At 48.3% G+C, this 144,179-nt stretch overlaps 1 protein-coding gene across 2 annotated transcripts; it reads left to right on the forward strand.

The window, feature by feature from the left end:
• Positions 1 to 45,759: 45,759 nt before the first annotated feature.
• Positions 45,760 to 104,541, forward strand: LOC148431503 (uncharacterized). 2 transcript variants are annotated; one of them, XM_088465978.1, is made up of 14 exons: positions 45,836 to 46,285; positions 52,842 to 52,977; positions 67,311 to 67,650; positions 70,528 to 71,814; positions 72,371 to 73,600; positions 75,623 to 75,685; positions 77,606 to 77,729; positions 83,631 to 83,793; positions 86,236 to 86,356; positions 87,149 to 87,245; positions 90,981 to 91,080; positions 95,820 to 95,950; positions 102,169 to 102,320; positions 102,422 to 104,541. In XM_088465978.1, exons 1-14 carry the CDS (start codon positions 45,990 to 45,992, stop codon positions 102,706 to 102,708), a joined length of 4,527 nt encoding a protein of 1,508 aa, XP_088322104.1. In that variant the 5' UTR covers positions 45,836 to 45,989; the 3' UTR covers positions 102,709 to 104,541. The 2 variants fall into 2 exon arrangements, with proteins under 2 accessions (XP_088322105.1, XP_088322104.1); XM_088465979.1 differs by lacking the exon at positions 102,169 to 102,320 and having other exon boundaries at positions 45,760 to 46,285; positions 104,344 to 104,541.
• Positions 104,542 to 144,179: the final 39,638 nt, after the last annotated feature.

The following is a 144,179-nucleotide window of genomic DNA, read 5'->3' on the forward strand; positions in this document are numbered from 1 at the left end:
ATTTGAGTGACAGAATGAGGCGTTTGTGGGTGGTAACAGGGGAAGGTGCTTGAAAACGGGGGAGTGGAGATCCGAACGCAGGCGTGCCAAACGGGCGTTTAATGGGTGTGCATAATTAACAAAGCAGCGTCATCGGCCACATCACTTGGTTGTCTTTTAGCCTGAACTGCTCGCAGTGATTGCGGGAAGTAAAACCTACCACAAGCACTGCGAGCAGTTCAGACGCCTTTCGATGTACGCGATTAATCTAATAAATAGCGGAGATGACGTATGATGCGAACGGCCAGGGGGCGTCTTTACAAAATAGCGAGCGCATGTTTCGGACGCTCGCTCAGACATAGAGGCGTCCACAGACCGCAAAGAGCGAGCGCTCAATTTAAATATCCAGCCCCTTTTTCTGAACGAGCGTCCGCAAATAGCGTCCGGCTCTGAATCAGGCCCTGTATCCTCCATAGAAACCTATGCGGGTTGCGGCTGCTGGCAGGAATGGAGGGATCACAGCAGGTGTCGGAGAGATCTGCTCCCTCCATCATACATTCGGGGGATATTAAATATTTGTTTTCAGGGAATAAGCCACAAATATTTATAGATAAATGGGCTCCATGATAATACTGGCTGGGATATAACACATGCTGGTGATAATGTTTCCTGCTCTGCATGTATAACTAATGAGGCGGGAGTAGGATAAGTGCTGTGTTATGTGCAGTATTAGTACATGTACCCCATATTTCCTTATACAATGTAAAGTTTGAGGTGACGCCCCCACAGACCCGGCAGCATCATCACACAGGAGAGCGCTAAGTCCGGGTGATACATAAATAATACATATAGTTTTCTGGGGGACGGGGGGGTTATATATGTTTTTTTGTAGCATGTCAATAAAACAAATATACATAAAACAAGCAATAAAGAAAGCAAATAACAGATGACGTAGATACATCGTGTAATGAAGGACGTCAGATCACATAACACAAACAGGCTGGAGCAGTAAACGTTATAAATAATCGCCAAGATATGGGGATAAGGAAACCATTATACAAAACAATCCTGTGAGGCTGGGAAGTGTAACATATGTAATTTGTCCATTAGCTACAGGTGTCCCTGCTGCTCCTAATGTAGATATTCATATTAGATTGTGAGGTCTTTGGTTAGAGCAGTTTTCTATAAACCAGTTATAACCGGATCCTTACTGATGGCAGCCATGAGGGATGTAATGTGGGTGTGGCTGGGTGATGTCATTATGACATAGGTTCTGTGTTTGTGATGCTGAGCGGCCCATTATTAGCCCTATATATTGGGGGGCAGCCAGGAGCAGCCTCATATTGGTAGCAATTTGCTTTCCAGAGCTTTCGTGAGATACTGAATGTGACTGACCCTTGGCTACGACTGACTTTCTTCGGATTACGACTTGGCCACGACGACTCAGTAATTATGCTCCAACAACTTTACATTCTTTTTGCACCAGTTATCAAAAACTGTGTGCCGGAAATTATCCGTAATATGGTCTTTGAAAACCTGATGATCCTATTGGATAAAAATGCAAGGACTGCTTACTGACAGCACAGCAGCTGCAATGGTAGACAAAATCTGAATAGGATTGAGGATAGTAAAAAGAAAGTATGGTGGTCGCTCACATCAGCTTAATGACATTGCTCAGGTGCTTGTAAAGGGCGGGGCTTACACTGAACCACAGAAAAAAGAAGATTCCCTCCAGCACACTGCAGCAATATTAGCAAAAATACTTGAATCCTACATGATTATAGAAATTCAGAGGTATTGGTTGCATACATTTGCAAATTTATGATTAAGCGCCTGGCCAGCGTCAAGGCTCCTATATACCGGCGTCCCTAACATTAATGGGTTCACGTCCGAGGCGCAAGGCACCCCAAAAGAGTCCAGCCAAGGACCACTCCCAGGGCATCACACGAAAAATGGAAGAAAGGTGATAGTGAAGTGTAAAGTATAGATGTGTGAAAGATAAATCAATAAGTGTTAATATAATAAGAAATAATTAAAATTATATAAATAATAAACAAACAAATGGAAAGGTGATGAAAAAGTATTTATGTGAATTAAGTGGTGATGCCCTGAAAAAGGTCCAGCCAGAGCAACTCCAGGGGCCCCACGCCCAAACGCTCACCCCAAAATAATTGTTGCTACAAAATAGTAGCACCCACTCTGGGTCATATAATTACAATTAATGTACTGCATGATAACAGCACATGTATAAGCCTTTTTCAGGACATCACCACTTAATTCACTGAATGCTCTGGACGCTTTCTCTGCTAGCCCAGCCCCCCCTCCCCCGTGTCCTCCACCAGCAATCCCAGTCCACGGGACTGCAGCAGCGCACCTCCCGCCTTCCCCTTCCACCAGCCTCATGCCTCCTCCATTCCACCCCTTCTCAGTCTTGCCCCCCGCTCCGCTTGCCTCACCCCGTCCCTCCGCCACCCCTCTCTCCCTGACTCGTCCTCCTCTTTCTTACCTGTCCAGCGCTACACTTTCCGGCGACCCAGCGCTTTTAGTCACCTCGGCAGGCCCACGCTTCCCGCCATCTTCCTCCATCTTGCCATACTCTGCCGTGCTGGTCCCAGGTGGTTACGCCGGCCTTGCTCATGCGGCGGGCCCGGCGGCCATCTTGCCTCATGCAACCATTTTGGGATCAGCTTCCCCTTATTTTTCCGGCATGGGCAGCCAGGCTCCCAGCGGATTGTCCCCGCGTTTGGCCCCTGCTAGTTGGCATCCTGCACAGAGTGTAGGGGTACGTATACAGCGCGCCAGTAGCCCTTTCCATGGCTGGCCCTTCCTGGGACCAGGCATCATGGAGCTCAGGCATGGCACCTCCGGTATTCTCTTCCTCCTCTGTTGTTCCTTCCACCCCCTTTTATGCTTCTCATGTTTCGGCCTCACCCTTTTCCTATACTTCCTCTTTTCAGCAACCCCAACTGCATTACCCATACCCGCCACCATGGCGATTTTACCCCCACCCCCTGCCCCTGCTGCACCTACTCAGCAGCCTCCGCTGCCCTCCCACATGGCTTACACTCCTCCCTCGGCCCCTGTGGCGTCTGGTTCCGGACCGGCATTGCCGGCTCGGTCGGTACCCCCTCCCACGCCACTTGATCCACCGGCACCTCCTCCCCCCGCTCCTGTTGCAGTTCACACTTTGTTGGTACCTCACCCGTCCCCTCTAGTTTCAAGCTCCGAAGTCGTGGGAGGTCGCAGTGGAGAATTGTCATTGGTTCATACGATTCCTGGTCCAGTGCAAGTTGAGACGACCCCGGTAGTCGAACCAGTGGGTACTCCGCGGGAAAAAGTTGACGAGGCGGTTCCAGGACCCTCTGGTTCTGGTGAGTATGAATTGGAAATGTCTTCTTCTGACTCTTCTCACTCTTCCGGTTCCCCCGCGCACCCGCGTAAGATTGCCAGAATGGTTGCGCGTCGGTTGGCTAGAAAGTCAGGTAGCGCTGCTAGGAAGGACGCGGAGATGGGGCTTAAGGAGCAGGAGGCCGGTGCTGACACGGTTCATTGTGCAAATACTGCGGTACTTCGCGGTTTGTGCAGAAGTGTGAGAGGCAGGATACTTAGGGGAAAATGTGTTGAATTTTTCTCCCTCACCGACAAGATGAAAAAAAGTTTTACTCAGGCTAAAAAGACAGGGGCATATGGGAAGAAGCTTTTTGCAATTTTAACAACTGGTTGAAGAGCATGCTCATATTCGCGGCATGCTATTTGGAGACTCGGGTGGAAGAACGTGTGAATTTGGCATGGCGTGAATATGATTCACAGTTTAGGAGGAAGCACGACGGCAATCTGGTCATACCATTTAGGGTCAAAGACGTGAAGGTTTGGTTAGAGGTGTCTCAACAACATCGACCCCCCTTGGATTCGGTGCAGCCCGTAAGAGCTATGCGGCCAGTAAGTCGGGGGCGACAGGAGTGGCAAGAGGTAAATGTTTCGCTTTCAATGACTCCCGGTGTACGCGGGAGTCGGGCTGTCGTTTTCGCCACTCCTGTCGTCTCTGCAGAGGTGAGCATCCGGCCAAGGATTGTCAACGTGGGGCGGGAGGTGCTTCACAAGACCGTGGTGAAGGCCCCAAGAGAGCTGGTTAAGGCTAGTTCGCCGGTATGTTTGGCTTCTCTTACCAGATGGTTGCAGTTATACCCCCAAAGGGAAGATTCCTTTTCTTGTTGGATGGTTTTTCGTTATAGTTGGGCCTTTGCTAGTTACGGGCGTCCTGGAACTTGCGCTCCACCAGGGAATTTTCTGAGGCGTTAAGGGATAATGTGGGAGCGGAGGTGCCGCTGGGGCGTATGGAGGGTCCTTTTTCTTATCCTCCCTTGCAGGAACTCTGTATATCTCCTGTGGGTGTGGTTCCCAAGAAGGTGCCAGGAAAATTTTGTTTGATACAACATTTGTCATATCCACCTGGCGGTTCTATTAATGATGCCATACCTGAGAGTTTCTGCAAAGTAGTATATCAATTGTTCGAGACTTTGGGTTTGGTGCGCAGTTTTGGTCATGGAGCTTTGATGGCGAAACTGGTTATAGAGTCGGCCTTCCATTTATCACCAATGCACACGGAGGCTATACAGTTCATGGGTTTTCGGTTAGATTCAGGTTATTTTGTGGATAAATGTTTGCCTATGGGTTGCGCGGTTTCCTGTGCCTATTTTGAAAGACTCAGTTCCTTTTTACAATGGTGTCTTCATGCCGGACCTGGGCAAGTGGGCATGGCACATTATTTGGATGATTTTCTCTTTATAGGTCCGGGAGGGAGTACCGTCTTCTATTCCGACCTCCTCTTTTCTGCGCAGGCCCAGTTTCGGGTTTTAGGAGTTCCCATTGCTCATGAGAAGACGGAGGGTCCTGTTTCTTGCTTATCTTATTTGGGAATAGACAGAGATAGATACGGTTGCGGGTAGTTCTAGGCTTCCGCATGACAAGGTGGATAAGTTGCTGGAACAAATTGCAGGTTGCTTGGCGGTGGTTCGGTTTGATTACGTAGGGTTCAGTCGCTTCTAGGTTCCTTTAACTTTGCTTGCTGGATAATTCCCATGGGTAGAGTTTTCTGCAGGAAATTGGAGAGGGCCACAGCCGTGTCGATCCGGCTGCATCATTACGTTCGTTTGTCGGTGGAGATTAAAGAAGATCTTCATATTTGGGCCAGGTTTTTGGTCCACTTTAATGGCAAGCATATATGGCCCTCGCCTCCAGTAGCGAACGGGCTGTTGCAGCGTTTTACTGATGCAGCTGGTTCGTCCGGTTCAGGGGCCATTTTCAATTGGGAGTGGTGTGCTGCTCCGTGGCCTCTAGATTGGCGCGAGGAGGGCTTGACGAGTAATTTGTTGCTGTTGGAGCTGTTCCCGATTGTCGTAGCAGTAGAACTCTGGTCAGTGAGACTGAGTAAACGACGTGTAATTTTTTGGTGTGACAATCTGGGTGTGGTTCACGCCATCAACAACCAGCGCTCGTCTTCACCTTTTGTGTTGCGTTTACTCCGACATTTAGTTTTGCACTGCTTGGAAGTGAATATTAGATTTGGGGCTAGACATGTGCCAGGGGTTGTTAATGAGATTGCTGATGCTCTGTCTTGTTTTCAATTTGCGCGTTTTCGAGCGCTTGTGCTGTCGGCTTCTGATGTTGGTTTGGTGTGCCCCCCCGTTTGTGTGGCAGATCATCAGGCCGGCTTAGAAGGTTTGGCGCTGCAATCGCTGGCTCCATCAACTCTCTGAACTTACTCTGCCGCCTGGCGGGATTGGTGCACCCATTGTGTGCTCCCAGATATGGAGGGTAAGTCTCCGAAGGAGTTGCTTTCCTCCTTTGTTTGGGAAAGGTATCATTAGGTTAGGTCCAGGGCCTTTATGGGGTCTTTTCTTTTTCTTTTGAAAACTGAAAGGTTTGCACGATCCCACCAAGTATTTTATCCTAGTTAAGGCTCTAAGGGGTTGGGCGAAGGGTTCCCCCGCTCGTGCTGACTCCGTTCGGCCAGTGGACGTTCAGCTTGTCAGCTTTATTAGCTGTTATGGAGAAGGTGGCTTCTGACGTGTTTGAGGCCTCTCTTTTTCGACTGACTTTTTCGGTAGCATTTTTTGGGGCTTTCCGGGTTAGCGAGTTGGTGGCTGTCAATAAAGCATCTATTTCTTCTGGGCTTTTGTATAAGGACATTGTTTTTAGAGATTCGGCTGTGCTCTGTAAATGCAGATTCTCTAAAACGGACCAAACAGGTAGGGGCAAATCGTTTACCCTAGCTTCTCATTACATGGCTTTGCGGCCAGCTGGGGGGGTCGCAATGTTTGCTGCATGGAGATCTTATGCCCCTTACTAAGTTTCAGTTTGCCGCTGTTTTTAAACAGGGTTTGGTGGAGTTAGGTATAGATCCTACAAATTATGGTGCCCATTTGTTGCGTATTGGGGCTGCTACTTGCGCAGCTCTGGCGGGGGTATCTCCTGCGTCCATTCAGATGGTGGGGTGCTGGAAGTCAGCTGCTTATAAGAAATATGTGCATTGCGATAAGACCTGGCGTCAACCCGAAAACGTTTACCCGCCAATTGTTGAACAGCTAGCGTTCAACAATTGGGGGTGTGAAGGGATTTCTTAAATTTTTCCTCCCGGGAGCCATGATCTGGCCCACTTTTGTTCACGGGTAGGTTTTTTAGTTTTTCTTCTTCACTCGGGTTCCTGTTTCCCCCCCTGTTATGCATCCCTGCTAGTTAGTTGCTATGTATCGTTTATAAGTTGTGTTGGTTGACCCGGATTTGGTGAGGTTCTCATGGCCATTGTTTCTTCTTTTTTCACAGCGATGGCAGCAGAAGATGGCCAGGTGTGGCTTATGGGCCACTCTTAGATTTTTGGGGCGGAACGGCATGTTTTGGCTCAGCGCTCTAGTTTGTCACTTGGTGAACGTAAGGTGCGTTGGATTGGGGTGAGAGGTTTGCGTGTAGAGTCTGTGTTGGCATTGATTGTTTCCTCTGTAGCAAAATGGGAAGTGCCTGAATTTATGGTTTTACACGTTGGAGGGAATGATGTAGGTCAATTGAAGGGTGTCGAGTTGATCGTCCGTATGCGCGAGGTTTTGGATGATTAGGTTCTTTTGCAATGGCCATCTGTTTGGATTGTGTGGTCTGAGATGATGCCTCGTTTGACATGGAGAGGGGTGCGTAAGTATGGTGCATTGGACAGGGCGCGGAAGAAGGCGAATGTTGCGTTGGCTAAGCATGTCGAGTGCATTGGTGGCTTGGTAATTAGTTATGGCTTTTTGGTGGGTGATCTAGTGCGGTTCTTTCAACATGATGATGTACATTTAAATACTCTGAGTACTGGTTTGTTTGTGAAAGATTTGTTATCTTTTTTGGGCTAGTTTGTTTGGGTGGCGGGCCAGTCTTCTATAGGTCCTGGCTTTGGCGGGAGTACGCTGCAGCTCAGTGGCTTTATGTGGCGCAAGATAACTTTGTGGGGGCACTTGCCCTTGATGCCCCTGGCGAACTTGTCCTTCTCCGTGCAGGGGGACCCCGGTGGTTGCTGTACGTAAGCGCCTCGGATTGGCCCAGGAGGGAAGTGAGACTCTCAATTCTTAGTGCGTCTAGAGGGGGGACGTTTTAGGCGTCCCCGAGTATTTGAGCAAGGTGAAATCTAGAACTGAGCTTGCAGCATCTCTTTGCCACACTGGTTAGGTTAATTTTATTATAAATAAAAAGCTAAGACCTTTTAGCCAAGCTCTGGTGTCCGTGTCTTTATTTGTAGTTTAAGTTAAGTAAACTAATCAAGGTGTTATGGTGTAGAAGCAATAAACCAATGTAGATCTTAATGCAGACACAATATGTGCACTGTATACCCACGTACTAGAGGCAGTGGCGTAACTTCATCCCAGGTGCCCTGAGGCAAGATAAATGTTGGTGCCCCCCCAAATTAAAATGTACCACCCCCCCAGCACCTATGCCAGCCCCAGCTGCTCCCCCCCTATGCAGTTCCCACAGTAGTGGTCCCCCTGTGCAGTGCCCTCTGTAGAGGTCCCCCTATGCAGTGCCGCCTATGTAGTGCTCCCCAGTAATGGTCCCCCTTTGCAGTTCCCCAGTAGTAAGGGCCTCTGTAGTGCCCCCAGTAGTAAGCCCCCTGTAGTGAGCCCCCAGTAATGCCCCCTGTAGTGAGCCCCCAGTAACACCCCCTGTAGTGAGCCCCCAGTAACACCCCCTGTAGTGAGCCCCCAACAATGCCCCCTGTAGTGAGCCCCAACAATGCCCCCTGTAGTGAGCCCCCAATAGTGCCCCCTGTAGTGAGCCCCCAATAATACCCCCTGTAGTGAGCCCCAGTAATGCCCCCTGTAGTGAGCCACCAATAATGCCCCCTGTAGTGAGCCACCAATAATGCCCCCTGTAGTGAGCCCCAGTAATGCCCCCTGTAGTGAGCCCCAGTAATGCCCCCTGAAGTGAGCCACCAATAATGCCCCCTGAAGTGAGCCACCAATAATGCCGCCTGTAGTGAGCCACCAATAATGCCGCCTGTAGTGAGCCACCAATAATGCCGCCTGTAGTGAGCCCCCCCCCCCACGAGCACACACACATACAAAAAAAAAAAACAATACTTACCAGAATCCCCGCTCCAGTACTGCTGCCTTCCGTCCCCGGCGCCCACTCCTCAGAACTATGGGAGTGACGTCATGATGTCACTCCCATAGTGCATTGTGGGACCCGGAAGCGGAGCTCACACTGAGCTCCGTTCCTCCGGCTACCGCAGGGGGGAACGAAGGAGCCGGGCGCCCGCTGGTGACACACTCAGCGAGTGCCCAGCAAATGGGGGTGCGACCGCACCCCCCGTATTGACGCCGCTGGAGGTGGAGCGCCGATCAGCGGCGCTCCATCTCCATAGCAGTGCCCGGAATGGCCCGGGGGACAATGGAGCCAGGTGCCCCCTTAAGGGCGTGAGCCCGGTGGCAAATGACTCCATTGTCTCCGGGAGTTCCGCCACTGACTAGAGGTGAGGAAGGACGCTGCCACCTTACTCACAGAGAACATTGTGCCCCTAGTGGTGAGAGTGATGGTGCAGGCAGAACAGGCAGAGAGGGACTGGCAGGCAGCAAGCAGAGTCCTTGTGCTATTATCCCGACATTATAAGGGTCATATAATATACGAGATCCAAAACTCCATGTCGGATGGCTGCCCCCTGCTGTCACTGCAGCAGACGCTGTCACATATAACGGCTCCTACCACCAGCGAGCCCCTTACTCCTATAACACCAGAAGGGCTCTACGGTGCGGAAGTGACAGTGGAAAGCTGTATGAGAGAGATTATAGCGATGGGAGGCGCTGAGGACAGGCTGAGGATGCTCCAGGCCTGTATTTGAGTCCTGCAATGTTCCTATAAAACTCCGCAGTCTCACAGTCGCAGCAGAAATCCTCAAATACACCACCTGTATGTCTGGAGGAGTATATACCCCCCATTATTAATGACGTACTAACAGCGCTGACCGACTGTGATGATGACATTCGCTTAACGGCCTTACAGTGCATGATAAATGGCGTAAGATCGTAAGATCATCGCCAACGGAGGCCAGGAAGCACTCTAGTACCATCACGGAGGCTCTCCTGCGCGCGATGAAAGGTGAGACGGTGGAGGTCCTGCCCGCAGTGATACAGGCACTAATAGCCGTATTGCAGATCGATGACAGGAAAAGCTGCCATGGGAATGACAGAATACTGTTCCGCGTGCTGAGATACATCAACCATGCCAGCGACGACATCCAGCTGAGCACTCTGCAGCTATTCACCGAGCTGATAAAGAGGTACAGGCGCTACCCCGGCAGCGATATCAGCGCCATAGTAAGGGAGCAGATTATAACAATTCTCACCAAAATGCAGAGTAAGAATGAACAACTGTCATCCACTGCAGCTGCCTGTCTGCAGACCTGCCTGCCCCACCTGGGGTGTAACACGGACAGCTGGAGGACAGCAACTGGGGGAATCCCCAGTATAAAGAGTCTCTGGGCCTCATTCAGAGGTGGTCGGAGGATGCAAGCGGTCGCTCAGAAACTGGGCAGCCGCTTGCATCCTGACCGCCCGCCTCTGTTTTTGTCGTTAGGCTGTGGGTTTACATCCACAGCTCTAACGACCGCTCCGGTGATGGTCGCGATGGTCAGAGACCATCGCGACCATCGGGGCTTACGATGAGACCCTAGGGTAGGGTCTCACTTGTCGTAAGCCCCGGAGAGCTTCTGGCTCTGTCAGAGCCGGAAGCTCTCCACTGACATCACTAGTGATGTCAGTGGGGCCTCCCCCAAACGGTAGGCGTTCCCATGGGAATGCCTCCGTTTGGGCTGCCACCCCCCCGGCCCGCCTTCCAAACGGGGCGAGCTGTCAATCAATATCGACAGCTCGCCCCCTTTGGAAAGAGACCCGCTACGACCGGCGCTGTCGGTCGTAGCGGGTCTCACGCATGCACACAAGGGAGCCGGCTCCCTCGTGTGCATGCGCACTGGCCAAACATCGAGGCAGCCGTGCGGTTGTAGACCGTACGGCCGCCTCTGAATGAAGGCCTCTGTACCAACTCCTAGCAAGAAAACACCTGCTGAAGAAGCTGCTATATGAGGCACTGAAGAAACTCTTCATATGTATGGAGACAAGGGACCTGGTGAGACTCATAAGAGTCATTAAGGAGTTTATACCACACGATCTCATGTCATCAAGAGATGTAAACAACATGGCCACAGACCTGAAGAAGGCACTGAGACACCCATGCCCTGACATACACTGAGGAGCAAGGAGAGTGGTCCAGTGTCTTTCTCAGAAGTGAATGAGCCTGGCAGCTGCCTGTAACATCAAATTGCAGCAGCGGGAGGATGCCTGGTGGCAGGAGGGAGCCCCAGGGACCTAACAGTCCATCAGTGAGACCACCAGACCTCAAGAACAGCTGGTGTAGAAATGGTGGAAGTAGGGAGCCCCAGGGACCTCACAGACCATCAGTGAGGCCACCAGACCTCAAGAATGGCTGGTGTAGGAATGGTAGGAGTAGGGAGACAATGTATAGTACAGGCAGCAGAAAGACCACCAGACCACAGGATTGCTGGTATGAGAGGTGGAAGAAGGGATCATCATATCATCACAGACCATCAGTGAGACCTCCAGATCACAGGACGGCTGGAATGAGAGAGGTGGAAGAGGGGAGCAGCATATTATCATAGACCGTCAGTGAGACCACCAGACCGCAGGACAGCTGGTATGAGAGACATGGAAGGAGGGAGCAGCATTTCATCACAGACCATCAGTGAGACCACCAGACCGCAGGACGGCTGGAATGAGAGAGGTGGAAGGTGGGAGCAGCATATTATCACAGACCATCAGTGAGTCCACCAGACCGCAGGACGGCTGGTATGAGAGAGGTGGAAGGAGGGAGCAGCATATTATCACAGACCATCAGTGAGACCACCAGACCGCAGGACGGCTGGTATGAGAGACGTGGAAGGAGGGATCATCATATCATCATAGACCATCAGTGAGACCACCAGACCACAGGACGGCTGGTTTGAGAGAGGTGGAAGGAGGGAGCAGCATATTATCACAGACCATCAGTGAGACCACCAGACCGCAGGATGGCTGGAATGAGAGGTGGAAGGAGGGAGCAACATATCATCACAGACCATCAGTGAGACCACCAGACCGCAGGACGGCTGGAATGAGAGAGGTGGAAGGAGGGAGCAGCACAACATCACAGACCATCAGTGAGACCACCAGACTGCAGGATGGCTGGTATGAGAGAGGTGAAAGGAGGGAGTAGCATATTATCACAGACCATCAGTGCGGGTGCTGGCCACCTGCTGGCACTTGTAGTTCCACAAGTGCCACGGTAAAATACAATAGTTTTCATCTATGTTTCACTTTATTACCCCCGTACCCAATGCTCCAGGGGTGCAGGGAAGAGCCCCAGTCTTCAGACCAAGCTTGGGGTTAAGGGAGAGGGAATACCCCTTTTTTGGGGGGTCCCCACCTCCCCTGAGATCCCCGGCTTGGCCTGAGAATGCTTTGGCCCTGGAGCCCCGGTAATAGGGTCTCCAGGCTGTGGCATTACAGCCCGGCCGTTATGGGTCTGGTGCTGGTTTTAATTATAGGGGATACCCCACGCAAATTTTTTCCCCCTATAATTAAAACCAGGACTGGCCCTGCAGCCTTGTGCTGGTTCTTAAATTACGGTGGAACCCTACACATTTTGTTCCCAATAATTTTAAGAACCAGGACTGGCTGGCAAGACCGGGGCTGGTTAGGCTTTTGGGGGGGACCCCACGTAATTTTTTTTTTATAAATTAACCCTTGCAACACACTTTCCAATAATAAACATACACAAATCATGTGTATGGTGAATGATAACTCACAGCTCATTAGGTGGTGCATTTAAAACTTCTATTGAGTCCCCTATTTGAGTGTAAAACGGATGACTTTTGCAAAACAAATAATGGTAAATTCCCGATTTGGATGAAATAAGTGAAAAGTACTTCCGAATTGAGCCGATGGTGATATAATTTCTAGTGTTCAAAACGGACGAATTTGCGGCATTAAACCACCCGTTTTCAACCTGAAAAAATAAAGAAATCATCCGACTTTAATGATAGTAAATTCCCGATTTGCAAAAAGCTGATATCACCCGAAAATGCAAATCGAGACAAACACGGATCTTAGTAAATTTACCCCCAGGGGTAAATGTAATAGGCTGCGGACTTCAGGCATTGGCGAGTCCTGTGTTTTAAAGTAGCAGACTTTTAAAAAGCAAAACCAGGTTGATTTTGCCTTTTAAAAGACTGCTGCTTTAAAACATCGGGCAGCCTCGCACGAGACTCGTCGATGGCTGAAGTCCGCAGCCTATTACATTTACCCCCTAGGCCAATGTAGCCCTTAATCCAGCCCTGCGTCGCAGTGTAGATCATGTGGTTTGTAAACAGAAGCGTTTCCTGATATCCGCAGAAAATGTATGTGTCTGGGTCCTGTATTTGTTGTCCCACATAACATTCTTGGGAAACTAAGGCCCTGATTCAGAGCCGGACGCTCTGACGAGAGCGCTCGCTCTGAATCAGGGCCCTCCTCCATTAAAATGGAGCGTCCTCCTGGACACTCGTATAGCTGTGGGTCACCACCCACAGCATATACGAGCGTCCAACAAGATGGTCGCGATGGTCTTGACCATCGCGACCATCGGACTTGCGAGTGAAACCCTGTGGTCGGGTTTCTCAACCACAAGCCCTGGAGTGATTTTGGCTCTATCAGAGCCAAAATCACTCCCACTGACATCACTAGTGATGTCAGTGGGGCCGGCTTCAGACGGTAGGCATTCCCATGGGAACGCCTCCGTCTGGCAGGCACGCCCACCAAAGGGGGCGTGCTGTCAATCAACATCGACAGCACGCCCGATTTGGTGCGAGACCCGGAGCGATGGAAAGTCCTTCGCTCGCTGGGTCTGGCGCATGAGCACGACGGAGCTCCCTCCGTCGTGCGCATTGTCGAAGCTGAATAATTGGCTGAGACAAGTTCAGTTTAAAATGTAATCGCGGCGACGCCATCTTGCGAATGGCCGCAAGACTCCATTTTGGAAATGAGATCGCAAGACACCATTTTTGTGGTCAGCGTCAATTCAAGTTATAACTCAGGAGCTAAGAACAGATGGCAATGTTTTTGTTAACCTACCAAGGGCAACTGGAAAAACAAGCTTTCTGAGTAAAAGTAAATAAGAAGAGACAATGGGTATTTTTACATACAAATTGGGAATCCCTGGATGCAGATAAAGTATAGTTGTGGCAATTGTAATATAATATCTACACAATTGGATTTGTCTGAATCCTAGACAGGATGGCCCCAAATTCCACAGCTTGAGGTGGTAATACATTTGCATTTCACACAAGAGTCTGTGAGAACAAAAGAGGTTTTGTTTTCCTTTGAACACACAACAGGTGGGGGCCTGCTGACAGAGGGCATGTAGAACTACAACCCTCAGCCATCCACACTTCTGGATGTTCACTTCGTGTATGAGAAATTATGCACTTAAATCTCACCCATTAATAACTAGCGTCCTTATATCAAACCCCGAATACTCACACACTACATATTCGCACACAAGGTTCCATTAGCATCAAATTGTATGATTCAAGTTGGTTAAGTTAGTTTAAATGCTAAGAAATAGAGGTTTTTGATATCTAAGGTATTATACATGATAAGCAAGGTGTGTTTGGTTTCGTTCTGATGCGTACGCTTTTTACAGAATCCCGGTGTTATCGGTGGAGAGATCGCATCATGCAAACTCAAGTTACGGATCGCAGAACTTACAAGCAACAAAATGTTTAGTTGATGGAATGTTACAGGAGGCGTTACCAGAAAGACTCCGGCTGTTAGAGGCAGGGAAAGTCTATTTGAAACAACCTGTTAAATGTGTTGTTATATATGCTTCTCCTCTGGGAACCAATGAGATCAGCAGGAAGTTCCCCCTTTGTCCTGTTTCAGTCTGGGGGGGAATAAATACATGTGTCCGAACACTGGTTTGCCAGTTCATGCTGAATTTTGGGTGAACTGAGGATATCTAGTCAGAAGTCTATCTCTGGGTCCAGAGGCTCAGCGTATGTATAACCGTACTTGGGTCTGTATTATTTCCTTTTACGCCTAACTTGTGTATGTATAGATTGCGTGTAACTGACTGTACTTTTACCTGAATAATACTTGTGCGTTGGAAACACAGATTCCACTCCTGTCTTTATTTGCGGTTAAACTGCGTACGCAATTAGCGTTCTGTTTAGAGGTTTTAGGCAGGGTTTTGTCTTAGAGGTTCTAGGCAGGTGAATCTTAGAGGTTTATAGGAAGGAATATATTAAAAGGTTTATTGATGAATTCAACAGTGGGGGCTCATCGGTTTATCACACTATCTGATACACGATAACACTCGGTCAGTCCTCTCTCAGCAAAAGGGTGGAGGCGCCTTTTGGGAGACGCATTAGTCTTTCATTACCACAGTGTTGCTGAGAGCGTACTGCCGGTTATTGTGTAGAGGAAGCGCTGATCAGAATCCAGGGACAACAGAGGAAAAAAAGTTTGTTTTTCCTCTGTTGATAGAACCTTGTGTTTAGAGAGGTGCTGCAGTATTTGCGTACGCAGCTAAAACGCATTTTTGCGTACGCAGTTAAAAAAAAAAAAGTAATTATACGCTTGTGTGGTAGTTGCATAATTGTGTATGCGGACGATCGCACAATAGCGTATACGCACTTCCGGTTCTGCTGCCACGTGTTTGAACAAAGCCACTGAGGTTTAAATTTTTTTCTATCTACCAATATCTGGGTTAAACGTTTATTTTCTGCGTAGAGAAAAAGTGTGTAACAGTGAGTATATTGTTGGTAGGGGTAATTTATTCCCTAAAGTTAAGGGTACCGTATGATCCTTAAGGGCTAGGTGCAAGGGTTAGCCTAGTCGCTCGGTAAGCAGCTTTACCGTTCTAAACACAGTAGCAGGTGTACATGTTGTCTTTGTTGTATAGAGGTGCGTGAGAGTGGCCGACGTACAAACTCTCATAGGTTTGGAAGTTACCTTACTAAAGCTTATCCGGGTCTGGAAGTTGCCTGTTTCAAAACTTATCTAGGTGTGGAAGTGGCCTTACAAAATCTTATCCAGGTGTGTGGGCGCCGCCGACTTAAATCGTTCACAGGTAAGTGAAAGTATCTTGATTGTCTTTCACCAGTTTAAATTTTTATTGAAAAGTGTAGGAGTTGTCTCAAAATGGGAGCCACGCAAACGGTAGAAATGTTAAGCAATGATGTGCTGCTAATGGAGGCTCCAATTGGATCAGCCCGTCGTATTATGCATACTAAGTACGGTACTTATGCAATAAGGTATTGTGATATATGGTTTAATATGACGAGAAAGAGTGTTAGACCATTACCCAGACTTGGTAGTTTTGATAAGGATGTATTAGATAATGTCCGGGATCACATCAGTATGGTGCGATCCCGAGAGAAAAAGATTAAGTATTTTGAATGTTTAAAAATATGGCAGCATGAAGGGGATGCTTGGCTTAAAAATGTGCAAACGACGTAAACTAGCGTTGCGAACGCATTGCCAGAAAATACATCCGCGACGCTAAGTTGCAATACGGGCGAGCCGCAAATTGACGCGCATGGGCGGCAAAGTAGCGTCATGGAGAGTATTGCCAGCAGTTCACGCTCATCTCCCCCACCTTATGTGGATGGAGGTGCAAGTACAGTTACCAAAAATACCAATAAAAATGTAACAAGTAATTTGTACCCCCTCTTAAGTAACCATAAAGAAAATGTTTATGATGTAGAAGATGAGCCTATTGTAATGTCTGCTATTTCCCATGCTGTGCAAATGATAGATGCTGCAACACCACAATCACGGGTGGTGCCGCCATCTCCATCGGTAACAGCAAGGGAAGTGTTAATACACTCGGCACCCATTGAGGAAGTTGTTAATACCATACGTAGCAGCAGCAGATTAAACCCCCAGCCAGGTAACCAGGTCAGAGGTAGCAACGCTGCCGGTCTGCATCCCATTCGGACAATAACTGTTCCAAATGGAAATGCAGATGCAAACGGTGTAGTGCCCACGAGGGAAGTAGTAATGCATTGTCCATGGACAAGAGCAGAACTGAATTCCATCATAAATGATTTCCCCAATCCCAAAAAGGAACTAGCCAAATGTCAAAGATTTTTGAGAAATTTGGGTAGTTCTCATGAGTCCACTAATAAAGATTGGCGTGTGGTGTTAAGGGCCTGCCTGCCACGCAATACCGACGTGACAAAATTTATCACGGACTGTGTATTGGATGGCGACGTTCCCTTAACAGACCAAGTAAACCAAGGTAACATTTCCCGCATTGTGACTCAATTGGGTATATATTTTCCAGTAGTAGTTAACTGGAACAAAATCTTCACAATCAAACAAAAAGAGAGTGAAACTGCAGAAGAATATTGCGACCGGGCTCTGCAGTACAGTGCAGTACTCTTCTATCCCAGTACACTGGGATAGAAGAGATTAAAGATAGCATTCACCATAGGGGAATGATAGTCACGATATTAATGGATGGGTTAAAAGAGAATTTAAAAACTCGGGTTCAGACCTCACAGCCTGGCTGGCGGGGACTTACAATAGATAACCTCATAGAGTCTGCCATAGAACATGACAAAAACATCTCAAAAAAGAGGGAGACCCAGAGCGAAAAATTAATGGCTGTCAGTATACAAGCTCTGGAGGGAATGACGATAACATCACAGCCAACAGACACGCTTGCACTTGCACACACACTTACACCTGCCCTCATTAACCTCACACAACAACAAACACAGCTCTACCCCACTAACCCAATACAACCACAGGTCCCAGGATATCCACCCACTTCTTTTCCCCCACAATACCCTTACCCTCCCTATCCTTACCCATATCCACCACCTTTGCCCTCTGCTCAAACTTCACAACAACACATGTTTTCACCTGAATCACGGACATGTTTTAATTGCAAACAAGCAGGACACTTAAGTAGAAACTGCACAGTAAAAAGAGTATGGACCCCACACCAAGGGAAACCTGGATATCCCCATAAGGGATATGCACAGAGATCAGCAAATATTCAGCAAGCACCAGCTCCAATTGTAGCCGTAAATGCTTTATTCGAGAATGGTAGCCAACGCTAGGGGTCAGGTCATGCCTGTAGTCTACAGATAGTCAGGTTAACGGGAAGTACTAGGGAAGAACTGGTCTTGATGGTTGATGTAGCTGGTACTGAATATCCTTTTCTTGTAGACACAGGGGCGACCAAGTCAGTGATGAAATCTCCCGTTAATTTACAAGTGACCAACGAGACAATACTAACAATGGGTGTGACAGGTAAAGTGGAATGTTATCCTTTAACCAGACCCACAGAGGTTAGTATTGGGCCGTTGTATACCAGACGTTCTTTTCTCCTGGCTGCCGCGGCTCCTACTAACCTGCTGGGCAGAGACTTGTTATGTAAAATGGGATGTGTCATATATTGCACCCCTGATGGTGTATATTTAGATATCCCAGAGAGAATGGTATACGAGGTGAGGGATATGTTAGACACCCCACAAAGGATAATGCACCACTCTACAGTTTTAAAAGAAAATCCATCACAAGTAGATGAAATGTTGTCCCAAATTCCAGATTCCCTTTGGACAAAAGATGGACAGGACACTGGATTAATGGCAGATGTAAGCCCGGTAATGATACACTTAAAAAGCGGTAGGCAAGCTCCAAAAATTCCCCAGTACCCACTAAAACAGGAAGTAGAACTAGGGGTGTTTCCAATAATCGAGCGATTATTGCAACAGGGAATTTTAGTTCGTACAGCTAGTGTAGCCAACAGTCCCATCTTTCCAGTAAAGAAGAGTGGTGGGAGGGGTTATAGGCTGGTGCAAGACCTTAGAGGTGTTAATAAGGTAGTAGAGAGCCAATTCCCTGTAGTGTTGAATCCAGCTGTCATCCTGATGCAGATCCCACCAAATGCAACCCATTTCACTGTCATTGACCTCTGTTCTGCTTTCTTCTCTGTGCCTCTCCACCCTGACTGTCAGTACCTATTCGCATTTACATACAGAGGTGTGCAATATACATGGACACGATTGCCCCAAGGTTTCATAGACAGCCCCAGTATTTTCTCCCAGGCATTGCATGACTGTTTACAAGCTTTTCAACCTGCCAATGGATCAGTTCTAATTCAATATGTGGACGATTTATTGCTATGTTCTGACTCATTTATGTCATGTGTGAATGATACTAAACTTTTGTTACTTCATCTCTCGCAAACAGGACACAAAGTGGCTAAGGACAAGTTACAGCTGTGCCAGCCCAGAGTAAAATATTTGGGACATTGCCTAACCCAGGGGTTACGACATCTCACAAATGATAGAATCCAGGCCATACAAAACATGACACTACCGCAGAATCAACAGCAAATTCGTACCTTCTTGGGAATGTGTGGATATTGCCGAATGTGGATCCCAGGTTTTTCTATTTTGGCATTGCCTTTACAGGAACTAGTCTCTTCCTCAAAGCCCGATCGCGTCACACACACTGAGGAATCAGACCAGGCTTTTCTTAATCTTAAGGATAGCCTGACAAAAGCTCCTGCATTGGGAATACCCGATTATGAAAAACCTTTTGATTTATATTGTACGGAAGCTGATGGTTGTGCTGCAGGTGTCCTTACACAAAAACATGGTGATGCCAGTAGGCCCGTAGCATACTACAGTGCCCAATTGGACACGGTAGCAAGATCACTCCCCACCTGTTTGAGAAGTGTAGCAGCTACCGCTTTATTGGTGAGTAAAAGTGAAGACGTAGTATTGGGCCATGATATGATTGTCTACACTCCCCATGCTGTATCTGCTCTGTTGAACTCAGCTCAAACCAGACACGTCTCCTCAGCTAGGTTCACCAAATGGGAATTAGCCCTAATCGCTCCTGCAAATATTACAGTTAAACGTTGCAGTACGCTGAATCCAGCAACATACCTGCCATATGTACAACATGATGTACAAAGGGTGGAAGGAGAGGAGTTGCTGGCGGGAGGTGAGTTCAGCAGACATGATGACACCCACGATTGTATGACATATCTGAATCAGACCTTTACTGCTAGACCTGACATACATGACACACCTTTAGAGAATGTGGATGTGACTTTCTATACGGATGGGAGTTGTCATAGACAAACAGACACCGGTGAATTATGTACAGGTTATGCTGTTGTAAATGACACAGACATCATGGAAGCTAAACCTCTCGGTCCTCCTCACTCAGCCCAGGTGGCAGAGTTAGTAGCACTAACTAGAGCATGTGAACTGGCAGCAGGCAAATCTGCTAACATTTACACTGACTCGAGGTATGCGTTCGGGGTGGTGCACGATTTTGGGGCTCTATGGCGTCTGAGAAATTTTATGACAGCAGCAGGCACACCAGTTGCACACTCCCGACACATAAAACATCTCTTAGAAGCAATCCAACTGCCCAAAGCAGTGGCAGTAATTAAATGCAAAGCCCACACATGTGAGGATGACCCAGTGTCACTGGGCAACAACAGAGCTGATGAAGCTGCAAAATGGGCAGCGGGGTTAAAAATGCCTTCTCCAATTGAAACAATTATGTCATTCCAAACCATTGATATGCTGAAATTAATTGAGATGCAAAATTTGTGTTCAATTCAGGAAAAATCCATATGGAAGTCCAAGGGGTGTGGGCAAGAGTCCTCCGGGCTCTGGAGGGACGGACATGGTAAGCCAGTAGCCCCCAAGGCATATTACCCCAGCCTGGCTGAAGCAGCACACGGTCTGACTCATCTGGGTAAACAGGGCATGTGCAAGTTGGTGAGGGCATACTGGTGCGCACCAGGGTTTTCTTCACAAGCAGAGAAGATAGCAATGTCCTGTCTGACCTGCTTGAGAAAGAACATAGGGAAAGCGATCCCTACCAAACCGTCCCACATTCCACCGACTGATGGACCTTTCCAGGTGATACAAATTGATTTCATCCAATTACCACCCTGCAGGAACCTTAAGTATGTATTAGTGTGCACAGACGTATTCTCTAACTGGGTTGAGGCCTACCCAGCAGCCACTAATACTGCTGCGTTTACTGCCAAGAAAATAGTTCAGGAATTTGTATGCAGGTACGGTATCCCTAGAATCATCGAAAGTGATAGGGGTACCCATTTCACAGGTGATGTTTTCCAAAATATGTGTAAGCTGATGGGTATTAATAGCCGACTTCACACCCCCTACCGACCGCAAGCCAGTGCCAAGGTAGAGAGGATGAACGGGACTATTAAAAATAAGCTAAGTAAAATCATGGCAGAGACTGGACTAGGATGGCCAGAAGCTTTACCTTTGGTCCTACATAGAATAAGGACCACTCCTAGACCTCCTCTGAATCTGTCCCCATTTGAAATATTGTTTGGTAGACAACCTCATTTGATTATAAAGGTCACAGGAAGATCTAAAGGGTAACAACGAGGTAACTGTGAAGTATCTAATATCAATGAGTAAGCAGTTAAAGCAACAGCAGCAGAAACTGAAATTGTTGTCCCATGATATGCCTGAAATTAACTGCCATGATGTTGAACCAGGAGAATATGTAATGATCCGAAATTTCTTACGTTCAGGTTGTTTGACTGATCGGTGGGAAGGTCCGTACCAGGTGCTGCTGACAAGTACTACAACTTTGAAGTTGGCCGAGAGAGATACCTGGGTCCATTCCACTCACTGTAAAAAGGTCTATCAACCGGTGGAGAAACAGGTCGGAGACAAAGCTGATAGTGTGGATCTGTCACTCGCGAGCTTGTTCCGGGAGGATTGAAAAGGTTGTAGTGAGATACCTGAACTGAGAGAAATTTGCAGGTCTTGTTGTGACAATGGACGGGCTTGCTGTGTTCATTTTCATATTCTCTTTTAGAGTGTTCACCATCCTGGTCAGTTCGGGAATACCCAGTGTCTGTGATGGGGGACCTATTGAGGAAACAGGAGCTGATGGCAGTGCTGATGGAGTGGAGAAAGGAGGAGTGCAATGCCAATCAGGGGAGTGTCTGACCAATCTTAGTACTGTTATTGTTAAGAGAGCTGTCATTCCGGATACTCGGGGAAGGTGTGAAGGGTTATCGTCTGAAGATTCCTATATTTGTGAGTTTTGTAGGTCCCTAGTTGATGAGAACTGTATTCAACGGTGCCAACCTAAATATAACCCGTACTGGGGAGGGTATCCTTTAGAGGATTATCACAGCATGGTAGGCAAAGTGTTAAATCAAACCGATTGCTGGGTGTGTTTACATGTGCCACAGGGACAGCATAATGTAGGGTTGGTGCCATTTCCGCTGAATATCACGGAAATTTTAGAATTACAAAAGGGGAAAACATTGGATGAAAAATTCCTCTCATCCAAACCGCCTCATTTCAAACTCTATCAATTTCAAGTAGATAAATCACTTTTGTGTTTAAACATAACCAACCCCAATAAACCCGGAGGTTGGGAAGTGACGGGGAATAATCAGACGATGACCTTCTCACAAAGAGCTGATAATGAGTCCATAAACTATGATCTGCTACGCTCAATTAAATCAAGTGGGAAATATTTTAGGTACCGGTATACATTGAGTTCCACCAAAGAAATGATTGGTAAAGTACCAGATGGTTATTGTGCTAAAATAATACAACCAGAAACTTGCATATACCAGATGGAAGAGCCTGAGATAGGATTGTTTGCAAGAGAAATGTGTTTAATGATAATGATGCATACCATTCCTTATATTCTCCCTGATAAGGTATATTTTATATGTGGAAGAAAAGCGTATAAATGGCTCTCCCCGAGTTCCGAAGGTTTGTGTTATCTGGGAAGAGTTGTCCCAGAAGTTATGACCCTCACACATGTTGAAATGTTGGGAATACATAAAAGCACACCGTCACCATATCTTCACACACAATATGAACACAGAGGCAAGAGAAATATGATACCTGGTGATATGCATAAAGCCGCTCAGTTAATCAGTGAGACAACTGGCTTCCAAGTTTTAGTCGCCCTGGATCCCACTAGAATTGCTAGGGGTACATTAAATTTTAGATATATCCAGGAACTTGCTAAATTAATAGATAATATCACCGAGATGTACGATGACACATTCAGGTATACAGGGAGAGAATTGCAAGCGTACAAGAAAGAACTAGTGCAACACAGGCTAGTGTTGAATTATTTAACTGCTGTTACTGGAGGGTATTGCGTAACGTTAGCCACCCAATTTGGAGTAAAGTGTTGCACTTATGTCACCAATGATACCAGCGACCCTAAGGAGGTGATAGACCAGAAGATGGATGAGATTCTGCCGCTAAAGTGGGAATTTCGTAAGAACCATAACGCATCAGTGGCTGAAGCAGGGGAAAAGATAGAAGGATGGGTGTCATGGCTGAACCCAGTGAAATGGTTCTCGGGTCTAGGAGAGTGGGTCCAGGAAGTGGTCGCCAGTGTAGGCAAATTCTTGATCCTTATACTGATTGTCATCATAGTAATTGGCATATGCGTCCGGTGTGTTCCTATTGTGTTGAAGTGTGGAAAATGTGAAAACAGAGTGAAACGAAGGGATGAAACTATGATGGTGGTCAGAAATGATAATATGTATACCGAGGTAGATACAGAACTGCACTACAACCCTGAGCTAGGAAGTACCATCATTTAAATGTATAATATTTAGACATGCATAGAAGATATTATTGAAATGTTATTTATAGAACACCCAGACAATGTAAAGTCTCAAATTCCCCTTCAAAACTACTGTTATAAGACTGGTGCATCCCCACATCTGTCACATGATCTCCCAAGATCCGCGGTGTGCATATAATAGTAGTTTTATGCCCCCGCCTAGAGACACATTGTTGATGGATTAAGAACCACCTTGTGCCATCCCATGATAACACTAAATAATATGTGAATGTAAGCCCAAAATAAATTTTTATAGCAGATTGTGATAGCATGTTGTTTGCTATCAAAGGGTGGACTGTCGAAGCTGAATAATTGGCTGAGACAAGTTCAGTTTAAATTTAATCGCGGCGACGCCATCTTGCGAATGGCCGCAAGACTCCATTTTGGAAATGAGATCGCAAGACACCATTTTTGTGGTCAGCGTCAATTCAAGTTATAACTCAGGAGCTAAGAACAGATGGCAATGTTTTTGCTAACCTACCAAGGGCAACTGGAAAAACAAGCTTTCTGAGTAAAAGAAAATAAGAAGAGACAATGGGTATTTTTACATACAAATTGGGAATCCCTGGATGCAGATAAAGTATAGTTGTGGCAATTGTAATATAATATCTACACAATTGGATTTGTCTGAATCCTAGACAGGATGGCCCCAAATTCCACAGCTTGAGGTGGTAATACATTTGCATTTCACACAAGAGTCTGTGAGAACAAAAGAGGTTTTGTTTTCCTTTGAACACACAACAGGTGGGGGCCTGCTGACAGAGGGCATGTAGAACTACAACCCTCAGCCATCCACACTGCTGGATGTTCACTTCGTGTATGAGAAATGATGCACTTAAATCTCACCCATTAATAACTAGCGTCCTTATATCAAACCCCGAATACTCACACACTACATATTCGCACACAAGGTTCCATTAGCATCAAATTGTATGATTCAAGTTGGTTAAGTTAGTTTAAATGCTAAGAAATAGAGGTTTTTGATATCTAAGGTATTATACATGATAAGCAAGGTGTGTTTGGTTTCGTTCTGATGCGTACGCTTTTTACAGAATCCCGGTGTTATCGGTGGAGAGATCGCATCATGCAAACTCAAGTTACGGATCGCAGAACTTACAAGCAACAAAATGTTTAGTTGATGGAATGTTACAGGAGGCGTTACCAGAAAGACTCCGGCTGTTAGAGGCAGGGAAAGTCTATTTGAAACAACCTGTTAAATGTGTCGTTATATATGCTTCTCCTCTGGGAACCAAGGAGATCAGAAGGAAGTTCCCCCTTTGTCCTGTTTCAGTCTGGGGGGGAATAAATACATGTGTCCGAACACTGGTTTGCCAGTTCATGCTGAATTTTGGGTGAACTGAGGATATCTAGTCAGAAGTCTATCTCTGGGTCCAGAGGCGCAGCATATGTATAACCGTACTTGGGTCTGTATTATTTCCTTTTACGCCTAACTTGTGTATGTATAGATTGCGTGTAACTGACTGTACTTTTACCTGAATAATACTTGTGCGTTGGAAACACAGATTCCACTCCTGTCTTTATTTGCGGTTAAACTGCGTACGCAATTAGCGTTCTGTTTAGAGGTTTTAGGCAGGGTTTTGTCTTAGAGGTTCTAGGCAGGTGAATCTTAGAGGTTTATAGGAAGGAATATATTAAAAGGTTTATTGACGAATTCAACAGCATGCGCAGTGGGGAACATCGACCCACTTGCGAGCGTACTGCCGCTCGTGAGTGGGTCTGAATGACCCTCTAAATTCCATAACTTATTTTCTTCAGTTAGCGCCTTCCCAATGCATACGCTTTACCAAATGATGGAGAGGAAGACTGGACGCAAACCAGTGTCCGTTCACCAGTCTTATTACATTCACCCCCAGTGTTGCACCTTCACAAGTCACTTCTGTTGTGTTGCTATGTTTGTTGCTCAGTAATGTATTCACAGACAGACTGATTCCCCACAGCAAGTTGTGACTCACGCCGCGCACCTTCATATCCTATTACATTGCTGTCACTATTTATAGATTCAAAGTAATGGTAAAACCTGGAATCCAGTTGTAAAATGGTAACAGTGCGACACATACACCTGGCTTATATCTCCGCATACCGGCCCTGAGCAGATGTTGTAAGTGAGGTTCTGCGCTTACTTATAGCGGTATAGCTGTCATATTATAGCCTGGTAACTGGGCACTATTAGCCTAATAACCGCACAGTATGGTGTTATAATGTTGCTGGTAAATATACCTGTGATACACGTCCAGTTTAGCCAACAATGTTTCTGTTGGAGTATAGATGTACCGATAGCTGCAGTTACAGTATACACCAGTGGAAGTCAGAAAACTGCCCAGTACTTAACCAATAAGTGGGTTTATTTGGCAGCAATGTAGAAGTACTCACAGGTATTTATTATTTATTTATTAACAGTTTCTTATATAGCGCAGCATATTCCGTTGCGCTTTACAATTGTAAACATTAATAGAACAAAACTGGGTAATAACAGACAGATATATAGGTAGGAGGGCCCTGCTCGCAAGCTTATAATCTATAGGGAAATAGGCATTGATACACAAGGATAGGTGCTATATATTGCATTTTGGTCCAGCCACAATGCAGTTTCTTGGTTGGCTGCATGATCCATTCACACCGGAAAGTCAGCCAAATGTCAGGAGTATGTGAGAGAAAGACAATGTGTGAGGCTGTGTGTGGACTGTGAAGGGGATGTAATTAGATATGGAAACTATGAAAGTTATGTGGGTGGTTCTAGGATCTGATAAGCTTGCCTGAAGAGGTGAGTTTTCAGGGATCGCTTGAAGGATTGGAGACTAGAGGAAAGTCGTATTGTGCGTGGTAAGGCATTCCATAGAGTGGGTGCAGCCCGAAGAAAGTCCTGTAACCGTGAGTAATGCATAGGGATGAAAGACGCAGATCTTGTGCTGAGCGGAGAGGTCGGGTTGGTAGATATTTTGAGATGAGTGAAGAGATGTATGTTGGTGTGGTTTGGTTAATGGCCTTATGTGTAAGTAACAGTATTTTGTATTGAATACGGTAGAAAACCGGCAACCAATGGAGGGACTGACAGAGCGGGGCAGCAGACGATGAACATTTGGCAAGGAAGATAAGCCTCGCAGCTGCATTCATAATTGATTGTAATGGTGATAGCCTGTTTTTGGGAAGACCAGTAAGGAGACTGTTGCAATAGTCAATGCGGGAAATAATAAGTGCATGGATTAGAGTTTTTGCAGTGTCTTGTGTGAGATATGGTCGAATTTTGGATATGTTTTTTAGATGTATGTAACATAACTTTGAGACAGATTGAATGTGGGGAACAAAGGACAGTTCAGAGTCAAGGATGACACCAAGGCAGCGAGCTTGTGGGGCAGGGTGGATGGTCAAGGTATCAACAGTGATAGAGAGATCAGGTTGGTAACTGTTGTTGGCTCGTGGAAATATAAATAATTCTGTTTTAGAAATATTAAGTTTCAGGTGGCGAGATGCCATCCAAGATGAAATTGCAGAAAGACATTCAGTGACACGGACCAGTACAGTTGGTGATAAATCTGGGGAAGATAGGTAGATTTGAGTATCATCCGCATACAGATGGTACTTAGATGAGACGCAATCTGAATAAGATTAAGACTATATAAGAGTCCTTAGTTTTTTGTAATTGTGTAGAATTTGGTCAACTGTTGCTAGGTAGAGTAGTTGAGGGGATTTATTGGGTTGGTTGGTTCTGACCACGTGTGATATATTGGGAGTGGTATATGTGGACTTTATAAGGCTGGTGTACGCCCAGCAACTTCCTTTCTGGACAGTGTTTGTCCCTCCCTCCCCTATCTCTTTCTGATGCTCTTTATATGTTGTGTTCTTAGTACTAACACTATGTTATATTACCATGTTGGGCGGGAAGGTGCTACAAACCAGCGGCCACGTAAGGTGTAAGAAAAAGCTGTGGAGCACATTTCCTTTGAAGGGTCATAGTATGGCCTACCTCTGCGGGAGGACTTTGGGCGTCCATCTCTGCGGACATGCTCATACTATGCAATATTATAAGGGGTTGTGAGTCTTTACAGCTCAGCTTACAATGACCACAGGGGGGGCGTTTCAGTCGCTCCCTAATATTGGTTAAATAACGCGCTCAGCTTACAGTCGCTCCCTAATATTGGTTAAATAACGCGCTCAGCTTACAGTCGCTCCCTAATATTGGTTAAATAACGCTCAGCTTACAGTCGCTCCCTAATATTGGTTAAATAACGCTCAGCTTACAGTCGCTCCCTAATATTGGTTAAATAACGCGCTCAGCTTACAATGACCACAGGGGGGCGTTTCAGTCGCTCCCTAATATTGGTTAAGTAGCGCTTGGATTACAATGACCACAGGGGGGCGTTTCAGTCGCTCCCTAATATTGGTTAAATAACGCTCAGCTTACAGTCGCTCCCTAATATTGGTTAAATAACGCTCATCTTACAGTCGCTCCCTAATATTGGTTAAATAACGCGCTCAGCTTACAGTCGCTCCCTAATATTGGTTAAATAACGCTCAGCTTACAGTCGCTCCCTAATATTGGTTAAATAACGCGCTCAGCTTACAGTCGCTCCGTAATATTGGTTAAATAACGCGCTCAGCTTACAATGACCACAGGGGGGCGTTTCAGTCGCTCCCTAATATTGGTTAAGTAGCGCTTGGATTACAATGACCACAGGGGGGCGTTTCAGTCGCTCCCTAATATTGGTTAAGTAGCGCTTGAATTACAATGACCACAGGGGGGCGTATTAGTCGCTCCCTAATATTGGTTAGGTAACATATGGCTGGAGCTGAGTGTTTGTAGCATCCTTCTTTGCCTCCCAAAAGTAATTGAAAAGCTCTGGGTCATACCTTCAATAAAAGCAAGTTATGACCATTTAACCAAAGCAGTCTGTGTCCGTGTCTTTATTTTAGTGTAAGTTAGTTGTAAGTTGTTATATTGTTTTTAATTGCAATAAATTTATGGACACCTTATGCTTGTAACAGACACTCATCATGGAATGAAGCATATAGACCGCCAGCCGGTGTCTGTAGGTGGGTAGCGGTGCAGGATATAAGGGGTGAATAGCATGTGGACAGCAGTATACTGCCGGGTCTTACTGAGCTAAGTGGAACCCATCCATGTTGTGGAGCTCTAACACAGTGGCAAGATGGCGCCGCTCATTAACACAAGACGAAAGGGCGGCCATCTTGGTAAAGTATTTGATGCCTCCCTGAAGTAGCGCCATGGAGACTGCACAGTAGTTACTCTCCAGTCTTTAAAAGTTTCTGTGCACCATAAGGGAAACTTATGTCTCCCATTCTCGTGGAGGACACTGCACCCAGTACTCAACCCAGCCAGTTATAATTAAACAGGGGCCGTTTTATTTAATACAGGAAGTAGCCCGTGTGCAGCTGTCCGTCGGCCTCCTAGCCCCTGGGGGAATAATGTGATGTTGGCACAGGGACAGAAAGAGACGGTGGTGGAGTTTTTAGCGCAGGCGCCATATTTCTGTCACTATCTTTGGAAATATGGTACCGGAATAATAATGGTGCGGGGGGCAGCAGATAAGTATATGCCATAGGTAGGCAACCTGTGGCATTCCAGCTGCTGTGGAACTACACATACCAGCATGCCCTAACAACAAAAGGATGGCAGAGAATGCTGGGATGTGTAGTTCCACAGCAGCTAGAGTCCCACCGGTTCCCTACTCCGTGTGAATGCATTGGGTGCAGGATGTGTGAAGCAAAGAACATTACTATAGATTGTCAGTTTCTAACTACTGTAACTTGTGCTAAGAATTCCATGGTAGTAAAGTACTTAGTGCTACTTCGTGCCTTGTGGACATATTCAATTAGGGGCGAAAATATCAAAAATCCTGCACCTGCGAGGTTTTTCCTGCAGGTGCAGAATTTTTGCTATTCAATTAGGTGCGAAGTTTCCAATTAGCTTAATCAGTAATTCTCACCTTCCGAAGCACTATCTTCTCCCTCCAGCATCGGGCCCCGGTCTTCTGCAGCAGTGGTGAGTATGCAGTAGTGTGTGAGTGTGTATGAGTGTGTGTGTGAGTGACCCCGCTGTGTGCGACTCCCCCCTTGTAACTGGCACTGGGAGAACTACATCTTCCAGCAGCCCTTGCACCTCCCAACAGCCCTGGGAGCCCCCCAACAGCCCCCTCCTCAGTGACAAGATGGCGGGGAGGCCACCGGGAGCCGCGGAGACCTATGTAAACTCACACCTTTTAGTGCGGCTAGCATTAAAAGGTTCTAGTTATACAGAAGCCTTCACAGATCAGTGAGATCCGTGAAGGCTTCTGTCTGTGTGTTTTTAAAAAAAATAAGACGTGCACCCCCTCCCCAGAAGCATAACCAGCCCCGGGCTCTGTACAGCATGTGCTAGTTTTTAAAATACAGGGGCCAAAATGTGTAGGGGGGTCTTGTATTTTAAGAACCAGCACCGGGTTATTTAAAGCATGTCCTGGTTCTAAAAATACAGGGGCCAAAATGCGTAGGGGGCCCCTGTATCTTAAGAACCAGCACAGGGCTTTTCTGATCCGGGCCTGGTGGTGGAAATACAGGGGACAAAATGAGTAGGGGTCCCCTGTACTTTCCATAACCAGCATCGCACTCTTTCTAGCGGACTCTTTCTAGCAGGGGGGGTAATGCCACATCCAGGGAAACCCATTCACCGGATACCCCGGCAAAAGTATTACCCCTGACCACTAGTCAGCCCAGGCCAGGGATCCATGGGGAGGTGAGGGTCCCCCCCACTACAGGGGTCCCCCTCTCCAGGGCACCCCAGGTCTGGTCTGATTGCCCGGGACTATCCTCGGCACCCCTGGCCGGTGGGTGTCGGGTTCATAGTGTAGTGTGTTGTAAAACTTTGAAAATATTGTCTTTTACTGTGGGACTATAGGTCCCAGCAAGCCTCCCCTGCATGCTGGTACTTGTAGAACCACAAGTACCAGCATGCGGGGCATTGAAAACCACAGAACACACACACTGACAGTAAAAGTTTATTATAACATACATGCACTTTCACTCTCACACATACTCACCTAGTACCGCTGAAGCCATCATGTCCCCTTGTCCAGTAGGAATCCATAGGGTACCTGTAATAAAAAATCCATACACACCTCTCCTATGCGTTATTAAATTTCTACTTTGGTCCATGTAGGCATCCGGGGGGTTAAAGAAAAAGAAAATGGAAAAACCCGAAACCATGCTGGACAGGAGGAAAGGTATGCGTTTACACTTTATCTACCTTTGAATCAGGCCCAATATCTGGGTGCTATACAAATAAATAATAGTATACAGAATAAACTAACTTGCTATTTGACAGACGGGCCACTGCGCTGGTCTAAAAAAAAATCAGAACCACCGAAGAGCTCCACTGGGACAGGGACTGATGTGAATGAGAACATTTCCTCTGTAAATGCCTACCCTCCTTCCTCATAAATTTACTTCAGAATCCAAAAATTCAATTAAATTTACTATCAATCAATCCTTTCTTCTTACCCTGCCTTCAACTACATACATACTCCATCTCCCTCTGTGATCTAGTTCTTGCTTAATAGAAACATTTTTGGGTTCTTCCTATGGGGTCGTATAGTTTATTAAACTGCCATACTGTCTGTCACTGCAGTGCCATTCTCTTTCGTCGATGTGCCTAAATTATATGATTTTAGCAGTTTTTATCATAGTTAAAAAAAAAAATACAGATCCAAAACCAAAACACGACGTTAATCTAAAATCAAAACACGCACATCTCTAATATTTTAGTGTATATAACAAAGGTCAATAGGATATGATTTATTACAGCCTCATAAATAATCTTTTTTTTTTACATTCATCAGACTATAGAGCATCCAGCTCCTGTTTAAATAACATTGTAGGATCATTAGGAAGGACTTTATACGTCTGGGTGTCAGCTAATTGGTGACTAATCTCTGCTTTATCACCATAAATATTTTGTATCACTATAGAGCCCCCTTTGTATTAGAACAATGTCATCATAGCCACTTACATTTTGCAAAGTACAACGTTCATTATAAGACAAATTCCAATGTATAGGTTCTTTCACCACAGGAGAATCACTGACAAAATGACCAAGAACTGCCTACAGACGCGGTAAGCTTGTGTCCCCCCCTCCGCTCACCTGCACCCCCCCCCCTCCTCCCCCCGCTCACCTCCCCCCCGTTCAGCACTTACCTGCTCACGCAGCAACCTCCGGCTCCATCTGCTATGCGGTCACGTGTTCTCCCAGCAGAGCACACAGTACTGTTTAGAAACATGACCGCATAGCAGACGGAGCCAGAGGACGCACCAGAGCGCCGGAGGGAGACGTCGGGGGACCTGCACAGCTGTAAGCAGGTAAGTGTTACCTGCTATTCGCCACCTCACAGTGGCGAATAGTAACTCCATCAATTTCCGAAAATACAGAATTTTCAGAATTTGATGAATACCATAATTTCCACATCCCCATACTAATGTACTAATGTACCCATACTAATGTACTAATGTACCCATACTAATGTACTAATGTACTAATGTACCCATGCTAATGTACTAATGTACTAATGTATGGGGAGTATGGAAATTAACTCAGGGGGACTTAGCAAGGAGATATCAGTGTTATCTCCTGTGCTAAGTATCTTCATGAATACTAAAATAACGTTAATTAAGGAAAATGTCCGTAAAAACGTTATTTTAGTGTTGATGAATAGGCCCCATAATGAGATCTACAACCTGTGACCAGGCCCGCTGAGAGCCGCGGCGGGCCCGGGTAATAGGGGGCGTGGCCTAATTGCGGGAGGCGCAGCCACGCCCCCTTCCCGGGAAAAAAACAAAGATAAGCATCGCCGCGAAGCGGCGCTGCACGCTGGGGAGGGGAGCACTCTGTGCCCCCTCAGCCCTGCTCAAAGCCAGGTCGGGGCGCGATCAGTGTGCTGGGCTGCTGTGAGGGAGGGGGAGCGGCGCCGGACCCGGGCCCCCGCCGGGCCCCTCAGAAAGCCCGGGCCCCGGTAATCTGTACCCGCTACCCCCCCCTCTTGGCGCCCCTGCCTGTGACCATTCAGCCTGCAGACCATACAGAGAGAAAGAAGTGAAGCTAGAACACAGAAAGAGGGAGGTTAGGGACAGAGGGCCTGATTCAGAGCCGGACGCTATGACAGAGCGCTCGCTCTGAATCAGGGCCGGTCTTTCTTGTTTTTCAGAGTGGCCTCCTGGCCGCTCGCATAGTTGTGGGTGACCACCCACAGCTATAGCGAGCGGCCAGGAAGATGGTCGCAATGGTCAAGACCATCGCGACCATCGGGCTTGCGACGAGACCCTTGTGGTAGGGTCTCATTGCTGCAAGCCCCAGAGTGCTTTCGGCTCTAACAGCCCCACTGACATCACTTGTGATGTCAGTGGGGCCGGCCCCAGACGGTAGGCGTTCCCATGGGACCGGCTCCGTCTGGGCAGCCACGCTCCCGGCCCGCCCACCAAAGGGGACGTGCTGTCACTCAACATCGACAGCATGCCCCCTTTGGTACGAGACCCGGAGCGACGGCTTGCCCGTCGCTATCCGGGTTTCGTGCATGCGCACGACGGAGCCGGCTCCGTCGTGCGCATGCACACTGGGCCACCATCGACCCGCTTGTGAGTGCATAGCGCTCGTGAGCGGGTCTGAATCAGACTCAGAGGCCATCAAGACCATCGCGACCATCGGGCTTGCGACGAGACCCTTGTAGTAGGGTCTCGTGGCCGCAAGCCCCAGAGAGCTTCACTGGTGATGTCAGTGGGGCCGCCCACAAACGGCAGGCGTTCGCCTCCGTTTGTGCAGCCCCCCCCCGCCACGCCTACAAAATGGGGTGAGCTGTCGATCAACATCGACAGCCGCCCCTTTTGTAGTGAGCCACGGAGCAATTGCTTTTTGCGCTCGCTCCGGGGCTCGCGCACACACAGCACGTGCGCACTGGGCCACCATCGACCCGCTTACGAGTGCAATGCGCTTGCGAGCGGGTCTGAATCAGGCCCAGAGTTAGAAAGAAAAAAGTATATAAATTTATGCCTTATAAGTGCAAAAACAGCTCCACAACCTTGAGTGTGACTATAAACCTCCCATCGTCTGAGGATTGACCTGCGTGTGAATCAGTGACAATAACACAACTCAACTGAAATAAAGACACAGAGACTTGTATTTGGCAGAGTTTGTTAGCTATTTATTTAAAAACATATAATGAATTAGTTACTATATTAATTAAATTAATTTAAATATGGTGGCATAGAAAGAACGGCTAACAACAGCCCAAGCCTAACACTATAAACACTCCAACCACAACACAATACGCTCAAGCCTTCTACCTTGACTACCCACCCGGTAAGGTGATGATGCTGCCCCCGGCAGGGTGGTCCAGCAGACTTTAAGAGTCAACGAAGGTGAGCAAAACTATGAGTAAACAAATATTCACAGTGCTAATAGGTAACCTGCCGTTCTTTCCCGCCTAAAATAGCCAACGAAACAATCACCAAACCCAAATCAAAAAGAGCCCATAAAAATAAACTTTAGGGAGGGAGGGTGGGAAGACAGGAACAAAAGAGGCTGACTCCGCCTCCAACAAACTCTGATATCCCTGCTAAAACCTAAACCTAAAAACCCATTGGCCCTACATGACACATGATTCCCCACTCCGGTCCGCCCCCAGCCTAGGAGGTTTAACCCTCTCCACTCCTATACAGTCATTTCGTTTATCTTCTCCTTGAACTTGCAGATCAGAATCAAAGACGCGGGATATGTCTTCAGATAGTACCCATACTCCCAGTAACCACTCCCCCTAAGCAACAAACAACCTATCCCTGTGACTTTAACAACTGCCAATTCTAAATTACCCCTCCTTTCACTTAATTAACTCCATCCATCCCTGTCTAGAGGTTAATTTTATATGCCCTCTGGGCCTGATTCAGAGCCGCTCGTTCGCTCCGAGCGATGTTCGCACAACTGCGCATGCGTATGGGTCGTAATACGCATGCGCCAACGTGTCATTGCGGTCGGAAATCGTGCGCTCGTAATACAGCGAGGGGCTGCTAATTTGAGTGACAGAATGAGGCGTTTGTGGGTGGTAACAGGGGAAGGTGCTTGAAAACGGGGGAGTGGAGATCCGAACGCAGGCGTGCCAAATGGTCAAAACGGGCGTTTAATGGGTGTGCATAATTAGTAAAGGAGCGTCATCGACCACGTCACTTGGTTGTCTTTTAGCCTGAACTGCTCGCAGTGATTGCGGGAAGTAAATCCTACCACAAGCACTGCGAGCAGTTCAGACTCCTTTCGATGTTCCAGATTAATCTAATAATAGCAGAGATGACGTATGATGCGAACGGCAAAGGGGCGTCTTTAGAAAATAGCGAGCGCATTTTTCGGACGCTCGCTCAGACATAGAGGCGTCAACAGACCGCAAAGAGCGAGCGCTCAATTTACATATCCGGCCCCTTTTTAAGAACGAGCGTCCGCAAATAGCGTCCGGGTCTGAATCAGACCCTCTATTCTTTGCAAACCTCAGTTATCTTTGTAAGGAATCAAAACTTTATTTTCACTTCCTGTGAACTGACGAGAACACAAATTAAAGATTAAGAGGGGTACTCAATATGAAACGTAAACTTCGCTGTCGAAGTTTACGTTTCATATCGGAGAATTTACCTGCGTTAAAGTATCGGGCGCGCGCCCGCTTATCCCCGTATTCAATATGAAATTAACGAAAACGGGAGCCTGCGAAGTTGGATTTGCGTAAAGTTACGAATTTTTCCTTAAAAAAATTGTAGGACCCCCCTAAAGTTGTAAAAAACATGGGGGATCACTATGGGTACCTCCGTTTTAGCCTTTAAATGAAAGTCGGGGATTTAAATAGCCGCAGCAGGTGCTTTTTCCCGACATTGAAGAAGTGCACTTAGGTTATTTTTTTCATTTTTTTAAGTGGTCCCATCAATTTTGGGGTACATGAAAATGGGTACTAGCATATTTTTAAGTCCCTAAAGTAAGTTTTTAAAAATTCTGCATTTGTGCACCTGCCGCTATAAATCTACTCTAGAATACACCTGCCGCTATAAATCTACTCTAGAATACACCTGCCGCTATAAATCTACTCTAGAATACACCTGCCGCTATAAATCTACTCTAGAATACACCTGCCGCTATAAATCTATTCTAGAAAACACGTGCCGCATACTTGCAGAATAGCCCTGAACCTATTTCCCTATTGTTAATCAATTTTTTCCCATTTTTTTTTTTACACCCCAATTTTTCTATTACATTTTTGGGGTGTCCCTATTTTTTTAAAAAACTTTTTTTGACACAGTTCTTTTTTAAATGTCATTCCCAGGGGTGCAGGCTATTTTTTTAAGCCTGCACCCCTAAACCCCAATTCTGCACTTTTTTTCGACACCTATTCAATGGTGAAAAGTTATCCCCGTTTTTTATCAAAGACTTTTCTAACCTGCGAAAAGTCTTTGGGCTCTATTTATTAACATTATTTTTACTAAAATAAAGTGAAAAAGGGTGTTTTCACACCCTTTTCACATTATTTTAGTATCACCTATAGTTACTACAGGGCAATTGGAGTAGAATTCATTAAATTCTACTCCAACCCCTAAGTATCACTTATTTTTAGTAAAGCAGATCGCATTTCCCATAATTGTAATTGTAATGGGAAATGTGATCCGACCATAGTTACTAAAAATAAATGTGAAAAAAATATCGGGGAAAGCCCTGTGATAATAAAGCCACCTGGAGGTGGCGTTATCCAGGGTCTCCCCCGGTTACCGGCCTCCTGCTCTGCTCTAACGGGGAGAGCAGAGCCGGGAGTCGGTCCCAGTAATCAGCTGTATGGTCTATACAGACTGCAAGCTGATTACTGTAAAAAAAGAAAAAAAAAAAATAGTAAAAAAAAATTACTTAACTGACTCCAGGGACCGGTGATCGGGCCTCCGGTGATGACTCCCCTCCGGTCAGCTGGTCTCCCACAGTGCACTGCGGCCCGGTCATCAGGTGATCGGGTCCCAGTGCAGTATGGGAGATCACCTGACTGGAGGAATGGAGAACATCACCGGAGGCCTGGAGCATGCAGGGAGAGGGGGGTCGCGGGGGGGAGGGGCGGTCGCGGCGGTTCCGCAATCGCGGGGGCGGGGCTTAGCGCCGGAGGGGGGATAGCAGCGCTGACCGGTTGGCGCATGCGCGGGCACTTAATCACGGTATTTTTTTCGAAAATACCGTGATAAGTCTCCGAGGGGGATTCGCAGGGACAGAGCTTTATCGCAAGCTCTGTCCCTGCAAGGGATTTGTAGTAAATCCCTGTGATATTGCCTGAATTCGCAATGCGAATTCAGTCGGTAATATCACAGTACAACATTACAAATGCGGATTGTAGTAAATAGAGCCCTTTGAAATTGAATACGGTGTAAAACTAAAACCTGCGATAATGACGTCATAAATGCGATATTAACGCAAAAACGATGTTATCGCTCCCATATTGAATACCCCTGTTAAGCTTACGTTGGATCTGAGTTTTTTTGGAAGCAGCCCTGCCTCTTATTTTGCTCTCCTCTCCTTGTGGGCTTGCATCTGGACCCATACCCATGTCACTGGGTCCTTGTGCGAACCCCTAAAGGTTGCTAGCTTAGACCCAAGGCCCTCATTCAGAGCCGTTCGCTATTTGCGGTCGTTCGTTTAAAAACAAGGGGTGGCTATTCAAATGATCCGTACGCACATTGTAGTCTGTTCACACCTCTAAGTCTGAACGAGCGAGCAAAACATACGCTCGTTTATTTGTTAAAAACGCCCCCTGGCCGCTCGCATCCTACGTCATGTCCGCTATTTATTAGATTAATCGAGTACATCGACCAGCGTATGAACTGCTCGCTATTCTTGTGGTTGGTGTTTGCTACCACAAATTTGCGAGCAGTTCTGGCTCTAAAATAACCCAGTGATGTGGTCAATGACGCTGCTGTTTTAAATATACACACCCATAAAACGCCCGTTTTGACCTTTAAGCACGCCTGCGTTCGGATCTCCACTCCCCATTTTCAAGCACCATCCCCTGTTACCACCCACATACGCCTCATTCTGTCACTCAAAATAGCAGGCACTCGCTATATAGCGTACAAACGATTTTCGGCCGCACTGACTGGTTCGCGCATGCGTACTAAAAACCGTACGCATGCGCAGATGTGCAAACATCGCTCGGAACGAGCGTACTGCCGCTAACGAGCGGCTCTGAATGAGGGCCCATGTCCTGCATTGTTGGAAGACTGGCTATCACTGTCACTAAAGGGTGGTATCCCCAGAAGTATCTATAGGATGTCGTTGGTGCGTACGTCTGGAAAGTGGTCTTTCCTGCTGACGAGTATGTATACCCATAGGCCACCCATATACACGTTGAAACTCATAGTCCTGGTCCACTTTAGGATTTTATCATTTTTAAAATGTATCATATCAGCTTTGCATTTATCAACTTGTTGTGTCGATTTATTCAACCAGTCACTAGGGGTATCCAATAGCAACGTGTTATAATGTGAAGCCTCAAAATCAGCAATTTTGCTTTTAGTAACAGACAATTAACGCTTATATTGTTCCTGAGCACAGGTAAAGGCCCCCATACATCAGCAATTGATTGCAGCAATCGTGCAATTTGCAATCGATTGTGTATAAAAATCTTTCCCTTTTTCAATCGATTGCAGAATTGCCACAATCGATTGAAAAAGGGAAAGATTATTATACACAATCGATTGCAAATTGCACGATTGCTGCGTTCAATTGCTGATGTATGGGGGCCTTAACTCCAGCAATTCATATCCAGCCTCAGACTCACTAAGACTGAACTTTGCACCTGGTGTCAGATTAACCCGTCGATGTCCTTTCTCCATTTCAGTGTGTTAAGGCCCCCCCCCATACATCAGCAATCGATTGTGGCAATTCTGCAATTTGCAATCGATTGTGTATAGAAATCTGCAATGTATGAGGCTTCACAGATCGCAGAATGCAACCAAAAAGTGATTGGTATTGTTTAATCAGATTGTACAACATGTTGGATGTCACAGATGGATTGGGGCTGTAGATTGCTAGTGTATGGACATGAACAGCAGATTTGCAGACCATTTCTAGCAAAATTATGGACCTTTCAAGATTGGCAGATCTGTGTTTGCTGCAATCGATCTGCAAATCACTGAAAAAGATCTGTAGTGTATGGGCGCAGATTGCTAGATTGGGAAATCCTAAAATCAGGCAATAAATCTTCAAATTGTTCAATCGTGGTTTTCAGATTGCTAATGTATGGGGGCCTATAGTCATTGCCTCAGATTACTGATGTATGGGGCCTATAGTCATTGCCTCAGATTGCTGATGTATGGGGGCCTATAGTCATTGCCTCAGATTGCTGATGTATGGGGGCCTATAGTCATTGCCTCAGATTACTGATGTATGGGGGCCTATAGTCATTGCCTCAGATTACTGATGTATGGGGGCCTATAGTCATTGCCTCAGATTGCTGATGTATGGGGGCCTATAGTCATTGCCTCAGATTGCTGATGTATGGGGGCCATAGTCATTGCCTCAGGTTGCTGATGTATGGGGGCCTATAGTCATTGCCTCAGATTGCTGATGTATGGGGGCCTATAGTCATTGCCTCAGGTTGCTGATGTATGGGGGCCTATAGTCATTGCCTCAGATTGCTGATGTATGGGGGCCTATAGTCATTGCCTCAGATTACTGATGTATGGGGGCCTATAGTCATTGCCTCAGATTGCTGATGTATGGGGGCCTATAGTCATTGCCTCAGATTACTGATGTATGGGGGCCTATAGTCATTGCCTCAGATTACTGATGTATGGGGGCCTATAGTCATTGCCTCAGATTACTGATGTATGGGGGCCTATAGTCATTGCCTCAGATTGCTGATGTATGGGGGCCTATAGTCATTGCCTCAGATTGCTGATGTATGGGGGCCATAGTCATTGCCTCAGGTTGCTGATGTATGGGGGCCTATAGTCATTGCCTCAGATTGCTGATGTATGGGGGCCTATAGTCATTGCCTCAGGTTGCTGATGTATGGGGGCCTATAGTCATTGCCTCAGATTGCTGATGTATGGGGGCCTATAGTCATTGCCTCAGATTGCTGATGTATGGGGGCCTATAGTCATTGCCTCAGATTGCTGATGTATGGGGGCCTATAGTCATTGCCTCAGATTGCTGATGTATGGGGGCCTATAGTCATTGCCTCAGGTTGCTGATGTATGGGGGCCTATAGTCATTGCCTCAGATTACTGATGTATGGGGGCCTATAGTCATTGCCTCAGATTGCTGATGTATGGGGGCCTATAGTCATTGCCTCAGATTACTGATGTATGGGGGTCTATAGTCATTGCCTCAGATTACTGATGTATGGGGGCCTATAGTCATTACCTCAGATTGCTGATGTATGGGGGCCTATAGTCATTGCCTCAGATTACTGATGTATGGGGGCCTATAGTCATTGCCTCAGATTGCTGATGTATGGGGGCCTATAGTCATTGCCTCAGATTGCTGATGTATGGGGGCCTATAGTCATTGCCTCAGATTGCTGATGTATGGGGGCCTATAGTCATTGCCTCAGATTGCTGATGTATGGGGGCCTATAGTCATTGCCTCAGATTACTGATGTATGGGGGCCTATAGTCATTGCCTCAGATTACTGATGTATGGGGGCCTATAGTCATTGCCTCAGATTGCTGATGTATGGGGGCCTATAGTCATTGCCTCAGATTGCTGATGTATGGGGGCCATAGTCATTGCCTCAGGTTGCTGATGTATGGGGGCCTATAGTCATTGCCTCAGATTGCTGATGTATGGGGGCCTATAGTCATTGCCTCAGGTTGCTGATGTATGGGGGCCTATAGTCATTGCCTCAGATTGCTGATGTATGGGGGCCTATAGTCATTGCCTCAGATTACTGATGTATGGGGGCCTATAGTCATTGCCTCAGATTGCTGATGTATGGGGGCCTATAGTCATTGCCTCAGATTGCTGATGTATGGGGGCCTATAGTCATTGCCTCAGGTTGCTGATGTATGGGGGCCTATAGTCATTGCCTCAGATTGCTGATGTATGGGGGCCTATAGTCATTACCTCAGATTACTGATGTATGGGGGCCTATAGTCATTACCTCAGATTGCTGATGTATGGGGGCCTATAGTCATTGCCTCAGATTACTGATGTATGGGGGCCTAGAGTCATTGCCTCAGATTGCTGATGTATGGGGGCCTATAGTCATTGCCTCAGATTGCTGATGTATGGGGGCCTATAGTCATTGCCTCAGATTGCTGATGTATGTGGGCCTATAGTCATTGCCTCAGATTGCTGATGTATGGGGGCCTATAGTCATTGCCTCAGATTACTGATGTATGGGGGCCTATAGTCATTGCCTCAGATTGCTGATGTATGGGGGCCTATAGTCATTGCCTCAGATTGCTGATGTATGGGGGCCTATAGTCATTGCCTCAGATTACTGATGTATGGGGGCCTATAGTCATTGCCTCAGATTACTGATGTATGGGGGCCTATAGTCATTGCCTCAGATTACTGATGTATGGGGGCCTATAGTCATTGCCTCAGATTGCTGATGTATGGGGGCCTATAGTCATTGCCTCAGATTGCTGATGTATGGGGGCCTATAGTCATTGCCTCAGATTGCTGATGTATGGGGGCCTATAGTCATTGCCTCAGGTTGCTGATGTATGGGGGCCTATAGTCATTGCCTCAGATTGCTGATGTATGGGGGCCTATAGTCATTGCCTCAGATTGCTGATGTATGGGGGCCTATAGTCATTGCCTCAGATTGCTGATGTATGGGGGCTATAGTCATTGCCTCAGGTTGCTGATGTATGGGGGCCTATAGTCATTGCCTCAGATTGCTGATGTATGGGGGCCTATAGTCATTGCCTCAGATTGCTGATGTATGGGGGCCTATAGTCATTGCCTCAGATTGCTGATGTATGGGGGCCTATAGTCATTGCCTCAGATTACTGATGTATGGGGGCCTATAGTCATTGCCTCAGATTACTGATGTATGGGGGCCTATAGTCATTGCCTCAGATTGCTGATGTATGGGGGCCTATAGTCATTGCCTCAGATTGCTGATGTATGGGGGCCTATAGTCATTGCCTCAGATTACTGATGTATGGGGGCCTATAGTCATTGCCTCAGATTACTGATGTATGGGGGCCTATAGTCATTGCCTCAGATTACTGATGTATGGGGGCCTATAGTCATTGCCTCAGATTGCTGATGTATGGGGGCCTATAGTCATTGCCTCAGATTGCTGATGTATGGGGGCCTATAGTCATTGCCTCAGATTGCTGATGTATGGGGGCCTATAGTCATTGCCTCAGATTGCTGATGTATGGGGGCCTATAGTCATTGCCTCAGATTGCTGATGTATGGGGGCCTATAGTCATTGCCTCAGATTGCTGATGTATGGGGGCCTATAGTCATTGCCTCAGATTACTGATGTATGGGGGCCTATAGTCATTGCCTCAGATTACTGATGTATGGGGGCCTATAGTCATTGCCTCAGATTACTGATGTATGGGGGCCTATAGTCATTGCCTCAGATTGCTGATGTATGGGGGCCTATAGTCATTGCCTCAGATTGCTGATGTATGGGGGCCTATAGTCATTGCCTCAGATTGCTGATGTATGGGGGCCTATAGTCATTGCCTCAGATTGCTGATGTATGGGGGCCTATAGTCATTGCCTCAGATTGCTGATGTATGGGGGCCTATAGTCATTGCCTCAGATTGCTGATGTATGGGGGCCTATAGTCATTGCCTCAGGTTGCTGATGTATGGGGGCCTATAGTCATTGCCTCAGATTGCTGATGTATGGGGGCCTATAGTCATTGCCTCAGGTTGCTGATGTATGGGGGCCTATAGTCATTGCCTCAGATTGCTGATGTATGGGGGCCTATAGTCATTGCCTCAGATTGCTGATGTATGGGGGCCTATAGGTGCTGATATAATCAGGGGCGCCGAGAGGGGGGGGAGCGGGTACAGATTACCCGGGCCTGGGCTTCCTGAGGGGCCCGGCGGCACACAGAGTGTGCTGAGCTGCAGTTGGAGACTGCTCGTGGCTACTGAGCAGCAGCCACAGCGGTCTGCTATGCCTGTGCGGGGGAGCGATCACACTGATCGCGCCCCCCCTGGCTTTGCGCCGGGCTGAGGGGGCTCAGAGCGCCCCCCCTCCCCAGCGCTTCGCGGCGCTGCAAATCTTTTTTTTTATCGGCAAGGGGGCATGGCCACGCCTCCCACAATTAGGCCACGCCCCCTATTACTGGGGCCCGCCACGGCTCTTGGCGGGCCTGGATATAATGTCCAGTGCAAATACTGTAATAAAAGTCCATGAAGCGACAACTCCCAGGTAATGAAGTGAAGGATTTGTAGGTGTATCTGACGTAGGTAATATTAATAATAGTCAGTAATATCGTGGTGCCTATTCAGCACTATCACACACCACCGTGAGGTAGAGGCGTTACCAGCACAAGCAAATGCAATGATGGACGCCGGCACTCGCAGATGTACAGTATACAGGTATATTTACCCAAGTGACAGAAACACAGGAATGGCGGCACAGGAATGGCGGCACTCCTGACCAAGTAACGGAGACTTCAAACTTCATGTCTCAGCGCTCTGCTCAAGGCAGCTCACTAGACTGCAGGGTGCTGTTCCAGTCAGAAGGTAGTGGAAATCCCTGCTGTGGGAAAGCATCTCGATGGTAAGTATTGGGGTTAGGGAGAATGTTAGGGTTCGGCAATAGTGGGAGGGTTAGGGTGTCAGTTTACTAACCCTGTCAGGATGGCAGCGTAAGGATTCTGGCTGCCAGTTCCCGAGCACCGGCATCCCGTACCCAACCCGTTCAGGTCATCCTGTAAGACATCTGCTAGTGCCATGGAGTAGCAAGGGTCACCTAGGCCCTGCACCGAGACCTCTTGCCTAGCCCTAGTTATGCCCTGTATATACTGCCCCTGCTGGGTGTGTGCAGGTCTGCAGCTGTGCAATATGCCTGAGACTTTGGGCTCTATTTACTACAATTCGCATATTGAATGCAGATTGTAGTGTGATATTAACGACTGAATTCGCATTGCGGGATTTACTACAAATCCCTTGCAGGGACAGAGCTTGCCATAAAGCTCTGTCCCTGCGAATCCCCTTGTGACAAAGTGCCTGCGCATGCGCCGACCGGCCGCCGCTGCTACCCCCCCGGCGCTAAGCCCCCTCCCACTAAGCCCCGCCCCCCACGATCGCGGACCCCCCTCCCTCTCCCTTACACTTACCTGCATGCTCCAGGCCTCCGGTGATGTTCTCCATGCCTCTGGTCAGGTGATCTCCCATACTGCACTGGGACTCGATCACCTGATGACCGGGCAGCAGTGCACTATGGGAGACCAGCTGACCTGAGGGGAGACATCACCGGAGGCCCGATCACCGGTCCCTGGAGTCAGTTAAATAATTTTTTTTTTTACTATTTTTTTCTTCTTTTTTTTACAGTAATCAGCTTGTGGTCTGTTTAGACCACACAGCTGATTACTGGGACCGACTCCCGGCTCTGCTCTCCCCGTTAGAGCAGGGCAGGAGGCCGGTAACCGGGGGAAAACCCTGGATAACGCCACCTCCAGGTGGCTTTATTATCACAGGGCTTTCCCCGATATTTTTTTCACATTTATTTTTAGTAACTATGGTCGGATCACATTTCCCATTACAGTTATGGGAAATGTGATCTGCTTTACTAAAAATAAGTGATACTTAGGGGTTGGAGTAGAATTTTACGAATTCTACTCCGATTGCCCTGTAATAACTATAGGTGATACTAAATTAATGTGAAAAGGGTGTGAAAACACAAAACAGCCTTTTTCACTTTATTTTAGTCAAAATAATGTTAATAAATAGAGCCCTATGGCACAAAATGCATCCAATTATACATGTAACCTTATTGAACACTTGTGAAAATTGAATATTGCAAAATCCCTTCGTCTATCTTGGACTTTCACACACACCAGTTGGCTCTTGACTTTGGTTTCTGGACGTCTTGAGGTTCACTAAATGCAATTATCGCATGGCCACGCCCCCTTAGGAAAAAAAAACCCCAAACATTTTACGGTGCTGCCCGCTGGGAGGGGGGCGCTGCATAGGAGACTGCTCCAGCTGCTACGAGCAGTCTCCCACTGCAGCCAGGCCCGCCGAGAGCCGCAGCGGGCCCGGGTACAAGGGGACGCGGCCTAATAGTGGGAGGAGTGGCCACGCCCCCTTCGAGGGAAAAACTAAAACAACAAGTTACGCGCTGGGGAGGGGAGCGCTCTTAGCCCCCTCAGCCCAGCGCATAACCATAGGGGGGTGCGATCAGCTTGATCACTCCCCCCCACAGGCATAGGAGACTGCTGTGGCTACTTCTTACCAGCCGCAAGCAGTCTCCCAGTGCAGCCCAGCACACAGCAGCGTGTGCTGGGCTGCTGTCATGTAAGAGGGGGGGGGAGCAGTGCCGGACCTGGGCCCCCGCCGGCCCCTCCAGCAAGCCGGGCCCGGGTAATTTGTACCCGCTCCCCCACCCCCCTCTTGGCGCCCCTGCTCTTTATCTCCAACATGTTCACTGTGGAGAAAGGAGACAGCAGGTTGTCTGCAGAGCTAACACTCTACTATTGTTTCCTGGGTCAGATCACTGTGTAGAGAGGAGACATCAGCTTGTGTGTGGAGCTGACACTCTACCATCATTTGCTGGGGTCAGATCACTGTAGAGAGAGGAGACAGCAGGTTGTCTGTGGAGCTGACACTCTACCATCATTTGCTGGGTCAGATCACTGTGGAGACAGGAGACAGCAGCTTGTCTGCAGAGCTGATACTCTACCATCATTTGCTGGGTCAGATCACTGTAGAGAGAGGAGACAGCAGGTTGTCTGCAGAGCTGACACTCTACCATCATTTGCTGGGTCAGATCACTGTGGAGAGAGGAGACAGCAGGTTGTCTGCAGAGCTGACACTCTACCATCATTTGCTGGGTCAGATCACTGTGGAGAGAGGAGACAGAAGGTTGTCTGCAGAGCTGACACTCTACCATCATATGCTGCCTGGGTCAGATCACTGTGAAGAGAGGAGACAGAAGGTTGTCTGCAGAGCTGACACTCTACCATCATATGCTGTCTGGGTCAGATCACTGTGGAGACAGGAGACAGCAGCTTGTCTGCAGAGCTGACACTCTACCATCATTTGCTGGGTCAGATCACTGTAGAGAGAGGAGACAGCAGGTTGTCTGCAGAGCTGACACTCTACCATCATTTGCTGGGTCAGATCACTGTGGAGAGAGGAGACAGCAGGTTGTCTGCAGAGCTGACACTCTACCATCATTTGCTGGGTCAGATCACTGTGGAGAGAGGAGACAGAAGGTTGTCTGCAGAGCTGACACTCTACCATCATATGCTGCCTGGGTCAGATCACTGTGGAGACAGGAGACAGCAGCTTGTCTGCAGAGCTGACACTCTACCATCATATGCTGCCTGGGTCAGATCACTGTGGAGAATGGAATCTGCAGTTGTCACAACAGAATTGGGGCCAGTTTCAGTTTCGTTTCTCTGATCAGTCAGAGGAGGAGGATCCGCCCCGTCCCCGGGATAATAACAGTGCAGTCCCGACATCACAGGGACAGTCCCTCCCTATTCCTCCAGCACTCAGAGGCCATCGCTGGGCCCCGGCTGTAGGTGGTGACCCCGGGGGCCCAGGGCCATGTCAGACCCCACGGTCACCGCCTTCCTGACCAAGCTGCTGTGCTCTCACGGGGGGCGGCTGCCGAAGGAGAGACTGACGCAGCTGCTGGAGCTTCCCCCGGAGCAGATAGAGCTGATCCTGCAGGATGAGGCGCAGAGGTTCCCCCAGGTGGGAGAGCTGGTCCTGGCCCAGAGCCCCATCAGGATCTGCCCCCGGTACCTGAAGAACGAGGGGGAGGAGGAGGAGGAGGAGGAGTGCGGGAGACTGCACCTGTGCCGGCGCTACCTACAGGGCAACTGCAGGCAGAGCAAGAGGTGGGTACTGACTGGCAGCATCCTATACACAGAGAGGGGGCAGGAGGTGGGTACTGGCAGCACTGCTATACACAGAGAGGGGGCAAGAGGTGGGTACTGACTGGCAGCATCCTATACACAGAGAGGGGGCAGGAGGTGGGTACTGGCAGCACTGCTATACACAGAGAGGGGGCAAGAGGTGGGTACTGACAGCACTGCTATACACAGAGAGGGGGCAAGAGGTGGGTACTGACTGGCAGCATCCTATACACAGAGAGGGGGCAGGAGGTGGGTACTGGCAGCACTGCTATACACAGAGAGGGGGCAAGAGGTGGGTACTGACAGCACTGCTATACACAGAGAGGGGGCAAGAGGTGGGTACTGACTGGCAGCATCCTATACACAGAGAGGGGGCAGGAGGTGGGTACTGGCAGCACTGCTATACACAGAGAGGGGGCAGGAGGGGTACTGGCAGCACTGCTATACACAGAGAGGGGGCAAGAGGTGGGTACTGACTGGCAGCATCCTATACACAGAGAGGGGGCAGGAGGTGGGTACTGACTGGCAGCTGTACACAGAGAGGGGGCAAGAGGTGGGTACTGACTGGCAGTTGTACACAGAGAGGGGCAGGAGGTGGGTACTGACTGGCAGCATCCTATATAAAGAGAGAGGACAGGAGGTGGGTAGAGACTGGCACCTGTACATAGAGAGGGGCAGGTGGTGGGTACTGGCAGCACTGCTATACACAGAGAGGGGGCAGGAGGTGGGTACTGGCATCACTGCTATACACAGAGAGGGGGCAGGAGGTGGGTACTGGCAGCACTGCTATACACAGAGAGGGGGCAGGAGGTGGGTACTGGCAGCACTGCTATACACAGAGAGGGGGCAGGAGGTGGGTACTGACAGCACTGCTGTACACAGAGAGGGGGCAAGAGGTGGGTACTGACTGGCAGCTGTACACAGAGAGGGGCAGGAGGTGGGTACTGACTGGCAGCATCCTATACACAGAGAGGGGGCAAGAGGTGGGTACTGACTGGCAGCTGTACACAGAGAGGGGCAGGAGGTGGGTACTGACTGGCAGCATCCTATACACAGAGAGGAGGCAGGAGGTGGGTACTGACTGGCAGCATCCTATACACAGAGAGGGGGCAGGAGGTGGGTACAGATTGGCAGCATCCTATACACAGAGAGGGGGCAGGAGGTGGGTACTGGCAGCACTTCTATACACAGAGAGGGGGCAGGAGGTGGGTACTGGCAGCACTGCTATACACAGAGAGGGGGCAGGAGGTGGGTACTGGCAGCACTGCTATACACAGAGAGGGGGCAGGAGCTGGGTACTGGCAGCACTGCTATACACAGAGAGGGGGCAGGAGCTGGGTACTGCCAGCATTGCTATACACAGAGAGGGGGCAGGAGGTGGCTACTGGCAGCGCTGCTATACACAGAGAGGGGGCAGGAGTTGGGTACTGGCAGCACTGCTATACACAGAGAGGGGGCAGGAGGTGGGTACTGGCAGCACTGAGGCAGGTGAGATGACAGAGGCTGGCAGAAGTTATAGGGGGAGAGGCAGCTGAAGTGATGTTAGAGGCTGGTACAAGTTATAGGGGAGAGGCAGCTGAGGCAGGTGAGATGATGTTAGAGGCTGGCACAAGTTATAGCGGAGAGGCAGCTGAGGCCGGTGAGGTGACATTAGAGGCTGGCACAAGTTATAGGGGGAGAGGCAGGTGAGGTGACATTAGAGGCTGGCACAAGTTATAGGGGGAGAGGCAGGTGAGGTTACATTAGAGGCTAGGCTAAGAAATACTAAGTGAGCAAGAGGTGATGCCGGTATTTGCCCAGGGCTATGGATGTGTTATGGGGAAGCCTTATAATGTATGGACAGAGGGCAATGAGGGCAGTAGGGAAAAGGGTAAGAGTAGAATGGGCATCAGCAGGTACATGAACAGATCAGTCTCAGTATATTATTATAGTGCTGGAGGTGGGTGCGGCATTGCAGGACAAGGGTAAGAGTAGAATGGGCATCAGCAGGTACATGTAGAGATCAGTCTCAGTATATTATTATAGTGCTGGAGGTGGGTGCGGCATTGCAGGACAAGGTTTGGGTGTGTTACATACTGAAGCACATACATCATATATAGGTAAAGGGACATATGGTCTCTGTATGGGAGCAGGACGGGGCTGTGTGTTACACAATGTTCTATAGGTAATGTAGCCAGGAAAATTCTCTCTAAGGGGCCTATTTATCATTATCTATGGGGGGAATATTCCCTGAAAGTTCCCCATTTTGGGGGATACCCACAAATATTAAGTAACCTCTAAGTGCAATATCGAGGGATGGAAGCAAATATCCATTTCCGTAAGTGGCTATGGTTTCTATGGGGTGAGAATCTGTCAGAGTTACCAGGCATCGCGTTCTGGAGTCTGCCCCCTGCAGCTAAAGATGGCGTTCTGCCGCTGTAGCCCATACTCGCCGACATTCTGGCTGCTCCCTCCGGGAGTATGGAGCTGTGGGGAGCTGGGGTGTGTGGTGCGGCATAGGGGGCGTGGCTGGGGTCATTACCTGGCGTTATGGGCGGGGCTGTGCAATTGTGTCATCGTGGGCCCATTGCTGCTACACAATGCTGAGTTCACCGCCATTGTGAAGCAGGGGGCGGGGTCATGATGATGCGATTCAGCTTCTTGTGTGAGGGGGTCCAAGGGTAGGCGGCTGGGAGACTTACCCGCTTTTCTGGGCGGCCGAGAGCACCACCTGATTTTCGGGAGCCTCTTTGGGCCGTTTTGGGAGAGTAGGGTCAATATGCTGTAGCCTATGGGCGACACTTTATAGCGCCTATTTCCCGGCAATGGGTGGTGCACATGCGTGGTCAGGAAACGTGCGCAGAAGTCCCAATCGAGGAGTGATGCGGTCACTTCACTCCAAGCACAGCATGGGGACGTGCTCCTTTCCGAGCCCGTCACCGCGTGACTGCGTCTGCTATGTTATACATGTGGAAGGTGACACTGCATACTACAATGCATACTTGCCGACAATCAGCTCCAGCCTTCCAGGAGGGAGCTGATTGTCGGCTAATAGCGGGGGGTGGGGCCTGCCATTGGGGGCAGAGCGGCCATTTTGTGTCACACTGGGGGCGGAGCAGGGGCGGGACCGCACGATCACATCATCGTGACTCCGCCCCCTCTTCACAATGCTATGATTTTCGGCATTGTGAAGCAGGGGGCGGGGCCACGATGACGCGATTCTGCGCGAATCGCGTCACCGGGCCCCCCGCTGCAGGTATTTTCTGTTTTTTTCAGGGGGGAGGTGGGGAGGGTCGGAGACTTCCGGGAGGCTTGCCTGCCTTTCCGGGGGGGCCGGGAGCAGCACCCGAAAATCGGGAGCCTCCCGGCCAAATCGGGAGGGTAGGCAAGCCTGCTGCAATGCGATCATGGGCGCTAATATTGCATTGAGTGTGCGATTAAGGATAAATGGGCCCCTAAGATGTGTACAGTAGCGCGCTGTGCTGGAAAGTGAAGCAGCAGCTATTCCATACTTCTCCCGGAAGTTGCGCGAGGCTCCAGATTTTTCGGGTAGTCCCCCGCAACTCTAGAAATGCTGCATATTTTGCTGCACACCCAGAATGTGATACATCTCAGAACACGGTCAGAATGTAACCTCATATTTCATATACTACCTCAGTACAGTGAGGCAGCAATGCTAACCACTACGCCAACCGTGACATGCTATATAAGAATAAACACTGAGAATTAGATCCGGCAGAGAAAATATTAGAAGAAGAACCTTATTACTTTGTCTGACACTGTACTGGACCTGAGCAGCCGGCAGACTATCACCACTGGTGCTGGAGGGGGATGGTATGGCGGTATCGATTCCTGCCTGTCTATACCTTCTAACATGTATTCCTGCCTATACCTTCTAAAATTGTTGCTATATAGCATTATGAGTCGCACCAGAAATAAATGCTTTGAGACTTTGATCCAAAGCACAAAAAGATATTATTCAATATAAAAACAGATGGTTACACGCTGTATTCTAAATACAATTAGCGCAAATAAATCATACAGACCCAAGGTACAGTTGTTACATATGCACGCGCTCTGGACCCAGAGACCGGCATCAGCATAGAAACCTCCGTCAACAGCACAGCAAGAAGACTCAAGACTGAGTTCAGAGAGCCCACATATATACACTTACAGGGATAGGCAATACAATAGAACAGATTGGCATGATTCCATTGGTTTTCCTTCATGGTGCTTCTGTTAGAGAATAGTTCATAGGTCAATTTGTATGGACACAACTCAGCCTCCAACAGCCCTTTGTGTCCTGTTTCCTGCTGCATACTAATCTAAGCTGCTAACATTACAGAGTACATTTTAATGTTTAACGCTCTATAGTCCATAATTTGCAGACACATGTTGCGATCTTCTCACCGATGATACCGGAAATCTGTTGAGACACAGTGGATCAGTACAACACCAAACACGGTCTGCTTACCATGTATTAAACCTTAGCTAACAACTAACATTTATTTCACAACATTAGTGATAAATGAATAAACCTTGAACATTACACTTTAAAGCTATGGAACCTTTTATGTAAGTGTGCAGTGTGTAAGTATTGAGATTTTGGGAAAAGACGCTAGTTAGCGCTGTGCGACTACGTGTTTGTGGAGTACACCATGGTACGTGTTTTGCAGGGTTGATCATTTTAGATGTTTTAGTGACTGTATTTATGTGGCGAGGACTTTTAACTTCTTTCTCTTGCGTGGGAATCGCACAACGCTAAATAATAGCATCGCCGTATGTACTTATAATGGCGAGTTTCACTAAAATGGCGCTGGACGGCCAGTCGCAAAATGGCATCTCAACGCCAGTCGCAAGATGGCGTCGTGCAGAACTAATTTAAAACCAATCCTGTCTCAGCCAATTATCCAGCTTCGACAGCGGTGTGGCAGCCACCGGACAACAGTTACAGGTCACCTCTGTGGTCTCTATTCTGCCCTCAAAAGAACAGTCAGGGAGGAAAGAGGGGCGTGACCATGTCCTTATCCTAATTTTGCCATGATGCCATACTTACCGACTTTCTTTCTTTCCGGGAGCAGCCAGAGAGGACCATCTTCTCTCTGCTACAGGGGGCGGGGCCAGACTATTGCCTGCATTCTGTCCCGCCCCCTTTACAGGAAACCACCGACGATTTGCTAGTCCGCATGGAGGGGGCGGGACTAAACAACGCGATTCTCCTCATTTAGCCCCGCCCCCTTCCTACGGACATGCAAATTTAACGGAAAATCTCCCCATCCTGCCCACTTCATTAGAAAGTGGGTGGTATACGGGAGATCTGCTTACTATTCCGGGGGTGCAGGGGGTTACCCGAAAAATCGGAAGCCTCCCGCGACACGCGGGAGAGTAGGCATGTATGCATGATGCCCTGTTTCTGCACTGAATATTATGCAATCCAGCAAAGCTCGTTATAAAGGAAAAAGTACAAGTGCCACCGGGTAACGTGAAAATATACAGGGTATCTATGGAGCAAATATATCAGGCCTTGTAAAGAAGTGGAGAAGTTGCCCATAGCAACCAATCAGCTTCTACCTATCAGTTTATAGAATATACTTGATAATTGTTAGCTAGATATGAGATCAGCAAGTGCGTATGGTGCAGGCTTGCCTACCCTCCCGATTTGGCCGGGAGCCTCCCGATTTTCGGGTGCCGCTCCCGGCCCCCCGGAAAGGCAGGCAAGCCTCCCGGAAGTCTCCGACCATCCCGACCTCCCCCCTGAAAAAAACAGAAGCACCAGCAGCGGGGGGCCCGGTGACGCGATTCGCGCAGAATCGCGGCATCGTGGCCCCGCCCCCTGCTTCACAATGCCGAATATAACGGCATTGTGAAGAGGGGGCGGAGTCACAATGATGCGATCGCGCGGCCCCGGCCCCGCCTCCAGTGTTACACTAAATGGCCGCCCCCGGCTCCGCCCCAATGGCGGGCCCCGCCCCTGCTATTAGCCGACAATCAGCTCCCTCCCGGAAGGCTGGAGCTGATTGTCGGTATGTATGGTATGGTGGCTCAGAGCAGGTTGTGCCAATATAGAAGTGAACAATTATCTGTGTAATAATCAGGTGACAGACATGTTATTAGGTCAGATAAACCAGCATAAACATGTGCACTACTTGGGTCAATGTAAAGTTGTGAATTGTTTGTACTGACGTAATCTGTTGTTTGTTGTTTGCTTTATTTGGCGCTGCGGAACACTTGTGGCGTCTTATAAATAACAGACAATAATAGTAATAATGCACCACTCCCCCTACAGTCCTCTGTATAGTAGTAGTTGTTTCATCAATTTAAGCCATACAGAGTTCAGTAAAATGGCGGCTTATTCAGAGTATGGGAGGGGTAGCCAGTAAAAATGCGCGGGGTCCATGGCAGGGTGACCTAGCACTGCCCCTCTTCACCCCCGGACCCCGTAGTGGCAGCACCTCCCTGCTGGTATATTTGTCCGCCACTGGCTCAATCTATTTTTTTTTTTGTATTTTATTTAAATTCAGCTTCAGCTACTTTAATATTTGTTTTGCTTGTGTCTCAGGTGCCCGTTGAAGTTGTCCCATGATATATTATCAGATCACAATCAGATGGTGTTAAAGTCTAAAGAGATCAGCGGACTGAATGACCAGGAATTAAAGGTTCATCTGCTGCAGAATGACAGCCAGCTGCTACCGGAGGTGAGAGTTACCGTCGCAGTGATGGGAGGATCGGTCCTGTGGCCCTGTAGTAGTAGCACTGGCGCTATTAGTGTTTATGTCATGTTTTCCGGCCAGCAGGCGGACTTTGGGGTTGATTCAGCATTGCACGCACGTGCAATGCTAAACGCAGATTCCCGATTGTCGGGAATCTGTGCGTGCGCAGGACCCGTTCTGCTCATGTGCAGAATGCGTCCTGCGTGATCGCATGCAGCTCTTGCTATGCCTCTGCCTGATTGACAGGCAGAAGCATTTACGGGGCGGTGCGGGGACGGAGATGGCCGGTGTTTCCAGATACAGGGCCGCGTCGCTCCTGTTTTCCGGAATGTTCACGATGGTTATCCTTGCCTGCAACGTTGGCCAAAGTGCTGGTATCACAAATGCAGCGGGGGTATCATACAGGGGGTATCATACAGGGGGGTGTCATACAGGGGGTATCAGACACCTCCTGCTGCATTTGTATATTTGCAAGGACTGAATTGCAATGCTGCCTGCATGCCTGTGTGCTGCCTGTGTGCCTTTGTGCTGCCTGCATGCTGTCTGCGTGCGTGTGTGCTGCCTGCGTGCCTGTGCGCTACCTGTGTGCTGCCTGCGTGCCTTTGTGCTGCCTGCATGCCTGTGTGCTGCCTGCGTGCCTGTGTGCTGCCTGCGTGCCTTTGTGCTGCTTGTGTGCCTGTGCGCTACCTGTGTGCTGCCTGCGAGCCTTTGTGCTGCCTGCGTGCCTGTGTGCTGCCTGCGTGCTGCCTGCATGCCTTTGTGCTGCCTATGTGCTTGTGTGCTGCCTGCGCGCTACCTGTGTGCTGCCTGCGTGCCTTTGTGCTGCCTGTGTGCCTTTGTGCTGCCTGTGTGCTGCCTGCGTGCCTGTGCGCTACCTATGTGCTGCCTGCGTGCCTTTGTGCTGCCTGCGTGCCTGTGTGCTGCCTGTGTGCTGCCTGCATGCCTTTGTGCTGCCTGCGTGCTTGTGTGCTGCCTGCGTGCCTGTGCGCTACCTGTGTGCTGCCTGCGTGCCTTTGTGCTACCTGCGAGCCTTTGTGCTGCCTGCGTGCCTGTGTGCTGCCTGCGTGCTGCCTGCATGCCTTTGTGCTGCCTACGTGCTTGTGTGCTGCCTACATGCCTGTGCACTGCCTGCGTGCCTGTGTGCTGCCTGTGTGCCTGTGTGCTGCCTGCGTGCTGCCTGCGTGCCTGTGTGCTGCCTGTGTGCTTCCTGCATGCTGCCTGTGTGCTGCCTGTGTGCTTCCTGCGTGCTTCCTGCGTGCTGCCTGTGTGTTGCCTGTGTGCTGCCTGTGTGCTGCCTGCGTGCCTTTGTGCTGCCTGCTTGCCTTTGTGCTGCCTGTGTGCTGCCTGCGTGCCTGTGTGCTGCATGCGTGGGGCGCTGCAAATCCGTCCTCTGCTGATCAGACCCTTTGTACACATATACAGTATATTGTTGTAAAAAAAATTTAAAAAAGTGATTTTATTTACCTCAAGAAGGAAAATGTCGTCAGAGTTTCTCATCCCCAGTAAATCTGTTTGTTTGTGGGACAGTTTTTGTTTTGTAAGGTACCCATAAGGGGTGTGGCCTCACCTGAAATAGGCGTGGCTTGGGTAGATTAGGGTGTGGCTTGTGCTGGTTGAGGATATGGCCTAATTATTTCTAATATATAACTAGTTGTGTTGTCAGGTATGCTCTAATATATTCTAGTAGATTATTTCACTATGGGGCCTATTCATCATCGGAGGCCGTATTGCCTCCGTTGATGGTATTAAACTCGCTGTGAAGGATACTTAAGTATCCAACTCGCAGCGGGGGAAACGTGACATCGGAGCAATTCATCATTACTCCGGTGCGGGGACAACTGCTCCGAAAAGCACCTGTCCCCTCGGTTAGTATCTACTGTACATCTGTAGCTGCGTTACTTACCTCCTCCCCATCTGCCCGGCTACGTATCCGTGACCAGAGGTCATGCAAGCGCACAGCCGCCGGGGAGCTGGTGAGGAGGCCGTGGAGGGATCCGCTCGGATCCCTCTTCGCATCCCCGGGACGGGGATACAATAACAATCGTCGCCTGAAGATGGCGCTTGTTCTCGGCAGCAAACTCCGAAACTTTTAGCAAACTTTCAGTTTTCGGAGTTTGCTGAATATCAGGGGGTCCTTTTCACACCCCTGATGATGAATGGCCCGGTAGCTAAAACTAGCGTTTCCACATGGTTACCGGGCCATTTAGTGTTGATGAATAGGCCCCTATGCTCTTTATAATGCATATGAATTCTAAACGCACATGTGTGTATTCAGAAATGGACGCAATCGAGCGATTGTTTGCCATCGCGCATGCGTATAAGAGGCACTGCGCGTGCGCAGCGATCACACTGCGATGACGGACGCACATAGGAATCCATCACAGAGTGAGTGACAGGCAGTCAGCGTTTGGGGGTGGTTACGGGGGAGTGGTCTGAGAAACGCAGGCGTGCCTGTCCGTGAAAACGACCGTCACATGGGCGTGCGTAATAAATGAGCCACTGCGATGTCATACCCAGATCTGTGTGTCTGAGGAGCACTCAAGGCTTCGGCAGGTCAGACCTGCCACAAGGCCAAGACGGCCGCCGATGTGCATCAATCTGACCGATATTTACGCAGATAAGAAGGCAGCGGTGGGCAGACATTAGTATATTTTCGCTGATGCGTTGCGTGCGAAATCTCAGATGCGATCGCATGAGCGTCCATCTCTGAATCGGGCACTAAATGGCACTACAACTGTTACTGCCGTCTCCGATGTTTAGGGGTCTGCACATGTGCAGAACGGGTCCTGTGCGCTTGCTCGCATCCCCTCATAGCCCCAGCATATCGCTTTGAAGGCATGGCGAGTCCAGGGTCTGCGTCGTCGCCTGTCCTTTTCCGTCAGCCAGGCTGAGTAAGCTTCAGTGTACAGTAAGTAGCCTGACCACAGCTGCGACCATCGGTGATCCGAGGAAATGCCTACGGACGCTGCGCATGGACCACAGATACAACGCAGGAGGAGCGCATCTCCGGCAGACACCTCCTGCTGCATTTGTACGGTATTGCACAGCTGGTTCTGCGATACTGTCCATCTCTGCATCAGGACCTCAGACCGCATCAATGTGGTTAGTCCCATATAGGACCAGTTATTACAGATGGGTGGATAAATGACACGCGGCATTAGTGCTCTCCGTCTCTGTGTATCACTGAGCACATTTCCATCTCGTCCCATGATCACATGCGTGTTTGCGGTCCCATAGTCAGGAATTGCACATACGGTATGTGTGTGTTTTGCTGTCATACGGTGGCACTTCTGCGTAATTATACAAACCGCCTGTTCTGTGCTTTTTAAATGTGCCCTACAGTGACCTCATCTCATCCTGTCACAAGACTTAGGGGCCTATTCATCATGTTAATTATCGGGGTCCGGACAGACCTCGATAATTAACATTCTAACTTGCCGCTGCTACCGGAGCAATTCATCAGTGCTCCGACGCGGTGACAGCTGATGCGATATCAGCTGTCCCAGCGAGCGGCTTCATTGCTTCTTTTTGGAGCAGTGACGGGACTGCGCATGCGTGGCCTACAGGTCACGCATGCGCACAAGGGCCCCGATGTGCGTCGGAAGGAGCCGGACAGGGGCGGAGGGATCCTCTTCGTATCTTCTTTCCATAGGCAAGGAGCAGGTTGCGATGCCGGAGCAGGAGCATTAGCCATCTGAATTGTGCATGAGGGACCGATGTTACCGATGTGTACGCAGGACTACAAGGTATTACGGATGCGAGATAGCGCTAATCAGAGGCAGTGGGCGTCTCTATGCTGGCAGTGCGACATCATCGTGATAGCATTCATTAGCATATTTTCGCAGCAGACCTGCATGCGATTACGAAGCTGCGATCGCAATAGCGATCCTTATTGAATCAAACCCTGAGTTTCTGCTTCAGTATGGACATGGCCTAGAGAGGCGGCCCGGGCTCCATTACTGACGGCGCCGTGGCCTAATCACGGGAGATAGCCACGCCCCCTGAAGTATAATATCCTATTTGCTGTGCGGCATTGTGCACAAGTGAGGGGGGCGCTGTGAGCTCCTCAGCCCGCTGCAAATCCGGGGGGGCCCGATTAGTGTGATCGCTCCCCCCCCCCCAAAGGCTGAGGAGACTGCTGATGCTGGTCAGCAGCAGCGAGCAGTCTCCATGGTCTCCCAATTCGGCAGCCCAGCACACAGTAGGGTGTGCTGGGCTGCTGACAGGTAACGGAGAGTGGGGGGCCACATTGGATCTGGGTTCCTGCCAGGCCCCTCCAACATGCCTGGTTAATTAGTACCCGCTCCACCCCCTCTCGGCGCCCCTGAGTATACATTCCGGTTGCTAATGACTGGGTGCTGGATGTAGGTTCCTCCCTCAGGGTTTAGGCTCCAGTCACCCAGCTATGGTAATCGGGTTTTCAGCATCAGTTAGCAGCAGGGCCGTTACTAGGGTAGCATACCTCCCAACATTTGTCCTCCAAGATGCGGGACTTCCGTTCGACCAAAAAGGGGCGTGGCCTGAACATAAAGGGGGTGTGGTCTAATGGCATCTATTCTCGCTCTGCATACCCGCGGCTCTGCATAGCAGAGCAGCTGTGCATGCTTCCCCCAACTCCCCCCCCCCCCCCCCCACACCGCAGGAGACTGCGGCCCACGGGTGGGACAGTGGGACAGTCCCAGAAAAACGGGACTGTTCCGCTGAATGCGGGACAGTTGGGAGGTATGGGGTAGTGCGACCTGTGCCATGGCACAGGGCACCGCAAGGCGCACCCTGTTGCCACTCAATATGATAAAAAATATTTCTGTTGCTCTTTAATGAAAACCCGAGAGGGCCTGTTAATAATTACCTAAATGCGTACAGAGATTAGAATGTATGCGATGTAATGAATCTGTAATTACATTTTTATAAGTAACCTCTCCCTTGCTTCCCAATAGACACCCGGGAGGGTTTGTTAATGAGTGTATGAGAAGCAGGGAGATCAGAACTAACGCTGTGCACAACATTTTGCATATATGCTTCCCATGAACACTCTTATGGAGCTGGTCCATATAAAATCAGTGCTATGCTAAATGTGACAAGTTTAATATGTGTATATCCATAATCTGGGATAAATAAAAGTGACACAGGGGAGACACATTAATCATTGTAATAAACATATATTAACTTTGATTGCTATAATCATATAAGCAATCATTGAATAATATGCTTTAATTTTTGATTGTGTTCATCTGTCTAAAAACAGATTTTAATGGTTTAATAGTAATTACAGCATTTAGGGCTCTATTTATTAACATTATTTTTACTAAAATAAAGTGAAAAAGGCTGTTTTGTGTTTTCACACCCTTTTCACATTATTTTAGTATCACCTGTAGTTATTACAGGGCAATTGGAGTAGAATTAGTAAAATTCTACTCCAACCCTAAGTATCACTTATTTTTAGTAAAGCAGATCGCATTTCCCATAACTGTAATGGGAAATGTGATCCGACCATAGTTACTAAAAATAAATTGTAAAAAATACCGGGGGAAGCCCTGTGATAATAACGCCACCTGGAGGTGGCGTTATCCAGGGTCTCCCCCGGTTACCGGGCTCCCACTCTGCTGTAACGGGGAGAGCAGAGGCGGGAGCCGGTACCAGTAATCTGCTATGTGGTCTAAATAGACCGCAAGCTCATACACTGCTACACAGACCGCAAGCTGATTGCTGTAAAGAAAAAAAAAATTAAACATTTTTTTTTTTTACTTACCTGAATCCAGGGACCGGTGATCGGGCCTCCGGTGATGGCTCCTCTCCGGTCAGCTGGTCTCCCACAGTGCACTGCTGCCCGGTCATCAGGTGATCGGGTCCCAGTGCAGTATGGGAGATCACCTGATCGGGAAGCCCGAAGAAGTTCACCGGAGGCCAGGAGGATGCAGGTAAGTGTAATGAAGAGAGGAAGGGGTCCGCGGGGGGCGGGGCTTAGCGTCGGTGGGGGGGTAGTAGCGGTGGTCGGTCGGCGCATGCGCGGGCTCTTAGTCGCGGTATTTTCTACTTCAGGGTCCATAGGGTATCCACAGGATACCTTGGGGTATAGGTGTGACGTCAGTCGCAGGGCACCAAAGAGTTAAGCTTTCAGCCTCCCAGGATGCACTAGGTCCCCCTCCTATACCCCGCCCCCGAGCCAAGGCACCTCAGTTTAGTTTGGTGCCCGGCCGGAGTCGGGTGCACCTGTTGGAGTGGGGGCTAGAAGAGCCCCTGAAGCTTATTCTTCATGCAGCTGTGGCTGCACAACTGGATGAACAGCATGGACAGTCAGTCCTGACGTCCATGCTGTCTTCCCTACACCCCGCCGGTACCAGAACGCCGGTACTGATCCGGGGATGCTGGTGGGCGTCTGGGGTCACAGCTAGCGGTGACCCCAGATGCTCCGGACCATGGCCGGATTCAAGGGGGACAGAGGTAAGCAGCGGGGTCCCGCGGTGGGTCCCCGCTGATCACATGGTCCTAAGTCCCCAGGCAGGGGGCTCCCTGGGGACTGGCTGCAGCGTGGAGCCAGGCGACCAACCTGCGCTTCCACTACCCCCTGGGACAGCGGACCGCAGCAGAGCGGTAGCGCTGCGGCGTCCCAGGGGTTAAATGCATGCCAGGGGAGCGCGCCTTCCCTGTCTCACAGCCGGCGCCTCCCCCGCTGCACACAGCCCTCTCTGCTTGCTGCCGACTGGTCCTGTGGCAGCGCTCCTCCCCCAGGCCAGCCTCCTCTCTGCTCCTCGGCGGCCATCTTCTCCAGAACGCATGGTGAACGCTGCTGGAAGCGCTGGAAGGAAGCATCGTGGTCTGGGTCCCCCCGCATACCTCTCCTCCGCTGTGGTCAGGTCTGTGTATGCAGCGCTGTGTCCTACCAGGCCCTGTGTCTGTGTAGTTGAGTGATCAGCGCTGTTAGTGCAGGAATTGTTATTTTTCTGCATTGTATGTGACTGTGCTAGCGCTGCTGCCTGTAATCTTTTCTTCTCTAAACTGTCAGCTTTATTACTGTCCCTGTTCTTTCTGCTAAAGCCCTTGCGGTGCGGTGCTGCAGGGTGGTCTCTCGCCTATTTAATACTTAATTGGTGAGAGAGGTCACATACGTGGTGCCATCATGTCTGAAAGTGATTTTCCCCTCCGGCTACAGTGTACCACGTGCAAAGTACCGTTAGCGGAGGGGGAGGGTAGCGCGGAGGGCCTTTGCCGGCAGTGTTTGTCCATGGCGCGGCCTATTACGGTTACAGCACCGGTACAGGAGCCGCCCTGGGCTTGTTTCGCTCAGGCGTTAACAGCTTTAGTGGGCCAGTTAGCTCCGCAGCCCGCGTTTACTCCGATGGGTTTGTCCCAGCAGTCTGTGGTGTCGTCACCCATGCAGGGGTTCCCACGACAATTGGTGGTACCCCACAGTCTCCCTATTTCCCCGCTCCCGGGTTCTCAGGAGCCAGCGTGGGTTAACTCCCTGACGAGTTCTGTACAGCACTTGTCGGATGTGTTGCAAGGGGAGTCTGTGATGCGGTCTCATAAAAGGCCGGTGGCGTCTCTGTCCGCTCCTTATGAGGATGACGAAGGGACGTCTGATGATGGGGAGATTCTAGATCCTTACGATCAGGAACCTCTCCATACTAAGGACGCTGATGCTAAGTCCAAAGTATATATTCCTGGACTTATTCGGGCGGTCCGCACAGCCTTGGTGATTGAGGACGAAGTTCCCCCAGCGGCTAAATCTAAGTATGCCTTTTTCAAAGATGTGAAGGGCGATGCCACAGTCTTTCCTCTTTCGGGTCAGTTGGTGGACCATTTAGAGGAGGCGTGGAAACAACCTGGCAAAAGATACCAGCCGCAGAGACGCCTGGCGGTGGCTTATCCGTTCGCGGGTAATTATTTTGCGAAGTGGGAATCCCCTCCACAGGTGGATTCTCACGTGACCCGTCTTGTCCGTAGTGCCACATTGCCGATGCCATCCATGTCCTCCCTTAAGGATGCTACGGACCGCAAGGTAGAAATCTGCCTGAAGTCCGCTTATTCCCTTGCAGGGGGGGCAGCACGCCCGGCTATGGCCATTTGCTGGGTTGCCAGAGCGATGGAGCGCTGGGCGGATTCATTAGAGGCTTCTTTTGAATCCGACTGTCCGGCCGATCAGGCGGAGTTGATTGGCAATCTCTGTGATTCGGCCACCTACATCAACGAGGCGGCTCTAGACATTAGTACTCTGGTGTCTAGAATTTCTTCAGCAGCGGTAGCTGCTCGTCGCACCTTGTGGCTGCGATCCTGGAAGGCGGACGCAGATTCCAAGAAAGGTCTGGAAGCGTTGCCGTTTACCGGAGAAGTTCTCTTCGGTCCGGATCTAGATAAGATTGTGGCCACGCTGGCGGCAGCCAAATCTGCCTGTCTCCCGTCGGCCGCTGCTCCTTCTGGTTCGGGACCATCGTCCTTTCGGTCATCTAGGGCCCAGGGCAGGCCCAAACCACAGTCGTTTCCTCGACAGGCTGGCCCTAAGAAATCGGTCAAGCCCCGGAAGCAGGCATGGAGTACCAGACGTCCGGCCCCCAAGCCAGATGACAAGCCTGCGGCCTGACGGTCCGGGCCTCCCTTTGGGGGATCCCAGGGTGGGAGGCCGCCTGCTACAGTTCGCCCAGTGTTGGTCGACCACTACGACAGACACTTGGGTTCTGGAGGTGGTTTCCCACGGATACGCCCTCTCCTTCCGGCACAGACCCCCGGCTCGCTTCTTCACCACGGGTCTCCCATCAGACCGGAACAAGGCTACGGAGCTGCGGAAGGTATTGCACACTATGCTCCAGGCTGGAGTTATAGTGGCGGTTCCATTCTCCCAGAGGGGCCAGGGTTTCTATTCAAATCTATTTTTGGTACAGAAACCCAATGGGTCATATCGTCCGATTCTCAACCTCAAAGCACTCAACAAGTCTTTGCGGGTCCCGAAGTTTCGGATGGAGACCCTACGGTCCATCATTCTGGCGCTGGAACCTGGGGACTACTTGGTGTCATTGGACATACAGGACGCTTACCTGCATGTCCCTATTCTTTGGCGCCATCAACAGTTCCTCAGGTTTGCAATCAGCAGCGACCACTTCCAGTTTCGGGCGTTACCTTTTGGCCTGGCAACAGCACCACGTGTTTTCACCAAGGTCATGGCGGCTTCTCTGCGGCTGCAGGGAGTCCGCATGTTGCCGTATTTGGACGACCTGTTATTGGTGGCAGGATCTCCAGAGCTCCTGTTACGCCACTTGGACCTGACCATTGCACTGCTGCAACGGCACGGCTGGCTAATCAACTGGCAGAAGTCCACTCTAATCCCGTCTCGGAGGATTCTGCATCTTGGAGCCTTATTGGACTCGGGACAGCAAAGGATCTTCGTGACGGAGGACAAGATCTCTGCTTTACAGTCAAGGGTGCGCAGTTGTCTGCACAGCCGCCGGGTGTCCTTACACTCGGCGATGAGGTTACTGGGCTCCATGGTGTCGGTGTTCGACATGGTGGAATACGCCCAGTTTCACTCCAGACCTCTGCAGCACCTGATCCTGTCCAAGTGGAACGGGCTGACTCAGTCTCTGAAGTCCCAGACGATTGTGCTCACCCAGGAGGTTCGCCTGTCCCTTACGTGGTGGTTACAGACGACCCACCTCAACAAGGGACGTCCGTTCTGGGTTCCAAATTGGGTCCTGTTGACAACGGACGCCAGTCTTCGGGGCTGGGGAGCAGTTTCGGGTCCACACTTGTTCCAGGGCAGGTGGACGCCGACAGAAGCGGAGCTTCCAATAAATATCTTGGAACTCCGTGCGGTCTTCAATGCTCTCCAGCAGGCACAGCGGTTTCTCCAGGGTCGCCCGGTGCAGGTCCAGTCGGACAACGCTACCACCGTGGCCTACATAAACAGGCAAGGAGGAACTCGCAGTCGGGCGGCTCTCGTAGAGGTCTCTCGGATCCTGGTTTGGGCGGAGCGCAATCTTCCGGCCATATCAGCGGTCTTCATCCCGGGAGTGCTCAATTGGGAGGCGGACTTTCTAAGTCGCCAGGACGTTCATCCGGGGGAATGGTCCCTGCACCCGGACGTTTTTCAACTACTGGTGGACAGGTGGGGTCTTCCAGAAATCGACCTCATGGCGTCCCGGCACAACAACAAGTTGCCGGTGTACGGGTCTCGCACAAGAGACGAAGGGGCGTCTCTGGTGGATGCTCTGTCCGTCCGGTGGACGTTCCGGTTCGCATTCCTGTTCCCTCCGGTCTCCCTTCTTCCACGGGTAATCCGGAAATTCAAACAGGAAGGAGGGACGCTCCTGTTGATAGCTCCCGCGTGGCCCAGACGGCACTGGTTCTCAGACCTTCAGGGTCTGTCCGTGGACATTCCTCTGCGGTTGCCGCTACGACCGGACCTTCTGTCTCAGGGTCCTTGCCTTCACCCGGACCTGACTCGGCTGTCTTTGACGGCGTGGCTGTTGAGACGGCCATGCTGAGGTCCCGGGGGTTTTCCAGCTCTGTGGTGCGTACCATGTTGCGAGCTCGGAAACCGTCTTCCGCGAGGATATACCATCGCGTGTGGCATACGTTCTTCCAGTGGTGTCGACCGAGAGGTTATGCACCGCGGGAGTTTCGTCTGTCTCGGATTCTCGCCTTCCTGCAAGCGGGACTAGATCATGGGCTTCGCCTTGCTTCTTTGAAGGTACAGGTTTCGGCCCTATCTGTCTGGTTTCACCGTAGGATTGCTACAATCCCGGATGTGCGCACCTTTATGCAGGGTGTTCTCCGCATTCAGCCGCCCTTTGTTCCACCTGTGGCGCCTTGGGATTTGGCTGTGGTCCTGAGGGCTCTCCAAGGACCGCCGTTTGAACCACTGGGCTCAGTGGATCTTAAATGGCTAACAGCTAAGACTGTTTTCCTTCTGGCCATTGCTTCGGCCAGACGTGTTTCTGAGTTAGGGGCTCTTTCTTGTAGACCCCCTTTCTTGGTTTTTTATGGGAACAGGGCAGTGCTCCGCACTCGGCCCGAGTTTCTTCCCAAAGTTGTTTCCCAGTTTCATATTAACAAGGAAATAGTTGTTCCGGCCTTTAACTCACCGGGTCTTTCCGTGGGTGAGGCCTCTTTGGATGTTGTGTGGGCCTTAAGGACTTATGTTGACCGCACTTCTTCGTTTAGGAAGTCGGACGCTTTGTTTGTCCTCTTTGGCTTCCGTAAAAAGGGTTGGCCTGCTTCAAAGCAAACTTTGGCAGCCTGGATCCGTATGGCTATTTCTGAAGCTTATCTTCATGAAGGCCTACCGGTCCCTCCTTCTCTGAAGGCTCATTCCACTAGGTCTGTGGGTCCTTCGTGGGCAGCTCGACGTGGTGCCTCGGCAGTTCAGATCTGCAAGGCTGCTACGTGGTCTTCTGTCCATACCTTCGTGAGGTATTACAGGTTTGACACCTTCGCCTCTCAGGATGCTTCCTTCGGGCGGCGGATTCTCCTTTCTGCACAGGAGCGTCCCCACCCTTAAAGGATACTGCTTTGGGACATCCCCAAGGTATCCTGTGGATACCCTATGGACCCTGAAGTAGAAAATATGAGATATGGTAAGAACTTACTCTTGTTATCTCTATTTCTACGAAGTCCATAGGGTTCCACAGGACTCCCGCCCTGTCGCACCTGTGCTGCAGATGGGCTTTGCTCTGGTCACCGGTTTTCCGTCTCCCTCTGGTGAGAATGTGATTCTTGTATGTGTCCAGATCTTTGTTCTCTCTCTTCCTTCTCCTCCTCCGGCCTATGGCTTGGTAACTAACTGAGGTGCCTTGGCTCGGGGGCGGGGTATAGGAGGGGGGACCTAGTGCATCCTGGGAGGCTGAAAGCTTAACTCTTTGGTGCCCTGCGACTGATGTCACACCTATACCCCAAGGTATCCTGTGGAACCCTATGGACTTCGTAGAAATAGAGATAACAAGGGTAAGTTCTTACCATATCTCATATTTTTTCTGAAAATACCGCGACTAGAGTGCGGATGGGATCCACAAGGACAGAGCTTTATCGCAAGCTCTGTCCCTGCAAGGGATTTATAGTAAATCCCTGTGATATTGCCTGAATTCGCAATGTGAATTCACTCAGTAATATCACACTACAATCCGCATTCAATATGCGGATTGTAGTAAATAGAGCCCTTAATCGGTATTGGCATTTACAACTGCTAACTGTATATAAACAATACACTTGTATGCATACATGCTGGAATAACAGCAAGCAACAGGAATTTAAGATCGATATACATGGCATACCTTATATAGGATAAGTGCCATACATAACGATATTGATCTAATATATGGATTTGTGGAAATTCATATATTTTAATTCACTGAACTCATTACTTTTCACTCTTTAATTGTTTTAAATTTACGCTGTTCAGTTGTCTTGCTAGACAATATTAATTAGATTAATAAAAGTTATATTTTAGTTATTCTAGTGCACCACTTTAGGCTTTTCTTTTTTCTCTTTCTATATTTTTGTGGCTTAATACCCATTGCCTGTGGTAGCACCCCCCAACAGATTATAAATAATACTGGGGGCTACCATTGTCCCTTATTGAGGGGTACAATGTTTCTCTGGTGCGACTAGTTAACCCATATTCCGTCCTTATGAGGCCATGGCCTTTTTTCGGGTGTGCATCTTATGTCCCTATTTCAAAATTAGGGAGGGGGGGGGGGGGGCGCCAATGCTCTCTTTGGCACAGACCACCAAAAAGTCTAGTTACGGCTCTGGTGAGCAGATTCCATGCAGGCTACTGCTTACCTGTATTACTCGCTGCTCTGTTCCCTTAGTTCTCAAACACTGGTTCCGGACCCTTAATCCTGTACTCAGGGTGAGGGGTTGAGTTCCACTCAGTTGCTCCTGGGGCAGACTGGGAGCCTTCCAGGTGTCAGTGGCCTCTCTGAAGGTGCTAGGCCTATACCACATGGATCTCCCCTGTGAGTAAACCCCTGATTCAACTACCTCAGTTCCGCTACAGTCCATCAGCCCCGTCCACGGGTTCTGAATCGGATCTTTAAACCCAAAACGTGAGACACATCCCAAGCAACAGAAATTATCCAGACTGCTGTCAGGTGTAGATTCCAGGTAAAAGCATCAGGTAATTCCCCTGTGACGTATTGTACATACTGACATTTTATCGTTTAGCACTTGGGGTGGTGAATTATAACAGTGGTGGAAACTGCCCGGGGCTCCTGTAATAGGTGCCGCATGTCCTGTCTATTTTGTTGTTTCCTGGGCTTCACTGACCTGGGACTGAGGTTCTGTATGTGATGGAAGAGGGGCATCTGTATGCCCTCTGCCCGCCACCACCGGGCGCAGGTGTTCCCTCTGCTATTGGATACTCTAGCAGCTGTGTCACGGTGATCAGTGGCTCAGTAGGTCGCACTAAGCAGCCACTGATCCTCAATGTGGGCGTTCTGTGCAGAGCGTCAGCGATGTCACCAGAGCTTTGCTCTGTCCCACAAGGAGCTGCAGCAATGGGCACTGCTGTGTAGTGCCCTCCTCTACCGACACCACAAGGCGTTAAAGGAGGGAAGGGGTAAAAAGGACAAAGATAATTCATATATGTCACCTCAACAGGATAAAATGTGGCATATAATCACACATGACCCCCACCCTCTCTCCGGTTGTATTATATGACATGTGACAATGGAAGTGAGGCTGGGGGTGATGGGTAAAAAGGAGAGAGTATGGGGATGTGACAAGGGGAGAGTCAGGGGCATTAGTGGGGTGAGGAAGTAGGGTGCATATGTGACAATGGGTAGGGAAGTGGCAGATATGTGACAAGAACATAGAGAGAGAGCGAGTGGGGAGTATATGTGACATGGGGGGAGTGGGGACATAATGTGTCACCAAGGACGGAGAGTGGGGTGCATGGGGTAGGACCGGGCGTGGCAGGTACGTGATGCGTCACATGATGTGTGTTTATCATTTAATTTATGTTTAATATGTGCATGTGGGGACGGGGCCCCTAGCATATGCCAAGCACGGGGCCCCAGATAGCCGTAATCCATCACTGATCACATCCCATCGCTGCATAACATGTACAGCTAATAATCTCTTCTGTTACTGCAGCGAGTGTAATAAATATTAGTATGTACAATGTGAGACGGAGCAGTAAGAATAGTAAATATAGTGGATATTCTTAAGCCCAGACATTTATGTGCAGCAAACTATAAAGATATAATTGATTTGCACAAAATACGGGCGTAGGTCTTACAGGTCCCGTGTGCGGCAGAGGTGTGGGGCAGAGGTGTGCGGCAGAGGTGTGGGGCGGATCACTGTATCACTGACCCTTTTCACCGCAGGTCTGTGTGAAATACCTGCACGGCACCTGTGACCAAGCAAATGGGTGTACACTGATGCACGTCTGTGGATTTTTCACCCGAGGGGAATGTAATCGCCGTGTTTGCAAAAAGTCACACAATCTTCTGGATGCGAGCCCAGATCTGCTGCAAAATCTACCTGTCAACACTGTGCAGAGCTTTCAGATGCTCTGCGAACTCAAATACAACCAGCGGTTCCAGGAAGCAGGCAGAGACATGAGAAGGAGGGCACCGCGAGGCCCGAGGGGCACAGGAAGGGGACGGGCCAAATCTAGAGGCGGATCGAGGGGGAAGGGTCAAGAAAGACAGATGGAAGGAACAGGTATCTGGATAATAAATTATTTCATAAATAGAAATATTGATATGGCCACTGTATAGGACATATTTAAAAAACAAATTTACCATACAATTGAATTTGTGGTGCTAAAGGTGATTTGTGATAAAAGGGGGTTTGAAAGATTAAAATTACCGTATATACTCGAGTATAAAATAAATCGACCCGAATATAAGCCGAGGTACCTAATTTTACCACAAAAAACTGGGAAAACTTATTGACTCGAGTATAAGCCTAGGGTGGGTAGTGCCCCCAGTAGTAATATCCCCTCCTGGTAGTGCCCCCAGTAGTAACCCCCCCCGGTAGTGCCCCCAGTAGTAATATCTCCCACTGGTAGTGCCCCCAGTAGTAATCCCCCCCTGGTAGTGCCCCCAGTAGTAATCCCCCCCTGGTAGTGCCCCCAGTAGTAATCCACCCCCCTGGTAGTGCCCCCAGTAGTAATCCCCCCCTGGTAGTGCCCCCAGTAGTAATATCCCCCTCTGGTAGTGCCCCCAGTAGTAATATCCCCCCCTGGTAGTGCCCCCAGTAGTAATATCCCCCCCTGATAGTGCCCCCAGTAATAATATCCCCCCTGGTAGTGCCCCCAGTAGTAATATCCCCCCCTGGTAGTGCCCCCAGTAGTAAACCCCCCTGGAAGTGCCCCCAGTAGTAATATCTCCCACTGATAGTGCCCCCAGTAGTAATCCACCTCCCTGGTAGTGCACACAGTAGTGATCCCCCCCTGGTAGTGCCCCCAGTAGTAATCCCCCCCCCCTGGTACTGCCCCCAGTAGTAGCCCCCCCAGTAGAGAGAGATGTAATAAAAAAATTAAAAAAAAACTTACCTGAAACCCCGCTCCTGGTCCCGACGCTGCTACCGGCTCCTCCGGGCGCTTTGCATTATGGGAGAGACGTCGTCATGACGTCTCTCCCATTACCCACTGCGGGAGGTGGAAGATGGCTCCCGCAGTGGGAGCAGCTGCAGCCGATGAGTCTGACAGACTCTCATCGGCTGCTGATTACAACAAACACACAGCTGCTGGCTCCGGCGGCTGTGTGCTTGTGCTGTGTAGCGCTGACCGAACTCCGTCCGGTCAGCGCTACACACGCGGTGCAGCTTTGTCACAGAGACACAGTCTGCACCGCGGCCCGCATGGTACGCTACTCAGCTGCGTACCATGCGGGCATGACTCGAGTATAAGCAGAGGGGGTGCTTTTTCTGCACAAAAAATGTGCTGAAAAACTCGGCTTATACTCGAGTATATACGTTATATCATAAAAAATTTATTCTAATCATCTAAAACATTGTTTGTTTTTCTATTCCAACCAGGGGCCAAATGTAATAGGGTGAGAGTTTAGGAAATGTGAGAGTTTAGCAGTAACCTCTCACATTGGTCTAGTTTTATCTTCAAAATGAAAAACACATCTGGATGAGAGTTTAAATAGTGAGATTATTTTTAGTCTAAAAACATGAGAGTTTCCATGTTCTCTGACTATTACATTGGGAGAGTTTCCATGTTCTCTGACTATTACATTGGGTGAGTTTCCCTGTTCTCTGACTATTATATTGGGCGAGTTTCCATGTTCTCTGACTATTACATTGGGTGAGTTTCCCTGTTCTCTGACTATTACATTGGGCGAGTTTCCATGTTCTCTGACTATTAGATTGGGTGAGATTTCGTGTTCTCTGACTATTACATTGGGTGAGTTTCCCTGTTCTCTGACTATTACATTGGGCGAGTTTCCATGTTCTCTGACTATTAGATTGGGTGAGATTTTGTGTTCTCTGACTATTACATTGGGCGAGTTTCCATGTTCTCTGACTATTACATTGGGCGAGTTTCCATGTTCTCTGACTATTACATTGGGTGAGTTTCCATGTTCTCTGACTATTACAATGGGCGAGTTTCCATGTTCTCTGACTATTACATTGGGCGAGTTTCCATGTTCTCTGACTATTACATTGGGCGAGTTTCCATGTTCTCTGACTCTATTACATTGGGCGAGTTTCCATGTTCTCTGACTATTACAATGGGCGAGTTTCCATGTTCTCTGACTATTACATTGGGCGAGTTTCCATGTTCTCTGACTATTACATTGGGTGAGTTTCCATGTTCTCTGACTATATTACATTGGGCGAGTTTCCATGTTCTCTGACTATTACATTGGGCGAGTGTTCATGTTCTCTGACTATTACGCTGGGTGAGTTTCCATGTTCTCCGACTATTACATTGGGCGAGTGTTCATGTTCTCTGACTATTACATTGGGCGAGTGTTCATGTTCTCTGACTATTACATTGGGTGAGTTTCCGTGTTCTCTGACTATTACATTGGGCGAGTTTCCGTGTTCTCTGACTATTACATTGGCCGAGTTTCCATGTTCTCTGACTATTACATTGGGCGAGTTTCCATGTTCTCTGACTCTATTACATTGGGCGAGTTTCCATGTTCTCTGACTCTATTACATTGGGCAAGTTTCCGTGTTCTCTGACTGTTACATTGGGCGAGTTTCCATGTTCTCTGACTATTACATTGGGCGAGTTTCCATGTTCTCTGACTATTACATTGGGCGAGTTTCCATGTTCTCTGACTATTACATTGGGCGAGTTTCCATGTTCTCTGACTATTACATTGGGCGAGTTTCCATGTTCTCTGACTATTACATTGGGCGAGTTTCCATGTTCTCTGACTATTACATTGGGCGAGTTTCCATATTCTTTAGACTCTATTACATTGGCCGAGTTTAAAAAGTGTAAGAGATCTAAACACTCACCCTATTACATTTGGCCCTTTGTTTTTTATTTAAATTAAATAATTCCCCTATTTTTCATAGACTTCATGCACCCTAATGAAACCACAGAATTTACATTTTGGTTCTTCTATTTAGGGTCCCAGGTTCGGGGGAGATCTAGCAGCCGACCAGCGTCTGAGAGTGGTGAGAGTCATCGTTGTGGGTCTGGAGTAGATGATGATGGCGATGATGGTGGACATCAGAAAACTGAGCTAGACAAGTTAATGGAAGACTGGTTTTTACCCAATACATCCGGATCTGGCAACACACAAGTGGGATCAGATAGACGACCCAAATTAGCTGTAGCCTCATCCAACCCGCCCAAAGCGCGTCCTGTGCAGTCCGATACTACTATACCTAATGCAGCGCAGGCTTGTGTAGAGCAAATATCATCGGCTAGATCAAACAAAGCAATGACTGCACCAATCGCTCCACTTACAGGATCCAGTCAACCAATCAGACCATCCCATGTTCCACCAACATCTTCTGGTGGACCGAACTCAAATTATTCCTCTGCTGGTGATTCCAGTTTTAAAACGGTCACATCTACAAGAGATGGTTTATATGCTCCTCACCCAACAGCGCTCGTAGGATCTACTAAGCCAGTAATTACGCCAATCTCTGCAACGTCAAGTGCATCACCCATTGCCCAGCCCTTGACACAGTACAGTAGAATAAAAAGGACAACATCATCTGCAGTAACGCCTCCATTTGCCGCAACAGCACTTGAGGAACTTTATCAATCAGACGCAGAATCCAAATTAACAGCTGCATCATCCAACATGCTAACAGTGCATCATGTACGACCAAATACTACTTTACCTAATGCAGCACAAATCAGAGCGGAGCAAATATCACCTGCTACATCCAACAAAGCAATAAGTGCATCAACAGATCTGCTTAAAACATCCAGTGAACAACATGGACCGTCCAGTGTTCCACCAACATCTTTGGTTAGATTAACCTCAAATCAGCCAACATCACTCACTGGAGTAAATTCAATATCCAGCAAAGTGTCTAGTAATCTGAGCAAGGGGGCATCCGGCCTTCCACCAGTACCAGCTTGTGCTTTATCCAATGCTACAGCACCTGCTGAGACAGCAAAATCTCCCATTGGTAGTTTCCACAATCTACGCCTTCTTCTGGAGGAGAGTCCTGATTTACTGCAAAATCTACCTCTCGAGGCTGTGCAGAACTTTCAGATGCTCTGCAAACTCACATACAATCAGCAGCTCCAGGAAGCAGGCACAGCAAAAAGAAGGGGGGCACCGCGAGGCCCGAGGGCCAGAGGCAGAGGAAGGGGACGGGCCAAATCTAGAGGCAGAAATGGATTTCGGGGTGGATCGAGGGGGAAGGGTCGAGAAAGACAGACGGAAGGACCAGGTATCTGGCTAATAAATGATTTCATGAATAGAAATATTGATATGACCACTGTTAATGACATATTTAAATACCAAATTTACCATACAATTATTGAATTTTTGGTGCTAAAGGTGATTTGTGCTAAAAGGCGGTTTGAAAGATTACAATTATTTCATTGTTTGTAACGAACTGGATAAACCTTTAAAATGATTCTAATCATCTAAAACATGTTTGTTTGTTTTCTATTGCAACCATGGGCCAAATGTAATAGGGTGAGAGATTAGAGAATAGTTTATCAGTAAGATAAAAGTCGAGTTTTATCTTCAAAATGGGAAAACTTCTGGATGAGAGTTTAAATCGTGAGAGTTTTTTTGAGTCTAAAAACGTGTGAGTTTCCATGTGCTCAGACTTTATTACATTGGCCGAGTTTAAAAAGTGTGAGAGGTTACTGCTAAACTCTCATCCTATTACATTTTTCCCCTTGTTTTTTAATTAAATTAAATAATTCCCCTATTTTTCATAGACTTTACACACTCTAATGAGTCGACAGAATTTACATTTTGGTTCTTCTATTTAGGGTCCCAAGTTCAGAGGAGATCTAGCAGCCGACCAGTGTCTGAGAGTGGTGAGAGTTATCGTTGTCGATCTGGAGAAGATGATGATGGTGGACATCAGAAAACTGAATTAGACAAGCTAATGGAAGACTGTTTTTTACCCGATACATCCAGATCTGGCAACACACAAGTGGGATCAGACAGACGACCCAAATTATCTGCAGCATCATCCAACCCGCCCAAAGTGTGTCCTGTGCAGTCCGATACTACTATACCTAATGCAGCGCAAACTCGTGTAGAGAAAATATCATCTGCTAGATCAAACAAAACAATGATTGCACCAATTGCTCCACTTACAGGATCCAATCAGCCAATCAGACCATCCCATGTTCCACCAACATCTTCTGGTGGACTGAACTCAAATTATTCCTCTGCTGGTGAATCCAGTTTTAAAACGGTCACATCTATAAGAGATGGTTCAAATACTCCTCACCCAACAGCGCTCACAGGATCTACTAAGCCGGTAATTACGCCAATCTCTGCAACATCAAGTGCATCACCCATTGTTCAGCCATTGACACAGTACAACAATACAATAAACAGCACAACATCATCTCCAGTAACGTCTACATTCACCACAATACCGCTTGAGGTGCTTTATCAATCAGACGCAAAATCCAAATTAACAGCAGCACCATCCAACATGCCAATGGTGCTTCCTGTACAACCAAATACTACTTTACTTAAAGCAGCGCAAACCAGAGCAGAGCACATATCACCTGTTACATCTAACAAGGCAATGAGTGCACCAACTGATTCGCTTCAAAGATCCAGTCAACCACTTGGACTGTCCAGTGTTCCACCAACATCTTCAGTTAGATTAACCTCAAATCAGCCAACATCGCTCACCGGAGCAAATTCAATATCCAGTAAAGTGTCTAGTCATCTGAGCAAGGGGGCAGTCGGCCTTCCACCAGTACCAGCTCATGCTTTATCCACTGCTACAGCACATGCTGAGACAGCAATATATCCCGTTGGTGGTTTCCGGAATCTACGTGCATCAGGAGTGAGTAGGAACCCATCCAGGCTATCTGAGGGAACTGACCAACATTCAAGCAAGCTCCTCGCCAGCGTAAAACCAATGTCAAGACTTGACTTCACCCAATATTCGGGCACCAGATCAGCAGATGAAGTTCCCCAACATCAGCCGGTTGACAAAACAACCCCAGATAGACCTACGTCATCCAGCAAATGTAAGCTCTTGTGTCCAGTGTTTGTGGCAAGGCGGGGTTGTTTTGAAAGGGCTGAACTCTATTAAAATACAAACTGTGGACGGCCACTTAATGCTTAGATATTATTTATATGAAAAGTTCCATAATAATTTACTTTACATGGAAATATGCCTGCATTCGAGAAGCACTGGTCAGTCATTGAAAATATCGGTCTCCTGTTGAACTGACTGGGAAAGCTCCATAGTTCTTACCACCCCTCTATAGTTCTCTCTGCCTCTCTATATCTTTCATTGCCCCTCCATATCTCTCACCCCATTCATATCTCTCTAACTGCTCCTCCATAGTTCTTATTGTCCCCTCCATATATCTCTCACTGCCCCCCCATAGTTCTTACTGCCCCCTACATAGTTCTTACTGCCCCCTACATAGTTCTTACTGCCCCCTTCATAGTTCTTACTGCCCCCTCCATATATCTCACTGCCTCCTCCATTTCTCTCTTACTACCCTCCTCCATAGCTCTCTCACTGCCCCCCTCAATAGCTCTCTCACTGCCCCCTCCATAGCTCTCTCACTGTCCTCCTCCATAGCTCTCTCACTGCCCTCCTCCATAGCTCTCTCACTGCCCCCCCTCAATAGCTCTCTCTCACTGCCCTCCTCCATAGCTCTCACTGCCCCCCCTCCATAGCTCTCTCACTGCCCCCCCTCCATAGCTCTCTCACTGCCCCCTCCATAGCGCTCTCTCTGCCCCCCTTCATAGCTCTCTCACTGCCCCCCCTCAGTAGCTCTCTCTCACTGCCCCCCCCTCCATAGCTCTCTCTCACTGCCCCCCCTCAATAGCTCTCTCTCCCTGCCCCCCCTCAATAGCTCTCTCTCACTGCCCCCCCTCCATAGCTCTCTCTCACTGCCCCCCCTCCATAGCTCTCTCACTGCCCCCCCTCCATAGCTCTCTCACTGCCCCCCCTCCATAGCTCTCTCTCACTGCCCCCCCTCCATAGCTCTCTCACTGCCCCCCTCCATAGCTCTCTCTCACTGCCCCCCTCCATAGCTCTCTCTCACTGCCCCCCTCCATAGCTCTCTCTCACTGCCCCCCTCCATAGCTCTCTCGCACTGCCCCCCCTCAATAGCTCTCTCTCACTGCCCCCCCTCCATAACTCTCTCTCACTGCCCCCCCTCCATAGCTCTCTCTCACTGCCCCCCCTCCATAGCTCTCTCACTGCCCCCCCTCCATAGCTGCCCTCCTCTGTCTCTGTACCACTGTCCCAGCACAGCACCCCTGGCCTCATCCTGCACCCCACAACCAGCACAGCACCCCTGGCCTCATTATGCTCCCTTTCCCAGCACAGCACCCCTCAGTGACCCAGCACAGTCAGCACCCCTGGCCAGGCTGCCTCTATGCTCCCCTTTCCCAGCAGTCAGCACCTCTCAGTCACCCAGCAGCGCCCCTCTACCAGCTGAGAGCTGACTTACTTAGGGCCCCATTATCAATGCTGTAGATTAGTGCTCGCTAAAGGGGTTATGTCATCCTTTCTCTATTCAACAAACAGCCGCTATCCGGGAAGTGGGAGTTTCGGGGCCATAACTAGGCAGAGCTGAAAACCCCAGGACCACTATTTAATTAATTGGATACCGTGGGTATCGGGGGCGCGCATACCCGTGGTAATCCAAAATTGGGCGCAAGGTTTTTTCCTTGCTAAACCTCGTGCCCAATTGAATATGCCCCATAGTGGGCAGAGATGGGGCCTTTTACAGACGGATATTTTGCAAATCCAGATACTAATGATGGCGGCTGTGGATGGGGAAAACAGTGGGCAGGACAGGTTTCCACAGGCAGCCGTGCGGATATTCAGCGCACACTGGCAGACCCGCGCATTAGCACGAAGAAGTAAGTAGCTGCTGCGGCCAAACGGATAAGCGGTGACTCAGTATACGGCCCTAAGCGCTGTGCGTTTAACTAAGTGTCGCATATATGAAGTGTCAGCTGTAAAGCGGCCGCTCCACACATGGAAGCTGCTAATTATACAATGTATTTTTATTTTATCTCAGCGACGCCTGGAAAAGCCCCCGATATCTGTCCGTCCAATACCTGGAAGTACTGCAAGCTGGGAGGTAAGTGCTGAGGAGCCTAACACATCAGCAGAGAGACGTTAGGGGTATTTACTAAGCTGAGGATTTTCAATGGGGTTTAAAAGGGCAAAACTATTAAATGCAAAACCAGGTGCAATTTGCATTTACTATTATTGTCGTAATAAATACCACGTCCAGAACCGCCGACAGACATAGAAAGGCCGCCTCTTACTAAATATATCCCTTAGTCCCTTTGGGCTATAATGTGAAACAAATGGGTGTGGTACAAAATGGCGACATGGTCTGAATGTCCGCACTGTGCATGTCGCAATAAATGTTTTTTTCTCCCTAACCCTACACTAAACCTCACCCTATCTGCAGACTAAATCTGTGATGTCAGCATTGTGACATGCTCAATGTTTACAAAACATCCTGAATGTTAACATTCATACCATATATACCGAAATAAATATGAGATTCCTGAACCCCGTTTTAGCAATATAATTCATATAGCAACATAGTTTATTATATCAATAATATAAACAGCTATTCCGATAGTTTTTCTTATATTCATCCTAAACCTAACCTCCCTCTCCCCGCACCCTAAACCTAACCCTCCTCCCCAGTGTATAAGTCTAACCCTACCACCTAACCCTCCCCCTGTAGCTAACCCTAACCCTCCCCACCAGTGCCTAACCCTACCCCTAGTGCCTAACCCTAGCCCTCCCCATGTTGCCTAACTCTAACACCTAACCCTAATGCTAAGTCTCCCCCCAGTGTCTAACCCTTCCCCTAGTACCTAACCCTCCCCCTAGTGCTTAACCCTAACCCTCACCCTAGTGCCTAACCCTAACTCTCCTCCCCCTAATGCCTAGCCCTAACCCTCCCCCTAGTGCCTAACCATCCTCCCCCTAGTGCCTATCCCTAACCCTCCCCCTAGTGCCTAACCCTCCCCCTAGTGCCTATCCCTAACCCTCCCCCTAGTGCCTAACCCTCCCCTTAGTGCCTAACCCTAACCCTCCTCCCCTTAGTGCTTAGCCCTAACCCTCCTCCCCCTAGTGCCTAACCCTCCTCCCCCTAGTGCCTAACCCTCCTCCCCCTAGTGCCTAACCCTAACCCTCCCCTAGTGCCTAACCCTAACCCTCCCCTAGTGCCTAACCCTAACCCTCCCCCTAGTGCCTAACCCTAACCCTCCTCCCCCTAGTGCGTAACCCTAACCCTCCCCCTAGTGCCTAATTAAAACCCTCCCCCTAGTGCCTAATTAAAACCCTCCCCCTAGTGCCTAACCCTCCCCATAGTGCCTAGCCCTAACCCTCCCCCTAGTGCCTAACCCTCCCACTAGTGCCTAACCCTCCCCCTAGTGCCTAACCCTAATCCTCCCCCTAGTGCCTAACCCTAACCCCCCTAGTGCCTAACCCTAACCCTCCTCCTAGTGCCTAACCCTAACCTCCCCCCCTCTAATGCCTAACTCTGACCTCTCCCCCTAGTGCCTAACCCTCCTCCCCCTAGTGCCTAGCCCTAACCCTCCCCCTAGTGCCTAACCCTAACCCTCCCCCTAGTGCCTAACCCTAACCTCCCCCTAGTGCCTAACCCTAACCCTCCCCCTAGTGCCTAACCCTCCCCCTAGTGCCTAACCCTAACCCTCTCCCTAGTGCCTAACCCTAACCCCCCTAGTGCCTAACCCTAACCTCCCCCCTAGTGCCAAACCCTAACCTCCCCCCTAGTGCCTAACCCTAACCTCCCCCCCTCTAGTGCCTAACTCTAACCTCTCCCCCTAGTGCCTAACCCTCCTCCCCCTAGTGCCTAGCCCTAACCCTCCCCCTAGTGCCTAGCCCTAACCCTCCCCCTAGTGCCTAGCCCTAACCCTCTCCCTAGTGCCTAACCCTAACCCCCCCTAGTGCCTAACCCTAACACCTAACCCTAATGCTAACTCAGATAATATCATGTGTCCTCTGCCTGCAGGTAAATGCCCGGATATGCACTTCTACTTACCGTACCGCTGGCAAGTCTTCAACGGAGGAGATTGGGAAGATGTTTCCAATATGGAGAATGTTGAGAAGGCCTACTGTGACCCTAAGGTTACCAGGTAGGATCCCAAATCACGGCCTGAGGACTATGTTATGGTGCCCTCGGCTGGTGCCTGTACTGTTCTCATGTGTGGGGCTTATTATTGAGATGCTCATAGATCGGTGTGCGGAGGCCATAATTCTCATTTCAGTAACTATGGATAACATTGTGTTGGAAGAATCACACCTACTGGGAGGAGATAGATTTCATGAAAATTGACGTTTAAAGGGGAATTATAGGGAAAACAAAAGAAACCGCATACAGTAGCTATAAACCCCAGGAGTTCTGGGATACGGGTACATTGGGGAAGGGGCACAATCTTATTCCGTTGCAACCTGCGGCTACGATTTCACCATGATTTATCAAACAGCCGCGTTACAGCCGGCTGGCCTCATTGTACCTTTGTGTTGTGATTTTGGCGTATGCCTTTTTTGTTTCACATAAAATGCGCTAAGCATTGTGCATGCCCACCACTAAAAAAAGCGTGCGTCCGTACGTCAGTGTCTCCTATCCATTAATTACTCTATAACATGTACTGTAAATACATCGGTTTACCTCAGGCCAGGATGATATTGAGGCTGTGAATAAGGGCTGGCTGTAGAACTGAGACTACAGAACAGCCATGGAGGCAGGTACCTGAGATCACCGCGGGAAGCCGGGCATCCAAGCCCAACCCTTAGTATCTCAGTACAGGAGGCGGCGCGGTACAACCCTCCTCCAATTCAAACAGCTTTCGCCCACAGCTCAGTACGAGCTCCAGAAGGGGTCAGGGTGCATTTTCAAATCTGTAAAATGGGCAGGGAGCGGCACTGAACCAACCTGGCAGTAACCCTACACATCACACATCCTGGCCGGGATGTACTAAAGGAAAAATGCTGTAAAAACCCCGTTTTCTGGGTGTCATATGTACTAAGCCCCGGCCCCACTATTTTCGATGCAGAGGGTAACGTTTCTGGCGTTACCCTATATAAGCCTATGGGCTTCTTACCGCATCCCGCTCCCCGCCACCATGATGCACCGCAGTCGCCCAGCACCTCTCACTGCCGGACCCTCCTTATTCAGCCTCCTGCGGGCTCCTCCTGGGTCCCCCGCCTCCTTCTCCTCTCCTTCTTCTGGGTGCAGGAAGTAAGAGCCCGGGACTTCCTGCAGAGGTCACCAGCAGGAAGCTCCCGGGGCTAGGAGGGGGCAGAGACCCCCAGAGACCCCCTCACCCAGCGACGGCAGCTTCGCAAAGGGCAGCTCTTATCACAAGAGAAAAAAGCTAAATTCTGGTGTGTATCACGCAGGGAAACCTGTCACTACACGTTACAAAGTAACGATCTCTCCCTATAAAGAAATAACACTACCAGAAATAACTCTACCATGTTTCACAAATGTAATTAACGGATTCAATGTTAAACCATCTTGATCGCCAGGTTGTGACTGTGGGCCTGGGCCACGCTAGAAACGAATTTGGACATAGAGGGCGGAATTCAATTGTTTTCGCGGCCCGCATCTCTTGTCTAAAGTGACAGGAGATCGCGGGCCACTATGCAATTGTTCAAGATTTTCGTGCTGATCGCGCCCATAGAGGTCAGGTTTAGCCGCGTAAAGCAGCTAAACCCGACCAAAGTGCTGGGCGCGATTGCGAAAAGTGATGTTTGGGCGCCCAAACAGGTCACTTTTCGCACATTTCAGCTCTCATCCCCCTGGGGCTGCGAGCTGAAATGTAGCGCTGGCAGCTGATCGCGCCCGACAGGAGCAAGAATAGAATAGCTCCGTCAGGCGCGATAGGGGCTGAAAAGAATTGAATTCCGCCCAGAGAGAGACAATTTCAGCAGGCATTTCTGGGTGGTAACCGGAGCAGCTAGCCAGATGCGGGTGTATCGCGGGCGCCTGGTGGTCAGTGATTGCTTCTTTTGCAGCAGTTGCACTGACACAGGTGGCCATGTTTATATGGAGATTCTGCACCTCCTTAGGGCTGGTGCAATATCCGATGGTGCATCTTAGTACGCACAGCGGCACACTACCGCCACAGCTAGTTGGCATCTCTGGGCCTGATTCAGCAGCGGACGCAATTCTGCGATTTACGCAGATTGGGCGATTATTTACCATTGCACATATGCGTATAAGTCGCACTGCGCACGCGTCACGATTGTTTTGCGATTACGTACTTCCAGGGGATCCATTTGCAAAGTGATTGTTATGGGGTCACCGTTTGGGGGGGGGTAACGGATGGGTGCTTAGGCGAATGCTGGTGCGTCTGACCATTTCAATGCTGTTCTGTGGGCGTGTATAAAATAAATTATGCTGGTTCACGATATCGGACACAGATGAGAAGGCAGTAGTGGGCGTCCCTATGTAATACCCCGCTATGTGAGGTATTACGTCTGACATTGTGCAGACCACAACTCTCAGCAGTCTCTGCAGCTGCTGAATGGTCAGGAGCTTGTCACATGACCAGTGTCAGGTGGTACGGTGAGTGACAGTTAGAGGAGAAGGACAGTTGGTTGGAGCTGAGCTGAGGTAACGGACCTGGAGAGCGATGCTGTGATGGAGGCAGATGGAGGACAGGCCACAGGGGGGCAAATGTATGAAGCTCTGGGAAGTGATACAGTGGAGAGTGATCAATGACCAACCAATCAGCTCCCAACTGTCATTTTTCAAACACAGGACCTCATTCAGAGCCGCTCGTAAGCGGCCGCTTGTTTGCTCCGAGCGATGTTCGCACATCTGCGCATGCGTATGGGTTTTGGTACGCATGCGCGAACCAGTCAGTGCGATCGAAAATCGTGTGCTCGCAAAATAGCGAGTGCCTGCTAATTTGAGTGACAGGATGAGGCGTTTGTGGGTGGTAACAGGGGAAGGTGCTTGAAAACGGGGAGTGGAGATCCGAACGCAGGCGTGCCAAACGGTCAAAACGGGCGTTTTAAGGGTGTGCATAATTAGCAAAGCAGCGTCATCGACCACGTCAGTTGGGTGTCTTTTAGCCAGAAGTGCTCGCATGATTGCGGTAGGAAAATGCTACCACAAGCACTGCGAGCAGTTCATACGCCTTTCGACGTACTCGATTAATCTAATAAATAGCAGAGATGACGTGTGATGCGAGCGGCCAGGGGGCGTTTCTTTCAAAATAACGAGCGCATGTTTTGTTCGCTCGTTCAGACATAGAGGCGTCAACAGACCGCAAAGAGCGAACGGTCAATTTAAATAGCCAGCCCCTTTTTCTGGACGAGCGAGCGCAAATAGCGTCCGGCTCTGAATCAGACCCACAGCCTGCAACATGGCAGTTGGGAGCTGAGTGGCTGATACAGAGACTTTAGCCCGGCCTCCCCTCCATTGTGCTACAGAATCAGCAGACAGCCCCTGAGGCAGCTCTGGGAGTGACTGGAGGACATCACATTCCAAATACCAAAACCTTATTTCACCACATAACTCTGGCAGGTACAATTAATGACTAAGCATCGGAACTACAGGTTAATATACCAGGATTTAAAACAGAAATTCATTACAAGAAAATACATATATATATATATATATATGTATATATATATATATATATATATATATATATAACTAATAACCCTTTTACACCAGAGCAAGAACCGGGTAATTGCTGGGTCCACCTGGGTCACAGCTCAGTGTAAAAGGGTCGCTGAAAAATAACCCGGGTCAAGTGACCCGGCAATCCAACCCAGGTAGCTACCAGGGTCTGACGCAGGATGGACCTGGGTAATGGTGCAGTGTAAACGGCGCAACCCGGGTTATCCGACCTGGGTCATGCCTAAAATGAGCTGATTGGTGGCTGTGGAGCAGTCACCTCCCACTTTTTATGACCTCACAAGTTTAGCAGGACAGACCCAGGTTCAGTGTGAACGGGGCTGACCTGAGAATAACACAGATTGATGGTGCTGTGTGACCTGGGTTGGAACCATGTCTGAAAACCCAGGTCGGACCCGGATTTTTGGTGGAAAAGAGGTAGCTGCCTTTTTTTGTCTCCCTGGCCTTCGTTCAAAATGAGGTATCAGAGAGTGCAGTCCACCAAGTATTGCTCTTCAGGATATTGCTCCAAGGAGATAGACTTTTACATGAGATATAAGACTCAGGTGCAGCAGCTGTTCTGGGACTAGCAACAAAGTACAGACTGACACAGGGGCCTATTCATTAAACATTAAAATTCTCTGGAGATAATTAGCTTTAGAACTGGCATGGAGTTCTAGCTAATTATAGGTGGAATTCATCATTCCACCTCTCCATAAGTATCTATTCCGGTACCTGTCATTTTTGCGATGACAGCTTTTCGGGAAATAGATACTTTTCCTGCCTACACTACCTTATCGCGTCTGGAAACAGGTCTGCGCATGCGCTGTTACATCTGTAAAACCAGCGCATGCGCAGCACTGCCTACAGATACGGTAAGTTTCGTACCCCCCCCCCGATCCCCCCCCCCCCCCCCGACTTACCTGTCCGCGCAGCAGCCTCCGGCTCCGTCCTGCTGCGCTGTCATGTGGTTTCCCAGCAGACCACATGACAGATTAGAAAAAAAACTTTTTTTTTTCTTTTTCTAAACATTCTTGTGCTCTGCTGGGGAGCACACATGACAGACCAGCCTCCGGAGCCTGAGGACGGAGCAGAGCGCCGGAGGGACTCGTCACCATTAAGGGTATTACCAATAAGGAAGAGTAAAGGTAGTGAACGATACTGAATTGGGATGTTACTTAAACACTAAACTATATGTTCTAAACTTGATTTTGTTAGGGATTTTGATGTTGGTAATCTCCAAAGCAGTCCAGTATCAGTAATAGGCCATAATTTTAAACTAAGTGTTGGATAAATATATTTTAGAGTGTAATGTATTATTGCTAGTTATATGCATGGAGAGATCCAGAACTGTCACAGAGGACCTCATTCAGAGCCGCTCGTAAGCGGCCGCTCGTTCGCTCCGAGCAATGTTCGCACATCTGCGCATGCGTATGGGTTGCAATACGCATGCGCCAACCAGTCAGTGTGGTCGAAAATCGTGTGCTCGCAAAATAGCGAATGCCTGCTAATTTGAGTGACAGAATGAGGCGTTTGTGGATGGTAACAGGGGAAGGTGCTTGAAAACGGGGCGTAGAGATCAGAACGCAGGCGTGCCAAACGGTCAAAACGGGCGTTTTAAGGGTGTGCATAATTAACAAAGCAGCGTCATCGACCACGTCACTTGGTTGTCTTTTAGCCTGAACTGCTCGCATGATTGCGGTAGGAAAATGCTACCACAAGCACTGCGAGCAGTTCATACGCCTTTCGACGTACTCGATTAATCTAATAAATAGCAGAGATGACGTATGATGCGAGCGGCCAGGGGGCGTTTCTTTCAAAATAACGACCGCATGTTTTGTTCGCTCGTTCAGACATAGAGGCGTCAACAGACCGCAAAGAGCGAACGGTCAATTAAATAGCCACCCCCTTTTTCTGAACGAGCGAGCGCAAATAGCGTCCGGCTCTGAATCAGGCCCAGAGTTCCAGCTAAATATAGTGAGCATTATTTTATTTACTGTAAATTGTTGAGTTGGGATTGGGGACCCCCAGCCTCTCTGCTGTGGCGTGGGAGGGAAGAAGTAGCAGGAACCACTGGAATGGTGTGAAATCCAATACTAAAGAGATCTTCAATCACCTTAGGGGTGTCACACCTATGCTCAGGGAAGCTTTTTAACTATTAGCATATGTTCACAGCTGCGTTCTGGGCGAAATCGCAGCTGCGATCGCATTAGTGTCCGCATCTGAATCAGGCCCTCTGTACGGAAACCATCGGCCGCGGCATTTGCATAAAGACGCCGTCACGACTGCAGCTATAGGATAATATTTCCCTGCAATAATTAATTTATTAAACACTGATTTGTATCTAGTAAGGGGAGGGATGTGACTGTAGCAGGTAACTCCTCCCTCTCTTGTTTCGTAGGATTCCATTGGTTGACTTTGAGACCATGAAATCTGGCCCAAGCCCCGTCCGTCGGCTCTCCACATCATCATCGGTCACAAAACCCTCTGAATACGTTATGACCACCGAGTGGATTTGGTACTGGAAGGATGAATATGGGAACTGGACGCAGTATGGACAATCCGTAAGCTGGCTCAGGGAATATTGTTCATATCGCATAAAATGGCCGACTGCGGACTTCGGGCCTGATTCAGCAAGGATCGCAGATGCGATTGCAATAGCGATTACGCACGCAGTCTCATGATAGTTTGCTAATCCACTGCAATCGCTACGCCATCGCAGCACAACATACCTAACACACATCCGTAATACTTAGCATGACTGCGAAACCATTGGTAACATGGAGTACCATCGCAGCCTCACGCACACTTGCACAAGCCCTGACCTTACTCAGAAATTGCTAACCTTCCTGTATGCAGTGAGGGGGTCATTCAGACCCGCTCGCGAGCGGCAGTATGCTCGCAAGCGGGTCGATGTTCCCCCACTGCGCATGTGGACGATGGAGGGAGCTCCGTCGTGTGCATGCGCTCGGGGACGGGGTCTCGCACCAAAGGGGGCGTGCTGTCGATGGTGACTGACAGCACGCCCCCTTTGGTGGGCGTGCCGGGGGCGTGGCGGCCAGACGGAGGCGTTCCCATGGGAACGCCTACCGTCTGAAGCCGGCTCCACTGACATCACTAGTGATGTCAGTGGGAGTGATTTTGGCTCTGATAGAGCCAAAATCACTCCAGGGCTTGTGGCAGGGAGACCATACCGGAGGGTCTCCGTCGCAAGTCCGATGGTCGCGATGGTCAAGACCATCGCGACCATCTTTTTGGCCGCTCGCATATGCTGTGGGTGGTCACCCACAGCTATGCGAGCGGCCAGGATGCCGCTCCATTTTCACGGAGGAGGGCCCTGATTCAGAGCGAGCGTTCTGCTCAGAGCGTTCAGCTCTGAATCAGGGCCTGAGACCTCAGGCTGCGTACGGCATCGCAGTGTATAATTTATGCACGCCCCTGCAACAGCGTTCAAATGCACTGACACGCCTGCATTTCGCCGACCACACCCCCTCACCACCCCCAAATGGTACTTCCTGTCAATCACTCTGCGATGGGTTAGCCACTGTGATCGCAGTGGAGTGTTCGCGCACACACACTGCGATGGATACGCATGTCCAGCCCGCAACATTCAGCCGACTGCATGCGTTTTCGCAGTTGCGATCCTTGCTGAATCAGGCCCTTAATTACAGGTAAGTGCGCCATTTCATGCTGCAAGCATTTTATGTGTACGGATTTGATGCAAATGCGTCCCACTCCACACGGAATCGGTATGAATTACCGCCGGACGGTTCAAATCCCGACACCGGCTGGACTTACATGGCTGAAAATCCCGATCGTCCCCAGGTAAGTATTTACTAACCTAACCTCCCCCCCCCCCAACCCTAACCCTCCTTAAGGGTGCCTAACCCTAACCTTCCCCCTAGTGCCTAACCCTATTCCCCCCTCTAAGGGTCTCATTCAGACCCGGTCGCAAGCGCTGAGCGCTCGCAACCAGGTCGATGTTAAGGCCCTGCGCACGTGCAGCGGCCGCACTGCGCGTGCACAAGCCCCGGAGCGAGAGAGAAACTCTCTCGCTCCGGAGCTCACTACAAAAGGGGCGGCTGTCGATGTTGATCAACAGCTCGCCCCATTTTGCGGGCGGGGGGGTGGCTACACAAATGGAGGCGTTCCTGACGGAACGCCTGCCATTTTGTGGGCGGCCGCACTGACATTAGCAGTGATGTCAGTGGAGAGCTTCCTGCTTGATCAGACCAGGAAGCTCCCTGGGGCTTGCGGTTGCCGAGACCCAACCTTAGGGTCTCGTCGCAAGCCCGGATGGTCACGATGGTCTTGACCATCGCGACTATCAACCTGGTTGGTCGCTAAAGCTGTGGGTGGTAACCCACAGCTTAGCTAGCGACCAGGAGGCTGTACTTAAAATTCCAAGCGCCCGCCCTCATTCAGAACGAGCATTCGCTTCTTGCGAGTGCCTCTGAATGAGGGCCTAAGTGCCTAAACCTAACCCCCCCTTCCCCGCCGTCTAAACCTAAGTCCCCCGGGGGGGTGCCTAACCCTAACCTCCCCACAGGGGCCTAAGCCTAACCCTCCATCCCCCTAGCCTAACCCTCCCGGGGTGGTGCCTAACCCCAAAGCCCTAAACCTAACCCTCCCCACTCCCCGCGGCTATCCGCGCTCGGCGCCCGGCATCCCTTCGATCGGGATGCCGGGCGCCGGTCTCCTGGCGTCGGTAAAATGACAGGCGTCTAGATTTAGACACCTGTCAATTAACCCTCGCCGGGATAAAGTCGGGAAGCCGGCTGTCGGGATTAGGTCCGCCGGCTTCCCGACTGCATACCCTCCACACACCTGTCATGAAAGCCCAGACTATCCAAGCACTAGGCCGCACTCCCTTGAATGGTGGCCCAGCCTCCAAAATGGCTGCCTCCATTGTATGTAGGTTCTGGACGTCTCTCTAGCTTTGGGGTGAGGGCGTAGGAGCAGCGAGCTACAATATACACGTCTCACATCTGTCTCTGTTTTCCTAGAACATAAAGAACGTGAGTTCAACCTTATCGTCTGCAGAGCTAGAAAGCATCTACCTCTCCGATCCCACCGCACGTATCCCATTCACCGCTGGGCAGCAGCAATACGAGATCAACTTCCGAGGTATGGGGACCGTCCTAGGGGCTGTATATATGTCACATCCGCTTGGTCAGGAATTGTAGCAAGTTAAATGGATCCGTTATGGAATTATTTCCCAGTGGGCAAGTTGGAGGCCTCCTGTATTTGTTGTTAAAAGTTCAATTAATTAGGTCCCTGGTACCTCATACAGGGGCTTATTCATAGGTGGGCACAGACATGGCTATTGGCGGTCACGCATCTGCCATATTACCCTAATGGCGCTACAGAGCCTTTCCCTGGTGCATATCCCTGCGTCCGAATCAGCAGAGACACAGACACCCATTGATAGCATCCGTAGGCGCTGAAATACCGGTTGGTGCGTCTCTAGACTGACTAATGGTCGCACCATTGATACTAGCGCCCGCCCTATGGCACATGCAGTTCCTCCATCTGACCACGGACGCCTACGTGTGCTGTTGAGCTTCTGAGTACGCAGCCGCTTTCGCCGACACACCTGCGAGACGCCCGTAACACGCCCATAAGACGGACCATCTCCATGCGCCTGTTTAGCCACTTCCCAGGAACGCCCAGCACTTTCCCAATTATTCTCTGATACTGTGCACCTCGATCGCAACAGCGCCTTTGTGCGTTCACACTGTGGAACGCCTGCACCGTAAGAGTTGTTAGGGATTGAATCAGGCCCAGAGTGTGGTGGGAGCTGCCTTAATACAGTTGTCTATAAAGTGGGGCCCCCAGTAGCGCAGGAGAATGTGGGGCCTCCACAGTTCAGGGAAGGAGATGCGAGGTTTGGCCCTTAATGACCTTCTCTCCTTTCAGTAATGAAGCAGAGGAACATCGCCTATCGGACAGAGAAGGAGGTCTGCCGGAGACCCAAATTCCTGAGCTTTGAAGATGTGAAGATGCTGAAAGGAAGGTAATGGGATTATAGATCTATCACTGGGGGTTACTGCACCGCCTGCGTGTTGAACATATGAAACATAGGAAGTGGGAACTACTGGTTCCAATAGTAGAGGGAAGACTTAGCAGACCGACCACTAGGAGCTGAAGGGATCATTCCGTAAGAAATGATGGGGAATGAATGAAGGGACTATGGCCCTGATTCAGAGCCGGACGCTCTGACAGAGCGCTCGCTCTGAATCAGGGCCGTCCCTCTGGTTTTTTTGAGCGGCCTCCTGGCCGCTCGCATAGCTGTGGGGGACCACCCACAGATATAGCCAGCGGCCAGGAAGATGGTCGCGATGGTCAAGACCATCGCACCCATCGGGCTTGCGACGAGACCCTTGTGGTAGGGTCTCGTGCCGCAAGCCCCAGAGAGATTTCGGCTCTAACAGAGCCGAAATCTCTCCCACTGACATCACGGGTGGGAGAACGCCTCCGTTTGGTCAGCCACTCCCCCGGCCCGCTCAATCAACATCGACAGCTCGCCCCCTTTGTTGCGAGACCCGGAGCGACAGAGTGCCCGTCGCTATCCGGGTCTCGCGCATGCGCACGACGGAGCCGGCTCCGTCGTGCGCATGCGCACTGGCCCACCAACGACCCGGTTGGGAGCGCACAGCGCTTGCGACCGGGTCTGAATCAGGTCCTATGATTAATCAGATACAGTGGCGGCTCCAGAGGTGAGGCTGCAGCGCAGTTTAAAATTAAAAAAAGGGCCACACCAACTGCCACTCCAAACGCTGCCAAATATCGCCGTCCGGGGGGGATTTAGGATTAGGCACCCCCCCCGCGGTCTTAGGTTTAGGCGGCGGGGAAGGGGGGGTTAGGTTTAGGCACTTAGAGGGGGGATTAGGGTTAGGCACTGGGGGGAAGATTAGGGTTAGGCACCCCAAAGGGATGGTTAGGGGAGGGAATTAGGTTAGTCCATACTTACCTTAAGGACGATCGGGATTTTCACCCATGTCGGGCAGCCGCTGTCGGGATTCCAAATGCCGGACGTAAATCATAGCGATTCCCTCCTAGCAGTGGGTCTCCAATCTCTTATCTTAGGTGCTACCACTCACTCTATTAAGTACATATACAAAAACCAAACAGGGGCAAGTAACGTGCATAATGTGAGGGGTCATTCAGGCTCAGAGGCTAATGCTGTCGCAGCTGCTTACATGTTAGCAGCTGCGATAGCTGTAATATGCTAATGATGCATCGGTCACACCCTCAGCCCCACCATCGGCGTTTGCACCTGCCATAGGTTACATTCAATCTCTCTATCTGAACATGGCCACCAGGGTCATTGCAACTGCGTCTATGGATCTAGTCGCTGACAGCCATAGCCGGCCCGCCCGTTACACCGACTACGCATGTGCATAGGGCACCAGCCAGCAGAGGGCGCTCAATCCCCAGCGCGGCCAAACTCATACCCTCGTCCCGCCGCCACACTCCTTCCCCGCCCCCCCCCGCGCCACACTCCTTCCCGTTGGTGCCACACTCCTTCCCGTCCACCCCGTCCCGCGCCATACTCCTTCCCGTCCACCCCGTCCCGCGCCACACTCCTTCCCACGGCCGCCGCAGGGAGTCTCCATTTCCCGGCCGCCCGCTGAGATTTTACCAGCGGGCGCCCGGCTCTCCACAGCGGCAGCCGGAGCTCACTCCTGAGCTCCGGCTAGGCTTCCCACAAGGGCACTATGACGTCTCTCCCATAGTAACGAGGAGCGGCGGACGGCAGCGGACGCAGGATCGGGGCTTAAGGTAAGTAAACTGGGGGTTTTTTTTGTGTGTGTGTTTTGCGCAGCTCTATTACTGGGGGCACTACTACAGGGGCTACTGGGGGCACTACTACAGGGGCTACTGGGGGCACTACTACAGGGGCTACTGGGGGCACTACTACAGGGGCTACTGGGGGCACTACTACAGGGGCTACTGGGGCCACTACTACAGGGGCTACTGGGGCCACTACTACAGGGGCTACTGGGGGCACTACTGCAGGGGCTACTGGGGGCACTACTGCAGGGGCTACTGGTGGCACTTCTACAGGGGCTACTGGGGGCACTTCTACAGGAGCTACTGGGGGCACTTCTACAGGGGCTACTGGGGCACTACTACAGGGGCTACTGGGGGCACTACTACAGGGGCTACTGGGGGCACTACTACAGGGGCTACTGGGGGCACTACTACAGGGGCTACTGGGGGCACTACTACAGGGGCTACTGGGGGCACTACTACAGGGGCTACTGGGGGCAAATACTACAGGGGCTACTGGGGGCACTATTACAGGGGCTACTGGGGGCACTACTACAGGTGCTACTGGGGGCACTACTACAGGGGCTACTGGGGGCACTACTACAGGGGCTACTGGGGGCACTATTACAGGGGCTACTGGGGGCACTACTACAGGGGCTACTGGGGGCACTACTACAGGGGCTACTGGGGGCACTACTACAGGGGCTACTGGGGGCACTGCTACTGGGGCACTATTACAGGGGCTACTGGGGGCACTACTACAGGGGCTACTGGGGGCACTACTACAGGGGCTACTGGGGGCACTACTACAGGGGCTACTGGGGGCACTACTATAGGGGCTACTGGGGGCACTACTACAGGGGCTACTGGGGGCACTACTACAGGGGCTACTGGGGGGCACTACTACAGGGGCTACTGGGGGCACTTCTACAGGGGCTACTGGGGGCACTACTGCAGGGGGCATTACTACTGGGGCCACTACTAATGGGGGCATTGCAGAAGGGATACCACTGCTGTGGGCATTATGTATAAGTGCCACTAGTGCTGTAGGCATTGTATAAGGGTCACTACTACTGTGGGCATTGTATTGGGGCACTACTACTGTGGGCATTGTGTATAAGTGTCACTACTACTGTGGGCATTGTGTATAAGGGGCACTACTACTGTGGGCATTGTATTGGGGCACTACTACTGTGGGCATTGTGTATAAGGGGCACTACTAATGTGGGCATTGTGTATAAGGGGCACTAATGTTGGCATTGTGTAACAGGGGCACTACTGTGTGTCAGAACATAAATAAGGGACACTACTATGTGGTGTAATGTGAATCAGGGGCACTATGTACGGTCTACTGTGAATAAGATTGTGCTACTGTGCGGTGTAGTGTGAATTGGGAATACTATTGTGTGACTATGCCCCTTTCTTTTGAGACCTTGCCTTTAGTACGCCTCCCAACCATCCCTATTTGGCGACAAAGTGTTTGAGATGGGGGTGTAAATGGTGAATAGGTGACATCTATTCACTGGAGAAAGGGACTGCGAGTGTGCCCAGCAGCTCCAGGAGCACTGGGCATGTACCCAGCATGATTGGCGCTCGTGATTATGGCTTTTCCCATGAGACCACACCCCTTTCCTTTGTCGGGTGCACGTACCATCAGAGTGTGCAAATTCAGCCAGGGGGCGCCAAAATGTATCTTCGCTTACCAAAAATATTAGGCTCGGGCGTCACTCCCGCGACATGCCGGCATCTGGCTAGCCACTCCCCTGTTGCCTCCCAGAAATGCCCACCGACATTGCATGGATTGGCATCCAATTGCAGGCTGTGTCTTTGTGTAGTAACCATCGGAACGCATGCGCAGACTGAAAACATTGGCCACTGGCCTCCGACACTTCGTCCGGTGAGCTGCTGTTTCTGGATACTCCGCTAGGTGGCACCAACTTCCCATTTCACATCATTTAACTTTTTATTTTCACAGTACAAAATCGAACGTGACCAAGACAGCCGTGTCTCCTCTGAGGACAGGGATCTACTCAAAGGAATGGGACACTGCCGCCTTGCCGGAAATAGGTCATCAGGTATAATTAGTAACTATTTTACACTTTATGTATCTCCTTCCTCTATATAACTCTGTGACTTCCTGCTGCCTCCATTCCCCTCCTCACATTATGTCACTGCCCCTGTCACATGCAGCCCTGTCCTCACTGACACATCACTCATCTCCTGATATACTCTGTGCTGCTGGGGGACCCTGCTCCTCCCACTATATAACTCTCAGCCTGTGGCTCCCTGCTGCCTCCATTCCCCTCCTCACATCATGTCACTGCCCCTGTCACATGCAGCCCTGTCCTCACTAACACATCACTCATCTCCTGATATACTCTGTGCTGCTGGGGACCCTGCTTCTCCAACTATATAACTCTCAGTCTGTGACTTCCTGCTGCCCCCATTCCTCTCCTCACATCATGTCACTGCCCCTGTCACATGCAGCCCTGTCCTCACTGACACATCCCTCATCTCCTGATATACTCTGTGCTGCTGTGGACCCTGCTCCTCCCACTATATAACTCTCAGTCTGTGGCTTCCTGCTGCCTCCATTCCCCTCCTCACATCATGTCACTGCCCCTGTCACATGCAGCCCTGTCCTCACTGATACATCACTCATCTCCTGATATACTCTGTGCTACTGTGGGACCCTGCTCCTCCCACTATATAAATATCAGTCTGTGGCTTCCTGCTGCCTCCATTCCCCTCCTCACATCATGTCACTGCCCCTGTCACATGCAGCCCTGTCCTCACTAACACATCACTCATCTCCTGATATACTCTGTGCTGCTGTGTGCATTCTGAGGACATTCCCATAAACATGAGATGAAAACTGAATTAAAAAATGTGCTTTGACCCTTTTCAACTCACCATAAAGAGTTAGTCTGTATTCACTCACATTGCCTCTTTTGTTTTAGTTTGTGTTCATATATAATATCCAATTAAATATTTTCATGTAATGTGTGAGCGGCCATTTTGTGAGCTGAGCATCGGTTGGGTGTGAACAATCGGTTTCCGTTTTCCTGGGACATTCGTCTTATATTTGCTAACAATGGACTCGTTACACACGTCCTGACTAATATGCATTGAGGCGCTGGATCTTAGTGAATTTACAAATATGGGTTCCATACATGCCTACCCTCCTGGTTTTCGCGGGAGGCTCCCAATGTTTCGGGTAACCACCCGCACCCCCAGAAGAGTAGGCATTTCTCCCACATTCTGCCCACTTCCTAGTGAAGTGGGCAGAATTAGGAGAATTTCCGCGGCGATCGTGGGTGTCCGTGCAGGGGGTGGGGTTTAATGACGCGATTCGCGTCATTTGGCTCTGCCCCCTATTTAAATTTAAGCCAATCGCGGGCATTTTACCATGAGGGGGCGACGCTTAATTACGCGATTCATCAGGCCCCGCCTCCATCACCACCCACCTGCCACTCCTCCCAGGGCTTCTCCAGACAGCAAAGTTAGGCAACTATGGTTCAGCCCACAAAATGGCAGCTCAGATAATTCTCTGTGTGTCTAGCACCAATCACAAGAAAATCATTTACATTTGCTATATACTGTAACGTGCTGGGAAGGGGGGATGAGAGAGCACAGGGGGAAGAGAGCGAGAGAATAGCTAGTAGAAAGAGACAGCGGGGATGGGAGAAGAGATAGAGCAAGAGAACAGGTTGGAGGAAGAGAGAGAGAGAGACAAAATGGTGGGTGAATGGAGAGAGAATGGGTGGGGGGACCACTGTAACGCTAGCTAGTGAGCCGGTGAATGATGGGTGTAAAGTACTAATACTATATAATGATACAGAAGACACAGACTGACACGTGTTATGGTACAATAATAGCGCCGATCGTCTATCTCGGACCAAATGAGGTAAATAACTGACAGTAGGAAAATATTTAATAAAATGGCATAATATTCCTATGTATGGACATACATCCTGGATATAGGACCAGGGTAAAAAACATATATACTTCAATAAGATCCAATGTTTTGGCCAGACAACACACACCTATACACTATCTACATGTGAGCATATCAAAAGCGATATAAATTCTCAGGGTAATAGCAGTCTATTCAGTATTGCATACAAGTTCACACCATAATAAATGTACAGATCTTGAATTTCATTCTGTGTGTTGTATATAAATTGTAAATAGAAGAAACAGACTAGAGATCACCACAGACTTCTCAGTGATAAGAGAAATGCACACAATGGGCGGAATTCAATTGTTTTCGCAGGCCGCATCTCCCGTCTAAAGTGACAGGAGATCGCGGGCCGCTATGCAATTGTTCACGATTTTCGTGCTGATCGCGCCCATAGAGGTCAGGTTTAGCCGCGTAAAGCAGCTAAACCCGACCAAAGTGCTGGGCGCGATCGCGAAAAGTGATGTTTGGACGCTCAAACAGGTCACTTTTCGCACATTTCATGTAGCGCTGGCAGCTGATCGCGTCCGACAGGAGCAAGAATAGAATAGCTCCGTCAGACGCGATAGGGGCTGAAAAGAAATGAATTCCGCCCAATGATGGAACAAGCAAGATGTAAATTATATTCCCTCTGTTGAGATGTATATAGGTGTAATGGTCCCGAACAACATGCTAATACCTGAGGCAAACGGGGTGCACCCCTAAATGTGAATTCCTTCCTGGGAATTGTAGTCCCGATGTATTGGAAATAAAAAGCACTTTGTTCTCCTCTGTACATAGATACCAGTCTGTACAGTGACCGATGAATAGTATCCCAATGAGAAATAACAAGGGAAATTAATACCCCAGGGCGTATATGGCTCGCTCACCTGGAGAATAATATCACCCGGTCATGGACTCCATAAGTCTGCCTTAATACAGGTACTCCTATGCTACCGTGTGTTAGTACCGGCTCTCCTTACCGGCATGCCAGGCAATGTCCACTGGAGACTTGGTCCTGCCGCTGCCTCCAATTCAGTACTCTCCGGCCGACAGACCACGTCACAGCTGTCCGTGTCAGGGCGCCGTGTCGGGTACGCCGGAGGCCAGTGTGTGTGTGCGGCTGGTGTCTGCAGCGTCTCTCCCTTCTCCTCAGGTCTCCGAACACTCCACTGTGAGGGAGGCAGAGCCAGGGTGAGCCGTGGGGAATGGGCAAGTCCCGGACCAGCTATCCTAGGCAGATTGCAACGGAGCGCACAGCAACTGTAACAATAGTAGCCAATAGTATGTCAAGCGCTTGACAATGTAACAGTCTAAGAGCAGAGGGTGTCTGCCGACACGGCGCCCTGACACGGACAGTTTTGACGTGGTCTGTCGGCCGTAGAGTACTGAATTGGAGGCAGCGGCAGGACCAAGGGTCTCATTCAGACCCGGTCGCAAGCGCCAATGCGCTCGCAACCGGGTCGATGGTCCCCACAGAGCATGCGCACGACGGAGCCGGCTCCGTCGTGCGCATGCGCGAGACCCGACTAGCGATGGTCACTCCGTCGCTAGGGGTCTCGTAGCAGACGGGGCGAGCTGTCGATGTTGAGTGACAGCTCGCCCCATTTGCTGGGCAGGCCGGGGGCCTGCCCGGCCACACGGAGGCGTTCCAGTCGAAACGCTTGCCGTTTGGGGGCGGCCCCACTGACATCATTGATGATGTCAGTGGGGAACTTCCTGCCTTAGGGTCTGGTCGTAAGCCCCGATGGTCGCGATGGTGATGACCATCGCGACCATCACCCTGGTCAGTCTCTAGAGCTGTGGGTGGTAACCCACAGCCTAGCGATCGACCAGAAGGCGGCACTTTAAAAAGTAAGTGTCCGCCCTCATTCAGAGCGATCGCTTGCAGCAAGCGATCGACTCTGATTGAGGTCCCAAGTCTCCAGTGGACATTGCCTGGCATTCCGGTAAGGAGAGCCGGTACTAACATACGGCAGCCTAGGAGTACCTATATTAAGGCAGACTTATGGAGTCCATGACCGGGTGATAATATTCTCCCGGTGAGCGAGCCATATACGCCCTGGGGTATTAATTTCCCTTGTTAATTCTCATTGGGATACTATTCATCGGTCACTGTACAGACTGGTATCTATGTACAGAGGAGAACAAAGTGCTTTTATCTCCAATACATCGGGACTACAATTCCCAGGAAGGAATTCACATTTAGGGGTGCACCCCGTTTGCCTTAACAGGCCTATATGTAAAACATACCTGATGGCTTCTTCCCTGAGGTATTAGCATGTTGTTCGGGACCATTACACCTATATACATCTCAACAGAGGGAATATAATTTACATCTTGCTTGTTCCATCATTGTGTGCATTTTTCTTATCACTGAGAAGTCTGTGGTGATCTCTAGTCTGTTTCTTCTATTTACACTTTATATACAACACACAGAATGAAATTCAAGATCTGTGCATTTATTATGGTGTGAACTTGTATGCAATATTGAATAGACTGCTATTGCCCTCAGAATTTATATCGCTTTTGATATGCTCACATGTAGATAGTGTATAGGTGTGTGATGTCTGGCCAAAACATTGGATCTTATTGAATTATATATGTTTTTTACCCTGGTCCTATATCCAGGATGTATGTCCATACATAGGAATATTATGCCATTTTATTAAATATTTTCTTACTGTCAGTTATTTACCTCATTTGGTCCGAGATAAACGATCGGCGCTATTATTGTACCATAACATTTCCTCTGCCTCAAGGGTGCCATTGGACCCCTAGAATAGCAGCCTGATTGATTTCGGTCGTATGCTTGGAGGGCGCCCTTTTTCTATTTATTTACAGGCTGACACGTGTCCTTTTATTCCCACATAGAAAGTTGCCGTCAGTGAGAACACCAGCGAGTTCACAGACATCGTCAAAATGTTCAACAAGACGCTGTCAGGGCAGATGGTGAAAAGAATTAGGCGCATACAGAATCCATCTCTCTGGCAGATCTACCAGTGGTGAGCCGGCTCTTTACTCTGTATGTCGACAGAGGAACCTAACGCAATTCAGGGAGATTAATATATATCCCCACCCGTGTGGAGGCGGAGCAGTGCGCCATTACATCTGCTTACATAAACCGTGCTCAGTCATGTGACTCACGTGACCGAAAACTATATTAGCACGGATTAACACTAGGAACCCTAGAGATGAGTAAACACTAAAAGACCCTAAAATCAGGATAGTCACTGGAGATAATCCGGAGGCAGACTTAGGGGCCTATTCATCAACACTAAAATAACGTTTTTAAGGACATTTTCCTTAAATAACGTTATTTTGGTATTCATGTAGCCACTTAGCACAGGAGATATCACAGATATCTCCATGCTAAGTTCCCCTGCGTTAATTTCCACACACCCCATACATTAGTACATTAGTACATTAGTATGGGGATGTGGAAATTGTGGTATTCATCAAATTCCGAAAATTATCAATTTTCGGAATTTGATGCAGTTACTATTCGCCACTGTGAGGTGGCAAATAGCAGGTGAAACTTACCTGTATCCGCGTGTGCAGGTCCCCCGATGAGTCCCTCCGGCGCTCTGCTCCGTCCTCTGGCTCCAAAGGCTGGTCGGACGTGTGCTCCCCAGCAGAGCACAAGAAAGTTTAGACAAAAAAAAAAAAGTTGTTTTTTTTGACTAATCTGTCATGTGGTCTGCTGGGAAACCACATGACCGACCAGCAGGACGGAGCCGGAGGCTGCTGCGCGGACAGGTAAGCCGGGGGGGGGGGGGGGAAGGTGAGCGGAGGGGGGTCGGGGGGGGGTACACAAACTTGACGCATCTGTAGGCAGTGCTGCGCATGCGCTGGTTTTACAGATGTAACAGCGCATGCGCAGCACTGTTTCCAGACGCGATAAGGTAGTGTAGGCAGGAAAAGTATCTATTTCCCGAAAAGCTGTCATCGCAAAAATGACAGGTACCGGAATAGATACTTATGGAGAGGTGGAATGATGAATTCCACCTATAATTAGCTAGAACTCCATGAGAGTTATAAAGCTAATTATCTCCAGAGAATTTTTAGGTTTAATGAATAGGCCCCTTACACTGATAAATTTAGGCTTTGTAGACACAGGAATACACTGAGAATTGGTAGGGATGCTAATCGCAGAGTTACACTGAGAAATGTAGACACAGGAATACACTGAGAATTGGTAGGGATCCTAATCGCAGAGTTACACTGAGAAATGTAGACACAGGAATACACTGAGAATTGGTAGGGATCCTAATCGCAGAGTTGCACTGAGAAATGTAGACACAGGAATACACTGAGAATTGGTAGGGATCCTAATCGCAGAGTTACACTGAGAAATGTAGACACAGGAATACACTGAGAATTGGTAGGGATCCTAATCGCAGAGTTACACTGAGAAATGTAGACACAGGAATACACTGAGAATTGGTAGGGATCCTAATCGCAGAGTTGCACTGAGAAATGTAGACACAGGAATACACTGAGAATTGGTAGGGATCCTAATCGCAGAGTTACACTGAGAAATGTAGACACAGGAATACACTGAGAATTGGGAGGGATCCTAATCGCAGAATTGCACTGAGAAATGTAGACACAGGAATACACTGAAAATTGGTAGGGATCCTAATCGCAGAGTTGCACTGAGAAATGTAGACACAGGAATACACTGAGAATTGGTAGGGATCCTAATCGCAGAGTTGCACTGAGAAATGTAGACACAGGAATACACTGAGAATTGGTAGGGATGCTAATCGCAGAGTTACACTGAGAAATGTAGACACAGGAATACACTGAGAATTGGTAGGGATCCTAATCGCAGAGTTACACCTGAGAAATGTAAACACAGGAATACACTGAGAATGAGTAGGGATCCTAATCGCAGAGTTACACTGAGAAATGTAGACACAGGAATACACTGAGAATTGGTAGGGATCCTAATCGCAGAGTTGCACTGAGAAATGTAGACACAGGAATACACTGAGAATTGGGAGGGATCCTAGTCGCAGAGTTACACTGAGAAATGTAGACACAGGAATACACTGAGAATTGGGAGGGATCCTAATCGCAGAATTGCACTGAGAAATGTAGACACAGGAATACACTGAGAATTGGTAGGGATCCTAATCGCAGAGTTGCACTGAGAAATGTAGACACAGGAATACACTGAGAATTGGTAGGGATCCTAATCGCAGAGTTGCACTGAGAAATGTAGACACAGGAATACACTGAGAATTGGTAGGGATGCTAATCGCAGAGTTACACTGAGAAATGTAGACACAGGAATACACTGAGAATTGGTAGGGATCCTAATCGCAGAGTTACACCTGAGAAATGTAAACACAGGAATACACTGAGAATGAGTAGGGATCCTAATCGCAGAGTTACACTGAGAAATGTAGACACAGGAATACACTGAGAATTGGTAGGGATCCTAATCGCAGAGTTGCACTGAGAAATGTAGACACAGGAATACACTGAGAATTGGGAGGGATCCTAATCGCAGAGTTACACTGAGAAATGTAGACACAGGAATACACTGAGAATTGGGAGGGATCCTAATCGCAGAATTGCACTGAGAAATGTAGACACAGGAATACACTGAGAATTGGTAGGGATCCTAATCGCAGAGTTGCACTGAGAAATGTAGACACAGGAATACACTGAGAATTGGTAGGGATCCTAATCGCAGAGTTACACTGAGAAATGTAGACACAGGAATACACTGAGAATTGGTAGGGATCCTAATCGCAGAGTTACACTGAGAAATGTAGACACAGGAATACACTAAGAATTGGGAGGGATCCTAATCGCAGAATTGCACTGAGAAATGTAGATACAGGAATACACTGAGAATTGGTAGGGATCCTAATCGCAGAGTTGCACTGGGAAATGTAGACACAGGAATACACTGAGATATGGTAGTGATCCTAATCACAGAGTTACACTGAAAAATGTAGACACAGGAATCCACTAAGGGGTAAATTTACTAAGATTCGATTTTGTCCAGGTATGTCCCGTTTTTTAACTCTGATAGGATCGATCAAAAATGGACGTTTTTTTCACTTAAAAAATCAGGAATTTACCAAGCTCACGGTTTTGACAGGATCGTTTTGATTGATGGTATATTTGGTCGATCCTGTCCGATTTGAAGTCCCTATTTAAACGGCCGATTTTGTCTCCCAAACAAGCAGGCTGCACATATCTGTGAAATATGTGTAGACTGTTTTGTTCTTTTTTTTTTTTTTTTTTTAGGGTTACATTTTTTTTTTAAATGATGTGAGGTCCCCCCCCTGAAAGGCTAACCAGCCCCGGACTTGCCAGCCTGTCCTGGTACCTAAAATTACGGGGAACAAAACGTGCAGGGTTCCACCGTAAATTAGGTAGCAGCACCAGGCTGCAGGGCCAGTCCTGGTTTTAATTATAGGGGGAAAAAAATAGCGTAGAGGTCTCCCTATTATTAAAACCAGCACCGGTCACTTCTTAGCGGGGGCTGATGCCACAGCCAAGGGAGCCCTTTCACCGGGCCCCCCAGCCACAGCATCAGTCCTGACCACTAGTCAGCCCATGCCAGGGATCCCTGGGGAGTTGGGTACCCCCCAATAAAGCAGTCACCCTCTCCAGGGCACCCCTGGCCAAGGCTGATAGCCTGGGGCTATCACCGCCATCCCTGGGCGGTGAGTGACGGGTTGATAGTGTAGGTATAATGTCAAATAAGAGAAGTATCAACATTGTCTTTACAGTAGAACTGCAGGTCCCAGCAAGCCTCTCCCGCATCCTGGTACTTAGAGATCCACAAGTATAAGCATGCGGGACATTAAGGGCCCGCTGGTACCTGTAGTTCACCTGTAAAGAAATGTCTAAAAACATACAAAACACACACACCGTGAAAGTACAGTTTTATTACATACATACACACACACACTCACCTACATTACCAGGAGTGGTCCCCTTGTCCAAAGTAGGCATCCAAGGTCTTCTTAAAACAAAAAAACGAAAATCCCGATCCGCGCAACAGATACCAACCAGGATGGTTGATATCTCCCGAATGAAACACTGAGATGCGGCTTCTGCCTCTATAGAGCCGTATCTGAGCGTTCATTGGCTGAGAGAGCCCCTGCCTCTCTCAGCCAATGAACGACTCCTCCATTGAAGTCAAAGGAGAGCCGCAGGTTACTAAAGTTCATTCTGCGGTTCCCACCATTGACTTCAATGGAGGAGCCATTCATTGGCTGAGAGAGGCGGGGGCTCACCTCTCTCAGCTCACAGCTCATTAGGTGGTGCATTTAAAACTTCTATTGAGTCCCCGATTTGAGTGTTAAACGGGCAACTTTAGCAAAACGAATAATGGTAAATTCACGATTTGTATTAAAATAAAGTGAAAAATACTACCGATTTGAGCCGATGGTGATATAATTTCTATTGTTGAAAACGGACGAATTTGCGGCATTAAACCACCCGATTTAAACCAGAAAAAATGAAAAGAAATCACCCGACTTTAATGATAGTAAATTCCGGTTTGCAAAAAAGTGATATTATCACCCGAAAATGCAAATCGGGACCAACGCGAATCTTAGTAAATTTACCCCTGCAAATTGGTAGGGATCCTAATTGCAGAGTTTGCACTGAGAAATGTAGACACAGGAATACACTGAAAATTGGTAGTAATCCTTATCGCAGAGTTACACTGAGAAGTGTAAACACAGGAATATACTAAGAATTGGTAGGGATTCTAATTGCAGAGTTGCACTGAGAAATGTAGACACAGGAATACACTGAGAATTGGTAGGGATCCTAATCGCAGAGTTACACTGAGAAATGTAGACACAGGAATACACTGAGAATGAGTAGGGATCCTAATCACAGAGTTGCACTGAGAAATGTAGACACAGGAATACACTGAGAATTGGTAGGGATCCTAATCGCAGAGTTACATTGAGAAATGTAGACACAGGAATACACTGAGAATTGGTAGAAATCCTTATCACAGAGTTACACTGAGAAATGTAGATACAGGAATACACTGAGAATTGGTAGGGATCCTAATCGCAGAGTTACACTGAGAAATGTAAACACAGGAATATACTAAGAATTGGTAGGGATCCTAATCGCAGAGTTACACTGAGAAATGTAGACATAGGAATACACTGAGAATTGGTAGGGATCCTAATCGCAGAGTTACATTGAGAAATGTAGACACAGGAATACACTGAGAATTGGTAGAAATCCTTATCGCAGAGTTACACTGAGAAATGTAGATACAGGAATACACTGAGAATTGGTAGGGATCCTAATCGCAGAGTTGCACTGAGAATTGTAGACATAGGAATACACGGAGAATTGGTAGGGATCCTAATTGCAGAGATGCACTGAGAAATGTAGACACAGGTATACACTGAGAATGAGTAGGGATCCTGTCGCAAGGTTGTACTGAGAAATGTAGACACAGGTATACACTGAGAATGAGTAGGGATCCTGTCGCAAGGTTGTACTGAGAAATGTAAGGAGAAGTAAACACAGGGATGCAGCTTGACAGCTAAATTAGTAATTAGAAGAATGAAAGCTGACACCAGTACCACAGGGAGGCAGGCTGAGAGCTACAGTAAGCAGCACACTAAAAGACAACACAGGAACTGTTACATGAAACACTTGAGTTCTGTGAGAGAGCTAATGTAACAAGCTGAGAAATAGCATGGGAGCTAATACAAGTAACACTGGAGGTCAGCATGAGGGCTGAAACAACACACTGGAAATACTTCATGGAAAACACTGGAGAGCGTAACAATCACTGGAGAAGCGAAGTTGAACAGCAGTTTCCTGTTCCTGGAGTCAGACTTAAATACCCTTAGGTAGCTTGTCATTGGATCAGAGGATCAGCTGAGTGACCACAGGACTACCATTGGGAGAGACTAGTCAGGTGATATAGACCAACAAGGACGCCGGCGCAGAGGTGAGTAGCGGCCGAAGCCAGGCCACATCCTTACAACGTTATTTATGGAGTGCTCTCGATTTGCAGTGTAAAAAGTGTCCATGTGCCTAGAGGGTAAGATCTGCGCACAACTACTGTAGGTGCACAACTACTACCAGCTCACAGAACGCTGTGTGAATGAGGCCCAGAGTGGGACAATTACTGAGACAATTACAGACGTGGTTACACCATGACCTATAGATCAGCTTTTATAATGTCCCCAAATGTCTCTGCTTTCAGGCAAAATGAACAGATGAAGAAATTGAATCAGGGTAAGGCGGTGGCGGAGCGCCAGCTGTTTCATGGCACAGATAGGGCCCAGCGTGATAACATCTGCAATCAAAACTTTGACTGGCGAATCTGTTGTACCCACGGTACTGGCTATGGCCAAGGTACGTCCAATATTACATTGAATCTGGCCCCAGCACAGCTTGATCTGAACGCAGCCATGACCTGCAGATTCCAGCTTAATTGTCCAACGTTCTTCCCGCAGGAAGTTACTTTGCCAGAGATGCATCTTACTCCCACAATTACTCAGTTCCCACCTCTGGCGGCAGAAGGACCATGTTCATTGCTCGGGTGCTTGTGGGGGACTACATGACTGGAGACCCCAATGTGAAACGCCCTCCGCTGAAACCCAACCGTATCCAAAGCTATGACTCCTGCGTGGACAATATCTACAACCCGTCCATCTTTGTGGTGTTTGACAAGCTTCAGATCTATCCCGAGTACGTCTTGGAATATGAGGAGGAGCAGAAGAAGTCCTGTGTTATCATCTGAGAGCAACTCAACGATATTTACTCAGATAGACACATCGAATGACAAAACAACAAATAAACATCTAAACCTTTAATAGTCTTTAAAAAATACTAGATAGAGCTCATAGTGTAGTAATAAACAATACAAGCTTGTGTATTATAAATGATGTATATAATACAGGAAAGGCTTATCTGAGTATTGGCTATATGTACCAAACTGTGGATATAGATGTCTAAATTTGCCCTATACAAGTGTCCACTCTAATCATCGTACTAGCATCGGAGTGCAGAGGTCCAGACCAGGAGGTGACGTCACCAGTCAGGAGGAACATCCCGGCAGAAGTGTTGTAGATAGAAGAAGCTGTACATGAGGCCATACTATGCTCTCTACATTTTAGATCGATCTGCTGCTGCCTATGGATTGCTACAAAGAGCAGCTGCTATCAATTGTATCTTTTTTTTTTTACCATACAATGTATCCTACACATATTGATTGGTTGTATAAGCACTAGTTTAGGATTACAAACAAAAAGTGTGGTGGTCGCTCATATCAGCTTAGTGATTTAGCACAGGTGCTTGTAAAGGGTGGGGTTTACACTGAACACAGAAAAAAGGGATTTTCCTCCAGCACACTGTAGCAAAATCAACAAAAAATACTTAAATCCTACATGATAATAAAGATTCAGAGGTATTAGTTACATACATTTGCAAATATATGAATAAGCGCCGGGCCATTGTCAAGGCTCCTCTATACCGGCGTCCCTAACATTAAGGGGTTCACGTCCGAGAAGCAAGGTACCCAAAAAAATTCCAGCCAAGGACGATCCCCAGGGCATCACACGAAAAGGGGAAAAAAGGTGATAGTGCAGTGTAAAGGATAGATGTGTAAAGATAAATCAATAAGTGTTAATGAAATGAGAAAGAATTAAAATGACATAAATAATAAACAAACAATTAGAAAAGTGATAAAAAATATCTATGTGAATTAAGTGGTGATACCCTGAAAAAGGTCCAGCCAGAAAAATGGAAGAAAGGTGATAGTGAAGTGTAAAGTATAGATGTGTCAAGATAATCAATAAGTGTTAATATAATAAGAAAGAATTAAAATTATATAAATAAACAAACAAATGGAAAGGTGATGGAAAAAATATCTATGTGAATTAAGTGGTGATGCCCTGAAAAAGGTCCAGCCAGAGCAACTCCGGGGGCCCCACGCCCAAACGCTCACCCTTAGGTAGCAACAATTATTTTGGGGTGAGCGTTTGGGAGTGGGGTGCCCATCTCCAATACATGGGCAGCTGCTAAAACTCTATAGATCCATCTGCCCAGCGGACACCACATGGACTCTGAATGAGGCCCCAAGTTTCTAGAATAACTTAAATCTGGAAATAACATTTCTAAGTGGTAACAACGTTTACATCACAAAACACTGTGAATATCAGCAATTATTATTCTTCTAAATACATAATTTAAAAAAATTTAATTTAGATTTTTTTAAGAAAAGATGTGAATTGGCTGCAATGTGATTATCTGATTATGTTTTAGTAGCGTTACAGGTAAATCCCGATATAACACCAGTACCTGGTAGTCACTGGGAAAGTTTATTTTGCTCGGCTACTCGATGCTGCTCTTCATTACTCTCCTTTGCATCTTGCAGATGGGACACCATGGCGCTATCACATAAGCGCATTACAGAAACGGACTTATGACCAGAGTCGGTTATAGAGACTTTTGTTTGTTAATTGTAGTAAATGAATCCCGTCTTACTATACGATGATATCAGCACTTTCCCCCTATATACCTGACATGTACAGATGTGATTCGCTCCAATAAAGGAATTTCCAATGAAGTAACATTACTGTATGCAGACAAACGCTGTATTATATAATTATGTCTCCCATGGGCTCACGTCTACCTCAGACCTGCACACAATGTACAGATAATAGCAGCGCTTGGGACAGGCATCAACCAAGGATGTGAGCAAATAATATATATATCATTTATAATGATACATTCACATAAACACAATATAAAGTAACAATGCGTAACAGTCTAATACGTATGCTGGAACCAGACTCAAATAATAACAAAAAATTGCTAATTAACATATATATAAATATATCCTATTTATCAAGAGTTTTATCATACGCAATGAGTTTTAATACTCGCTGTGTATGATAAATGGTGCTACAGCCAATCAGCTCCCAACTGTCATTGTTCAAACAGATGACAGTTGGTGATTGGCTGGAGCACTGTTATCATACGCAACAAGTTTAACAAGGTGGTAAGTAATGTATGTTGCATCTGATGCCATTTCCGGGGGAGGGTTCCTATGTAATTAGCTAGATATGCAATGTTTAGCCCATAGGCTACAGCGGGCGATGGCGGTAGCCAATCTTTGGAATGAATCGCATTCCGGAAGTTGGTAAATACGTTAGCACTTGCGGGCCTGATTCAGAGCCGCTCGTTCGCCCCGAGCGATGTTCGCACATCTGTGCATGAGTATGGATCGTAATGTGCATGCGCCAACCAGTCATTGCGGTCGGAAATCGTGCGCTCGTAAAACAGCAAGGGGCTGCTAATTTGAGTGACAGAATGAGGCGTTTGTGGGTGGTAACAGGGGAAGGTGCTTGAAAACGGGGGAGTGGAGATCCGAACGCAGGCGTGCCAAACGGGCGTTTAATGGGTGTGCATAATTAACAAAGCAGCGTCATCGGCCACATCACTTGGTTGTCTTTTAGCCTGAACTGCTCGCAGTGATTGCGGGAATTAAAACCTACCACAAGCACTGCGAGCAGTTCAGACGCCTTTCGATGTACGCGATTAATCTAATAAATAGCGGAGATGACGTATGATGCGAACGGCCAGGGGGCGTCTTTACAAAATAGCGAGCGCATGTTTCGGACGCTCGCTCAGACATAGAGGCGTCCACAGACCGCAAAGAGCGAGCGCTCAATTTAAATATCCAGCCCCTTTTTCTGAACGAGCGTCCGCAAATAGCGTCCGGCTCTGAATCAGGCCCTGTATCCTCCATAGAAACCTATGCGGGTTGCGGCTGCTGGCAGGAATGGAGGGATCACAGCAGGTGTCGGAGAGATCTGCTCCCTCCATCATACATTCGGGGGATATTAAATATTTGTTTTCAGGGAATAAGCCACAAATATTTATAGATAAATGGGCTCCATGATAATACTGGCTGGGATATAACACATGCTGGTGATAATGTTTCCTGCTCTGCATGTATAACTAATGAGGCGGGAGTAGGATAAGTGCTGTGTTATGTGCAGTATTAGTACATGTACCCCATATTTCCTTATACAATGTAAAGTTTGAGGTGACGCCCCCACAGACCCGGCAGCATCATCACACAGGAGAGCGCTAAGTCCGGGTGATACATAAATAATACATATAGTTTTCTGGGGGACGGGGGGGTTATATATGTTTTTTTGTAGCATGTCAATAAAACAAATATACATAAAACAAGCAATAAAGAAAGCAAATAACAGATGACGTAGATACATCGTGTAATGAAGGACGTCAGATCACATAACACAAACAGGCTGGAGCAGTAAACGTTATAAATAATCGCCAAGATATGGGGATAAGGAAACCATTATACAAAACAATCCTGTGAGGCTGGGAAGTGTAACATATGTAATTTGTCCATTAGCTACAGGTGTCCCTGCTGCTCCTAATGTAGATATTCATATTAGATTGTGAGGTCTTTGGTTAGAGCAGTTTTCTATAAACCAGTTATAACCGGATCCTTACTGATGGCAGCCATGAGGGATGTAATGTGGGTGTGGCTGGGTGATGTCATTATGACATAGGTTCTGTGTTTGTGATGCTGAGCGGCCCATTATTAGCCCTATATATTGGGGGGCAGCCAGGAGCAGCCTCATATTGGTAGCAATTTGCTTTCCAGAGCTTTCGTGAGATACTGAATGTGACTGACCCTTGGCTACGACTGACTTTCTTCGGATTACGACTTGGCCACGACGACTCAGTAATTATGCTCCAACAACTTTACATTCTTTTTGCACCAGTTATCAAAAACTGTGTGCCGGAAATTATCCGTAATATGGTCTTTGAAAACCTGATGATCCTATTGGATAAAAATGCAAGGACTGCTTACTGACAGCACAGCAGCTGCAATGGTAGACAAAATCTGAATAGGATTGAGGATAGTAAAAAGAAAGTATGGTGGTCGCTCACATCAGCTTAATGACATTGCTCAGGTGCTTGTAAAGGGCGGGGCTTACACTGAACCACAGAAAAAAGAAGATTCCCTCCAGCACACTGCAGCAATATTAGCAAAAATACTTGAATCCTACATGATTATAGAAATTCAGAGGTATTGGTTGCATACATTTGCAAATTTATGATTAAGCGCCTGGCCAGCGTCAAGGCTCCTATATACCGGCGTCCCTAACATTAATGGGTTCACGTCCGAGGCGCAAGGCACCCCAAAAGAGTCCAGCCAAGGACCACTCCCAGGGCATCACACGAAAAATGGAAGAAAGGTGATAGTGAAGTGTAAAGTATAGATGTGTGAAAGATAAATCAATAAGTGTTAATATAATAAGAAATAATTAAAATTATATAAATAATAAACAAACAAATGGAAAGGTGATGAAAAAGTATTTATGTGAATTAAGTGGTGATGCCCTGAAAAAGGTCCAGCCAGAGCAACTCCAGGGGCCCCACGCCCAAACGCTCACCCCAAAATAATTGTTGCTACAAAATAGTAGCACCCACTCTGGGTCATATAATTACAATTAATGTACTGCATGATAACAGCACATGTATAAGCCTTTTTCAGGACATCACCACTTAATTCACTGAATGCTCTGGACGCTTTCTCTGCTAGCCCAGCCCCCCCTCCCCCGTGTCCTCCACCAGCAATCCCAGTCCACGGGACTGCAGCAGCGCACCTCCCGCCTTCCCCTTCCACCAGCCTCATGCCTCCTCCATTCCACCCCTTCTCAGTCTTGCCCCCCGCTCCGCTTGCCTCACCCCGTCCCTCCGCCACCCCTCTCTCCCTGACTCGTCCTCCTCTTTCTTACCTGTCCAGCGCTACACTTTCCGGCGACCCAGCGCTTTTAGTCACCTCGGCAGGCCCACGCTTCCCGCCATCTTCCTCCATCTTGCCATACTCTGCCGTGCTGGTCCCAGGTGGTTACGCCGGCCTTGCTCATGCGGCGGGCCCGGCGGCCATCTTGCCTCATGCAACCATTTTGGGATCAGCTTCCCCTTATTTTTCCGGCATGGGCAGCCAGGCTCCCAGCGGATTGTCCCCGCGTTTGGCCCCTGCTAGTTGGCATCCTGCACAGAGTGTAGGGGTACGTATACAGCGCGCCAGTAGCCCTTTCCATGGCTGGCCCTTCCTGGGACCAGGCATCATGGAGCTCAGGCATGGCACCTCCGGTATTCTCTTCCTCCTCTGTTGTTCCTTCCACCCCCTTTTATGCTTCTCATGTTTCGGCCTCACCCTTTTCCTATACTTCCTCTTTTCAGCAACCCCAACTGCATTACCCATACCCGCCACCATGGCGATTTTACCCCCACCCCCTGCCCCTGCTGCACCTACTCAGCAGCCTCCGCTGCCCTCCCACATGGCTTACACTCCTCCCTCGGCCCCTGTGGCGTCTGGTTCCGGACCGGCATTGCCGGCTCGGTCGGTACCCCCTCCCACGCCACTTGATCCACCGGCACCTCCTCCCCCCGCTCCTGTTGCAGTTCACACTTTGTTGGTACCTCACCCGTCCCCTCTAGTTTCAAGCTCCGAAGTCGTGGGAGGTCGCAGTGGAGAATTGTCATTGGTTCATACGATTCCTGGTCCAGTGCAAGTTGAGACGACCCCGGTAGTCGAACCAGTGGGTACTCCGCGGGAAAAAGTTGACGAGGCGGTTCCAGGACCCTCTGGTTCTGGTGAGTATGAATTGGAAATGTCTTCTTCTGACTCTTCTCACTCTTCCGGTTCCCCCGCGCACCCGCGTAAGATTGCCAGAATGGTTGCGCGTCGGTTGGCTAGAAAGTCAGGTAGCGCTGCTAGGAAGGACGCGGAGATGGGGCTTAAGGAGCAGGAGGCCGGTGCTGACACGGTTCATTGTGCAAATACTGCGGTACTTCGCGGTTTGTGCAGAAGTGTGAGAGGCAGGATACTTAGGGGAAAATGTGTTGAATTTTTCTCCCTCACCGACAAGATGAAAAAAAGTTTTACTCAGGCTAAAAAGACAGGGGCATATGGGAAGAAGCTTTTTGCAATTTTAACAACTGGTTGAAGAGCATGCTCATATTCGCGGCATGCTATTTGGAGACTCGGGTGGAAGAACGTGTGAATTTGGCATGGCGTGAATATGATTCACAGTTTAGGAGGAAGCACGACGGCAATCTGGTCATACCATTTAGGGTCAAAGACGTGAAGGTTTGGTTAGAGGTGTCTCAACAACATCGACCCCCCTTGGATTCGGTGCAGCCCGTAAGAGCTATGCGGCCAGTAAGTCGGGGGCGACAGGAGTGGCAAGAGGTAAATGTTTCGCTTTCAATGACTCCCGGTGTACGCGGGAGTCGGGCTGTCGTTTTCGCCACTCCTGTCGTCTCTGCAGAGGTGAGCATCCGGCCAAGGATTGTCAACGTGGGGCGGGAGGTGCTTCACAAGACCGTGGTGAAGGCCCCAAGAGAGCTGGTTAAGGCTAGTTCGCCGGTATGTTTGGCTTCTCTTACCAGATGGTTGCAGTTATACCCCCAAAGGGAAGATTCCTTTTCTTGTTGGATGGTTTTTCGTTATAGTTGGGCCTTTGCTAGTTACGGGCGTCCTGGAACTTGCGCTCCACCAGGGAATTTTCTGAGGCGTTAAGGGATAATGTGGGAGTGGAGGTGCCGCTGGGGCGTATGGAGGGTCCTTTTTCTTATCCTCCCTTGCAGGAACTCTGTATATCTCCTGTGGGTGTGGTTCCCAAGAAGGTGCCAGGAAAATTTTGTTTGATACAACATTTGTCATATCCACCTGGCGGTTCTATTAATGATGCCATACCTGAGAGTTTCTGCAAAGTAGTATATCAATTGTTCGAGACTTTGGGTTTGGTGCGCAGTTTTGGTCATGGAGCTTTGATGGCGAAACTGGTTATAGAGTCGGCCTTCCATTTATCACCAATGCACACGGAGGCTATACAGTTCATGGGTTTTCGGTTAGATTCAGGTTATTTTGTGGATAAATGTTTGCCTATGGGTTGCGCGGTTTCCTGTGCCTATTTTGAAAGACTCAGTTCCTTTTTACAATGGTGTCTTCATGCCGGACCTGGGCAAGTGGGCATGGCACATTATTTGGATGATTTTCTCTTTATAGGTCCGGGAGGGAGTACCGTCTTCTATTCCGACCTCCTCTTTTCTGCGCAGGCCCAGTTTCGGGTTTTAGGAGTTCCCATTGCTCATGAGAAGACGGAGGGTCCTGTTTCTTGCTTATCTTATTTGGGAATAGACAGAGATAGATACGGTTGCGGGTAGTTCTAGGCTTCCGCATGACAAGGTGGATAAGTTGCTGGAACAAATTGCAGGTTGCTTGGCGGTGGTTCGGTTTGATTACGTAGGGTTCAGTCGCTTCTAGGTTCCTTTAACTTTGCTTGCTGGATAATTCCCATGGGTAGAGTTTTCTGCAGGAAATTGGAGAGGGCCACAGCCGTGTCGATCCGGCTGCATCATTACGTTCGTTTGTCGGTGGAGATTAAAGAAGATCTTCATATTTGGGCCAGGTTTTTGGTCCACTTTAATGGCAAGCATATATGGCCCTCGCCTCCAGTAGCGAACGGGCTGTTGCAGCGTTTTACTGATGCAGCTGGTTCGTCCGGTTCAGGGGCCATTTTCAATTGGGAGTGGTGTGCTGCTCCGTGGCCTCTAGATTGGCGCGAGGAGGGCTTGACGAGTAATTTGTTGCTGTTGGAGCTGTTCCCGATTGTCGTAGCAGTAGAACTCTGGTCAGTGAGACTGAGTAAACGACGTGTAATTTTTTGGTGTGACAATCTGGGTGTGGTTCACGCCATCAACAACCAGCGCTCGTCTTCACCTTTTGTGTTGCGTTTACTCCGACATTTAGTTTTGCACTGCTTGGAAGTGAATATTAGATTTGGGGCTAGACATGTGCCAGGGGTTGTTAATGAGATTGCTGATGCTCTGTCTTGTTTTCAATTTGCGCGTTTTCGAGCGCTTGTGCTGTCGGCTTCTGATGTTGGTTTGGTGTGCCCCCCCGTTTGTGTGGCAGATCATCAGGCCGGCTTAGAAGGTTTGGCGCTGCAATCGCTGGCTCCATCAACTCTCTGAACTTACTCTGCCGCCTGGCGGGATTGGTGCACCCATTGTGTGCTCCCAGATATGGAGGGTAAGTCTCCGAAGGAGTTGCTTTCCTCCTTTGTTTGGGAAAGGTATCATTAGGTTAGGTCCAGGGCCTTTATGGGGTCTTTTCTTTTTCTTTTGAAAACTGAAAGGTTTGCACGATCCCACCAAGTATTTTATCCTAGTTAAGGCTCTAAGGGGTTGGGCGAAGGGTTCCCCCGCTCGTGCTGACTCCGTTCGGCCAGTGGACGTTCAGCTTGTCAGCTTTATTAGCTGTTATGGAGAAGGTGGCTTCTGACGTGTTTGAGGCCTCTCTTTTTCGACTGACTTTTTCGGTAGCATTTTTTGGGGCTTTCCGGGTTAGCGAGTTGGTGGCTGTCAATAAAGCATCTATTTCTTCTGGGCTTTTGTATAAGGACATTGTTTTTAGAGATTCGGCTGTGCTCTGTAAATGCAGATTCTCTAAAACGGACCAAACAGGTAGGGGCAAATCGTTTACCCTAGCTTCTCATTACATGGCTTTGCGGCCAGCTGGGGGGGTCGCAATGTTTGCTGCATGGAGATCTTATGCCCCTTACTAAGTTTCAGTTTGCCGCTGTTTTTAAACAGGGTTTGGTGGAGTTAGGTATAGATCCTACAAATTATGGTGCCCATTTGTTGCGTATTGGGGCTGCTACTTGCGCAGCTCTGGCGGGGGTATCTCCTGCGTCCATTCAGATGGTGGGGTGCTGGAAGTCAGCTGCTTATAAGAAATATGTGCATTGCGATAAGACCTGGCGTCAACCCGAAAACGTTTACCCGCCAATTGTTGAACAGCTAGCGTTCAACAATTGGGGGTGTGAAGGGATTTCTTAAATTTTTCCTCCCGGGAGCCATGATCTGGCCCACTTTTGTTCACGGGTAGGTTTTTTAGTTTTTCTTCTTCACTCGGGTTCCTGTTTCCCCCCCTGTTATGCATCCCTGCTAGTTAGTTGCTATGTATCGTTTATAAGTTGTGTTGGTTGACCCGGATTTGGTGAGGTTCTCATGGCCATTGTTTCTTCTTTTTTCACAGCGATGGCAGCAGAAGATGGCCAGGTGTGGCTTATGGGCCACTCTTAGATTTTTGGGGCGGAACGGCATGTTTTGGCTCAGCGCTCTAGTTTGTCACTTGGTGAACGTAAGGTGCGTTGGATTGGGGTGAGAGGTTTGCGTGTAGAGTCTGTGTTGGCATTGATTGTTTCCTCTGTAGCAAAATGGGAAGTGCCTGAATTTATGGTTTTACACGTTGGAGGGAATGATGTAGGTCAATTGAAGGGTGTCGAGTTGATCGTCCGTATGCGCGAGGTTTTGGATGATTAGGTTCTTTTGCAATGGCCATCTGTTTGGATTGTGTGGTCTGAGATGATGCCTCGTTTGACATGGAGAGGGGTGCGTAAGTATGGTGCATTGGACAGGGCGCGGAAGAAGGCGAATGTTGCGTTGGCTAAGCATGTCGAGTGCATTGGTGGCTTGGTAATTAGTTATGGCTTTTTGGTGGGTGATCTAGTGCGGTTCTTTCAACATGATGATGTACATTTAAATACTCTGAGTACTGGTTTGTTTGTGAAAGATTTGTTATCTTTTTTGGGCTAGTTTGTTTGGGTGGCGGGCCAGTCTTCTATAGGTCCTGGCTTTGGCGGGAGTACGCTGCAGCTCAGTGGCTTTATGTGGCGCAAGATAACTTTGTGGGGGCACTTGCCCTTGATGCCCCTGGCGAACTTGTCCTTCTCCGTGCAGGGGGACCCCGGTGGTTGCTGTACGTAAGCGCCTCGGATTGGCCCAGGAGGGAAGTGAGACTCTCAATTCTTAGTGCGTCTAGAGGGGGGACGTTTTAGGCGTCCCCGAGTATTTGAGCAAGGTGAAATCTAGAACTGAGCTTGCAGCATCTCTTTGCCACACTGGTTAGGTTAATTTTATTATAAATAAAAAGCTAAGACCTTTTAGCCAAGCTCTGGTGTCCGTGTCTTTATTTGTAGTTTAAGTTAAGTAAACTAATCAAGGTGTTATGGTGTAGAAGCAATAAACCAATGTAGATCTTAATGCAGACACAATATGTGCACTGTATACCCACGTACTAGAGGCAGTGGCGTAACTTCATCCCAGGTGCCCTGAGGCAAGATAAATGTTGGTGCCCCCCCAAATTAAAATGTACCACCCCCCCAGCACCTATGCCAGCCCCAGCTGCTCCCCCCCTATGCAGTTCCCACAGTAGTGGTCCCCCTGTGCAGTGCCCTCTGTAGAGGTCCCCCTATGCAGTGCCGCCTATGTAGTGCTCCCCAGTAATGGTCCCCCTTTGCAGTTCCCCAGTAGTAAGGGCCTCTGTAGTGCCCCCAGTAGTAAGCCCCCTGTAGTGAGCCCCCAGTAATGCCCCCTGTAGTGAGCCCCCAGTAACACCCCCTGTAGTGAGCCCCCAGTAACACCCCCTGTAGTGAGCCCCCAACAATGCCCCCTGTAGTGAGCCCCAACAATGCCCCCTGTAGTGAGCCCCCAATAGTGCCCCCTGTAGTGAGCCCCCAATAATACCCCCTGTAGTGAGCCCCAGTAATGCCCCCTGTAGTGAGCCACCAATAATGCCCCCTGTAGTGAGCCACCAATAATGCCCCCTGTAGTGAGCCCCAGTAATGCCCCCTGTAGTGAGCCCCAGTAATGCCCCCTGAAGTGAGCCACCAATAATGCCCCCTGAAGTGAGCCACCAATAATGCCGCCTGTAGTGAGCCACCAATAATGCCGCCTGTAGTGAGCCACCAATAATGCCGCCTGTAGTGAGCCCCCCCCCCCACGAGCACACACACATACAAAAAAAAAAAACAATACTTACCAGAATCCCCGCTCCAGTACTGCTGCCTTCCGTCCCCGGCGCCCACTCCTCAGAACTATGGGAGTGACGTCATGATGTCACTCCCATAGTGCATTGTGGGACCCGGAAGCGGAGCTCACACTGAGCTCCGTTCCTCCGGCTACCGCAGGGGGGAACGAAGGAGCCGGGCGCCCGCTGGTGACACACTCAGCGAGTGCCCAGCAAATGGGGGTGCGACCGCACCCCCCGTATTGACGCCGCTGGAGGTGGAGCGCCGATCAGCGGCGCTCCATCTCCATAGCAGTGCCCGGAATGGCCCGGGGGACAATGGAGCCAGGTGCCCCCTTAAGGGCGTGAGCCCGGTGGCAAATGACTCCATTGTCTCCGGGAGTTCCGCCACTGACTAGAGGTGAGGAAGGACGCTGCCACCTTACTCACAGAGAACATTGTGCCCCTAGTGGTGAGAGTGATGGTGCAGGCAGAACAGGCAGAGAGGGACTGGCAGGCAGCAAGCAGAGTCCTTGTGCTATTATCCCGACATTATAAGGGTCATATAATATACGAGATCCAAAACTCCATGTCGGATGGCTGCCCCCTGCTGTCACTGCAGCAGACGCTGTCACATATAACGGCTCCTACCACCAGCGAGCCCCTTACTCCTATAACACCAGAAGGGCTCTACGGTGCGGAAGTGACAGTGGAAAGCTGTATGAGAGAGATTATAGCGATGGGAGGCGCTGAGGACAGGCTGAGGATGCTCCAGGCCTGTATTTGAGTCCTGCAATGTTCCTATAAAACTCCGCAGTCTCACAGTCGCAGCAGAAATCCTCAAATACACCACCTGTATGTCTGGAGGAGTATATACCCCCCATTATTAATGACGTACTAACAGCGCTGACCGACTGTGATGATGACATTCGCTTAACGGCCTTACAGTGCATGATAAATGGCGTAAGATCGTAAGATCATCGCCAACGGAGGCCAGGAAGCACTCTAGTACCATCACGGAGGCTCTCCTGCGCGCGATGAAAGGTGAGACGGTGGAGGTCCTGCCCGCAGTGATACAGGCACTAATAGCCGTATTGCAGATCGATGACAGGAAAAGCTGCCATGGGAATGACAGAATACTGTTCCGCGTGCTGAGATACATCAACCATGCCAGCGACGACATCCAGCTGAGCACTCTGCAGCTATTCACCGAGCTGATAAAGAGGTACAGGCGCTACCCCGGCAGCGATATCAGCGCCATAGTAAGGGAGCAGATTATAACAATTCTCACCAAAATGCAGAGTAAGAATGAACAACTGTCATCCACTGCAGCTGCCTGTCTGCAGACCTGCCTGCCCCACCTGGGGTGTAACACGGACAGCTGGAGGACAGCAACTGGGGGAATCCCCAGTATAAAGAGTCTCTGGGCCTCATTCAGAGGTGGTCGGAGGATGCAAGCGGTCGCTCAGAAACTGGGCAGCCGCTTGCATCCTGACCGCCCGCCTCTGTTTTTGTCGTTAGGCTGTGGGTTTACATCCACAGCTCTAACGACCGCTCCGGTGATGGTCGCGATGGTCAGAGACCATCGCGACCATCGGGGCTTACGATGAGACCCTAGGGTAGGGTCTCACTTGTCGTAAGCCCCGGAGAGCTTCTGGCTCTGTCAGAGCCGGAAGCTCTCCACTGACATCACTAGTGATGTCAGTGGGGCCTCCCCCAAACGGTAGGCGTTCCCATGGGAATGCCTCCGTTTGGGCTGCCACCCCCCCGGCCCGCCTTCCAAACGGGGCGAGCTGTCAATCAATATCGACAGCTCGCCCCCTTTGGAAAGAGACCCGCTACGACCGGCGCTGTCGGTCGTAGCGGGTCTCACGCATGCACACAAGGGAGCCGGCTCCCTCGTGTGCATGCGCACTGGCCAAACATCGAGGCAGCCGTGCGGTTGTAGACCGTACGGCCGCCTCTGAATGAAGGCCTCTGTACCAACTCCTAGCAAGAAAACACCTGCTGAAGAAGCTGCTATATGAGGCACTGAAGAAACTCTTCATATGTATGGAGACAAGGGACCTGGTGAGACTCATAAGAGTCATTAAGGAGTTTATACCACACGATCTCATGTCATCAAGAGATGTAAACAACATGGCCACAGACCTGAAGAAGGCACTGAGACACCCATGCCCTGACATACACTGAGGAGCAAGGAGAGTGGTCCAGTGTCTTTCTCAGAAGTGAATGAGCCTGGCAGCTGCCTGTAACATCAAATTGCAGCAGCGGGAGGATGCCTGGTGGCAGGAGGGAGCCCCAGGGACCTAACAGTCCATCAGTGAGACCACCAGACCTCAAGAACAGCTGGTGTAGAAATGGTGGAAGTAGGGAGCCCCAGGGACCTCACAGACCATCAGTGAGGCCACCAGACCTCAAGAATGGCTGGTGTAGGAATGGTAGGAGTAGGGAGACAATGTATAGTACAGGCAGCAGAAAGACCACCAGACCACAGGATTGCTGGTATGAGAGGTGGAAGAAGGGATCATCATATCATCACAGACCATCAGTGAGACCTCCAGATCACAGGACGGCTGGAATGAGAGAGGTGGAAGAGGGGAGCAGCATATTATCATAGACCGTCAGTGAGACCACCAGACCGCAGGACAGCTGGTATGAGAGACATGGAAGGAGGGAGCAGCATTTCATCACAGACCATCAGTGAGACCACCAGACCGCAGGACGGCTGGAATGAGAGAGGTGGAAGGTGGGAGCAGCATATTATCACAGACCATCAGTGAGTCCACCAGACCGCAGGACGGCTGGTATGAGAGAGGTGGAAGGAGGGAGCAGCATATTATCACAGACCATCAGTGAGACCACCAGACCGCAGGACGGCTGGTATGAGAGACGTGGAAGGAGGGATCATCATATCATCATAGACCATCAGTGAGACCACCAGACCACAGGACGGCTGGTTTGAGAGAGGTGGAAGGAGGGAGCAGCATATTATCACAGACCATCAGTGAGACCACCAGACCGCAGGATGGCTGGAATGAGAGGTGGAAGGAGGGAGCAACATATCATCACAGACCATCAGTGAGACCACCAGACCGCAGGACGGCTGGAATGAGAGAGGTGGAAGGAGGGAGCAGCACAACATCACAGACCATCAGTGAGACCACCAGACTGCAGGATGGCTGGTATGAGAGAGGTGAAAGGAGGGAGTAGCATATTATCACAGACCATCAGTGCGGGTGCTGGCCACCTGCTGGCACTTGTAGTTCCACAAGTGCCACGGTAAAATACAATAGTTTTCATCTATGTTTCACTTTATTACCCCCGTACCCAATGCTCCAGGGGTGCAGGGAAGAGCCCCAGTCTTCAGACCAAGCTTGGGGTTAAGGGAGAGGGAATACCCCTTTTTTGGGGGGTCCCCACCTCCCCTGAGATCCCCGGCTTGGCCTGAGAATGCTTTGGCCCTGGAGCCCCGGTAATAGGGTCTCCAGGCTGTGGCATTACAGCCCGGCCGTTATGGGTCTGGTGCTGGTTTTAATTATAGGGGATACCCCACGCAAATTTTTTCCCCCTATAATTAAAACCAGGACTGGCCCTGCAGCCTTGTGCTGGTTCTTAAATTACTGTGGAACCCTACACATTTTGTTCCCAATAATTTTAAGAACCAGGACTGGCTGGCAAGACCGGGGCTGGTTAGGCTTTTGGGGGGGACCCCACGTAATTTTTTTTTTATAAATTAACCCTTGCAACACACTTTCCAATAATAAACATACACAAATCATGTGTATGGTGAATGATAACTCACAGCTCATTAGGTGGTGCATTTAAAACTTCTATTGAGTCCCCTATTTGAGTGTAAAACGGATGACTTTTGCAAAACAAATAATGGTAAATTCCCGATTTGGATGAAATAAGTGAAAAGTACTTCCGAATTGAGCCGATGGTGATATAATTTCTAGTGTTCAAAACGGACGAATTTGCGGCATTAAACCACCCGTTTTCAACCTGAAAAAATAAAGAAATCATCCGACTTTAATGATAGTAAATTCCCGATTTGCAAAAAGCTGATATCACCCGAAAATGCAAATCGAGACAAACACGGATCTTAGTAAATTTACCCCCAGGGGTAAATGTAATAGGCTGCGGACTTCAGGCATTGGCGAGTCCTGTGTTTTAAAGTAGCAGACTTTTAAAAAGCAAAACCAGGTTGATTTTGCCTTTTAAAAGACTGCTGCTTTAAAACATCGGGCAGCCTCGCACGAGACTCGTCGATGGCTGAAGTCCGCAGCCTATTACATTTACCCCCTAGGCCAATGTAGCCCTTAATCCAGCCCTGCGTCGCAGTGTAGATCATGTGGTTTGTAAACAGAAGCGTTTCCTGATATCCGCAGAAAATGTATGTGTCTGGGTCCTGTATTTGTTGTCCCACATAACATTCTTGGGAAACTAAGGCCCTGATTCAGAGCCGGACGCTCTGACGAGAGCGCTCGCTCTGAATCAGGGCCCTCCTCCATTAAAATGGAGCGTCCTCCTGGACACTCGTATAGCTGTGGGTCACCACCCACAGCATATACGAGCGTCCAACAAGATGGTCGCGATGGTCTTGACCATCGCGACCATCGGACTTGCGAGTGAAACCCTGTGGTCGGGTTTCTCAACCACAAGCCCTGGAGTGATTTTGGCTCTATCAGAGCCAAAATCACTCCCACTGACATCACTAGTGATGTCAGTGGGGCCGGCTTCAGACGGTAGGCATTCCCATGGGAACGCCTCCGTCTGGCAGGCACGCCCACCAAAGGGGGCGTGCTGTCAATCAACATCGACAGCACGCCCGATTTGGTGCGAGACCCGGAGCGATGGAAAGTCCTTCGCTCGCTGGGTCTGGCGCATGAGCACGACGGAGCTCCCTCCGTCGTGCGCATTGTCGAAGCTGAATAATTGGCTGAGACAAGTTCAGTTTAAAATGTAATCGCGGCGACGCCATCTTGCGAATGGCCGCAAGACTCCATTTTGGAAATGAGATCGCAAGACACCATTTTTGTGGTCAGCGTCAATTCAAGTTATAACTCAGGAGCTAAGAACAGATGGCAATGTTTTTGTTAACCTACCAAGGGCAACTGGAAAAACAAGCTTTCTGAGTAAAAGTAAATAAGAAGAGACAATGGGTATTTTTACATACAAATTGGGAATCCCTGGATGCAGATAAAGTATAGTTGTGGCAATTGTAATATAATATCTACACAATTGGATTTGTCTGAATCCTAGACAGGATGGCCCCAAATTCCACAGCTTGAGGTGGTAATACATTTGCATTTCACACAAGAGTCTGTGAGAACAAAAGAGGTTTTGTTTTCCTTTGAACACACAACAGGTGGGGGCCTGCTGACAGAGGGCATGTAGAACTACAACCCTCAGCCATCCACACTTCTGGATGTTCACTTCGTGTATGAGAAATTATGCACTTAAATCTCACCCATTAATAACTAGCGTCCTTATATCAAACCCCGAATACTCACACACTACATATTCGCACACAAGGTTCCATTAGCATCAAATTGTATGATTCAAGTTGGTTAAGTTAGTTTAAATGCTAAGAAATAGAGGTTTTTGATATCTAAGGTATTATACATGATAAGCAAGGTGTGTTTGGTTTCGTTCTGATGCGTACGCTTTTTACAGAATCCCGGTGTTATCGGTGGAGAGATCGCATCATGCAAACTCAAGTTACGGATCGCAGAACTTACAAGCAACAAAATGTTTAGTTGATGGAATGTTACAGGAGGCGTTACCAGAAAGACTCCGGCTGTTAGAGGCAGGGAAAGTCTATTTGAAACAACCTGTTAAATGTGTTGTTATATATGCTTCTCCTCTGGGAACCAATGAGATCAGCAGGAAGTTCCCCCTTTGTCCTGTTTCAGTCTGGGGGGGAATAAATACATGTGTCCGAACACTGGTTTGCCAGTTCATGCTGAATTTTGGGTGAACTGAGGATATCTAGTCAGAAGTCTATCTCTGGGTCCAGAGGCTCAGCGTATGTATAACCGTACTTGGGTCTGTATTATTTCCTTTTACGCCTAACTTGTGTATGTATAGATTGCGTGTAACTGACTGTACTTTTACCTGAATAATACTTGTGCGTTGGAAACACAGATTCCACTCCTGTCTTTATTTGCGGTTAAACTGCGTACGCAATTAGCGTTCTGTTTAGAGGTTTTAGGCAGGGTTTTGTCTTAGAGGTTCTAGGCAGGTGAATCTTAGAGGTTTATAGGAAGGAATATATTAAAAGGTTTATTGATGAATTCAACAGTGGGGGCTCATCGGTTTATCACACTATCTGATACACGATAACACTCGGTCAGTCCTCTCTCAGCAAAAGGGTGGAGGCGCCTTTTGGGAGACGCATTAGTCTTTCATTACCACAGTGTTGCTGAGAGCGTACTGCCGGTTATTGTGTAGAGGAAGCGCTGATCAGAATCCAGGGACAACAGAGGAAAAAAAGTTTGTTTTTCCTCTGTTGATAGAACCTTGTGTTTAGAGAGGTGCTGCAGTATTTGCGTACGCAGCTAAAACGCATTTTTGCGTACGCAGTTAAATAAAAAAAAGTAATTATACGCTTGTGTGGTAGTTGCATAATTGTGTATGCGGACGATCGCACAATAGCGTATACGCACTTCCGGTTCTGCTGCCACGTGTTTGAACAAAGCCACTGAGGTTTAAATTTTTTTCTATCTACCAATATCTGGGTTAAACGTTTATTTTCTGCGTAGAGAAAAAGTGTGTAACAGTGAGTATATTGTTGGTAGGGGTAATTTATTCCCTAAAGTTAAGGGTACCGTATGATCCTTAAGGGCTAGGTGCAAGGGTTAGCCTAGTCGCTCGGTAAGCAGCTTTACCGTTCTAAACACAGTAGCAGGTGTACATGTTGTCTTTGTTGTATAGAGGTGCGTGAGAGTGGCCGACGTACAAACTCTCATAGGTTTGGAAGTTACCTTACTAAAGCTTATCCGGGTCTGGAAGTTGCCTGTTTCAAAACTTATCTAGGTGTGGAAGTGGCCTTACGAAATCTTATCCAGGTGTGTGGGCGCCGCCGACTTAAATCGTTCACAGGTAAGTGAAAGTATCTTGATTGTCTTTCACCAGTTTAAATTTTTATTGAAAAGTGTAGGAGTTGTCTCAAAATGGGAGCCACGCAAACGGTAGAAATGTTAAGCAATGATGTGCTGCTAATGGAGGCTCCAATTGGATCAGCCCGTCGTATTATGCATACTAAGTACGGTACTTATGCAATAAGGTATTGTGATATATGGTTTAATATGACGAGAAAGAGTGTTAGACCATTACCCAGACTTGGTAGTTTTGATAAGGATGTATTAGATAATGTCCGGGATCACATCAGTATGGTGCGATCCCGAGAGAAAAAGATTAAGTATTTTGAATGTTTAAAAATATGGCAGCATGAAGGGGATGCTTGGCTTAAAAATGTGCAAACGACGTAAACTAGCGTTGCGGACGCATTGCCAGAAAATACATCCGCGACGCTAAGTTGCAATACGGGCGAGCCGCAAATTGACGCGCATGGGCGGCAAAGTAGCGTCATGGAGAGTATTGCCAGCAGTTCACGCTCATCTCCCCCACCTTATGTGGATGGAGGTGCAAGTACAGTTACCAAAAATACCAATAAAAATGTAACAAGTAATTTGTACCCCCTCTTAAGTAACCATAAAGAAAATGTTTATGATGTAGAAGATGAGCCTATTGTAATGTCTGCTATTTCCCATGCTGTGCAAATGATAGATGCTGCAACACCACAATCACGGGTGGTGCCGCCATCTCCATCGGTAACAGCAAGGGAAGTGTTAATACACTCGGCACCCATTGAGGAAGTTGTTAATACCATACGTAGCAGCAGCAGATTAAACCCCCAGCCAGGTAACCAGGTCAGAGGTAGCAACGCTGCCGGTCTGCATCCCATTCGGACAATAACTGTTCCAAATGGAAATGCAGATGCAAACGGTGTAGTGCCCACGAGGGAAGTAGTAATGCATTGTCCATGGACAAGAGCAGAACTGAATTCCATCATAAATGATTTCCCCAATCCCAAAAAGGAACTAGCCAAATGTCAAAGATTTTTGAGAAATTTGGGTAGTTCTCATGAGTCCACTAATAAAGATTGGCGTGTGGTGTTAAGGGCCTGCCTGCCACGCAATACCGACGTGACAAAATTTATCACGGACTGTGTATTGGATGGCGACGTTCCCTTAACAGACCAAGTAAACCAAGGTAACATTTCCCGCATTGTGACTCAATTGGGTATATATTTTCCAGTAGTAGTTAACTGGAACAAAATCTTCACAATCAAACAAAAAGAGAGTGAAACTGCAGAAGAATATTGCGACCGGGCTCTGCAGTACAGTGCAGTACTCTTCTATCCCAGTACACTGGGATAGAAGAGATTAAAGATAGCATTCACCATAGGGGAATGATAGTCACGATATTAATGGATGGGTTAAAAGAGAATTTAAAAACTCGGGTTCAGACCTCACAGCCTGGCTGGCGGGGACTTACAATAGATAACCTCATAGAGTCTGCCATAGAACATGACAAAAACATCTCAAAAAAGAGGGAGACCCAGAGCGAAAAATTAATGGCTGTCAGTATACAAGCTCTGGAGGGAATGACGATAACATCACAGCCAACAGACACGCTTGCACTTGCACACACACTTACACCTGCCCTCATTAACCTCACACAACAACAAACACAGCTCTACCCCACTAACCCAATACAACCACAGGTCCCAGGATATCCACCCACTTCTTTTCCCCCACAATACCCTTACCCTCCCTATCCTTACCCATATCCACCACCTTTGCCCTCTGCTCAAACTTCACAACAACACATGTTTTCACCTGAATCACGGACATGTTTTAATTGCAAACAAGCAGGACACTTAAGTAGAAACTGCACAGTAAAAAGAGTATGGACCCCACACCAAGGGAAACCTGGATATCCCCATAAGGGATATGCACAGAGATCAGCAAATATTCAGCAAGCACCAGCTCCAATTGTAGCCGTAAATGCTTTATTCGAGAATGGTAGCCAACGCTAGGGGTCAGGTCATGCCTGTAGTCTACAGATAGTCAGGTTAACGGGAAGTACTAGGGAAGAACTGGTCTTGATGGTTGATGTAGCTGGTACTGAATATCCTTTTCTTGTAGACACAGGGGCGACCAAGTCAGTGATGAAATCTCCCGTTAATTTACAAGTGACCAACGAGACAATACTAACAATGGGTGTGACAGGTAAAGTGGAATGTTATCCTTTAACCAGACCCACAGAGGTTAGTATTGGGCCGTTGTATACCAGACGTTCTTTTCTCCTGGCTGCCGCGGCTCCTACTAACCTGCTGGGCAGAGACTTGTTATGTAAAATGGGATGTGTCATATATTGCACCCCTGATGGTGTATATTTAGATATCCCAGAGAGAATGGTATACGAGGTGAGGGATATGTTAGACACCCCACAAAGGATAATGCACCACTCTACAGTTTTAAAAGAAAATCCATCACAAGTAGATGAAATGTTGTCCCAAATTCCAGATTCCCTTTGGACAAAAGATGGACAGGACACTGGATTAATGGCAGATGTAAGCCCGGTAATGATACACTTAAAAAGCGGTAGGCAAGCTCCAAAAATTCCCCAGTACCCACTAAAACAGGAAGTAGAACTAGGGGTGTTTCCAATAATCGAGCGATTATTGCAACAGGGAATTTTAGTTCGTACAGCTAGTGTAGCCAACAGTCCCATCTTTCCAGTAAAGAAGAGTGGTGGGAGGGGTTATAGGCTGGTGCAAGACCTTAGAGGTGTTAATAAGGTAGTAGAGAGCCAATTCCCTGTAGTGTTGAATCCAGCTGTCATCCTGATGCAGATCCCACCAAATGCAACCCATTTCACTGTCATTGACCTCTGTTCTGCTTTCTTCTCTGTGCCTCTCCACCCTGACTGTCAGTACCTATTCGCATTTACATACAGAGGTGTGCAATATACATGGACACGATTGCCCCAAGGTTTCATAGACAGCCCCAGTATTTTCTCCCAGGCATTGCATGACTGTTTACAAGCTTTTCAACCTGCCAATGGATCAGTTCTAATTCAATATGTGGACGATTTATTGCTATGTTCTGACTCATTTATGTCATGTGTGAATGATACTAAACTTTTGTTACTTCATCTCTCGCAAACAGGACACAAAGTGGCTAAGGACAAGTTACAGCTGTGCCAGCCCAGAGTAAAATATTTGGGACATTGCCTAACCCAGGGGTTACGACATCTCACAAATGATAGAATCCAGGCCATACAAAACATGACACTACCGCAGAATCAACAGCAAATTCGTACCTTCTTGGGAATGTGTGGATATTGCCGAATGTGGATCCCAGGTTTTTCTATTTTGGCATTGCCTTTACAGGAACTAGTCTCTTCCTCAAAGCCCGATCGCGTCACACACACTGAGGAATCAGACCAGGCTTTTCTTAATCTTAAGGATAGCCTGACAAAAGCTCCTGCATTGGGAATACCCGATTATGAAAAACCTTTTGATTTATATTGTACGGAAGCTGATGGTTGTGCTGCAGGTGTCCTTACACAAAAACATGGTGATGCCAGTAGGCCCGTAGCATACTACAGTGCCCAATTGGACACGGTAGCAAGATCACTCCCCACCTGTTTGAGAAGTGTAGCAGCTACCGCTTTATTGGTGAGTAAAAGTGAAGACGTAGTATTGGGCCATGATATGATTGTCTACACTCCCCATGCTGTATCTGCTCTGTTGAACTCAGCTCAAACCAGACACGTCTCCTCAGCTAGGTTCACCAAATGGGAACTAGCCCTAATCGCTCCTGCAAATATTACAGTTAAACGTTGCAGTACGCTGAATCCAGCAACATACCTGCCATATGTACAACATGATGTACAAAGGGTGGAAGGAGAGGAGTTGCTGGCGGGAGGTGAGTTCAGCAGACATGATGACACCCACGATTGTATGACATATCTGAATCAGACCTTTACTGCTAGACCTGACATACATGACACACCTTTAGAGAATGTGGATGTGACTTTCTATACGGATGGGAGTTGTCATAGACAAACAGACACCGGTGAATTATGTACAGGTTATGCTGTTGTAAATGACACAGACATCATGGAAGCTAAACCTCTCGGTCCTCCTCACTCAGCCCAGGTGGCAGAGTTAGTAGCACTAACTAGAGCATGTGAACTGGCAGCAGGCAAATCTGCTAACATTTACACTGACTCGAGGTATGCGTTCGGGGTGGTGCACGATTTTGGGGCTCTATGGCGTCTGAGAAATTTTATGACAGCAGCAGGCACACCAGTTGCACACTCCCGACACATAAAACATCTCTTAGAAGCAATCCAACTGCCCAAAGCAGTGGCAGTAATTAAATGCAAAGCCCACACATGTGAGGATGACCCAGTGTCACTGGGCAACAACAGAGCTGATGAAGCTGCAAAATGGGCAGCGGGGTTAAAAATGCCTTCTCCAATTGAAACAATTATGTCATTCCAAACCATTGATATGCTGAAATTAATTGAGATGCAAAATTTGTGTTCAATTCAGGAAAAATCCATATGGAAGTCCAAGGGGTGTGGGCAAGAGTCCTCCGGGCTCTGGAGGGACGGACATGGTAAGCCAGTAGCCCCCAAGGCATATTACCCCAGCCTGGCTGAAGCAGCACACGGTCTGACTCATCTGGGTAAACAGGGCATGTGCAAGTTGGTGAGGGCATACTGGTGCGCACCAGGGTTTTCTTCACAAGCAGAGAAGATAGCAATGTCCTGTCTGACCTGCTTGAGAAAGAACATAGGGAAAGCGATCCCTACCAAACCGTCCCACATTCCACCGACTGATGGACCTTTCCAGGTGATACAAATTGATTTCATCCAATTACCACCCTGCAGGAGCCTTAAGTATGTATTAGTGTGCACAGACGTATTCTCTAACTGGGTTGAGGCCTACCCAGCAGCCACTAATACTGCTGCGTTTACTGCCAAGAAAATAGTTCAGGAATTTGTATGCAGGTACGGTATCCCTAGAATCATCGAAAGTGATAGGGGTACCCATTTCACAGGTGATGTTTTCCAAAATATGTGTAAGCTGATGGGTATTAATAGCCGACTTCACACCCCCTACCGACCGCAAGCCAGTGCCAAGGTAGAGAGGATGAACGGGACTATTAAAAATAAGCTAAGTAAAATCATGGCAGAGACTGGACTAGGATGGCCAGAAGCTTTACCTTTGGTCCTACATAGAATAAGGACCACTCCTAGACCTCCTCTGAATCTGTCCCCATTTGAAATATTGTTTGGTAGACAACCTCATTTGATTATAAAGGTCACAGGAAGATCTAAAGGGTAACAACGAGGTAACTGTGAAGTATCTAATATCAATGAGTAAGCAGTTAAAGCAACAGCAGCAGAAACTGAAATTGTTGTCCCATGATATGCCTGAAATTAACTGCCATGATGTTGAACCAGGAGAATATGTAATGATCCGAAATTTCTTACGTTCAGGTTGTTTGACTGATCGGTGGGAAGGTCCGTACCAGGTGCTGCTGACAAGTACTACAACTTTGAAGTTGGCCGAGAGAGATACCTGGGTCCATTCCACTCACTGTAAAAAGGTCTATCAACCGGTGGAGAAACAGGTCGGAGACAAAGCTGATAGTGTGGATCTGTCACTCGCGAGCTTGTTCCGGGAGGATTGAAAAGGTTGTAGTGAGATACCTGAACTGAGAGAAATTTGCAGGTCTTGTTGTGACAATGGACGGGCTTGCTGTGTTCATTTTCATATTCTCTTTTAGAGTGTTCACCATCCTGGTCAGTTCGGGAATACCCAGTGTCTGTGATGGGGGACCTATTGAGGAAACAGGAGCTGATGGCAGTGCTGATGGAGTGGAGAAAGGAGGAGTGCAATGCCAATCAGGGGAGTGTCTGACCAATCTTAGTACTGTTATTGTTAAGAGAGCTGTCATTCCGGATACTCGGGGAAGGTGTGAAGGGTTATCGTCTGAAGATTCCTATATTTGTGAGTTTTGTAGGTCCCTAGTTGATGAGAACTGTATTCAACGGTGCCAACCTAAATATAACCCGTACTGGGGAGGGTATCCTTTAGAGGATTATCACAGCATGGTAGGCAAAGTGTTAAATCAAACCGATTGCTGGGTGTGTTTACATGTGCCACAGGGACAGCATAATGTAGGGTTGGTGCCATTTCCGCTGAATATCACGGAAATTTTAGAATTACAAAAGGGGAAAACATTGGATGAAAAATTCCTCTCATCCAAACCGCCTCATTTCAAACTCTATCAATTTCAAGTAGATAAATCACTTTTGTGTTTAAACATAACCAACCCCAATAAACCCGGAGGTTGGGAAGTGACGGGGAATAATCAGACGATGACCTTCTCACAAAGAGCTGATAATGAGTCCATAAACTATGATCTGCTACGCTCAATTAAATCAAGTGGGAAATATTTTAGGTACCGGTATACATTGAGTTCCACCAAAGAAATGATTGGTAAAGTACCAGATGGTTATTGTGCTAAAATAATACAACCAGAAACTTGCATATACCAGATGGAAGAGCCTGAGATAGGATTGTTTGCAAGAGAAATGTGTTTAATGATAATGATGCATACCATTCCTTATATTCTCCCTGATAAGGTATATTTTATATGTGGAAGAAAAGCGTATAAATGGCTCTCCCCGAGTTCCGAAGGTTTGTGTTATCTGGGAAGAGTTGTCCCAGAAGTTATGACCCTCACACATGTTGAAATGTTGGGAATACATAAAAGCACACCGTCACCATATCTTCACACACAATATGAACACAGAGGCAAGAGAAATATGATACCTGGTGATATGCATAAAGCCGCTCAGTTAATCAGTGAGACAACTGGCTTCCAAGTTTTAGTCGCCCTGGATCCCACTAGAATTGCTAGGGGTACATTAAATTTTAGATATATCCAGGAACTTGCTAAATTAATAGATAATATCACCGAGATGTACGATGACACATTCAGGTATACAGGGAGAGAATTGCAAGCGTACAAGAAAGAACTAGTGCAACACAGGCTAGTGTTGAATTATTTAACTGCTGTTACTGGAGGGTATTGCGTAACGTTAGCCACCCAATTTGGAGTAAAGTGTTGCACTTATGTCACCAATGATACCAGCGACCCTAAGGAGGTGATAGACCAGAAGATGGATGAGATTCTGCCGCTAAAGTGGGAATTTCGTAAGAACCATAACGCATCAGTGGCTGAAGCAGGGGAAAAGATAGAAGGATGGGTGTCATGGCTGAACCCAGTGAAATGGTTCTCGGGTCTAGGAGAGTGGGTCCAGGAAGTGGTCGCCAGTGTAGGCAAATTCTTGATCCTTATACTGATTGTCATCATAGTAATTGGCATATGCGTCCGGTGTGTTCCTATTGTGTTGAAGTGTGGAAAATGTGAAAACAGAGTGAAACGAAGGGATGAAACTATGATGGTGGTCAGAAATGATAATATGTATACCGAGGTAGATACAGAACTGCACTACAACCCTGAGCTAGGAAGTACCATCATTTAAATGTATAATATTTAGACATGCATAGAAGATATTATTGAAATGTTATTTATAGAACACCCAGACAATGTAAAGTCTCAAATTCCCCTTCAAAACTACTGTTATAAGACTGGTGCATCCCCACATCTGTCACATGATCTCCCAAGATCCGCGGTGTGCATATAATAGTAGTTTTATGCCCCCGCCTAGAGACACATTGTTGATGGATTAAGAACCACCTTGTGCCATCCCATGATAACACTAAATAATATGTGAATGTAAGCCCAAAATAAATTTTTATAGCAGATTGTGATAGCATGTTGTTTGCTATCAAAGGGTGGACTGTCGAAGCTGAATAATTGGCTGAGACAAGTTCAGTTTAAATTTAATCGTGGCGACGCCATCTTGCGAATGGCCGCAAGACTCCATTTTGGAAATGAGATCGCAAGACACCATTTTTGTGGTCAGCGTCAATTCAAGTTATAACTCAGGAGCTAAGAACAGATGGCAATGTTTTTGCTAACCTACCAAGGGCAACTGGAAAAACAAGCTTTCTGAGTAAAAGAAAATAAGAAGAGACAATGGGTATTTTTACATACAAATTGGGAATCCCTGGATGCAGATAAAGTATAGTTGTGGCAATTGTAATATAATATCTACACAATTGGATTTGTCTGAATCCTAGACAGGATGGCCCCAAATTCCACAGCTTGAGGTGGTAATACATTTGCATTTCACACAAGAGTCTGTGAGAACAAAAGAGGTTTTGTTTTCCTTTGAACACACAACAGGTGGGGGCCTGCTGACAGAGGGCATGTAGAACTACAACCCTCAGCCATCCACACTGCTGGATGTTCACTTCGTGTATGAGAAATGATGCACTTAAATCTCACCCATTAATAACTAGCGTCCTTATATCAAACCCCGAATACTCACACACTACATATTCGCACACAAGGTTCCATTAGCATCAAATTGTATGATTCAAGTTGGTTAAGTTAGTTTAAATGCTAAGAAATAGAGGTTTTTGATATCTAAGGTATTATACATGATAAGCAAGGTGTGTTTGGTTTCGTTCTGATGCGTACGCTTTTTACAGAATCCCGGTGTTATCGGTGGAGAGATCGCATCATGCAAACTCAAGTTACGGATCGCAGAACTTACAAGCAACAAAATGTTTAGTTGATGGAATGTTACAGGAGGCGTTACCAGAAAGACTCCGGCTGTTAGAGGCAGGGAAAGTCTATTTGAAACAACCTGTTAAATGTGTCGTTATATATGCTTCTCCTCTGGGAACCAAGGAGATCAGAAGGAAGTTCCCCCTTTGTCCTGTTTCAGTCTGGGGGGGAATAAATACATGTGTCCGAACACTGGTTTGCCAGTTCATGCTGAATTTTGGGTGAACTGAGGATATCTAGTCAGAAGTCTATCTCTGGGTCCAGAGGCGCAGCATATGTATAACCGTACTTGGGTCTGTATTATTTCCTTTTACGCCTAACTTGTGTATGTATAGATTGCGTGTAACTGACTGTACTTTTACCTGAATAATACTTGTGCGTTGGAAACACAGATTCCACTCCTGTCTTTATTTGCGGTTAAACTGCGTACGCAATTAGCGTTCTGTTTAGAGGTTTTAGGCAGGGTTTTGTCTTAGAGGTTCTAGGCAGGTGAATCTTAGAGGTTTATAGGAAGGAATATATTAAAAGGTTTATTGACGAATTCAACAGCATGCGCAGTGGGGAACATCGACCCACTTGCGAGCGTACTGCCGCTCGTGAGTGGGTCTGAATGACCCTCTAAATTCCATAACTTATTTTCTTCAGTTAGCGCCTTCCCAATGCATACGCTTTACCAAATGATGGAGAGGAAGACTGGACGCAAACCAGTGTCCGTTCACCAGTCTTATTACATTCACCCCCAGTGTTGCACCTTCACAAGTCACTTCTGTTGTGTTGCTATGTTTGTTGCTCAGTAATGTATTCACAGACAGACTGATTCCCCACAGCAAGTTGTGACTCACGCCGCGCACCTTCATATCCTATTACATTGCTGTCACTATTTATAGATTCAAAGTAATGGTAAAACCTGGAATCCAGTTGTAAAATGGTAACAGTGCGACACATACACCTGGCTTATATCTCCGCATACCGGCCCTGAGCAGATGTTGTAAGTGAGGTTCTGCGCTTACTTATAGCGGTATAGCTGTCATATTATAGCCTGGTAACTGGGCACTATTAGCCTAATAACCGCACAGTATGGTGTTATAATGTTGCTGGTAAATATACCTGTGATACACGTCCAGTTTAGCCAACAATGTTTCTGTTGGAGTATAGATGTACCGATAGCTGCAGTTACAGTATACACCAGTGGAAGTCAGAAAACTGCCCAGTACTTAACCAATAAGTGGGTTTATTTGGCAGCAATGTAGAAGTACTCACAGGTATTTATTATTTATTTATTAACAGTTTCTTATATAGCGCAGCATATTCCGTTGCGCTTTACAATTGTAAACATTAATAGAACAAAACTGGGTAATAACAGACAGATATATAGGTAGGAGGGCCCTGCTCGCAAGCTTATAATCTATAGGGAAATAGGCATTGATACACAAGGATAGGTGCTATATATTGCATTTTGGTCCAGCCACAATGCAGTTTCTTGGTTGGCTGCATGATCCATTCACACCGGAAAGTCAGCCAAATGTCAGGAGTATGTGAGAGAAAGACAATGTGTGAGGCTGTGTGTGGACTGTGAAGGGGATGTAATTAGATATGGAAACTATGAAAGTTATGTGGGTGGTTCTAGGATCTGATAAGCTTGCCTGAAGAGGTGAGTTTTCAGGGATCGCTTGAAGGATTGGAGACTAGAGGAAAGTCGTATTGTGCGTGGTAAGGCATTCCATAGAGTGGGTGCAGCCCGAAGAAAGTCCTGTAACCGTGAGTAATGCATAGGGATGAAAGACGCAGATCTTGTGCTGAGCGGAGAGGTCGGGTTGGTAGATATTTTGAGATGAGTGAAGAGATGTATGTTGGTGTGGTTTGGTTAATGGCCTTATGTGTAAGTAACAGTATTTTGTATTGAATACGGTAGAAAACCGGCAACCAATGGAGGGACTGACAGAGCGGGGCAGCAGACGATGAACATTTGGCAAGGAAGATAAGCCTCGCAGCTGCATTCATAATTGATTGTAATGGTGATAGCCTGTTTTTGGGAAGACCAGTAAGGAGACTGTTGCAATAGTCAATGCGGGAAATAATAAGTGCATGGATTAGAGTTTTTGCAGTGTCTTGTGTGAGATATGGTCGAATTTTGGATATGTTTTTTAGATGTATGTAACATAACTTTGAGACAGATTGAATGTGGGGAACAAAGGACAGTTCAGAGTCAAGGATGACACCAAGGCAGCGAGCTTGTGGGGCAGGGTGGATGGTCAAGGTATCAACAGTGATAGAGAGATCAGGTTGGTAACTGTTGTTGGCTCGTGGAAATATAAATAATTCTGTTTTAGAAATATTAAGTTTCAGGTGGCGAGATGCCATCCAAGATGAAATTGCAGAAAGACATTCAGTGACACGGACCAGTACAGTTGGTGATAAATCTGGGGAAGATAGGTAGATTTGAGTATCATCCGCATACAGATGGTACTTAGATGAGACGCAATCTGAATAAGATTAAGACTATATAAGAGTCCTTAGTTTTTTGTAATTGTGTAGAATTTGGTCAACTGTTGCTAGGTAGAGTAGTTGAGGGGATTTATTGGGTTGGTTGGTTCTGACCACGTGTGATATATTGGGAGTGGTATATGTGGACTTTATAAGGCTGGTGTACGCCCAGCAACTTCCTTTCTGGACAGTGTTTGTCCCTCCCTCCCCTATCTCTTTCTGATGCTCTTTATATGTTGTGTTCTTAGTACTAACACTATGTTATATTACCATGTTGGGCGGGAAGGTGCTACAAACCAGCGGCCACGTAAGGTGTAAGAAAAAGCTGTGGAGCACATTTCCTTTGAAGGGTCATAGTATGGCCTACCTCTGCGGGAGGACTTTGGGCGTCCATCTCTGCGGACATGCTCATACTATGCAATATTATAAGGGGTTGTGAGTCTTTACAGCTCAGCTTACAATGACCACAGGGGGGGCGTTTCAGTCGCTCCCTAATATTGGTTAAATAACGCGCTCAGCTTACAGTCGCTCCCTAATATTGGTTAAATAACGCGCTCAGCTTACAGTCGCTCCCTAATATTGGTTAAATAACGCTCAGCTTACAGTCGCTCCCTAATATTGGTTAAATAACGCTCAGCTTACAGTCGCTCCCTAATATTGGTTAAATAACGCGCTCAGCTTACAATGACCACAGGGGGGCGTTTCAGTCGCTCCCTAATATTGGTTAAGTAGCGCTTGGATTACAATGACCACAGGGGGGCGTTTCAGTCGCTCCCTAATATTGGTTAAATAACGCTCAGCTTACAGTCGCTCCCTAATATTGGTTAAATAACGCTCATCTTACAGTCGCTCCCTAATATTGGTTAAATAACGCGCTCAGCTTACAGTCGCTCCCTAATATTGGTTAAATAACGCTCAGCTTACAGTCGCTCCCTAATATTGGTTAAATAACGCGCTCAGCTTACAGTCGCTCCGTAATATTGGTTAAATAACGCGCTCAGCTTACAATGACCACAGGGGGGCGTTTCAGTCGCTCCCTAATATTGGTTAAGTAGCGCTTGGATTACAATGACCACAGGGGGGCGTTTCAGTCGCTCCCTAATATTGGTTAAGTAGCGCTTGAATTACAATGACCACAGGGGGGGCGTATTAGTCGCTCCCTAATATTGGTTAGGTAACATATGGCTGGAGCTGAGTGTTTGTAGCATCCTTCTTTGCCTCCCAAAAGTAATTGAAAAGCTCTGGGTCATACCTTCAATAAAAGCAAGTTATGACCATTTAACCAAAGCAGTCTGTGTCCGTGTCTTTATTTTAGTGTAAGTTAGTTGTAAGTTGTTATATTGTTTTTAATTGCAATAAATTTATGGACACCTTATGCTTGTAACAGACACTCATCATGGAATGAAGCATATAGACCGCCAGCCGGTGTCTGTAGGTGGGTAGCGGTGCAGGATATAAGGGGTGAATAGCATGTGGACAGCAGTATACTGCCGGGTCTTACTGAGCTAAGTGGAACCCATCCATGTTGTGGAGCTCTAACACAGTGGCAAGATGGCGCCGCTCATTAACACAAGACGAAAGGGCGGCCATCTTGGTAAAGTATTTGATGCCTCCCTGAAGTAGCGCCATGGAGACTGCACAGTAGTTACTCTCCAGTCTTTAAAAGTTTCTGTGCACCATAAGGGAAACTTATGTCTCCCATTCTCGTGGAGGACACTGCACCCAGTACTCAACCCAGCCAGTTATAATTAAACAGGGGCCGTTTTATTTAATACAGGAAGTAGCCCGTGTGCAGCTGTCCGTCGGCCTCCTAGCCCCTGGGGGAATAATGTGATGTTGGCACAGGGACAGAAAGAGACGGTGGTGGAGTTTTTAGCGCAGGCGCCATATTTCTGTCACTATCTTTGGAAATATGGTACCGGAATAATAATGGTGCGGGGGGCAGCAGATAAGTATATGCCATAGGTAGGCAACCTGTGGCATTCCAGCTGCTGTGGAACTACACATACCAGCATGCCCTAACAACAAAAGGATGGCAGAGAATGCTGGGATGTGTAGTTCCACAGCAGCTAGAGTCCCACCGGTTCCCTACTCCGTGTGAATGCATTGGGTGCAGGATGTGTGAAGCAAAGAACATTACTATAGATTGTCAGTTTCTAACTACTGTAACTTGTGCTAAGAATTCCATGGTAGTAAAGTACTTAGTGCTACTTCGTGCCTTGTGGACATATTCAATTAGGGGCGAAAATATCAAAAATCCTGCACCTGCGAGGTTTTTCCTGCAGGTGCAGAATTTTTGCTATTCAATTAGGTGCGAAGTTTCCAATTAGCTTAATCAGTAATTCTCACCTTCCGAAGCACTATCTTCTCCCTCCAGCATCGGGCCCCGGTCTTCTGCAGCAGTGGTGAGTATGCAGTAGTGTGTGAGTGTGTATGAGTGTGTGTGTGAGTGACCCCGCTGTGTGCGACTCCCCCCTTGTAACTGGCACTGGGAGAACTACATCTTCCAGCAGCCCTTGCACCTCCCAACAGCCCTGGGAGCCCCCCAACAGCCCCCTCCTCAGTGACAAGATGGCGGGGAGGCCACCGGGAGCCGCGGAGACCTATGTAAACTCACACCTTTTAGTGCGGCTAGCATTAAAAGGTTCTAGTTATACAGAAGCCTTCACAGATCAGTGAGATCCGTGAAGGCTTCTGTCTGTGTGTTTTTAAAAAAAATAAGACGTGCACCCCCTCCCCAGAAGCATAACCAGCCCCGGGCTCTGTACAGCATGTGCTAGTTTTTAAAATACAGGGGCCAAAATGTGTAGGGGGGTCTTGTATTTTAAGAACCAGCACCGGGTTATTTAAAGCATGTCCTGGTTCTAAAAATACAGGGGCCAAAATGCGTAGGGGGCCCCTGTATCTTAAGAACCAGCACAGGGCTTTTCTGATCCGGGCCTGGTGGTGGAAATACAGGGGACAAAATGAGTAGGGGTCCCCTGTACTTTCCATAACCAGCATCGCACTCTTTCTAGCGGACTCTTTCTAGCAGGGGGGGTAATGCCACATCCAGGGAAACCCATTCACCGGATACCCCGGCAAAAGTATTACCCCTGACCACTAGTCAGCCCAGGCCAGGGATCCATGGGGAGGTGAGGGTCCCCCCCACTACAGGGGTCCCCCTCTCCAGGGCACCCCAGGTCTGGTCTGATTGCCCGGGACTATCCTCGGCACCCCTGGCCGGTGGGTGTCGGGTTCATAGTGTAGTGTGTTGTAAAACTTTGAAAATATTGTCTTTTACTGTGGGACTATAGGTCCCAGCAAGCCTCCCCTGCATGCTGGTACTTGTAGAACCACAAGTACCAGCATGCGGGGCATTGAAAACCACAGAACACACACACTGACAGTAAAAGTTTATTATAACATACATGCACTCTCACTCTCACACATACTCACCTAGTACCGCTGAAGCCATCATGTCCCCTTGTCCAGTAGGAATCCATAGGGTACCTGTAATAAAAAATCCATACACACCTCTCCTATGCGTTATTAAATTTCTACTTTGGTCCATGTAGGCATCCGGGGGGTTAAAGAAAAAGAAAATGGAAAAACCCGAAACCATGCTGGACAGGAGGAAAGGTATGCGTTTACACTTTATCTACCTTTGAATCAGGCCCAATATCTGGGTGCTATACAAATAAATAATAGTATACAGAATAAACTAACTTGCTATTTGACAGACGGGCCACTGCGCTGGTCTAAAAAAAAATCAGAACCACCGAAGAGCTCCACTGGGACAGGGACTGATGTGAATGAGAACATTTCCTCTGTAAATGCCTACCCTCCTTCCTCATAAATTTACTTCAGAATCCAAAAATTCAATTAAATTTACTATCAATCAATCCTTTCTTCTTACCCTGCCTTCAACTACATACATACTCCATCTCCCTCTGTGATCTAGTTCTTGCTTAATAGAAACATTTTTGGGTTCTTCCTATGGGGTCGTATAGTTTATTAAACTGCCATACTGTCTGTCACTGCAGTGCCATTCTCTTTCGTCGATGTGCCTAAATTATATGATTTTAGCAGTTTTTATCATAGTTAAAAAAAAAAATACAGATCCAAAACCAAAACACGACGTTAATCTAAAATCAAAACACGCACATCTCTAATATTTTAGTGTATATAACAAAGGTCAATAGGATATGATTTATTACAGCCTCATAAATAATCTTTTTTTTTTACATTCATCAGACTATAGAGCATCCAGCTCCTGTTTAAATAACATTGTAGGATCATTAGGAAGGACTTTATACGTCTGGGTGTCAGCTAATTGGTGACTAATCTCTGCTTTATCACCATAAATATTTTGTATCACTATAGAGCCCCCTTTGTATTAGAACAATGTCATCATAGCCACTTACATTTTGCAAAGTACAACGTTCATTATAAGACAAATTCCAATGTATAGGTTCTTTCACCACAGGAGAATCACTGACAAAATGACCAAGAACTGCCTACAGACGCGGTAAGCTTGTGTCCCCCCCTCCGCTCACCTGCACCCCCCCCCCTCCTCCCCCCGCTCACCTCCCCCCCGTTCAGCACTTACCTGCTCACGCAGCAACCTCCGGCTCCATCTGCTATGCGGTCACGTGTTCTCCCAGCAGAGCACACAGTACTGTTTAGAAACATGACCGCATAGCAGACGGAGCCAGAGGACGCACCAGAGCGCCGGAGGGAGACGTCGGGGGACCTGCACAGCTGTAAGCAGGTAAGTGTTACCTGCTATTCGCCACCTCACAGTGGCGAATAGTAACTCCATCAATTTCCGAAAATACAGAATTTTCAGAATTTGATGAATACCATAATTTCCACATCCCCATACTAATGTACTAATGTACCCATACTAATGTACTAATGTACCCATACTAATGTACTAATGTACTAATGTACCCATGCTAATGTACTAATGTACTAATGTATGGGGAGTATGGAAATTAACTCAGGGGGACTTAGCAAGGAGATATCAGTGTTATCTCCTGTGCTAAGTATCTTCATGAATACTAAAATAACGTTAATTAAGGAAAATGTCCGTAAAAACGTTATTTTAGTGTTGATGAATAGGCCCCATAATGAGATCTACAACCTGTGACCAGGCCCGCTGAGAGCCGCGGCGGGCCCGGGTAATAGGGGGCGTGGCCTAATTGCGGGAGGCGCAGCCACGCCCCCTTCCCGGGAAAAAAACAAAGATAAGCATCGCCGCGAAGCGGCGCTGCACGCTGGGGAGGGGAGCACTCTGTGCCCCCTCAGCCCTGCTCAAAGCCAGGTCGGGGCGCGATCAGTGTGCTGGGCTGCTGTGAGGGAGGGGGAGCGGCGCCGGACCCGGGCCCCCGCCGGGCCCCTCAGAAAGCCCGGGCCCCGGTAATCTGTACCCGCTACCCCCCCCTCTTGGCGCCCCTGCCTGTGACCATTCAGCCTGCAGACCATACAGAGAGAAAGAAGTGAAGCTAGAACACAGAAAGAGGGAGGTTAGGGACAGAGGGCCTGATTCAGAGCCGGACGCTATGACAGAGCGCTCGCTCTGAATCAGGGCCGGTCTTTCTTGTTTTTCAGAGTGGCCTCCTGGCCGCTCGCATAGTTGTGGGTGACCACCCACAGCTATAGCGAGCGGCCAGGAAGATGGTCGCAATGGTCAAGACCATCGCGACCATCGGGCTTGCGACGAGACCCTTGTGGTAGGGTCTCATTGCTGCAAGCCCCAGAGTGCTTTCGGCTCTAACAGCCCCACTGACATCACTTGTGATGTCAGTGGGGCCGGCCCCAGACGGTAGGCGTTCCCATGGGACCGGCTCCGTCTGGGCAGCCACGCTCCCGGCCCGCCCACCAAAGGGGACGTGCTGTCACTCAACATCGACAGCATGCCCCCTTTGGTACGAGACCCGGAGCGACGGCTTGCCCGTCGCTATCCGGGTTTCGTGCATGCGCACGACGGAGCCGGCTCCGTCGTGCGCATGCACACTGGGCCACCATCGACCCGCTTGTGAGTGCATAGCGCTCGTGAGCGGGTCTGAATCAGACTCAGAGGCCATCAAGACCATCGCGACCATCGGGCTTGCGACGAGACCCTTGTAGTAGGGTCTCGTGGCCGCAAGCCCCAGAGAGCTTCACTGGTGATGTCAGTGGGGCCGCCCACAAACGGCAGGCGTTCGCCTCCGTTTGTGCAGCCCCCCCCCGCCACGCCTACAAAATGGGGTGAGCTGTCGATCAACATCGACAGCCGCCCCTTTTGTAGTGAGCCACGGAGCAATTGCTTTTTGCGCTCGCTCCGGGGCTCGCGCACACACAGCACGTGCGCACTGGGCCACCATCGACCCGCTTACGAGTGCAATGCGCTTGCGAGCGGGTCTGAATCAGGCCCAGAGTTAGAAAGAAAAAAGTATATAAATTTATGCCTTATAAGTGCAAAAACAGCTCCACAACCTTGAGTGTGACTATAAACCTCCCATCGTCTGAGGATTGACCTGCGTGTGAATCAGTGACAATAACACAACTCAACTGAAATAAAGACACAGAGACTTGTATTTGGCAGAGTTTGTTAGCTATTTATTTAAAAACATATAATGAATTAGTTACTATATTAATTAAATTAATTTAAATATGGTGGCATAGAAAGAACGGCTAACAACAGCCCAAGCCTAACACTATAAACACTCCAACCACAACACAATACGCTCAAGCCTTCTACCTTGACTACCCACCCGGTAAGGTGATGATGCTGCCCCCGGCAGGGTGGTCCAGCAGACTTTAAGAGTCAACGAAGGTGAGCAAAACTATGAGTAAACAAATATTCACAGTGCTAATAGGTAACCTGCCGTTCTTTCCCGCCTAAAATAGCCAACGAAACAATCACCAAACCCAAATCAAAAAGAGCCCATAAAAATAAACTTTAGGGAGGGAGGGTGGGAAGACAGGAACAAAAGAGGCTGACTCCGCCTCCAACAAACTCTGATATCCCTGCTAAAACCTAAACCTAAAAACCCATTGGCCCTACATGACACATGATTCCCCACTCCGGTCCGCCCCCAGCCTAGGAGGTTTAACCCTCTCCACTCCTATACAGTCATTTCGTTTATCTTCTCCTTGAACTTGCAGATCAGAATCAAAGACGCGGGATATGTCTTCAGATAGTACCCATACTCCCAGTAACCACTCCCCCTAAGCAACAAACAACCTATCCCTGTGACTTTAACAACTGCCAATTCTAAATTACCCCTCCTTTCACTTAATTAACTCCATCCATCCCTGTCTAGAGGTTAATTTTATATGCCCTCTGGGCCTGATTCAGAGCCGCTCGTTCGCTCCGAGCGATGTTCGCACAACTGCGCATGCGTATGGGTCGTAATACGCATGCGCCAACGTGTCATTGCGGTCGGAAATCGTGCGCTCGTAATACAGCGAGGGGCTGCTAATTTGAGTGACAGAATGAGGCGTTTGTGGGTGGTAACAGGGGAAGGTGCTTGAAAACGGGGGAGTGGAGATCCGAACGCAGGCGTGCCAAATGGTCAAAACGGGCGTTTAATGGGTGTGCATAATTAGTAAAGGAGCGTCATCGACCACGTCACTTGGTTGTCTTTTAGCCTGAACTGCTCGCAGTGATTGCGGGAAGTAAATCCTACCACAAGCACTGCGAGCAGTTCAGACTCCTTTCGATGTTCCCGATTAATCTAATAATAGCAGAGATGACGTATGATGCGAACGGCAAAGGGGCGTCTTTAGAAAATAGCGAGCGCATTTTTCGGACGCTCGCTCAGACATAGAGGCGTCAACAGACCGCAAAGAGCGAGCGCTCAATTTACATATCCGGCCCCTTTTTAAGAACGAGCGTCCGCAAATAGCGTCCGGGTCTGAATCAGACCCTCTATTCTTTGCAAACCTCAGTTATCTTTGTAAGGAATCAAAACTTTATTTTCACTTCCTGTGAACTGACGAGAACACAAATTAAAGATTAAGAGGGGTACTCAATATGAAACGTAAACTTCGCTGTCGAAGTTTACGTTTCATATCGGAGAATTTACCTGCGTTAAAGTATCGGGCGCGCGCCCGCTTATCCCCGTATTCAATATGAAATTAACGAAAACGGGAGCCTGCGAAGTTGGATTTGCGTAAAGTTACGAATTTTTCCTTAAAAAAATTGTAGGACCCCCCTAAAGTTGTAAAAAACATGGGGGATCACTATGGGTACCTCCGTTTTAGCCTTTAAATGAAAGTCGGGGATTTAAATAGCCGCAGCAGGTGCTTTTTCCCGACATTGAAGAAGTGCACTTAGGTTATTTTTTTCATTTTTTTAAGTGGTCCCATCAATTTTGGGGTACATGAAAATGGGTACTAGCATATTTTTAAGTCCCTAAAGTAAGTTTTTAAAAATTCTGCATTTGTGCACCTGCCGCTATAAATCTACTCTAGAATACACCTGCCGCTATAAATCTACTCTAGAATACACCTGCCGCTATAAATCTACTCTAGAATACACCTGCCGCTATAAATCTACTCTAGAATACACCTGCCGCTATAAATCTATTCTAGAAAACACGTGCCGCATACTTGCAGAATAGCCCTGAACCTATTTCCCTATTGTTAATCAATTTTTTCCCATTTTTTTTTTTCCACCCCAATTTTTTTATTACATTTTTGGGGTGTCCCTATTTTTTTAAAAAACTTTTTTTGACACAGTTCTTTTTTAAATGTCATTCCCAGGGGTGCAGGCTATTTTTTTAAGCCTGCACCCCTAAACCCCAATTCTGCACTTTTTTTCGACACCTATTCAATGGTGAAAAGTTATCCCCGTTTTTTATCAAAGACTTTTCTAACCTGCGAAAAGTCTTTGGGCTCTATTTATTAACATTATTTTTACTAAAATAAAGTGAAAAAGGGTGTTTTCACACCCTTTTCACATTATTTTAGTATCACCTATAGTTACTACAGGGCAATTGGAGTAGAATTCATTAAATTCTACTCCAACCCCTAAGTATCACTTATTTTTAGTAAAGCAGATCGCATTTCCCATAATTGTAATTGTAATGGGAAATGTGATCCGACCATAGTTACTAAAAATAAATGTGAAAAAAATATCGGGGAAAGCCCTGTGATAATAAAGCCACCTGGAGGTGGCGTTATCCAGGGTCTCCCCCGGTTACCGGCCTCCTGCTCTGCTCTAACGGGGAGAGCAGAGCCGGGAGTCGGTCCCAGTAATCAGCTGTATGGTCTATACAGACTGCAAGCTGATTACTGTAAAAAAAGAAAAAAAAAAAATAGTAAAAAAAAATTACTTAACTGACTCCAGGGACCGGTGATCGGGCCTCCGGTGATGACTCCCCTCCGGTCAGCTGGTCTCCCACAGTGCACTGCGGCCCGGTCATCAGGTGATCGGGTCCCAGTGCAGTATGGGAGATCACCTGACTGGAGGAATGGAGAACATCACCGGAGGCCTGGAGCATGCAGGGAGAGGGGGGTCGCGGGGGGGAGGGGCGGTCGCGGCGGTTCCGCAATCGCGGGGGCGGGGCTTAGCGCCGGAGGGGGGATAGCAGCGCTGACCGGTTGGCGCATGCGCGGGCACTTAATCACGGTATTTTTTTCGAAAATACCGTGATAAGTCTCCGAGGGGGATTCGCAGGGACAGAGCTTTATCGCAAGCTCTGTCCCTGCAAGGGATTTGTAGTAAATCCCTGTGATATTGCCTGAATTCGCAATGCGAATTCAGTCGGTAATATCACAGTACAACATTACAAATGCGGATTGTAGTAAATAGAGCCCTTTGAAATTGAATACGGTGTAAAACTAAAACCTGCGATAATGACGTCATAAATGCGATATTAACGCAAAAACGATGTTATCGCTCCCATATTGAATACCCCTGTTAAGCTTACGTTGGATCTGAGTTTTTTTGGAAGCAGCCCTGCCTCTTATTTTGCTCTCCTCTCCTTGTGGGCTTGCATCTGGACCCATACCCATGTCACTGGGTCCTTGTGCGAACCCCTAAAGGTTGCTAGCTTAGACCCAAGGCCCTCATTCAGAGCCGTTCGCTATTTGCGGTCGTTCGTTTAAAAACAAGGGGTGGCTATTCAAATGATCCGTACGCACATTGTAGTCTGTTCACACCTCTAAGTCTGAACGAGCGAGCAAAACATACGCTCGTTTATTTGTTAAAAACGCCCCCTGGCCGCTCGCATCCTACGTCATGTCCGCTATTTATTAGATTAATCGAGTACATCGACCAGCGTATGAACTGCTCGCTATTCTTGTGGTTGGTGTTTGCTACCACAAATTTGCGAGCAGTTCTGGCTCTAAAATAACCCAGTGATGTGGTCAATGACGCTGCTGTTTTAAATATACACACCCATAAAACGCCCGTTTTGACCTTTAAGCACGCCTGCGTTCGGATCTCCACTCCCCATTTTCAAGCACCATCCCCTGTTACCACCCACATACGCCTCATTCTGTCACTCAAAATAGCAGGCACTCGCTATATAGCGTACAAACGATTTTCGGCCGCACTGACTGGTTCGCGCATGCGTACTAAAAACCGTACGCATGCGCAGATGTGCAAACATCGCTCGGAACGAGCGTACTGCCGCTAACGAGCGGCTCTGAATGAGGGCCCATGTCCTGCATTGTTGGAAGACTGGCTATCACTGTCACTAAAGGGTGGTATCCCCAGAAGTATCTATAGGATGTCGTTGGTGCGTACGTCTGGAAAGTGGTCTTTCCTGCTGACGAGTATGTATACCCATAGGCCACCCATATACACGTTGAAACTCATAGTCCTGGTCCACTTTAGGATTTTATCATTTTTAAAATGTATCATATCAGCTTTGCATTTATCAACTTGTTGTGTCGATTTATTCAACCAGTCACTAGGGGTATCCAATAGCAACGTGTTATAATGTGAAGCCTCAAAATCAGCAATTTTGCTTTTAGTAACAGACAATTAACGCTTATATTGTTCCTGAGCACAGGTAAAGGCCCCCATACATCAGCAATTGATTGCAGCAATCGTGCAATTTGCAATCGATTGTGTATAAAAATCTTTCCCTTTTTCAATCGATTGCAGAATTGCCACAATCGATTGAAAAAGGGAAAGATTATTATACACAATCGATTGCAAATTGCACGATTGCTGCGTTCAATTGCTGATGTATGGGGGCCTTAACTCCAGCAATTCATATCCAGCCTCAGACTCACTAAGACTGAACTTTGCACCTGGTGTCAGATTAACCCGTCGATGTCCTTTCTCCATTTCAGTGTGTTAAGGCCCCCCCCCATACATCAGCAATCGATTGTGGCAATTCTGCAATTTGCAATCGATTGTGTATAGAAATCTGCAATGTATGAGGCTTCACAGATCGCAGAATGCAACCAAAAAGTGATTGGTATTGTTTAATCAGATTGTACAACATGTTGGATGTCACAGATGGATTGGGGCTGTAGATTGCTAGTGTATGGACATGAACAGCAGATTTGCAGACCATTTCTAGCAAAATTATGGACCTTTCAAGATTGGCAGATCTGTGTTTGCTGCAATCGATCTGCAAATCACTGAAAAAGATCTGTAGTGTATGGGCGCAGATTGCTAGATTGGGAAATCCTAAAATCAGGCAATAAATCTTCAAATTGTTCAATCGTGGTTTTCAGATTGCTAATGTATGGGGGCCTATAGTCATTGCCTCAGATTACTGATGTATGGGGCCTATAGTCATTGCCTCAGATTGCTGATGTATGGGGGCCTATAGTCATTGCCTCAGATTGCTGATGTATGGGGGCCTATAGTCATTGCCTCAGATTACTGATGTATGGGGGCCTATAGTCATTGCCTCAGATTACTGATGTATGGGGGCCTATAGTCATTGCCTCAGATTGCTGATGTATGGGGGCCTATAGTCATTGCCTCAGATTGCTGATGTATGGGGGCCATAGTCATTGCCTCAGGTTGCTGATGTATGGGGGCCTATAGTCATTGCCTCAGATTGCTGATGTATGGGGGCCTATAGTCATTGCCTCAGGTTGCTGATGTATGGGGGCCTATAGTCATTGCCT

Source organism: Taudactylus pleione, unplaced genomic scaffold, assembly GCF_031769625.1.
Source record: "Taudactylus pleione unplaced genomic scaffold, aTauple2 ptg002208l, whole genome shotgun sequence".
NCBI classification, from domain to species: domain Eukaryota; kingdom Metazoa; phylum Chordata; class Amphibia; order Anura; family Myobatrachidae; genus Taudactylus; species Taudactylus pleione.

What these genes read in the sequence shown, in the direction of transcription:
- LOC148431503 (XM_088465978.1), top strand. Translation starts at nt 45,990, where the DNA reads ATGTCAGACCCCACGGTCACCGCCTTCCTGACCAAGCTGCTGTGCTCT. An exon ending in ATACGAGATCAACTTCCGAG is followed by an intron (nt 86,357 to 87,148) that starts GTATGGGGACCG and finishes CTCTCCTTTCAG; the next exon opens with TAATGAAGCAGAGGAACATC. An exon ending in CTCTGGCAGATCTACCAGTG is followed by an intron (nt 95,951 to 102,168) that starts GTGAGCCGGCTC and finishes CTCTGCTTTCAG; the next exon opens with GCAAAATGAACAGATGAAGA.